General features: G+C 47.7%; 6 protein-coding genes and 1 non-coding gene across 13 annotated transcripts; 2 read left to right on the forward strand and 5 right to left on the reverse strand.

Annotated features, from left to right (window-relative positions):
- Positions 1-1,919: 1,919 nt before the first annotated feature.
- On the reverse strand, positions 1,920-44,047 carry LOC121444110 (forkhead box protein K2). Its single transcript, XM_041645891.1, has 9 exons — positions 43,564-44,047; positions 19,941-20,135; positions 17,544-17,691; positions 13,794-13,940; positions 10,047-10,240; positions 9,249-9,424; positions 7,789-8,085; positions 6,854-7,063; positions 1,920-4,938 (listed from the first exon to the last, which is right to left on the reverse strand). The coding sequence occupies exons 1-9, from the start codon at positions 43,953-43,955 to the stop codon at positions 4,742-4,744; spliced, it is 1,956 nt and encodes a 651-aa protein (XP_041501825.1). The 5' UTR covers positions 43,956-44,047; the 3' UTR covers positions 1,920-4,741.
- LOC121444147 lies at positions 14,881-15,008 on the reverse strand. Its single transcript, XR_005973750.1, has one exon. It is a non-coding gene; the product is annotated as a small nucleolar RNA SNORA24 (small nucleolar RNA).
- Positions 44,048-52,251: 8,204 nt separating the features above from the next.
- LOC121444132 (nuclear prelamin A recognition factor) lies at positions 52,252-69,584 on the reverse strand. Of its 2 annotated transcripts, XM_041645921.1 has the most exons (11): positions 69,428-69,583; positions 68,065-68,145; positions 64,765-64,908; positions 62,490-62,622; positions 61,301-61,435; positions 60,970-61,088; positions 59,198-59,327; positions 57,047-57,110; positions 55,860-55,997; positions 55,343-55,500; positions 52,252-52,636 (listed from the first exon to the last, which is right to left on the reverse strand). In XM_041645921.1, exons 1-11 carry the CDS (start codon positions 69,452-69,454, stop codon positions 52,395-52,397), a joined length of 1,371 nt encoding a protein of 456 aa, XP_041501855.1. In that variant the 5' UTR covers positions 69,455-69,583; the 3' UTR covers positions 52,252-52,394. The 2 variants fall into 2 exon arrangements, with proteins under 2 accessions (XP_041501855.1, XP_041501857.1); XM_041645923.1 differs by lacking the exon at positions 64,765-64,908 and having other exon boundaries at positions 69,428-69,584.
- A 5,787-nt stretch (positions 69,585-75,371) lies between these two features.
- On the forward strand, positions 75,372-82,769 carry LOC121444096 (cytochrome b-245 chaperone 1). 3 transcript variants are annotated; one of them, XM_041645858.1, is made up of 8 exons: positions 75,439-75,627; positions 76,146-76,266; positions 77,895-77,936; positions 78,371-78,444; positions 79,297-79,393; positions 80,532-80,676; positions 80,994-81,133; positions 81,248-82,769. In XM_041645858.1, the coding sequence occupies exons 2-7, from the start codon at positions 76,182-76,184 to the stop codon at positions 81,112-81,114; spliced, it is 564 nt and encodes a 187-aa protein (XP_041501792.1). In that variant the 5' UTR covers positions 75,439-75,627; positions 76,146-76,181; the 3' UTR covers positions 81,115-81,133; positions 81,248-82,769. The 3 variants fall into 3 exon arrangements, with proteins under 3 accessions (XP_041501791.1, XP_041501792.1, XP_041501790.1); XM_041645857.1 differs by lacking the exon at positions 75,439-75,627 and adding an exon at positions 75,372-75,427 and having other exon boundaries at positions 80,994-82,769; XM_041645856.1 differs by having other exon boundaries at positions 80,994-82,769.
- On the reverse strand, positions 82,718-97,976 carry LOC121444094 (hexosaminidase D-like). 4 transcript variants are annotated; one of them, XM_041645853.1, is made up of 13 exons: positions 97,839-97,976; positions 96,742-96,890; positions 94,102-94,211; positions 91,968-92,055; positions 90,755-90,919; positions 88,699-88,792; positions 87,538-87,609; positions 86,992-87,187; positions 85,604-85,686; positions 84,131-84,209; positions 83,951-84,052; positions 83,749-83,838; positions 82,718-83,164 (listed from the first exon to the last, which is right to left on the reverse strand). In XM_041645853.1, exons 2-13 carry the CDS (start codon positions 96,823-96,825, stop codon positions 82,951-82,953), a joined length of 1,377 nt encoding a protein of 458 aa, XP_041501787.1. In that variant the 5' UTR covers positions 96,826-96,890; positions 97,839-97,976; the 3' UTR covers positions 82,718-82,950. The 4 variants fall into 4 exon arrangements, with proteins under 4 accessions (XP_041501787.1, XP_041501785.1, XP_041501788.1 ...); XM_041645851.1 differs by having other exon boundaries at positions 88,699-88,882; XM_041645854.1 differs by lacking the exon at positions 90,755-90,919 and having other exon boundaries at positions 88,699-88,882.
- A 71-nt stretch (positions 97,977-98,047) lies between these two features.
- LOC121444095 (2-oxoglutarate and iron-dependent oxygenase domain-containing protein 3) lies at positions 98,048-125,426 on the forward strand. The gene is made up of 9 exons (XM_041645855.1): positions 98,048-98,179; positions 99,416-99,633; positions 102,928-103,003; positions 104,145-104,187; positions 106,369-106,433; positions 107,475-107,531; positions 113,136-113,289; positions 119,392-119,515; positions 125,061-125,426. The coding sequence occupies exons 1-9, from the start codon at positions 98,106-98,108 to the stop codon at positions 125,195-125,197; spliced, it is 948 nt and encodes a 315-aa protein (XP_041501789.1). The 5' UTR covers positions 98,048-98,105; the 3' UTR covers positions 125,198-125,426.
- A 13,976-nt stretch (positions 125,427-139,402) lies between these two features.
- LOC121444061 (urotensin-2 receptor) lies at positions 139,403-140,563 on the reverse strand. The gene has a single exon (XM_041645804.1). The coding sequence runs from the start codon at positions 140,561-140,563 to the stop codon at positions 139,403-139,405; it is 1,161 nt and encodes a 386-aa protein (XP_041501738.1).
- Between the last annotated feature and the right edge of the window lie 703 nt (positions 140,564-141,266).

The following is a 141,266-nucleotide window of genomic DNA, read 5'->3' on the forward strand; positions in this document are numbered from 1 at the left end:
TATATGTAGTTATTAAGAACGAGAGAGGGACAGAGAAATACAGTGTTGTAGAACTGTCTCATACTTCTACCACCAGAAAAGGTGAATGATGAAGACATTTTAATTTCAATCAACATTAGGTACCGATTTTTGTTTTGTTTTTGCGACAGGGTTTCTCTATTTAACAGTCCTAGCTGACCTGGAACTCACTTTGTAGACTAGGCTGGCCACCATGCCTAGCTTTAGGGGCTAATATTTTTCTAGAAATGTTTCTATAGTTAGTTGGTTTTTTGAGAACAGGGTCTTGTGTAGCCCAGGCTGGGCTTAAACTTTTGTGTGCCTGAAGGTGGCCTTGAGTTCCTGGAGCCTCCACACTGCAAGTACTGCTTTGAAAAAGAAAGCAAGTTCAATGTCAGAGATACTGTGGTTGCTCAAAAATACTTGCACTTTTTGCTAGCACAACCAGTGCTAAAACGGAAATAACTGTGCACAAAGATGTATAAGCTCGTTGGGCCTGAAGGCTTTCAATTCTTAGTGTTTGAGACAGGTTGTCCTGAAACTTGCTCTGTAGACCAGGCTGGCCTTGAACTCAGAGCCTCCCGAGTGCTGGGACTAAAGGTGTGCGCCACCACCTGGCTTGTTTTATTGAAAGCCAAGTCCATCTTTTGCTGGGAACTCAGGGGCATATGTCCCTGAAATTTATTTTCATTTCCAAATGCTGTATCTACTGAATCATTTATGATGCCCAAGCTCTATATCTTTTGATTTATTTCAAGAGCATTTGCTCTATTTTAGGAAGCATGGCTAATTCTTCTCCAATGGTCATCTGTTTTTATTTACATTTAGGTCATATTGGAGTTGATAGCTGTCCTCTTTGGGTTGAGCTTTCTTTGGCCACTTGCTTACTCTTTGGAATATGGTTTTACCTTAGCAACCACTGCTGGGCTGACTTCATATCCATATACCTTGTGTAGTCATACCCACCTTTGTGTGTGGGAAGCATTCTCCCAGCCTGCTCTGGGCTGCTCAGGTCCACCCTGCATGCACTGCTTGGCCAGCTTTGCCACGATGGCTGCAGATGGACGTGAGGTGCAGTAGTACGGGGAATTTCTAACTCCCTGCGCATGCTAGTATCCCCAGATTCTGTCTCCCAGGCACCGTTTCTCCTGTTTGTTAAAGGGTTCTCCGCTCCCCCTTGAGCAGATCTCATGTAGCCCAGACTGGCTTCAAACCTGCCCTGCAGTCAAGGATGGCCTTCAGTTTCTCATTCTCCTGCCTCCACCTTCTGAGGGATAGGATTACAGGATTACCACATGGACGTATCAAGTTCTGGGGACCAAATCCAGGCTTGTACATCCAAGGCAAACATTTTACTGATCAACCCTCCCAATTCCTTGTCAAGGTTCTTCTAAATATTCAATGCTCCTAATGCCACCTCTTGCTTACCAGAGCACTGTGGGCGTCTACTGTCACCTGCACGGGAGCACTTTCTCAGGATGCTCCCCACGTTTGGGCTGCCACTGCGTCACCTGTAAGTTCTCCTGGCTTTGACCACACATCCCCAACATAGAGTTTCCATATGTTCCGCCCTGGGAAAGCAGCTGGGAGGCCACTGTCATCACCTGGGAACCTCAACACCTGTATACCTTTTTGGCAAACATTTTGCTATCTCTTGTTTTCGGTGATCTTGATCCTTAGGTCAGAGGGCAAGCATTGGGGTTGGGGTGCACACGGACAACTTAAACTCTAAAATAATTGAACTCCAACCCTGGATAGCACACAGCTGCCTGTATAGCTGTCACTATCGTGCCCTGTGCTTGTACCCCCGAAGAAGCCTGTGCTGAACACACCTGTGTTCCTGGGAAAGTCTCCCAGCACAGACGTAAGACAGACGTAGCTGCTTATCAAAAGACAATGATACTCTGTATTCAGTTAAAATTAATAAAAATATTTTATTGAATTTCAGGAACTTGGTACTTTTTTTTAAAAATTCCAAATCTTTGCACACAGATCACCACTCTGCTTACTCTAGAACAGCAGTTGCTCGGACTTCACGATTGTCACTTCTCTCCTTGTGTCACACAGCGTAGAAAACCTAAGTCCTGATACTCCCCAGCCCCTTCTGAACTACTTCAGCTACTCTGTGCCCAGCCACCCCCTGCAGAGGACAAGGAGGTGAGGTGGGGTGTTTATGGAAACATTCTGTGGTGTGGAGAATATACAAAGTATGCCACACACATTCTGGAATGCACTGTACCCAGGACACAGCAAAGTTTCCCTTTGTGTTCTGTGTGGTTCAAGCCAAAGCTACTCAAGTTATCTAGTCCCTGAGGGAGCTCAGAAGTTTGGTAAAGGTCGAAGAGAGACTCGTTAAGCATTCAACACTGAGGTGCCACAGTGGACCTGGGAAGTGCTGCAAGCTACTTGTGGTGTCAGGGTCATTGCCCCCATCCCACATCAGAGAGCAGACGAGCCCAGCCATGGTGTGTGGAGCGGCTTCTGGGGACTCAGAGAACATGGACTAAAGCAGTGCCTGCAACACTGGCAAGGAAACCTGGGTTCAGTACTGTTAGTCTGCGGCTTAGCTTGTGCCCGCTCCGTTCAGCTTTACATTCCTATGTACCAAAGAGCAGCAAGGAGAAGAGGTGAGTGTGTGACTGTGGCTACACAGGACACTTCACTCACTCGAGACTGAGAATGTGGCCTTCAAGAAAAAAAATCCTCCTTCCATCTTCAAAATTTTTCTATGAGCCCCCAAAAGAAACCCCTGCAGACTCCTAAGGTCTGTCTGGAGCTCAGAGGTAACGAGTCTGCAGACTTGACTCACACAAGGAACATCTTCTACCCAATCCTAGTCAAGCATGCTACAGGCAGATGTCCCCAGACACACAGTATGTTCAGCTGGTGGTGCCCGAACCCACCTTACTAGGGTGGCCTCCTGCTAGCGCACCACATAACTGAGGCCCAGAGCTGGGACCCACATGCTGGGCACAAGAGAACCCAAAGTGCTTTGCAAAATGCAAACCTTTAAGAAATACACATTTCAAGGTTACCTGCAAGATGGAGGAGGCAGACTGCGGCTGGGAGGGGCTCCAGTCCCCCAGGCTGCAGTCCAAAGGCAGACTGCTGTGGCACACACGTGTTCTCACTCACATGATGTCTCATCTTTTATTGTTTTCAGTGGCTGAGTTATATAACTCCAGAACGTCAACACACATCATCTGCAGTAACATTGTGACAGCTCCATACTGTGGGTGAAGCAATACTTAGAACAGACATCATATTTGGTCTTTATGTAAATAATGTTTTAAATTGCCTAAATATACCATTCTGAGCCATTTCATTCTACCAGGAAAATACAGGGTTTTCCCCCCTTCTCTTAAAAAAAATTAAATACCAAAATAACTACATTTAAATAAATAACGTTATGATGATGACATTTAAAAAAAAAAAACCAACCCACAATGAGGCTAAGTCCCTCTGCCTGCTGCTCAGCTAAGTCCAGAATGCTCCGGAAAGATGAGCGGTGATCCTGAGTGTGGGCTGGGCTGCTGGCCTCCCACCTCTCCTCACCCTTCCCTCTTAAACTTTACTTATATAGGACGTAAGTCAGACTTAGTGTGGTACTTCATTCTGAAAAGCCAGAGAAACCTCTAGAGAATCAGAAAATGGCTTGGATTCTTGAGAACCTGGCCACTGGGTCCTACTTCCAAGACCCTCAATCTCTCCAAGAGCTCTCGCCATGCAGGTAACCAGTCAGGTGCCGGAAGCCAGAGCGGACCCCTATGACTCCCAGCAGGGTTCTGGGAGAGACCTATGACTTCGGTCTGAAAAGGGAGGTGTAACAGAAGCTGGGTCTGTTTCCCAAGGGGGGAGGGGGATCTGCTGCTTTAAGCATACATAATATGTAGGAGACTCATTTACTAGAGTGGGAAACTACGCCAAGGACAAAGTCAACATAAAGAAACAGACAACAGAACGCGCAAGAACAGGTACGTGCAGCCCGGAGGCTAGAGGCTCCTGGGGTCCCTTGTCCCAGTGCCCTGGCCTTATAGGTCCATGCAGCCTCAGTCCACCCACCCTCTACAATGGCACAGGGAACTGCTCTGAACGGAAATGGGCAAGCAGGTATCCTAAAGAAGTGCCACCCAAACAGGCAGGACAGACCATAGCAAACCATCCCATGGGCTGGAAACAAACCACAGAAACAAACAGAATGACATTCTTCCCCCAAATGAATCTCAAATTTCCAGAGTAGAAATGGAGTGATATGAAATGTCAAAGACCCCGTTATTTAGTAAAGAAAGGACATCTCCAAGTATTCTAATTCCACATGTAGACAACAAAATACTGTCTTGTCTCTCAGCCGCAACCAGCAGGTCCTATGAGGGCAGCAGGTGGCTATGTCTCTGTCCCCTAGAGGAAAGCCAGAGAGATCCACTTGCAGCGGGTGCTGCATCTGCACAAGAGACTCAGAGTTCTTGCTTGTAGTAAAAGCTGAGCCCACAGATGACAGCCCAGCGAGTGCTCTATAGGAGACACCACCTCTGGAACCAGGGTTGCTGTTGTGGGTCTGTTCAAGTCTAACTTGTCTTTAAATTAGGGAGTTTTAAGGCCACCTGGGTTCATGTTTTCAGTGCTAAGAGGTGAAGTCCAACCGCAGGGCCCTTTACCCACTGAGGATGCGCTCCCTGCTTCAGGAAGAGGCAGCATCTCCTTTTGGCACCACAAATTGATGTCTGAAGAGAAGGTCTCCCAGCAGCTAGTTTTGGATCCCCTTCTCTCTCATAGCTGCTGGTGGCGCATCTACGCTCAGGGCAATGACAATGCTCTCGCCATCTTCTGCTTTAATGCGCTTGAGCTCCGGCTGCTCTGCCTGGTCACCATTCTGGCGCTTTGTGGGCAGGGACGCCGATGCTGACGCATGGGTTGCCAGCATGTGGAGAGGACTTGCCACTGCTGAAGAGAGACAGTGCGTCAGAACCCACACTACTGCATAAACCCTCGACCACAACCCACCCTGGCACTCCAAATCTACTGAGCTAAGCTTACACAGAACCCTAGGGATGGCCCTGAAGGGCGAAGGCAGAGAATCCTAAGCAGAAGAAATCAGGAAAGCTTCAGTCAAAGCCTGGCCAGTGGGTATTTCCATCAACAAGAACAACTTCTGCAGCTTTAAAAACGCATAAGCTACTCAAGAGCTCATTGTTGTCAAGACGGGGGTGGCTTCTGTTCACCCGAAGGACAGAGAGTTGTTCCTTCCAAGGAGGAAAGTAGGCTATTCTGGTTTGAAAGACAGCCATTTCTCACCTGTTCAAGTCATTACCTAAAGCATTTGCCTATAAAGAAGACATGCTTAAGCTAGAGCTTGCCACCAAGCCTGAGAACTTGAGTTCCATACTCAGAACACACATGATGGAAAGAGAAAACCGACTCCCACAAGTTGCCCTCTGACCTTCATGTGCACCCTACCCCCCCAACACTGCTGACTATATGCACAGTCTTTATAGTAGACTATACAATGCATTTGCGTCTGACCACTAAAGTTCAATTCTAAAAACCTACACAAATGTGGAAAAGAGAACAAAATTCTCAAAGTTGTCCTGACCTCCACATGTGTGCTATGTACGGTACATGTACCCCATCATACAGTTTTATAAAAATTTTAAAAAGACTTATTTTTATTTATATGCATGTTTGCAAATCTCTCTACGTGCGTGTGCAAACTCGTGAATGTGGGTACCTGCAGAGGCCAGGACACTTCCAGATCCCTTGTAGCTGGAGTTAGAGGTGGTTGCTGAACCCATAACCTCTAGAATAGCAAGGGTTCTTAACCATAATCTCTCCATCCCCAGTAGTTTTTCAAAAAAGAAAGAACATATTAACTCTGAAAAATCTGAGTTTGTCCTTACGAGGCCAGTTTAAGATGGCTCAGCAGGAAAGGTGCTTGTGCCTCCATGTGACAAAGTAAGTTTGATCCTAGACCCCACAGGAACAAAGCTGTCCTCCGACCTTCCTTCCACACACCGACAACACACTGTTTATATCCCCCTGAACTGGAAAGAGAAAGTTAGCTAAACTCCAGCCATCATCTCTTCCTGCTTGTCAATAGTAGACACAATGTGGCCAGTTGCCTTGCACTCCATGACAGGCTATATCTTCAAACTCTGAGCACAAATAAACCCTCTTTATATTACTGTATCTTCAAACTCTGAGCACAAATAAACCCTCTTTATATTAAACGGCTTCTTGTTTGGTATTTCCCTAGAATGTTGTAAAAATTTCTGGGGAGAGACCAGAAAACTAACCCAGTGGTTAGAGAAACCATGTTCAATCCCCAGCACCCCAAGGCAGCTAACAACTGTTGCGCCTCTAGTTCCAGGGGATCTGACCTCTACAGCCTACACGGACAATGAATGCATTCGGTGCACAGATGCACATACAGGCAAAATACCCATACACATCAAGTAAAAATAACTGAATGAAAATAAAAATATTTCTAGGGGGCTGGAGAGATGGCTCAGAGGTCAAGAGCACAGGCTGCTCTTCCAGAGGTCCTGAGTTCACTTCCCAGCAACCACATGGTGCCATCTGGTGCCCTTTTCTGGCCTGCAGGCAGACATGTAGACAGAATACTGTATACATAATAAATAAATAAAATTAAAAAAAAAAACTCTAGAGACAAAGGGGCTGTGGTGGGAAAATACCAATCCCCGTGGCTCCCACAGCATCCCTTGCACTTCCCACGGCTTTAAACGGCAAACGTTTCCACAGACAAAACTACAAAGTCAAATCAGAACCACGCATGGAATGCTTCTTCCCATAGTCAAGAACCTCTGCTGGGACACGAACAGACACGAACAAACGTTCTTACCGTTGTTCACCTGGCTGTGCACTGCTGGAGGCACGGGTACCACGTGAGTTCCATTTTGCGTTACAGTTTTTATTGGAAGCTGGTGTTGACCTAAAGGCGCCTGTTGTACTATGGTCACTGTCTGGACAGGGGTACCCTGTGATGTCTGGATGATTCGGCTAGCAGCGCCTAGTGTGGCTGGGCTAATTGCAGGGACAGGCTCTACTTTCACTGAAATCAAAAGAAAAGGAAGAGAGATGATACACTGTTGCAAAGCCGGGGTCTTGGCAGTTTATGAAAACAAGTATGGTGCAAGCCTAATTCCAACACAGGATCACAGGGTGTCACATGGCTACCACCTCAGCTACTGGCAAGTTAAGGCCAGTCTGGGTTACAAAGTAAGTTGGAGACTAGTCTGGGCAACTTGAAACTGTGCCTTAAAAATTAAAAAAAAAAAGGGAAAAAAGTAAAAAAAAGCTGGGGCTATAGCTTAGCCATAGAGGACTTGCCTGACAGGTACAAAGCCCTAGGCTTGATGCCTAGTACTGCAGAAATGTTTAAAACCAAGTAATGGGATGGAGAGATGGCTCAATGGTTACGAGAACATACTACACTCAGAGGACCGGATTTGATCCCCAGCACCTCCATTGCTCAGTAACTCTAGTTCCAAGAAGACATACCACCTCTGACTTCCAAGGGTGCATGCATACGCACAAATTCTTGTGCAAACCACACACACACAGAGTAAAATCTTTAAAACCAACAGTGGGCTAGGGGTGTGCTTTAGTAAAACAGGGTTTCTCTAGGATGTATGTGGACTCAATTGCCACCCTAAAAAGGAAGAAAAGAAACAATCACACAAAAACTAAGGAACATGTTAAAACAGCCAAGGACAACTGAGCCTGTGAACTTCCATGGACTGAAAAGTTAGCACGAGGTGCTGTCTTCCTGCTCACCTTTGACTTCTCTGTGGTCGCCATTCTCTTGTGGTTCTGCCTTAGGAGGAGCCAGCACTGCAGCCTGAGTGACCACAGCTTGTCCAGCAACTGTGTATGTGTTTGCTGGGGCCAGTCCAGCCACACTGGTGACTGACACTGCTGGTATCTGATGGACAACATGTACCGTCTGCACAACGGGTGGCTGAGAGGTGGATGTGGTCACTGGGGTTGCAACAGTGTAGGTGACAGGCTTAATGGCCGGGGGTAGCTGCCGTTGGACAGTGATTAAGACGGGCTGACTAGAGAGAGGTGACCCTGTTGGGAGAAAACATGAGCAGTGTTAAGGCTTGCATGGTCCTTGGTCTTATAGTTCTCACACTAAGCACTCACTAACATAAACACTACACTTTAAAATACAGAATATTACTAATGAGAGATATATCCTATCTTTATTATTACAATTTTTCAAGATTTATTTTTGCTTACTCTGCTCACTTTTATGTCTGTGCACCATATGAGTGCCCACAGGGGCTACAAGAGGACACTGAATACTCGGAACCAAACCTGAACCCAGGTCCTCTGAAAGAGCAGAGAATGCTCTTAACCACTGAACGATCTCTTATGGTCGAAACGTAGTATCTTAACGGGGACATTAAGTTCCCACATCTAAGAATCAAAGACTGCAAACTTAGCTTTGTTTTGATTTCTCCCACTACCTCTTTCTATACTTCCTCCTTCGAAAACATGCCCTATATTTGGGCCTAGAGACATGAGCCATCCTTGCCCTGGTAGGACAGAGGCACAAAACGCATAAGCAGACCCAGGCCACTCCCTGGCTTTCGCAAGTGGACGCCAGCAGCTGCAGACAGGTAGCAGGCTAGGGTTTCCCTGAGCATCCATCATGCCTAGTGGTCAAAATGCTCATCTTCCCAGGCACACATTTCCTTCTATATTATGGTTTTGCAAGTAAACTGGGAATATTCACCTACTCATTAAGTAGATATATTTTTATTCTAATCACTGCCTAGTTTGTGTAGCTTCTTTTAGTGAGAAGAGACCTTTTTAAAAAAAAAAATGAAGCAATTGAGAAATATTGATTCTTTGACTTTTGTTTTTAGAAACAGGGCTTTACTATGAATCCCAGGCTGTCCTTAACCTCACAGCAATCCTCTTGCCTCAACCTCTCGGTCAGACACACTACAGCCATACTTCTATCTCACCTGAGCTGATGGAAAAAAAGGAAAAAGAAAGGAAGGAGGGGGAGAGAGTGGAACAGAGAGAGGGAGGGAGAGAAAATTAATTCCCAGTGTCACTTTCTTTCCCCGAAACCTTCTACATAACACTCAGGAACTATACAAAGTACCAGGCACAAGGTATGAAGCTTCCTGAGGATTCTACCACTGCTTTAGTGCCAAATGCAGGCATATTTGTCTGGCCCCACTGCCTGACCCTCGCCACCTCTCCTCCTGTGGTCTCACCTGGTGCACTCTGTGCAAACCGTGCCTCCTGGATGACGGCAAGTTTGGGCTGCGAGGCGCCAGGCTCCGGCTCCAAGGGGGCTGGGGAGCCCTCCCTCGACAGGCTCTCTGGGGTCTGGGCGCCACTGGAGTGAGCGGACAACACTCCTGCATGGTTGGGAGAGGCTGGGGCACTCCTGGGTCACCAAAAGAAGACAGTGGGTTTTCACAGTGATGCCCCAGAAAGGACTTGTCCACTCAACCTCACTTTGTAAAGGGCAGCCTTCTGTCTCCTGCCAACTGAGTGCAGCTCTGTGTTCTGACTTTCTCTCACACGCATGTCAGAGGCCGCTCAGTCCCATGAAAAGGTTGGTGCCCTCTCTGAGCAGTTCCTGTGCAGCCAGCCAGCAGGACGCAGCAGGGAGCAGACTGTGGGGCCTTACGGTTTCTAATAAACTCATTTCTTTTCCAATAGATTAAAGTGTTTGGTTTCAAAATCAGACAAATGAGAAATCTTGAGCACAGAACTGAAGGTCGCTTTAAAAACTGTTTACATGCCAAAAGAAAGGAAAACACCGTGGCCCATGACCTTGCCTACTGGGGTCTAACTACTGTAAGATGCGCATCAAGTTCAAAGAAACAGCAAGCAACACAGGTAGAACGCAGAACAGTAAGGAACAAACACAACCAACCTTCCCCAGTCCCCACCCCAACACCAGTAACAGCATCCGCAGGTCCTCATTTTCGGAAAGAAGCTCCCCAGCACACTGAGGTGATATTATTGACCATGGGTGTGGTCTCTGGTTCCTGTGTCCTTACCTAGAGGAGAGCGGTCCCAGGGGGGTTCTAAAGCAAGGCACGCCCCTAGGCCGTCTCTTCCTAAAAGCCTGCTCTACCAGCTTGCTCTCGGAGGCAGGATCTATCCTCCAGAAGGAGCCTTTGCCTGGTTCTTCCTGGGAACGTGGCACTTTGATGAAATAACGGTTCAGAGAGAGATTGTGGCGAATTGAATTCTATGAAACATAAAAAAATACGTAGACTTCATATAATTCTTTGTTGAGAAATGAAGATGTGCCCAAGCCTTAGTGTCCTGTAAAGCAGAAAACTAGATGCTCAATGCAGACGTGACAGAGAGGCTTCAAGGCCCAGCCCTCCCTGGCTGAACGAGACTGCTCAGGGTTGGAGCCTTTGTGGCCACAACTCAGGGAATCTCAGGTGGAGAGGGGGAACCTAGGCATGGGAAAGGTTAAGGCTCTGCCATCTCCCATATCTACCTCCTTTCAAGGTCTGTCACTGCATCCTTGACTTCTGCCAGGTGGAATCAGGACTAACTGCTAACTCTGTCTGAAGACAAAGAGCCGACACAAGGCACTCCTTTAGAAATGTTTGCACATAACTAGCTGACAATCTGCCATGCCATGTACAGTATATTAATACAGTATAAAGGATTTATTCAGCAAGTCAGTAAAGACCAGGAATTTTAATGACTCCACCTTCTAGTCAAGTACTCGGCTCTGTATTTGCGAAGTACATCCATGTGTTTATTTGATCTTCAACAATAACACCGTTAGGAAAGAGAGAAAATCAACTCGGAAGCCATCATTCTTCAGAAAGTTCAGCTTCAGGTTGTCCAAGTCTGAGACAGAGCCTGCTGTGATCTGAATGTGACCACACCTCAAGTACACGCAGGGTGGAAGTCATGAATAGCAGCTATTATCTCATCTTCTTTCAAAGTGGTAATAACTCAGAATAAAATCAGGGAATATCCAAAAATCCCCAATTTTCTCAATTCCCCATTAACCTTCTAATAAACCTAGCCATGGCCTGAAGTTCGGACTTGTCACAGGCAGCTAAAAAAAAATCTAACAGATGCTCAGCATCGCTTTACCATCAGTCCCAGGGCTGCTCCAGAACAGCCAGGCCTCTGACTATTCTGTGGACCTGAGTTACATCGTGAGCAGTATGAGGGGCCTGGCTGTGTCTGACTCGTTGAGATTTAGAATATTTAAAAAAACCAAGACACGTGGTGCGATGTTTTGTTATCAGGTATTGCTGACAACCAACCTTTCTTTCAATTCCAGAAAACCAAAGGGGACTGTTCTCGGTGCCCTTCACACAGAAGGCAAACCTTCACCAGCTGCACTCAGACCTTTCAGGTTTGGAGGAGAGGCAGAGTCAAAGGCTGTATGTTAAGAGAAGCAACCCAGACAAGGATGACACAGGCTCAACACCCTAATTTAAAAATCCCAAATCACCAGATGATGACACATGCCTTTAACCCCAGAACTCAGGAGGTAGAAGCAGGCAGATCTTTGTGAGTTTGAGGCCAGCCTCGTCTACAGAGCAAGTTGTTGAGCAGCCAGGACTACATAGGGAGACACTGTCTTTTTTAAAACACACACACACACACACACACACACACACACACACACACAAAACCGAAACCAAATCCAAAACTTAGAGGGCAACAGGATGCTCCAGTAAAAAATTCACATTTGCCCCTATGTGCCAAAATGCCATTAACACGAGCATCCTAGAAAGTTTACATAAAATTACCTGCAGACTATTCGTACAAGAAAAAAAAATTGAATGAATATCATCCTTAAGTTGGTTATTTCCCCTATATATTATTATAGACAGGCAAATACTCCAAAATCTGAATCATTCTGAAACCTGAAAACAGATAAAAGCCAGTCAACCAGTCAATTGAAAGCCACTACCCACTGAGAAGGGAAATCCTTGAGCCTGCCTACGGTAGGCTGCTCCCGTACAGAAGACACTCCACAGACCCCAACTACACTAGGCCAGGGAACAACTGAGTTTGCACGCTATCAGCTAGTGGAAAAGTGGAGGCAGTAACTAGGCTTTCCGTCCACCATGAGCCATGAAAGATCCTCTGCTACCAGTTACGTGCTCAGGAGACTCAGGGAACTGATCTGAATACTAACAGAATCCACCTAGTCTGGGTCTCCTTCCTAACCACCCCCTTCCAGAGAATCTGCATACAGCATGAGGTCAAATTCATAAATGGTCACCTGCAATTTCCTAGCCAGCACTGTAAAAACAGGAAGAAGTGACAAAATATTTAGTTTAGAGACAAACAAAAAAGGACCCATTTTCCATATAATTCAGGTCTATATACTGCGATCAAGGCTAAGATTAATGTGCCTTCAATCTGTTCTTACAAGTATGAAAATCCCGAAAGGCTCATGTGACCTATAAATTAATGTAATCTTAAATGAACACCTAAAACAAGCATCCCTAGTCTGAGCCTTCCTAGAAGGGACCCGAGCTCTAGCTCCCACACTCAGTCAGTCTTTCTCATCGGATGGGAATGCCAAACTAGCTCTGGTCTTTCAGACAATGGCAGCCCAGTCTTTTCATACTTTCTTATAAACACAGTAAACAACCAACTCCAGGCTGGGGAAATTATAAAATTATAAGTAATCATTTTGGAAGCAGGCATGAGAGTGCATTTATAACCCAGCAATTTAGAAGGCTGAGCAAGAATATTACAAGTTCGAGGCCAGCCTAGGCAACACCGGGAGATTTAATAGGGAAGCGGTGAGAGGGAGGCACTGTGACAGGAAATATAAGGAATAGTCCATCTTTCTATACAATCACTCAGACTGCCCCATTTTATGTTAGAATCTCCTCTATAAATTAATAAAAAAGCTGTTCAATGAACAGACCCTGTAATACCCTAAAACTTAGACTGAAAAGCAATCCTATGGATGCAGGGCCTTTGGGACAGGGAGGGAATGCTCACATTCTCCAAACATAATGTTGGAAAACAGGACTCAGGCAGGAATCCGCCTCTGTGCCTATGTGTGTGTAGGCCAGGAAATAGCTCTGAGGTTCATTCCTCAGGAGCAAAACACTTTGGTATATTTTGGGACCCGGTCTCTGACAGGCCTAAAGCTTGTCAGACAGTGAGTTGAGTCCCAGAGACACCCTTATTCACCTCTCCAGCACCTTGATTTTTACATGGATTCTACGGATGAAACTCAAGTCCTTATGCACAAGTTATAACTGTTATGTTTTTTTAAACCAACTGATCTATTTCTCCAGCCCTGGAAATACAATTTTTTTAAATAAGCTGTTCTGTTGAGAGCCCCTACCCCAAAGCAATGTCAGAATAAGTAAGACATACAGAGATGGAAAGGCAGCTACGCTGTCATGGCAGTAAAAGATCAAATGGATGTCAACATCCCAAGGTCAAGGATAGGAGCAAGTTGAAAACGTATGCTGATGAGTTAAACAGACCCCAGAGCAGGCAACCACGCTCTCCCTAAACCACTCCTGGAGCAGCCACACTGAGGTGAGAGGCACAGTCATCTTCATGACCCTGGTCTGTATAGAAGAGCATGTCAATTTCACTTTTCTTCAGAACTGCTGCTCCTCCTGGACAGAAAAGCAGGCACTATCCTGCCTAGAGCTCTCCAGTGGGAGACCCCCCCCCCCCCCATGACTTCTCTGGCATATAAAACGGCAGTATTTTAACAGCTTCGATGGATAAGCAGCATCTTCAACACACAGGACGCGAGCAAGCTGAAATGGACTTACCTGCCAGCCCTTGTCCGCAGTCCTATAGTATGGATAGTTTTTAGTGATGTGTGTATAAATTCCATTTAGGGTGAGTTGTTTATCAGGAGCCATTGTAATTGCTTGTACTATCAACTGTGCATAGGAGTAAGGTGGCTTTGAGTCATCCTGTGTTAGAAAAAAAAAAGCACCTAAGATTCAAGAGTATTCTTACAACAGAGTGGGCTTTGTTGTTGTTGTTTTCTGAGACAGGGTTTCTATGTGGAGGCTTATCTGTCCTGGAACTCACTCTGTAGACCAGGCTGGCCTAGAACTCAGAGATCTGACTGCCTCTACCCACAAGTGCTGGAACTAAAGGGGTGCGTCACCATCGCCAGGCAACAAGGGTTTTTTATTATAAAAGTAATATGATCGAGAAAATCTGGGAAAAGTAAATAGAAAAATTGTAGAACAGCATAAAGATTAAAAATCACATAAGGAGCCAGGCGTAGTGGTGGTATATGCCTTTAATCCCAGTACCCTGGAGGCAGAAACAAGAGGCCAGTCTAGTTTACAAACAGTTTCAGGACAGCCCACACAGAGAAACACTATTGGGAGGAAGGGGATCACACAGGTGAAAACTGAGGTGACAAGAACAAAAAATAAAACCGATAGAAGCCGCTGGACTTCAGTGAAATCCAGAGCGATACACATCAAGAAACGCCTGTGACATGGAGAGGGACCGGCATGTCTAGGTGTGATGCACAATCAGAAGAGCACCTGAGGACTCTGCAAACGTCCCTCTTCTGCCAAGACTCTAATGTGAGCACGCGGCTGTGAAGGAGCCGGACAGTCACTGCTCGTCCTAGGCTGCTGGTAGCTCCAAGTCTTTCCAACATTTCAAAATCCCACATGTACCAGCATAAGCCTCGGAGAGAGGTCTGACTGGAGAGATGATTCAGAAGTTAAGAGCTCTTCCAGAGGCACTGAGCTCAATTCCCAGCAACCACATGGTGGCTCACAATTATCTATAATGAGATCTGGTGCCATCTTCTGGCACAAAGGCAGACATGTAGGCAGAACACTATGTAATAAATAAATAAATCTTTTAACTTCTAAAATCAACTGAGAATGTTACTTATTGCCGTCAGAATCATAACCCATTTAAATGGTGACAACTTTGTCAGAAATAAGAACATTCTTCTGTGGCTAGGAAGGGAGGCTGCCGTAGCTGGCAGGTCCCAAAGATAAACGGAGAAATAAATCTTAAAAAGGGGAGCAATCTGCAAAAGAGTATATTCAAGGGCTGGAGAGATGGCTCAGAGGTTAAGAGCACTGGCTGCTCTTCCAGAGGTCCTGAGTTCAATTTCCAGTGATCACATGGTGGCTCACAGCCATTTGTAATAAGATCTGGTGCCCTCTTCTGGTCTTCAGCCATACATGCAGGCAGAACACTGTATACATAATAAATTTTTAAAAAGAGAGTATATTAAAATAACACCACTTATTCTTATTCAAAGCACATTCAGTATAAAGCCTGGATTTGATCATCAGCACCACAAGGATGCATACTGTTCATATATCAAGTATACATTTTTATTTACTTTTTAAATGTGGAGGTATTTTACCTACATGCATGTCAGTGCACCATGTGTATGCAGTGTCATCTAGGACAGAAGAGTCAGATCCCCTTAGACCTGGAGTTATAGCTTGTTAACCACCACGTGGCTGCTGGGATTTGAACCCATGTCTTATGGAAGTACAGCTAGTATTCTTTTAACTACTGAGTCACATCTCCAGACTCTTCTCCAACCCTGACTTTTATTTTTAGATTTTTACATAGTGTTGAAACAAACTAGTATTGTACTATATAGTAAATTTAGGCCAGCTGACCCCATCTCAAAAACCAAGACAAAAATAAGAACACCATCTCATTGGAGATGCACTAGGGATAGGGCAAAACTAGAAGTATAAGGAACAAAGCGACAAGACAGTGCTCTCCAATAATCTGAGAGATGCTTATCAATTCTCCATCAACCAATGCCAGCATTCAGAAGACTCCCACAGCCCACTTTAAATGGCTAACTTTATTTTGCTATCACTTAGGCTGCTAAAAGCTTTGCCTAAGCACCCACAACAGCACACCCCAAGGTTCGAGGAAAAGAACCATGTGAGTCTTTCATGTGGCTGAGCAGCTGTCCCTACACCATGTGCTTGGCTCAGAGGTTGAGGCCTCATCCCTGCTCAAATGGCCAACGCACTTCCTAGGGCTTTTTTCTTACATGCTTCTGAGGATGCTTTCATTTGTTCCGGGAGTTAGTTCTCTTCTACTATGTGGGTCCCAGGAATCAAACTCAAATCTTCAGGCTTGGTGGCAAGTGCCTTTATCCGCTAAGCTATTTTGTTGGCCTTAAAAATGCTGTTTTTGGGGCTGGAGAGATGGCTCAGAGGTTAAGAGCACTGACTGCTCTTCCAGAGGTCCTGAGTTCAATTAATTCCCAGCAACCACATGGTGGCTCACAACCATCTGTAATGAGATCTGGTACCCTCTTCTGGCCTGCAGGCATGGAGGCTGAACATTGTGTACATAATAAATAAAAAAATCTTAAAAAAAAATGCTGTTTTTGTTTTTTAGAAACAATGTATCACTAAGTACACTTCCAATAGCCTGAAAGCTGCTATGTAAACCAGAATGGACTTGAACTCAGAGATTCCTCCCAGGTGCTGAAATACTGAGCATAAAAATATTTTTATTTTTAAATAATTTAACACGGAAAATACTCGAATATACCCAAATGGGTGGAACAAATTTTGCAAAGTGAGTACCCAGCAGCTCCTGCCTCGCAAAGATCACTATTAGTTCTGGCATCATAATCTCCTTTCTACTGTAACGTTTCAACCCACCACCTAGGAATGCCTCTGTGTGCACAAGGTAACATAGCTATGACTTGTGTTCTTTGTGAACATGTCACATATGTACAGACTGTTTTTTACTTAACACTGCAATAACAGCCTTTCTGTGCTACTAAAAATTTTATATATAATCAGTACTGTGCCTACAGTTACCCTGAGGTCCTCACATGTGTATTCAAGGATTTAAAAAATGCATTACAGCCGGGTGGTGGCAGCACACGCCTTTAATCCCAGCACTCAGGGGTCATGGGCAGGTGGATTTCTATGAGTTCGAGGCCAGCCGGGTCTACAAGAGCGAGTTCCAGGATACAACTAGGACTGTTACACAGAGAAACAGTCTTAAAAAACAAAAACAAAAACAAAAAAAAAAAAAAAAGGCACTACGAACCCTGATACCTATGGCACATTAAGAGTTGCACCAGAATCCAATTCATAGATAGACGCTTACTTCACTGTGTGCTGTGCTGGTGAGCTTCAGTCCACTTGACATAAACTAGATCATTGGGGAAGCAGGAACCTCAACTGACGAATGGCCTCTACTGGAGTAGCCGATAGGAATATCTATGGTGCGTTTTCTTGATTAATTATTGATCTGAAAGGGGCCAACCCACTGTCAGCAGTAACACCCCTGGGCAGGTGACTCTGGGCTGTATGAGCAAAAAGCCAGGAAGCAGCACTCCTCTCATGGCCTCGGCTTCTGGATTCCTACCCTGACTTCCCTCAGGAATGGCCATTATAAGGGAGTGTAGGACAGTGTTTTATCACAGCAGCAGAGAAGCTGAACTAAAACAACACAGTGTTCCTAAAAGGACTTGTCCCACAGTGACCAATGTCTACAGAATGCTTCCCAGCCCCAGGTACAAGACAAGAGACACTTACCTTTGGGCTGTCTCCACCTGAAGCTTCCTTTTCATTTTCTGGCTGTGAATTGTCAGCCATTAAATTGAGGTCAGATGGTATCACACGGCCCAGTTTGTACCCTGAAGATCCTGCTCCCCGGGGACTGGATGGGCAGGAGTTTGCAGCGCTGTGAAAGGGAGGGGGAAAGTCTACTTTAAAGCAAGCATAGTATTGTTCTTCAGTATAGATCTGAGATCAGGGAAAACAAACATTTCTTTTTTAAGGTTTTTTTTTTTTTAATGTGTTTTGTCTGCATATATGCTATGTGGGTGCCTAAAGAAGGCCAGGATAGGATGTTGATCTCCTGGAATTGGAATTACACTTCCCCAGCGCCCTTCATTTGTACTGCAGGCTGGTTTTAAAGAGGCAGCAATTTTCTGGCTTTAGTTTCTGAATCTGAAGTACTGGAATTGTAAGTATGTGCTACCATGTCTAGCTAAACTGGAAAAAAAATGAGAAAGCAGTATTTCCTCCCAGGAATTCTTTGTGGTATTGAAGATTGCTTCAAGCAATGTGTCAGGAAATGCAATCGTCAAGAGCCAGGGCCCCAGGTGCTCTACCAGAGAGAGAAAGCCATCACATCCAACAGGAACTTTTTTAAAAAAATTTTATGTGCACTGGTGTTTTGCCTGTATGTGTGAGGGTGTCAGATTCTCTGGAGCTGGAGTTATAGACAGTTTGAGCTGCCATGTAGATGCTGGGACTTGAAACCTGGATCCTCTTGAAAAACAGCCAGTGCTCTTAACTTCTGAGACATTTCTCCAGCCCCTAACTTAATTTTTTAAAAAAGATTTATGTTACATGTTTGAAGTGTTTACCTATGTATATGTGTATCACGTGCATGCCTGGGGCCTGGAGAGACCAGAAGAGAGTGGTGGATGTCCTGGAACTGGAATGAGATGTTTGTAAACTGCCGTGTTGTGCTGGGAACTGAACCCGGGTCCCTCTGTAAGAGCAGAAAGTGCTCTTTAAGAGCTGAGTCATCTCTCTAGCCTCTTAGAATTTTAAATTTCAGCTTTGAATATGGTTCCTAGAGACTCTGTCACTCTCAGTCTGTGGGAAGTTTTAGAAGAAATATAATCAGAAAATCTGTCAGCTCTTCAATGAAAAAAAATATTTCAAAACATGGAAACAGTCTGAGCAGAGGTGGCACAGGCCTTTGATTCCAGTACTCAGGAGGCAAAGGCAGGTAAATCTCTCTAAGTTCAAGGCCAGCCTGGTCTACAGAGCGAGTTCCAGGACATGTTTCAAAGCTACACAGAGAAACCCTGTCTCGAAAAACAAACAACAAAAAATAGCAACAAAACACCCCCCCCAAATAAATAAATAAAAGAAAAGAAAAAGAAAAAAACAGGAAACAGGACTAGACTTAAAGCTGGAATCCAGAATCAGGGGCAAAGGCAAGTGGATCTCTGTGAGTTCCAGAGAAGGGGGAGAGGGAGGGAGGGCAGGCAGGAGATGGCTCATTCACTAAAGAGTATTGGCTGCTCTTCCAGCGGTCCTCAGTTCAATTTCCAGTAACCATCCATAATAAGATCTTGTGCCCTCTTCTGGTGTGCAGGCATACATGCAGACAGAACACTGTGTACATAATAAATTAGTAAATTTTAAGGAAGGAGGGAGGGAGGGAGGGAAAAAAAAAAAGTGAGCCCCAGACTTAGTCACCAGGGTTAGAGACTCCAAACACACCGGCTCCACCCCTACTGTCACCAGAGCTTCCCTCAATACTATTCTCCGTCACCACCAAATGAAGGAGCTCATGGATGCCCGCAATTCTGAGAATAATGATGGATGAGAGCTCAGTGAGAAGTAAGTCATTTATACTTTTCCCCCTAAGGCTCAGTGAGAAGACATTTATACTCCCCCTCTAAGGCTCAGTGAGAAGTAAGTCATTTATACTTTTCCCCCCTAAGGCTCAGTGAGAAGTCATTTATACTTTCCCCTCCAAGGCTCAGAATAAGTTGGAAGACAGAGACAGGGCAGTGAAATCTCAATCTCTAGACACAACACAACCCACACCAGGTCTGCACAAGGCACTGGCTGCCCTCTTAACCATCAGTTATGGATGGTGGAGGAAATCACTGGGACCCTAGCCCTTACCTCTGCTTAGCAGTAACTCAGGAGACTTAGGAAGGGTTATGTAACCACTGGTATGGTGTGCTCACCAGACTCTAATTCCAAGGCCACAGAAATGGCTCTGGTAAAACAAACCCAAAGGGACACAAACAAGACAGGAATCCCACAACCTACCAACACATGAGAATTACAATTCACAACAAAAACTTTGAGCAAACTCCTGACCGCCAGTTGCGGTGAAAACAGATAGGGTCACTTTGGGTACAGCTGTGGACATGCGACCTTCAGCCTCTGCTGTACCTGATGGTTCCCGTGGGAGAGGGAAGGGGGCTGATGAGGTGGGCCATGGTGTCTGGAATGTTAATGGTCAGGGGTGAGATGTGTGGCTGCACAGGCTTCACTGGCGACTCTGGGGCTTCTTGCTTCTCTCTCTTCTCACTGGAAAGGGCTGTGAATGTTATCTTGATGTTTGTGCTCGGAAACCTGAAAGTGCACCTGAAAAACAAACCCAATGGTCAGTTCATGTCCGCTGCCCACCAGAAGCCTGAGCTTCCCCACAGGAACTGCAGGTAAGGGAGGCCCTCCCCACCTCAATCTCTAGACACACACAATGTACACCAAATCATTTAATACCACAAAAAAGGTATTTTATATGACACTAGCCATTCATAATGGCACATACCTGTGAAACCAGCACTTGGGAAGTAGGAGTAAAAGTTCAAGACCAATTCTAGCTAAACAGAAAGTTCAAGAGCAACCTGGGAAATATGAGGCATGCCTTTCACCCCATCAACAGAAGAGAGGGACAAAGAGTGTGTGAGAGACAGAGAAACACACAAAGACAGTACCCAGATCAGCATAAGAAAATAAAAAGTATAGACCAAAAATAGAAAAAAGAAAATCAAACACCTGCCAGATGTAGTCCCCAGCAATAGCTAATTTCCCTTTACTTGAACAAAGGTTAACAATGTTAACACTTCCAGCCTCTGTCCTGGCTGAAGATGGTTCCTTCACTGTATTACAAAGGCGACACACAGACAATCTGGAGCACTGGGCTGACACACCTAAGGCTTCACCAACATATATTTTAGGTACAAACCAGACCTTCACACCAACTTACAGTACCGTGGGAACCAATTATGTTTAAATGGTCTCTAAGTAGGAAAGTAGTTTAAAAGCACAGGTATGTGTTTCTTTATATAAAATAAGTTCAACTGATTTATTAAACTGTTTTCCAAAACATTACTTCCAGTGTGTGGTGATGGTATACACTTTTAATCCCAGCACTCTGGAAGCAGAGGCAGGTGGATCTCTGGGAATGTGAGGCCAGCCTGGTCTACAGAGCGAGTACCAGAGCAGCTAAGGCTATGCAGAGAAACCCTATCTTGAAAAACAAAACACAAAATAAGTGCTTCCAACAGATTTCGTGCAACCAATCTATCTCCCTTACAGTGAAGGACAAATGTCCCTGCTCTCTGGGAAACCATCGCCTGCTCCTGGAACTTCAAACAACTCCAGTGGTTCCTGTTTTCCACTGTGCATTTCTCTTTCATATTGACACCCATGATCTTGGAGTCTCAGGAGTGCAGATTCCTCATCTAAAACAGCTATAGTACCAGCAAATCCTATAATGTTTTGGTTGGGAATTTTTCTCTTCCCTTTTCTTTTTTTCCTTCCTTTCAAGACAGTATCTCACTATGTAGCCTGGCTGTTCTGAAACCCTATGTAGGGCCAGCTGTCCTTGAACTAACAGAGATCTTCTCATGCCTCTAATGCCCATGATTATATCTATATTAAATCTCTCTTTCTCTTTTTAATGTGAATGGGTGTTTTGCTTGCATGTATGTCTGTATACTGGGTAAGTGCCTGGTGCCCATGGAGGTCAGAAGAAGGCATCAAATCTGGAGTTACAGATAGTTATAAGCCACCATGTGGGGATTGAATCTGGGTCCTCTGTAAGAGCAGTCAGTGCTTTTAACTCTTGAGCCATTTCTCCAGCCTCTTAAAACACTGACTTAAATTTCGACTCTAAACTCGATGTCATGGTACACACCTGCAATCTCAGCACTTCAGACATGGGGGCAGGACCAGTTCAAAGTCAGCCTTAGCTATGACTTTAGCTACAGGCTTGTATCAAAAAAACAAAAACAAACAAACAAAAAACGGGTAAATTTTTTTTTTTTTTGATTTTTCGAGACAGGGTTTCTCCGTAGCTTTTGGTTCCTGTCCTGGAACTAGCTCTTGTAGACCAGGCTGGCCTCGAACTCACAGAGATCCTCTGCCTCCCGAGTGCTGGGATTAAAGGCGTGCGCCACCACCGCCCGGCTAAAACGGGTAAATTTTTAAAGAAAAAACCTGCTTTTTCTAGGCTGGAGGAGTTTGGAAGAAAAAAAGGGAGACCTGCCAATAAGCCCATGAGTACTTCCACTGCCAGTTCCCTCGGTGTCCTCTCAGGAATGAAATAAACACTGAAACTTGGTAACATCAGCGGCCTTAGTTAATCAGAGACCCGCACACAATGAATGAATGACATACTAGTGGGCGGTACCTTTCCACAGTGAGCCTTGATTTCAAAGACTCTCAGGAGCTGGTGCAGTGTCCCAGTGGCTTGTGATGAGCAATGTGAGTGGCTCATCTGAGTGTCTGAGTTTCTTTTTTGTTTGTTTTGAGACAGGGTTTCTCTGTGTAACAACAGTGCTGGCTGTCCTGGAACTTCCTTTGTAGACCAGGTTAGCCTTGAACTCACTGAAATCTGCCTGTCTGTGCTTCCCAAGTGCTGGGATTAATGGTATGCGCCACTAACACCAGCTCTGAGTTTCTTTACACAACCAATATTGTCTCAACTTTTCATCTTAGCAATTCTGTCCCCTAATTCCATTAACAAAGACTCTGAAAAGAGCTCTACCCACTGCTCTGCCTGACCACGTGTCGGAAAATCCGGCTCTATGGTACAGGCCTGTAATGTCAGCTACTCAGAAAGCAGAGACAAGGATCAAAAGCCAAATGCCTGCCTGGGTTATAGAGTGTGATCTCCCAATCTCAAAATAAAGAGTACAAAGATAAGGATTAGTTCAGTAGTAAGAGTGTATGTGTCTAGCATGTATGTGCTCTAGCTTCAAACCAGTAAGAAGAGAGAAGAAACGGGGGAGGGGAGGACAACAGGAGGAACAAGTAGAGAATGAATCCATGCAACAGAATGCCATTCAACCACCGCAAAGGAAAACCACTCATGCAAGTAACACAAGTGCATCTCAAACATCATTCAAAGAGAGTCAACACAAGAGTTTGCTCCACCGACTCCATTTCATGAAACCTGAAAACCTCACAACTGCCTGGGCTCCCACAGGAAGGTGATGCCTGCAACTCTGAGGGTGAACTGATGCTCTAGTCTCGGACTGCGATGGGCACTCTCAGGATGTACATGAGCATCACTCAAACTCACATTCGGATTGCTCTGTTCTATATGAAGTATACTTCAAAGAAAGCCTACTTAAAATAGCAACCAGCCGGGCGATGGTGGCGCACGCCTTTAATCCCAGCACTCGGGAGGCAGAGGCAGGCGGATCTCTGTGAGTTCGAGACCAGCCTGGTCTACAGAGCTAGTTCCAGGACAGGCTCCAAAGCCACAGAGAAACCCTGTCTCGAAAAACCAAAATAAATAAATAAATAAAAAAATAAAATAAAATAGCAACCAGCCAAGTCAGGATAGCTTAGTGGGTACAAGTGCCTGCTGTGTAGGCTTGATCACCTGAGTTTGAACCCCAGAAGCGAGGGTGGAAATAAAGAATAAATTCCTGGAAACTGTCCTCTGAACCCCACACATGTTCTGTGAAAAGCATGCGTTCTCACAGACACACAACAATTAATTTAAAAACAAACAAAACACAGTGGTGTCCTCTTCCCCCAAACCTGAAAACCACCCTGACACATTTTAGGACGCACACACATTAACTCTGGAGTGGTACACTGGACAAAGTGTTACTTTTGTTTTACCTGTAAGGGTCTGAGCAAAATGAGTATATTGTCTAGAAGTGTTTTTTTTTCTCATCACTAATAAAGTTGATGATTACACAGCAGTCAAGAGTTTGTGCATGTTTGGCTCTGGGTGAACAAGATTGTCCTCCACCACACTCAGTCACCTATGGTGACAAATGCCACAAGCCCTCCTCGATCTGCTTCACACCCAACACTTCACATCACCTGTGCACTCCATGGAATGGCTAATCAGCACATGAAAAGATCCTCTATGCCAGCAGCCAGCAGGGAAAAGCAAACTCAAACTACAGGTACCTGCTAAAGTGCCAGCAATCAAAAGAGAAAATGTCAAAGCACCTGAACTATACAGTCAGTGTCTTTTCTCCCCCCAGCACGGCTCTTACCACACAAGGCAAAGGCATGCACCACCACGTAGCTGGAAATAGAAAGCTTAAGGAGCAAACCCAGAAGGAACACACATGAGCTCACCTAAAAATATACACTAGAATTTTCTTAGGAGGCAGAGACAGGTGGGTCTCTGAGCTGGAGGCCAGTCTGATCTACACAGCAAGTCCAAGGACTACATAAAGATATTCTGTTTCAAACAAACAAACATCCAACAAAACAACAGCAAATTTCTATTTAAAAACATCCTTTTAGGGGCTGGAGAGATGGTTCAATGGTTAAGAGCACTTACTGCTGCTCTTGTAGAGGACCTGGGCTCAGTTCCCCAAATCCACACAGCAGCTCACAGCGATCTAACATCAGTTTCAGGGGAGGGCCTGATGCTATCTTCTGACCTCCATGGGCACAAGGCTCACCATGTACACAGGCATAAATGCAGGCAAGACACTCATACACATTAAAATAAATTAAAAATAAACAAAAACATCCATTATCTGGATGTGGTGGTGTATTCCTTTAATAATAATAGCATGTGAAGGCAGAGGTGGGTGGATATCTGTAAATTCCAGGTTAGCCTGGTCTACACAGCAAGTTTTTATTAGGTCAGCCAAAGTTACACAGTGAGACTGTCTCAAAAGAAGCAATGCAAAAATTCTTTCCTGGAGGCTGAGGCAGGAAGGAAGATCATTGAGAGCTCCACACCAGCCTGGAAGACATAGAGGCCCTGTTACAAAGGAACAAAACCAGCTAAGCATAGCTGTATAGTTTCACTGGAAAGCTGAGACAGGACTACCAAGAACTCAAGGCCAGCTTGAACTATATGATGTTCCAAGATAGCCTGAGCCACAGAATGGTACTTAGTCTCAATAAACAAATAAATACTAACAAGAATAAATAATTTTTTTGAATAAATAAACTTTTTTTTTTGTTTTGTTTTGTTTTTCGAGACAGGGTTTCTCTGTGGTTTTGGAGCCTGTCCTGGAATTAGCTCTTGTAGACCAGGCTGGTCTTGAACTCACAGAGATCCGCCTGCCTCTGCCTCCCGAGTGCTGGGATTAAAGGCGTGTGCCACCACCGCCCAGCGCTGAATAAATAAACTTTTGTGATGTTTTTGAGATGGGGTTTCTCTGTAGCTTTGGAATCTGTCCTGGAACTAGTTCTTATAGACCAGGCTGGCCTCTGCCTCCTGAGTGCTGAGATTAAAGGCCAGTGCCACCACCACCCTGGCTTTGAATAAATAAAATTTTAAGAAAGCTTCCTAACTTAAAATCTATCCAAAGAGCTAGATATGGTGGTGTGTGCCTATAATCCTAACAGTTATGAGTCAAACAGGAGGATCAGAAGGAGTTCAAAGTCATCCTGAGCTATATATTATGTTCCAGGTCAGTCAGCCTGGGATACATGAGATCTTTTCTCACAGACTAACACGGAAGCACTTGAGAATATCCACAGCAGCATTATCCATAATAGTTTCAAATAAAACTATTTTATGTGTTCATCTGGAGTAGAATAAATTGTACTAAATTCACATTCTTAAAAGTTTACAGACATGAAGCCAGGCAGTGGTGGTGCACGCCTTTAGTCCAAGCACTTGGGAGGCAGAGACACATGAATCTCAAAAGAATTCAAGGCCAGTCTGGTGTACAGACTGAGTTCCAGGACAGCCAGGGCTACACAGAGAAACCCTGTCTCAAAAAAAAGGAAAGGAAAGGAAAGGAAAGGAAAGGAGAGAGGGAGGGAGGGAGGGAGGGGAGGGAAGGAGGGGCTTTACAGAAACGAAACAAACACCAGTTATGTTAAAGACACAGACTATTTTCATAAGCAACTTTCAAATCCCTTTACCTCAGAGTCCATTGTTTATTCTATATCCATTCAAAAGCAAAGACACCTAATGCATGATTTAGAATGCAGGACAGTGGTCCAGAGCCAAGGAGGAGGCAGTGTGGAGGATGCTGATGATATGCATCCTAACACAAGTGGCTTTCACTAAATTTCACCCAGAACAGGATACTTCTGCACTTGGATTGCAGGAAAGCAGCAACGGCAATGACTCAGAGGGATTAGAGAAACGCTCAAATGAGAAAGAGGGCAGGTAAGGAGTTCTGTGTATTCAGAGAAGTAGGGAGGACGAGGATGAACCCACAGGCTACAGAAGGACCGGGACTAAAGAGAAAACCCGGGAAGAAAGAACAAGAATGCTGAAGAGCATGCCATCCCTTAGCATTTCCTTCTTCCTGCCCTGTATCTTATACAGGTCTGCAGTCCCTTGTCCAAATTTAAAAGCAAAGGTTCTTACAACCTAACCTCAAATCCCCTGGCAGCCCATCTGGCCTGCATTGAAGAGTTAATTATAGCCTTCAATTGCCCCACTTAGTGAGAACATCCTTGTGTTTTTGCCTCAGAAGTCTAACAGTCTGGATCACAAGGTGCTCGGGAGTGTGGAATCACACATAGCGCACACGACATCCACTTTTCTTTAGTCCACCAGACCCGCAGGTTTCCAGTGGATTCTAACACTGTGCCACTCCTCACAGAATTTCTCTAAATAGGCACACGAGATGACTATACGAAAAGGAGGAAGTCCCCTAAACTGCTGTCCTAGACCACTAGTTAGTATATCCATTGTTATTGATAGGCAATAAATGCTCCCTGCATACTTATCTTGGATCACTCTCACAGCAGACCCAAAATTATCCAGAGAAGCAGAGCAATAACTCCTGCCCTCTATTGGCCGGCATGTCTCAGAGCCAGGAGCAGAGGATCACTCACACACTACCAGACAACTAGCTACTACCCAGTGGGTTAAACAAAATCTTGACTCATAGTTTATATGATCCGTAGTCACTGGGCAGAGAGTATTAAAGGAAATCTCTTTACCCTTAACACACTGAACCTATAACTACTCAAAAAACATTTATTTAAAAAAAGAAATTTTGAGGTGGGTGTAATGGCACAAACCTTTAATCCAGCACAGACAGAGACAGGAGGACCTTTGGGTCTTGAGGCCAGGCTGGTCTACAGAGTAAATTCAGGAGAGCCAAGGCTACACAGAGAAACCCTGTCTCCAAAAACAAAACAATTCCATTCTAGGGCTAAAATGGCTCTCAGTTGGTAGAATGTTTGCCTGGGATCTAAGAAGACCTAGGTTCAATCCCTTCCCTTAGTAACACAAAATGAACAAACAGAAGTTCATTCTAAAAAGGAGTTCATGAGTTACCCTTTATGTATTAACCTGACAACAGGAAACGGCAGTTCATCTTCCTTAGTCCTATTTCCCAAGATCCAACTGTTCCTACGACATGCCAACTTTAACCTCATGAGGAGATTCTACAGAGAAGTTTGTCTGCTTAGTACAGAAAATCTACAGGGGCACGGCAGAAAACAGAACACAGTAAGCCAGGCTATGCCCTTGCCCCCAAGACAAGAATCATTTTCCATTCACCTAAAATCCAAAAGAAACAATATTATCAACCCAGTCAAAATGAAGAACTAAATTCTCTTCCTGTCTGAGACAGGCCTGGATAGCAAATTTAGCAATCCTCTTTTACAAAACCAGAAAACAAACACACAAAAAACCTAACCAAAAAAAAAAAAAAAAAACAACCAAACAAACAAAAAGAAAAACAACAAAAAAAAAAGCCCACTAGGTTTGCACCCTTGACACACTGTCTTAAATTGTTTAAAATTTCAGATCCTGATGGACAAGATCAGTTCATACAAAGAAAGAATTTAATCTCCATAGTGAGCAAGCAGCTCTTTGTCAGAAATTTTATTAGGCTAATTTATGCTTTTGACATTTTTGCTTATTTATTTGGGGGAATAAGTGTCCACCCCAGTGTATGAGAGTTGGTTCTCCCCTTCTACTATGTACGTTTTGAGAACTGAACTCCGAACTCAGATGCTGAGGCTTGGTGGTAACCACCTCTATCCAATGAGCCATCTTGCTAGCCCAAATTGATTTTATTTCCTATAATCCCAGACGCCAAACACACATTTTAAAAAACAGGTCTTGATTTCTTATCATAGGAAAAACATAAAATTCAAAGACAGCAAACAGAAAATCTTAATCTGCGAGCATTATTAACTCTAATCCATTTGTTCTAATTTAGCCAGAAATGCAGATGAGGACTGTCAAGGACATTTCCCTCCTTGAGAGTGAGAGGACATTGTTAATTAAAACAATGTGGTCGTTCAGATGAGATGTCCCCCATATTCTCAGGTATTTGAATACTTGGTCCCTAGCTGTTGGCAAAGTTGTGGCAGGCTTAGGAGATGAAGTAAGTGTGTCACTGGTTTTAAAAGCCATGCAGTTTCTAGTGCGCGTGCCCTCCCTCCCTCCCTCCTTCCCTCCTTTCTGCTTGTTAAAGGTGTGAACTCTCCCGCTTGCTGCTCTAGCTGCCCTGCTTCCCCACCATGGCCATGATAATAATGGACTATCATCCCTCTGGAACTGTAAATCCAAACAAACCCTTCCTTCTAAAAATTGCCTTGGCCATGATATTTCATCACTGCACAAGAAAATTAACTAATACAGACTTAGAAAACAGAACAGCTTCATAGTCCATAAACAGGCTGAAGAGGAGACACAAAACCCCAAAACCAGTCAGGCAGTGGTGGGTGGTGCACACCTTTAATCCTAGCACTAGGTCTAGGCAGGCAAATCTCTGAGTTCAAGGCCAGAGTAAGTAACAGGACAGCCAGGACTATACAGAGAAACCCTGTCTTGAAAAACAAACAAAAATACAAACCACCTAACACTGGAGAAATGGCTCAGCGGCTCAGCATGACTGTTGCTCTTGTATAAGGCTTGATCCCTACGTCCAGAACCCACACGGTGGCTCACAGCCACTCCCAACAGCAGCTCCATAGGATCCGATGCCTCTGACTTCTGTGGTCACCAAATATGCATGTGGCTCACAAACATACACGCAAGCAAAATATTCATATGCATAAAATAAATAAATCTAAAACAATAGTAAAGTCTATCTAGGCTACGAGGACTAGAAACACAATCATTATTTTAATATTTAATTTCTACTCTAGATGTGTGAATACTTTGCTTGCAGGCACTACGTTCATGCAGGGCCAGAATAGAGTATCAGATTCCCTGGAACTGAAGTTCCAGGTTATTAGCTGCTACGTGGATGATAAGAATCAAATCCTGGAAGAGAGAGAGGGAGAGAATGTGTATACACAACATAATTCACACCCTGTCCAACAGACAGGAATCCGTGTAGAGCAAGTCACAAAGTGACTGGAAAGTGAGCACTGCGTGTGGCCACGAGCCTGGCACCCCAGCACTCCAGAGGCTGGTGAGGACTGGTAGTAGTCTGAGGTCAGCCTAAGGAAGCTATGATGGAAGACCCTGTTTCAAAACCCAAAACAAATAACAAATACTGACACAGTCAGGATACATTTCATCTCCAACAGGGTCTCTACTGTTTAAAATCAAATTCTAACTGTTAAGTCCAAAGCAGGTCCCAAAAATAGCAAAGCCACTGACAATATCCTAAATGACAGTCTGGGCTAACCTGAGGCTGGATTCTTACAGGGTAACAGGATTGCTATGAGGTAAACAAAAACGTAGACCCAGCATCCCTCAGCAATCTCTTGAAGTGAATTCCTGTTTGTCTGGCAAGTTATTAGTTCCCTTATCTGTCTCCAACAGACAACTATCTCCAACAAAGGGCATCTAGTTCCAGATTAAGCCAAATTAGTCTGTAACAGATGAAAGTCCTCACTCTAGCCCCCAGGTTTTCTGGCTCAAACACCCCACATACACACCTGTCCCCATAAAACTGGCAAGACCCAGCAGTTTGTTCCCCCAAATACACTTTTCCTTTCTTAAAAAAATGTATTTATTATTTTATGTATGAGTTTTCTAACTATATGTATTATGCCAGAAGAGGGCATCAGATCCCACTATAGATGGTTGTGAGTCACCATGTGGTTGCTGAGAATTGAACTCAGGACATCTGAAAGAGCAGCCAGTGCTCTTAACCTCTGAGCCATCTCTCCAGCCCTAAACTTTTCTTTCTGTCCACAGTGGCCTAGGTCAGTGTTTGCACTATGCTTTTGCTTACAGAAACTTTTCACAGAATAGTACTTCTACAAACCCCATCTACTTCAGGGAGTTTTCAAATTTTCAAATACAATTTGATCATTTAAAAGACTACCTGCGGGGTGGGCTGGGAGTGAAACAGTGAGAGCAACAGAACGCAAAAGACAGACAGACAGACAGACAGACAGACAATATCAGCATCTCGTCAATTAAGGTTAAAACGTATTCAGAGGGCTGGAGAGATGGCTCAGTGGTTAAGAGCATTGCCTGCTCTTCCAAAGGTCATGAGTTCAATTCCCGGCAACCACATGGTGGCTCACAACCATCTGTAATGAGGTCTGCTGCCCTCTTCTGGTCTGCAGACATACAGACAGAATATTGTATACTGTATACATAATAAATAAATAAATATTTAAAAAAAATAAATAAAAATAAAAATAAATAAAACGTATTCAGACCTCTGAGACATAATTTTCTTCAGACAACTCCAAAAACCAGACTACAATCCTACTCACAGGTCAGCTGACAGCCCTTCATTCAGTATCTGACCTGGCATGGTGAAGAACCACCTACAACCACTTGCAATGCAGTCATCTTTCCTACCAATGTTTTCTAACTTTGAGTGTTTACCAGTAGAAGCTGAACGCAGTCTCCAAATCTGTTTCTGCTCCATCCCTAAGAACTCAAGTAAAAAGCAAAGAAAAAAAAGAAAAAAATAAAGAAAAAAAACTTCAAGCCAAACCACCAAACCTCAGTGCTTTAGACAAATTAATTTAGTCCAAAAACAAAAGATACTGCCTGAGGCATGGGCTTTGAGACCTTCTCTGGGAATCAAGACATTCCAAAGTATCAGTATGTATGATATTTACACTAGAATGTAAATAAGTCACTTGGGTTGCTCCCCAGCCAAAGTGCAAGACTGACCAGAGATGATGGTGGGCCTCGTCAAACCCAATTCCAAGACTGGGAAGACCGGCTTTCAGATGATCTATCAAAATAACAGCCAGATACATGCTCTATCTCAGTTACTAAATGAAAGGTTCACATGGCTCTCAACCAACCAACAACCCCCCCCCCCCCCAGCAAACTACAAGGAGAATATGACTTCCAATGCTGATAGTCAAGACTGATAACAAGGTTATGTTATGTCCTAAGGTACATAAAGAAACAGGAAAGGGTGACTCACCAAAGAAGCAAACAAGATTTATGTATATTGCTTGGTGCTAGACCCTATGATTAGCGTGTGTTAGACCCTCTGTTCAATCTCTAATGTACATAGCCACACAAACAAGAATTGAATAGAAAGAAACCATTATTGAAGAAAGGCCAGGTGCTGGACTTACTACACAACAACTTTAAAACAATTTCCTTAGCCAAGCATGGTGGCTCATGCCTGCAGTCCCAGTATTTGGGAAGCTGAGATTCAAGGCCAACCTAGGCTAAACACTGAGTTCTTGTCTCAAAAAACAAACAAATGAAATAAAATTTGGGGACTGGAGAGTTGGCTCAGTGGTTAAGGGAGTATACTAACTGGCAAGGACAGAGTTCAGGCCCCCAGCAATAAAACTGTGAACAGTTCACAATCACCTACAACTCCAGCTCCAGAGTTTCTGACGCTTCTGGCCTCCCTGGGCACATATAGACACACATACAAATAATTAAAAACAAAATAAGTCTTAAAAAAAAGAAAGAAGTTGAGTGTAGTAACTCATCCCTTTAATCACAGCACACAGAAGACAGAAGTAGCTGGATCTGAGTTCAAGGCCTGGCCAGTGTTGAACTAGAGTAGAAAGACTCTGTCTTCAAAAAAAGAAAGAAAGAAAGAAAGAAAGAAAGAAAGAAACAAACCAAGAAAAAACTTCTACAAGAGAACAGGATGGTTTGTTAGTCCTAGCACTCAGGAGGCAGAGGCAGGAGGACTGTAACAAAACATCATGGTCTTCAGAGGTCCAGATCAGATGTCTCAAAACAAACTAAGAAAGAAATATTTTATCTTTGAAAAGCTAATTTCAACAAGTTTGACAGTATTCTATAAGAAACAGGGAAGGGAAGGAAGTGAAAGTTGAGCTACCAAGTCACTAAACTCAGGCTGGTCCAGTCAGGATGGTACGCACAACTGGAAAAGGCACGGTTTGGGAGCAGGATTTGCTCCAGTTGGACACTCTCAGGAGCATCTCTCCCCAGACCTCTGCAAGGAGAGTCACCAGAATAAGCAAATAAACAAAGACCACCACACCCTACTTCCATCTAAGACACACAGGAATCTAGGTCAGATGAGAGCGAGAGTCACACGTGGTCTGTGAGAGAAGCAAAAACAAGCAAGAGTGGTGGGAATACAGGGAAGACCAGGTCCTTCTGTCTAGCATCAAGGTAAGACCAATAGCAGGTCTGCCTTGTTCCTCTAAGAAACTAATAATGGTTTTCAATCACCACCATGAGTTCTAAACATGGAAACACATTTTCACTTACTTAAACCGTTTGTGTATGTACCCACGCTTCCACAGGTTGCCTCTCCATGAATCAACCATATTTAGCTTTAAAACACATAGTACAAAAACAAAAGCCACTTTGGATAGTCCATCATCAACCAAAACAGGAATAGGTGGCTGGGCATGGCAGCCCACACCACTATCCCAACACAAGAGAGTCACAGGCAGGCAAACGAGTTTGAGACCAACCTGGTCTACATAATGAGACTGTCTAATGGGGATGGGGGGTAGATTTGATCCAACAGGTATAAGGCCATAAGTATGACTCCCCAGAAGTAGAGATAGTTATAGAATCAAAGGTGAATTGCCTGTAACATCCTGTCTTGTTCTGCAGCATTCATGAAACACCAAGTTTTGCCGTTTTGTTTTGTTTGGGGATTTACTTTTATCTTACATGTAAAGGTCTTTTGGTTGTATGTATGTTTGTGCACCATGTGCATGCCTGGCACTCAGAGGCCAGAAGGCAGCAACGGATCCCTTGAAACTAGAATTAGAGTCAGCTGTGGGTTCTCTGTAAGAGTAGTAAATGCTTAGAACTGCTCAGCCATTTCTCTAGCCACCTCCCAAGTTTGTTGCTGTTCTGTTTAATGATTTATTTTGCCTCTTGAGACAGGGTCTCACTGTCTGGCCTGTAATTTACAAACCAGGTTGGCCTTCAACTCACAGAGATCTCTGCCTGCCTCTAGATCCCAAATTCTGGAATTAAAGGTGTATACCACCACATCTGGCCTAAAAATTTATTTCTATTTTTGTGTCTGTGAGTATGTACAATGGGGGGGGGGGGGGCACTAAGAACCAAATCCAGGTCCTCTGTAAGAGCAGCCAGTGTTCTTAACTGCTGGGCCATCTTTCCATCCCCCAAAAGTCAAATTTTAAAAGCGTGTATTGATGGGCTGGTGGTACACACCTTTAATTCCAACATTCAGGAGGGAGAGGGCAGGCTAGTCTCTGAGTTAGAGGCCAGTCTTGTCTGCAGAGCAAGTTCCAAGACAGCCAGGGCTACACAGAGAAACCCTGTCACAAAATAAGATTAAAAATAAAACAAAACAAAGCCTACATACATCAAGGGCCAGTGAGATGGCTCAACAGGTAAAAGCACTGGCTGCCAAGTCTGCCAACCTGCATTCTATCTCTGGAATTCATACAGAAGAGAGAACCAACATGGGCTGTCCTCTGACATATATGTATGTATACATGTGTATCCTCTGACCTACATAGAGCATTTTGTACATACCCATACATATCTTTCTTTATGCCTACCTTGAACAATTCACTAGTAAACACCTGTGTAGTGATATTTTGTTTATGATTTAACAATTAAAGCTTGCCTGAAGATCAGAGTGCAGAGTTAAGCCACTAGAGGCCAGGGAGTGGTGGCACACACCTTTAACCCAGCACTAGGGAGGTAGAGACAGGAATGATTTGGCTGGGAGGAGAGAGGAGCTCAGTGCAGTCTGAGGTTTAGCAGAGACAGGGAGTCTGGAGATGCAGCCTGAGGACTGAATTACCCCTTCGATCTGAGAATTGGTAGAGGTAAAAAAACTCTCTAGTGGCTGACCTTTCTGGTTCTCTCATCTTCAGCATTAACCTCTATATTTGACTCTGGGTTTTTATTATTAAGACCAACTAGAGGGCTGGAGAGAGAGAGATGGCTCAGAGGTTAAGAGCACTGGTTGTTCTGCCAGAGGTCCTGAGTTCAGTTCCCAGAAACCACATGGTGGCTCACAACCATCTGTAATGAGATCTGATGCCCTCTTCTGGTGCGTATGTGTGTATAATTAATAAATTAATTTAAAAAACAAATTTAAGAAAGACCAACTAGAATTCGTGCTACACACCTGAGTCCCATTAAGTCCCTTGACCTAGAGGAGGTCACAGGTCACAACTCCAGGAAGAGGAGAACCTGAAGAGGAGCCATTCAGATCCACAGACTATATACTCAGGACCTGAATGGTTATTTAGGTATATTTAGGATATGCTCTAGTAGAAAAGTGGGCAAAGTAGACAAAGACTCATTAAAAAGCCAGGATGGGGGCTGAAGAAATTAAGAAGACTGGCTGCTCTCCCAGAGGACCCAGGTTCAATTCCCAGCACCTACATGGCAGCTCATTACTGTCTGTAACTCCAGCTCCAGGAGTTCCAACACCTTCATACATATACACAGGCAGGCAAAACACCAATGTACATAAAATAAATAATTTTTTTAAAAAATCAGAATGCACAGCTAACCTTTAAGCCACGGAGGCCACACCAAGCTCAGATGGGCATGGAAATGACCTCTAACAGTTTAGAAATGGCAAACGTAGCATTTTCACAACTCCTCTCGTGTCTCTAGCAAACCTGTTTATATTCACTTAAGAGAGAACCAAGAGATGAGTTTTGCCACTGCAGCTGCGTGAGTCTCAGTACCTTGGATAGCTGTCACTTACTGCTATGGTGACTCTAATGCACACCTAACCGGTCCACTCTCCCTGCAGTAAACCAGGGTGGCAAAAGTAGAACTCAGGTAAAAACCAAAAAATAAAACAGCTGGGCAGTGCTGGTGCATCTCTGTGAGTTCAAGGCCAGTCTGGTCCACAGAGCCTGTACCAGGACAGCCAGGGCTGCACAGTGAAACCCTGTCTCAAAAAAGCAAAGCAAAGCGAAACAAAACAAAACAAAACAAAACCCCAACCAACGTAGACCCAACCCTCGGTAACCATAAATGTGCCCAGAAGACTACGTCACACTAAAATCAACTGGACAGAAGTTTGTCTAGTGGACGAACCAAAGCTACCGCGGCCATGGGACAGAGCTGTGCCAATCAGACACTCCTAGGCTCCTTCTCCAGGGTTAGAATGGGCATGCTATGGTGAAAGCAGGTAGGGATCTAGTTGGATAACACCAACACAGAAACACAGTAACTTGGAGTTTGGGATTTTGGGTTCTTTTTATAACTACAATAATATTTTTCCAAGCTACAGTGGAACCACCTTTTGAGGCTTCAACATAACCATTACAAATGTTTAACTTCGGGCTGGAGAGATAGCTCAGTGGTTAAGAGCATTGCCTGCTCTTCCAAAGGTCCTGAGTTCAATTCCCGGCAACCACATGGTGGCTCACAACCATCTGTAATGAGGTCTGGTGCCCTCTTCTGGCTTGCAGAATATTGTATACATGACAAATAAATAAATATTTAAAAAAAAAAAACAACAAATGTTTAACTTCAACCTTGACCCTGGAATCTTTTCAGATTTTCTACAAAGAACCCTCCTCCCTCTCCCCCCAAATTCAGCAGGCTCTCATCAAGTCTGCTGAGAATCATTAACAAAGAGGATCTTCAGGACTCAATTCTCAGCTCTAGAACCAAGGTCCTTCCCTCAACCACAAGGCCCACCTCAAGTGTCAGACAGAAGAGGACGAGACGAGAGCAGCTTTTGTTATAGGCACAAGTCATATACTGTTGTGGGGCAAAACTGAGATGTCTTTCTCATAAGTTACAGGCCTATCTAGTTTGAAAGAGAATTAGGTCTCAAAGGAGTTCACCGTAAAGCAAGAGTGTGCACCTGATGTTATTCTGACCTCCACACGTGTACCATGACACACATTAGTTCCCCACAAATAACACACGGGTATTTTTTAATCTGTCAAAGCCCAACAGGATGTCTCAGTGAATAAAGACATCTCAGTGTGATCCCAGAACCCACATACATAATAGAGAGAACCAGTTCCCTATGTTGTCCTCCTGTGAGTCTACATATGTGCCCCCACACACACAAAATAAATGTTTTGAAAACTGTCATTGCTGACACCTGGGACTGTCATCCATTGTAGGGATTTGTCCTGAGTACTGCGGAATTTGTGCCAGCATCCCTGGCCTTCAATCTCTGCATGCCAATACACCAGCCTTCTACATATGCCTAGAAAACATGTCTACATTGCCTAAAGTCTTGAGGAGAGACATCAGAACCACTTCTTGGACTACTACAGCTTTCACTGTATAAGGTACACAAGCTTTGTCAAAAGGTCAATTAGAGCAAAAAGCAGATACTGTCTAAAGAATTCCTAGAATCTGCTTCAAAGTAGCTACACACTGCAAATCCATATGGAAGGAAGGTAGTACCTCTCAATGAAGCTGAGTCTCAAGAAGAGTCCTTACATCTTCCTGTGCCACCACTCCTGGGATACGAGAGGTAACAACTTGATAGGATGCTCAACACATGCTTTGAGTGACAGCAATAGCAACATGTGCCTATGACAGATCATGGTTCGCTTAAATTAAATTAGTGAATTCAAAAGACCAGAAGCATGAAAGCTGACAAATATGTTGTCATTATTTAAGATGGTATAAATCGCCTTTGCTTAAAAACAAAACAAAACCAAAAACATAAGCGGGGCTGGAGAGATGGCTCAGCGGTTAGAGCACTGGCTGTTCTTCCGAAGGACTTGGGTTCATTTCCCAGCACCACATGCTTGCTCACAACTATCTGTAACTCCAGTTCCAGGGAATCCAACACTCTCACACAGACATACATGCAAGCAAAATATCAATGCCATAAAATAAAAACAATTTAAAAAAAAAATCAAACATAAACTAGGCGGTGATGGCACATGCACTTGGTACTCAGGAGACAGAGGCAAGAGGATCTCTGTGAGTCTGAGGCTAGCCTGGTCTACAGAATAAGTTCCAGAAAAGCCATGGCTACACAGAGAAAACCTGCTGAGAAAGAGAGAGAGAGAGAGACAGAGACAGAGAGAGACAGAGAGAGAAAGAGACAGAGAGAAAACAAAGATAAAATAAGAAAAGAAGAACTGGACAAAATGTACTATCTGTACTATCCAAGCCTGGCGGTGGTGGCGCACACCTTTAATCATGGTGGAGGCAGAGGCAGGTGGGTCTCTGTGAGTTCAAGGTCAGCCTGGTCTACAAGAACTAGCTCCAGGCCAGGCTCCAAAGCTACAGAGAAACCGTCTCGAAAATCAAACAAAACAAAACAAACAAAAAAATATTATCCAAAATACTAATTGTTTTCCTTAGAAATTAACTTGTTTTAGAAACCCTCTTTCTCTCTCTTGTTTAAAAACAAAACAGAAACAGTTGCACTTTCCCAATGGAGAAGTCTGTACTCACGACCACATCCTCTCCTGGAGTATTTCCAAAAGTGCACAAAGCTGTCTTGTGCTTCTGCAACTGGCGATACAGAGGGAACTCCTAGAACACGGGGTGAGAGCAGATGAGGGAGCCACATCCAGTTAGAATCCCATCCTACTATACCAGCACCTGAGCATGTCTGCTCAAGAGTAATGTGGTAAACCAACAATTAATGGCACAAATAACGACTGTTACCAGGCAGCTATGCTGTGCCATTTCTAGGGATTGCAAGTCTTTGGGGGATTTGGTACTGGACCTGATAGACTAGCAGGGGGAAAAAAACTGTGAGAAGAGGAATTAGAACTCAAGAAGATAATGACAACAGACCACAAAGTGCTGTGGACAGAAAAGAAGCCCTCTTGCCTCTCTAATCTTGGCAGCAAAAGGGTAACTTACTGCCAGGCTGTTCTTGAGGATAGCATGTCACCAACCACCCCCAGGGTACCCTAAGCTGCTATGCCACCTGGAAAGCAAGAGATGACTTTCAAAGCTTACAGAACTCAGCTTCAAATGCCCACTTCTCCCAGAAAAGAGGTTATGTTCTAGGTCTCATGTATAAATATATATATATGGATTTTAAAAATACAAATAAAAAGCAAACAGAGACTGACAGAAGCCAAGAGGGACAATCACAGCATTAACAACCACATGGTGGCTCACAGCCATCCATAGTGGGGTCCGATGCCCTTTTCTGGCATAAAGGTTACATGTAGATAGAGCACCCACAAATAAAATTAAACAAACAAACAGACCTTAAAAAAAAAAACCTGGGCCAGGCTGAGCTGTGGTGGCACACACCTTTAATCTCAGCACTCAGGTGGCAGAGTCAGGCAGATCTCTGAGTTAGAGGCCAGCCTGGTCTACACATCAAGTTCTAGAACAATGTGGAAAGACCCTGTCTCAGAAAACAAAACAAAGAACTTATTTGGGGGTTGGGGTGGTGTAGTGAGAGCTGCAGGCTGCGTTCCTGCCGCCCAGCTCCTGGCCGCCTGGCTAGCTTATGCCCCGAAATAACAACACACAAACTGTATTCATTTAAACACTGCCTGGTCTCATTATATCTAGCCTCTTCTTGGCTCTCATATCTTGCCTAACCCATATTTAGTAATCTGTGTAGCACCAGTCTTACCGGGAAAGATTCAGCATGTCTGACCTGGCGGCTTGCTTCATCACGTCTGCCCTGGAGAGGAGAGGCATGGCGTCTGCCTCACTTCCTCCCAGCATTCTGTTCTGTTTACTCCACCTACCTAATTTTCTGTCCTATCAAGGGCCAAGGCAGTTCCTTTATTAACCAATGAAATCAACTCAAAACAGAAGACTCCCACATGAGGGTGGGACTGGAATGATAGTCCAGTGATTAAGAGAATTTACTGCTCTTGGAGAAGATCCATGTTTGGTTCCCAGCACCTACATCAGCTCACAACCACCTGTAACTCCACCCCTGAAGAATCTGACACCCATGCACTTACAAATATTGTAAAGAAAACATTTTTAAAAGTTGCCTAAACAAACAACAACAAAAAAAATGTTTATTTTGATGTTATATTTAAGTCTGCTACCATGACGACAACAGGAGCAACCCCAAACTTTATGGTCCCACTGATTTCTTCTCTTTTTTGGGGGGGGAGGGGGAAGGGTTTTGGAGACAGGGTGTCTCTGTGTAGCCCTGGCTATCCTGGAACTCCACATGCTGGGATGAAAGACAGGGGCCACCACCATGGTCTTAGGCACTGTGCAGCAAGGGACCAGTCCTCTAAGAGGACTTTCTTTACTAGACTGCATTAGCACTTTTCTATTGCTGTGATGAAATACCATAACAAGGCAACTTAGGGAAGAAAAAGTTTATTCTGGAATAATCTTATCTAAAGGAATAAAAACCATTACAGTGTAAGGTACAGCAGCAGGCATGGCAGGAGGAGCAGAAAGCTAAGAGATCAGATCTTGAACCATGAGTTTGAAATAGAAAAAACAAAACTAGAAGCTTTTAATTTCAAAAGCTTACCCTGAGGGACATATCCCTGCAAGGCACACCTCCTCAACCTCCCCAAAGAGTCCCTACAGGGGACCCAATATTCAACTATCTGAGCCTGGGCTGGGGGGCATTTTCACTAAAGTGAAAGCACTGTCCCACCAGCCAAATAAACCCACTTCCCCCTTAAGGTCACTCCCAGCTTGGATGCCCTCTACTCCAATGCCAGGCTATAGGCTCACTCACCTGCCCACCTTCAGGAGCCCCAAGAGAACCGAATCCAGAACACCAGTGCTTCCAGAGTCACAGGGTCTCAGAACTAAAATGTCACATTTCCCTTGACTGAAGAACAAGGATGTTCAGAATCATGTGGGGGTTTGTTTCTAGAAAAACACATTCCCCTGTTGTTGCCATGCAATATCGAGTCCCAAGTACCCATCCACAGTGGGCACAGGGTTCACTGGCCATTGCAGAGACAACCAGAGTACCAAAGATATTCACCAGAGCCTGGATATGCCAAATACACACAGAATATACTCTTCCAATGAATCAATCACACTTTAAACCTAAACTATTGTACTTCATAATTCTTCTAAATTATCTTTGTTTTCTTAGACAGGGTGGCACTTGAAACCATGGCTAGCCTGAAACTCACAGAGATCCTCCTGCCTCTTCCTCCCAAGTGCTGGGAGGCAGGCACTAAGATGCCGGGCACCTCTTTGAATTTTTAAGTAAACTACAAAATGTAAAGATGTAAAAGTTGGAACTAGATAAAATCATGATGGTTTAAACAAGAGATCAACCATGAACTGCTTTTTTTTTTTTTTTTAATGTACAGTGATTTTCAACAGGAAAACCAAGCAGTTGTGGCAGTCCATAGAGCCTAGCACTTGGGGTTAGTGGAACCTGTAGTGATGCACTTGGGAGGCAAAGGCAGGCAGAACACTGAGTTTGGGAACAGCCTGGTCTACAGAGTTCCAATACAGCTAGGGCTACATAGAGAAATACTGTTTGGGGAAGAAAAAAAAAAGAGAGAGATAAAGGCTGGGGCAAAAGACTCACTAAGAGTTCAAGGCCAGCCTAACACCACACTGAGTTCCCAGTCTGCCTGGCCTGTAGAGGAATAACACGTCTGAAAACAAAATAAAACAAGTATTTACACCAGGTGTAGGTGTAATCCTAGCTCCCTGATGGAGACAGGAAGATCTCCAGTTCAAGGTCACCTTGGTCTCCATAGTCAGACTGTCTCAAAAAACATAAAAATAAAAACCATTTCAGCCTCAGCACAATTATTCTTTTACACTCCCTTTTAAGTGTGTGTACATGTGTGTGTATTTGTTTAAAATCCATTAAAAAGAATTTGGGCAGTTAGGGTGCTGGCTCAATGGTTAAGAGCACTGGCTATTCTTCCAAAGCACGCAGGTTCAAATCCCAGGACACATATGGCAGCTCACAACTGTCTAACTCCAGCTCCAGGGAATCCAAATCCCTCTTCCGGCCTGTGAAGGCACCAGAAACAAATGGTACACAGACAAATACTTGCAGGTAAAACATCTATACACGTAAAGTAATAATAAAATTTGAAGAACAGATTTAAAAAATAATTTGGGGCTAGAGAGATGGTTCATCAGGTAAGAACATGTACTGCCCCTTCAGAAGACCTGAGTTTAGTTGCCAGCACCTGTCAGTTCATAGCCACCCCTAACTCCAGCTACAGGGGATCCTGATGCCCGAGGATACATGCCCTCAACATGTACATACCAACACACAGACACACATTCACAAGTTTTCTTTAATCTTAAGTGTTTTAATTTAATTTCAAATTTGATAAAGTAATAACAATAAAAAAGAACTTGTAGGCCAGCAAGACGGCTCCCTGGTAAGGCTCACACGGCCACAGTTGACGACTGGGGAAACTGCTGTCCTCTGGCCTCCCCGTGTGCTGTGGAGGACGTAAGGAAGGCACGCGCATAAACAAACATTATATGTTCGTTTGTTTTGGAGCAGGGTCTATGATAAGCATGGCTGCCCCACAACTCTCTCTGTGGTACAGGCTGGCCTTGAAGAACTCACAGAGATCCACCTGCCTCTGCCTCCTGAGTACTGGGAATAAAGGTGTGTACCACTCACTATACCTGGCAACAAATGTAATTTTAAATGTATTCTGTTTTAAGTGGATGGGTACTTGCCTGCATGTGTCTGTACACTATGTGTATGCCTGGTGAGCACCGTGTTCAGAAGAGGGTACCTGACACCTAAGAGTGACCAATGGTTGCAGCTATAATGTGGACGAGCTGCCAATTGAAGCTAGGTCCTCTGCAAGAGCAACAAGTGCCTGAACCACAGAGACTGGTAAATTCTTCTTAAAAGTGAGCTCTGCAGCCCAGCAGTGTCCCATACTGGAACACCCTTCCAAGGCTATGATATATGGCACACATATCAACCTAACTTAAAAGTGAGCTCTGCAGCCCAGCAGTGTCCCATACTGGAACACCCTTCCAAGGCTATGATACATGGCACACATATCAACCTAACTTAAAAGTGAGCTCTGCAGCCCAGCAGTGTCCCATACTGGAACACCCTTCCAAGGCTATGATATATGGCACACATATCAACCTAACTTAAAAGCACAGCTCTTATCTATCTCCAGAAACTGAAAGCAATAAAAACTTCAGTCTGTGGCAAAAGCTACACTAGCAAAGATCTAGAAAAGGAACCCTGGGGAATAATTAGCATTTCCTGGAGAGCAAAGTTGTTTTTCACGCACAGCAAACAACAACTTTCTCCAACCAAAGAAGTAAATGAAATTGTTTTGTACTACGACTGACAGTCCCTACTAGACTCCCTTGTCACCCTAAGTGACCTGTGACAAGTCCTTAAAAACCAAATACCTTTTGTTCTTGATTTTAGTTTTACGAGACAGTGTCTCGCCATGCAATTCAAACTGATCTAGAGTTTATTACACAGTCCAACTGAGCCGGAAACTCAAATTTCTATCTACTGCGTCGGCCTCCAGAGTGCTGGGATTACAGGTTGTAGACACCACACCTGGCTAGAGATGCTTTAAAAACAAAAACAAACAAACAAAAAAAAAAACTGCTGAAAGTATCCAGTTTTCCCAGATGTCTAAGATTCTGGACAGTTTTTAGATCCTTCACGTTTGAAGTTTTCTATTTTTTGGCTACAAAAAAACTGGGAAAAGATTACTCTTAGGCTTAAGACACTGCCCTCAAAATTTTTTGCCACTGAAAATGTGAAAAAGAAAAAGTAACACGATACCTATTCTTGATTTAAGTTGGGTATTAAGTTCGGGTCAGTTTTCCTACCACACACAGCTTAACATCTCCCTTGGGTGCGACCTCCCTGATGGTTATAACAACTTATGCAAACTCCCAGAAGGCACAGAGAGCCCGTAAAACTTCCACCCACCAACACAGGTGAGGAAGGTAGGGAGAGCCGGTGGTTGATGGCAGAAATGACGGTCTGTGTCCTGGGAGTCCCATGTCAGACTGGACAAAGGGTTGTGGACTGCAATACCAGTGCATGGGATCTGACATAGGGGGGCCAGCAGGTTAAACATCCCTGGTGGAATCTGCGGATGTGGTCCAGTTCGAGCAGTGGGCGTTAAACTAGGGTGGGTCCCTAAGTCTAGATTCTGGCTGTAGGTCACAATCAGTGAATTGGTCCTGGTGCTGAATCTAGCCTTGCTCCTGGATAGCGGTCAGGTTCCCTCCCGAAGGGTGACCAGAGGTCTGGTTCAGGGTCTGATCCCGCTCGTAGGTAGCTGAGGTGGTGGGTCTGGGTCCTGGCTGCCCCCAGGATCTGGGTCCCTCCCTCCCGAGGGGTGGCTAGCGTGGGTCAGGTCCAGGCCGCAGCCCCCGCCCGCCACTTACACGCGCGGCAGCTGCAGCGGCGGCGCCCCGCGCCGCTGGAACACCCCGTCCACGAACACGCCGTTCTTGCCGAGACAGCGCAGGTAGAAGTCGCCGCCCGCGTCCGGCCGGGGCTGCGCGGGTTCCGGGGCGGCCGCGCTATGGCCGCCGCCCGGGGGCGTGAAGATCTCCAGGTGGCGCCGCGAGATGAAGCTCGAATGGCCCATGCTCACGTCCACCGAGCCCTGCGACGAGTTGCGCCCGATGGTCACCGAACGCTTCTTCATGAGGTACTCGAACTCGCGGCCTTCGAGCCGCGCCACGGCCCAGCCGCCCGGCGGGGATCCGCCGCCCCCGGCCCCGCCGCCCGCGGGAGGGGCGCCCGCGCCCGACAGCGCCGCCGCGGCCGCCATCGCCTGCGAGGCCCGGCCGATCCGCGCGGGCGCCCTGGCGGGCCGAGGCCCGGGCGCGGTCGTGGGCCGCGCGAGCCGAGCACGGTCGCCAAGACCGCCGGCCGGCGAGGAGAGCTGCGAGGGCGGGAGCTCGCGCGGCCGCGCGCCGGGCCCGACGACGGACGGGCACGCTGGCCAATGGGCGCGGCGCACGCAGTGGGGCTACCGAGCCCGGCCAATGGCGAGCCGCGCCGCCGAGCGCCCGCACGTCCGGCGGCGTCGCGCGACGCAGCTTGGCCGCGGCGGCGCGGAAAACCCGGGGCGGATGGGGAGCTGGCGTGGGGCCGCGCGCGTTCGCAGGGTGAGCGGGGGTCCAAGGTCACGACGGACGCGGGTGCGCCCCGAGAGCCGGTGGCCACGCTCGTACTGCGCCCTAGGCTACGTCGAGTCCCGCACGCTGCACGGCTAGTGTGACACAGCGCACCGCTGCAACTCAAAACTACCCCGGTGTATAGTTCTGCACTCAGTAATTCATAGCAATGACTGCAAATCTGAACGTTTTGCCAGTGTGTGTGCGTGTGTGCGAGTGCGTGTGTGTGTGTGTGTGTGTGTGTGAGAGAGAGAGAGAGAGAGAGAGAGAGAGAGAGAGAGAGAGCCAGCCCATCACTCCCATTAAAAAAGAAACCATCACGGGGGCCGTGAGAACAGCAGAGCCGTGCAGATCGAGCAGACTGTGAGGGGCTCAAGAAGCCAGTGCCATACAGGGGTGAAGCTCAGGCCCCAGTGTCTTTTCCAGGACCGAAGGGCAGCGATGCACCTGCTTTGGTTCTGCTAAGGGAGGCACGTGGTCATGAGGAACGTCACATCAACATGGTGGCCCCTAGGTGCTGGCTGATGCGATCCAGTGTTCTCTCACTGAGGCACAAAAGGAGTTCAGGTCAGGGACCGTATAGTGGAGAGGTTGAGAGCAGGCTGTACTTACTCTGCACAAGAGCTTCTAAATAGCGGCCCCGGGCGAGAGGCATCAGAACGTTTCGCATTTTAATTCATTCTGTGTGTCCCAGCGATAAATGTAATGACAATCAATGTGTCTCTATAACATTGCCATGTCTTTTTTGACATATAGATGACTAATCACCGTACAAATTCCTAAAGGCTGACTGCTTTGTACTATAAATATGGAAGAAAGACATTTCATTAAACATTCATTTGAGGGATTGTAGATGATGTAGAGATAACCATGGAAATAACTAGGTAAACGTCTAGAGACAAAACGCAGTCAAAGGACAATGCGTAGTCAAGAGCAAGAAGTGTTTCGCCATCACTGACAGCGACTGAGCTTCTACTTTATACATGTTCAAGCCCAGGGCCGTTTTGAGGCTGCACTGTGCTTCAAGCATCTACCTATAACAGGGATAAATCTTTTTCCACTCTCCACCAATTTTTGTCCAATAATTTTTTACACAATCCTGGTAATAACAGGTATACAAAATAAACATACAGTTATTGCTTTGTTTGGTTTTTGTGGTTGATTGTTTTTTTTTGGGGGGGGGGAGGAAAGACAAGAGTCTTGTTCTCTAGCTCTGATTGGCCTGGAACTTACTATGTAGGTCAGGATCACCTAGAACTCATAGAGATCCACCCACCTCTGCTTCCCAAGTGTCGGGATTAAAGGCACGCATCACACCATATCTGGCCAAACCAAACACTTATAATAAATTATAAAGATATTTTTTAGAGCAATTATTCAACATACATGTTTAGCTTTTATTAGCGTAAAGCAAATTTGCATACTAATAGGGTCTATGTGCTTGTCTAGTTATATATATGTATTATATAAGAGTGAATGCTTCTCTCTCGTAGGATGTGTGGACACCACGGATTGATGTCAGGATGTCTTCCCCAATGTTTATTTTCCTTGTCTTTTTGTGAGGCAAGGTCTCTCAATGAACCTGGAGTTCACCTTTTGGGCAAGGATGGCTGACGAGTTAGTCCCCAGGATCCACCCGCATATACTTCTTCCTATGCCCCACCCCTACCCAGCTGAGTATTTGATCCTGCAGGACACAGAGCATCTTTGATGATTTTCAGTTGCTCCATATGCTGAACGTTTGATCCTGCAAGACATAGAGCATCTTTGATGATTTTCAGTTTGATCTGTATGCAGGGTATCACTATGTAGCCCTGACTGGCCTGGAACTCAGAGTCACCTTTCTCTGCCTCCCTAGTACTGAAATTTAATGCATACTCCAGCAAATTTTGATTTTATGATTATCACTGCTAAGAATACTGCTTTATATACACAGCTACAAAATGGCAGAAGTGTGTTTAGTATCACCTCAATAGTTGGGAATATTTTCTCCAAAAACAAATGTAAAATAAAAATCCTGCCGGGTGGTGTTGATGTAAGCCTTTAACCCCAGCATTTGGGAGGTAGAGGCAGGCAGATATCTGTGAGTTCAAGGCAAACCTGGCCTACAGAGCTAGTTCCAGGACTTGCTCCAAAGCTACACAGGGAAACCCTGTCTCAAGAAAACAAGACAAAACAAACCAACCAACCCCCAAAATCCTGACACCTGATGGAAGGGCTAAAATTGACTGACATTATAAAGACCTGGCAATGACGTGAAGTGACTGGGAAGAGAAATTAGTGAGACACTATGGGAGATGGTTTGCTTCCTTCTTCTCTTCCTTTCAATCTACTCCAGGCTGGCCTAAAATACTGAATGTTTTGAGGATGACCTTGAACTCTCATTCTAATGCCACCTCCCAAATGCTGGGATAAAGGCATTTGCTTCTCGTGCCTGCTTACTTGGTGCTCAGGATGGGCCTAGGGCTTTGCGAATGCTAGGCAAGGAAATACCTGATCTGAACAATATACATTGCAGACTGAATTTTAAAAAATATTCTGGGTTTTGCCTTCCTCTTTGTTTTGGGTTTTTTGTTGTTTTGTTTTTGTTTTTGAGACAGGGTTTCTCTGTAGCTTTGGAGTCTGTCCAGGAACTCGCTCTGTAGACCAGGCTGACCTCAAACTGAGATTTATCTGTCTGGTTTTTTTTTTTTTTTTTTTTTTGAGATCATCCCACGTGTAGCCCTGGCAGACCTGGAACTCACTACATGGATCAGGCTGGCCTTAAACCACAAAGATCCACCTGCCTCTGCCTCCAGTGCTGGTTTAAGATTTTTTTGTGTGTGCCAGGTACACATGGTTACTTGCAGAGGTCAGAAGAAGGTATCAGTTTCCCTGGAGCCATAGTTAAAAGTGGTTAAGTCACCTGATGTGGATCCTGGGAACCAAACTTGGGTCCTCTAGAAAAGTAGCAAGCATACTTAGCTGCTGAGCAATCTCTCCAGCTACCCCCATTCCCAAATTTACTGTCAGGATCTGAAGGAGAATCTCACTGGGCGGTGGCTTTCCTGTAACCCCAGCATTTGGGAGATGGAGGCAGGAGAATCAGGAGTTCAAAGCAAGCCTTGCCTAAATGTGACTGTATCTCAAAACAAAACAGAACGGAGGGAGTTGGCTACAAAGGGAAAGGCAATGAGAGGGACAGGGAAAGTGGGTGGAAGAGGAGATGTGAATGTGGCTAGCTGGACATAGAGGTATATACCTGTCTCAAAAACACAAAAGGGGGGCTGGAGAGGTGGCTCAGCAGTTAAGAGCGCTTGCCACTCTTCCAGAGGACCCAGGTTCAATTCCCAGCACCCACATGGCAGCTTGCAACTGTGTAACTCCAATTCCAGGGGATCCGACATCCTCAGACAGACATATACACAGGCAAACCACCAATGCACATAAAATAAAAACAAATAAATTATTTAAAAAAATTTTTTAAAGGTGGAAGGAAGCAGGAAGGCTGAAGGAAAGGGATTTTTTGGTTTTTTGGTTTGATTTTTTTATATTTATTTATTTATTATGTATACAATATTCTGTCTGTGTGCATGTCTGCAGGCCAGAAGAGGGCACCAGAGCTCATTACAGATGGTTGTGAGCCACCATGTGGTTGCCCGGAATTGAACTCAGGACCTTCGGAAGAACAGGCAATGCTCTTAACCACTGAGCCATCTCTCCAGACCTTGGTTTGATTTTTGAGATAGTGTCTCCACCATTTAGTTCTGGCTAGTCTGAGACTTACTATGCAAACTAGGCTGGCCTCCAACTCAAGAGATCCACCCACCTTTACCTTTTAAGTGCAGTGATCAAAGGTGTATGCCCCATATCTGGCTGAAAAAGTATGATTCTGAGACTTTCTCTATTAAAACTTCTCCAGCAGTGATGTAAATCTGTAGTCACATCTACTTGTTTGGCTGAGTGGATCCCATGAGCCAGAGTTCAAGGCCAGCATTAGATATCAGAGGGGTGGGGGTAAAAGGAAGGGTGGAAAGGGAAAGGAAAGAGAAAGAAAAGGGCAGAGGGGAGGACAAGAAAGGGATAAGGAGAAGAAACAGAGCTGGGGACATAGCTCGGTTATCAGAAAGCCTGCCTAGTATATCCCCAAATTCTAGATTCAGTCCCTCCACTGTATAAACAGGGTATGGGCTGGGTGGTGGTGGCACAGGCTTAAATCCATCCTAGTACACAGGAGGCAGAGATAGGCAGATATCTGCAAGTTTGAGGCTAGCCAGGACTCTTGCACAGAGAAACCCTATCTTGAAAAACAACAAATAAATAAATAAATAAATAAATACAAACAAACAGGTTATGGTAGCTTGCAGCTTGCATCTATAACCCTAGCACTTGGGAAGTAGAGGTAGGATGATTAAAATTGTAGGGGTAGCCCCAGCCAATCACCTTGCTTGTAGGGCGGGGTCACCTGGGGATATTTTTTACTAATAAATATTGCTGGTGTGCTCTTCCCCCTTCCCTTCTGCTTTCCTGTTCTCCGCTGGACCCTCAGGCTCTGTAAGTCTCTTTCCCAATTAAAGCTGAATATATTATTATAATTTCTGTCTGCCTTCATTTACACCGCTACATTTTGGCGCCCAAAGTGGGGCTTTTCGGACACCCCCCCCCCCCTCAGAGCCTCCCGGGTGAGCAGACCCGCCCCTCACTGGAGGCCTCTCCCTCCATGCAGATTGTACCCTCTCAGCACAGCTCCTTGCCGGTCTGCTCTGCCCTACTACAGCGGCAGAAGCAGCTGAGCTTCTGAGTCACTGAGCATCTGCAGCGACTGGACTTTTCCTGGCGCTTGCTAGAAAGTCTACAAACCTGCCATACTACTTGGCCGTGCCTAACCTGCAAGGTCAGCCCAGGCTACAGAGTGAGTTCAAAGCCAGCTTGGGTGACTTACTGAGAACTTGTCTCAAAATAAAAAGAGTAAGTGTGTGTGTGTGTGTGTGTGTGTGTGTGATGCAGCTCAGTTTTTGCCTAGCACATGACATACCTGCGTTCCATTCCCAGCACTAGACAGACAGACACACACACACACTGCACTCGGTTCACATCCATCTCAACTTAGTATTTACAAGGAGACACTGTGCTTCATGGAAGGTGAGGTATGAGGTGTCTTCTCTGCTGTAATGGACTATACCAAGCCGAAGTAAATTCCTCAGGTAATTTCCCATCTGTAGCTGCAGAACGGAACCCACATGAAAAGCCATATTCCTGCCTTACCCTTCCAGCCAGCTGTGCCCCTCAGATGAGTGCTGCACCCAAGGCAGTACCTGCAGCTTAGCTGCCAGCTGCGACTGCAACTTGTGTAGCTGGCTCACTTGTGATGCACCTGGCAAGCCCAGATGTCAACCAGTGATGGGTAGGGCACACCGGCTGGGTCAAATCTTACAGCAATCCCACATATACATTACCAGAAAGAATGTAGTGAATCTTTCCCCACCAACTTTCTGCTTTCGTGGTTTCAGAGGATGAACCCAGTGCCAGGTATGATAGGCACACAGTCTACTCCTGAACCATGACTCCCACCCCGATAAAACCATTTCTAAATTACCTGTAATAGAAACCAAGTTTGCTGTCTTTGTGACAGAATTTCATTGTGTATAAGCATGGTTATCCACAGTGGCAGAAACCAATACAGCTCAGGTCAGGTAGGAAACAAACTAAGAAAGTGGTCCTCTGCCGTGTAGATCATAGGCACTGTGAAACAGGATACTGAGTAGATATGAACTGGGATTATGTTGTCTCCTCATGCTGGGGCCAGTCACTCACCAGAAGACACTGTGTACTCTGACCACAGCTGTCATGCTGCTTTGACCAGGTCTTGTCTCACTTTGTGCTTAAACTATTTGCACTTTTGTTTTGGATTTTTTCAAGACAGGGTTTCTCTGTGTAGCCCTGGCTATCCTGGAACTTGTTCTTTAGACCAGGCTGGCCTTGAACTTGAGATTCATCTGCCTTTGCCTTCCGAGTACTGGGGTTACAGGCATGTGTTGCCACCACCCTGCTCGTGCTTCCATTATGATGGAGGAACAGAAAACCATTTGCAGTCTTGAGAAGCTCACAGGGCCACAACCTAGCATCAGCAAAACAGAATTCATCTCATATCTTAGACCTAACCTCAGCTGCTGTCACAGATAGGAAGTCAGTCCCTTCCCACCATTGACGTTCAGTGCTCTGAGCTGGCTGGGCATCCTCCTGACCTATCAGGAAGGGACTCAGGAACAAGGTAACATCACTCAGGCTGTAGTCTGGGATAGGTAGGACAGCTTCTGGGCCCTTCAACTCTATACTCAGGCCCTGCTGCACTGTTTATTCCATAATCAGTTACTTTGAGGGACAGATACCAAGGCATATAGACTGAAGGCAAAAAATTATAACTTACAACAGTGGTTCTCAACGTTCCTAAGGTTGCAACCCTTTAATACAGTTCCTCATGTCGTCCTGATTCCCAACCATAAAATTATTTCCACAGCTAATTCATAATTGTAATATTGCTACAGTTATGAATCATAATACATATATCTGATGTGCAGGATATCCGATATGCAACCCCTTGGGGGGGGGGTTGCGAGCCACAGGTTGAGAACTGCTGTTTACAACAGACTCAGTTACGCTCCTAGACAGTCTCGCAGGAGCAAACAAAACAAACCAAAGCCGACAGCACTGAGGAGTCAAGGCAATTACATACAAGAGCAAAATCCAAGGGCTTTACAAAACTGCCCCTGGGTTTCTCCAGGCATCACCTCCTGGATGAACTCTGGCATGTGTCAAGTGATTGTGTAGAGGTTACCTCTGGACAGCTACTCCTCTGTGTGGATACACTGTTTCCCCTTTCTTTTTTTTTTTTTTTTTTTTTTTAGACTTTGTGTTTTGTTTTGTTTTTTTAATGGTTTATTCAACTTTATTTTATGTGCATTGGTGTGAATGTGTCAGACTCCCCTGCAAATGGATCTTCAGACAGTTGTGAGCTGCCATGTGGGTGCTGGGAATTGAACCCGGGTCCTCTGGAAGAGCAGTCAGTGCCCTTAACCACTGAGCCATATCTCCAGCCCCACTGTTTCCCCTTTCTACCAGCATCTTCCTGCCCCATGAGGGTAACCGATGAGCTGGACCTCCCTTAGAACCCCAAAGCGTAAGTAGGCTACCCTCTTCATTCTCGACTCATTTATTTTAAAATAATTCAAATCAGGCCCTCATGTATGTTAAGCAAGTGTTCCATCGGCAGATATCTGTCGTTCTCACCAGCCTTTCCCCTGCCGTGAAGAGGATCTACCTTAAAGCTGCCAGGCTCGGTGCTTGTGTGGAAGTCAGAGGATAATTTACAGTAGGTGGTCTCTCCTTCCACGACGAGATTGTCAAACTACGGTTGTTACCAATAAGCCATCTTGCTGGCCCTAGAATTCAAAATTACTTTCAAAAATGTGTACAAGTAAAAGAGCCAAACTGGGTAGGAAGACTGGACCTGTGTAGAAACCACAGTTATCCACCACAGAGCAGCCTGGCCCTTCCATTTCCGCAGCAATACTCTGAGGTTCATGGATCACAACTCCAGGGGCTTGAGTCTTTAAGAACACATTTTGAGCTGGGCGGTGGTGGAACAGACCTTTAATCCTAGCACTTGGAGCCGGGCAGTGGTGGCACACGTCTTTAATCCTAACACTTGGGAGGCAGAGGTGAATGGATCTCTGTGAGTTTGAGACCAGCTTGGTCTACAGAGCAAGTTTTAGGACAGCTAAGGCTACACAGAGAAATCCTTTCTTAAAAAACAAAAACCAAAAAATGAATACATTTTGGATTCTTTAAAAAACAAAACAAAACAAACAAACAAACAAGACCCCTGAAAGACAGGGGCGTGTCCCTGGCCTCATCTTTGGGCTCTTTCTCACAATCTTGGGCTAAAAGGACACTCAGAGAGGAAAAATGCTTTTTCCATGTGAAAATATTCCACTCCCTCACACACTACAAAGGTAGCACCACGTGAAGCTGCATGCCACGGAGCGACCCGTTGTTCGTGAAACATCCACCGCTCTCCACTCGGCACTGCCCCCTCATGCCCTCCCGCTCTGTCACCACTTGATATCCAAGCCGTCTGTGCGGGGCTCCAAGCTCTGGTATGTGGTGTGCAGCACCTCCTGGACTTTGGGGGACTCGGTACCCTCCAGCCACTCCTGGTACAACTCCTGCACATGCGCACTGCTCTCTGGGGGCCGCATGGGGATGCCGGAGTAGATCCCTTCCATTTGCTGCAGCAGTGCACGGTCTGTGTGGCCGTCCTCTGTCTGGGCTTGGCCTCTGCCATTTAAGCATCCTGAAAGATACACAGAGGTGGACCTCATCTTCCCTGGGGGACAGCCGGTTACAAGGGAGCTTCACATCAAGGGGCACAGTTGGAAGCAGAAGCATCAAACAGGCAGTATCTTGTGATCTGGGCGTGTTTCTGGGGCTCGCAGCATTCTCTGAGGTTATCATGGAGCCTGCCCAGGAGGAGAGTTCTGGGTATTCTTTAGTCTTACCATATATATATACATTACCTATAAACCGGTTTTACCTAAAAGCCTTTAGAAGTGGCAGGTTTCTGCTGTCTGGATTCCTGGCTTCTGAAAATTACCCAAAAAGCGTAGAATGGCTAAAAAGCTATGAACACAACCGCTTGCACACAATGCTGTCAGTGTGCAGGCTCCACAGGGCTGCGTGAGGGCTGAGGGAGCTAAGGGCTCTGCGTGAGCATCCCAGCCATACGGTCTAAATCAGTGTGGGTCTCCTATTGTCAGTACCAGCCACTCTTAGACCTGCCGATCACACACACACAGACACACACACACACAGACACACACACACACACACACACAGACACACACACACACACAGACACACACACACACACACACACACACAGACAGACACACACACACACACACACAGACACACACACACACACACACACACACAGACACACACACACACACACACAGACACGCACATACACACACACACATACACACACACACACAGACACACACACACATACACACACACACACAGACACATACACACACACAGACACACACACACACATACACACAGACACATACACACACACAGACACACACACACACAGACACACACACACACAGACACACATACACAGACACACACACACACACACAGACACACACACACACACAGACACACAGACACACACACACACACACAGACACACACACACACACACACAGACACACACACACACACACACACACAGACACACATACACAGACACACACACAGACACACATACACAGACACACACACACACACACACACACACAGACACACACACACACACACACAGACACACACACAGACACCATACACAAACACAGACACACACACACACACACACACAGACAGACACACACACACACACACACACACAGACACACATACACACACACACAGACAGACACACACACACACACACACAGACACACACACACACACACACAGACAGACACACACACACACAGACACACACACACACACACACAGACACACACACAGACACCATACACACACACAGACACACACACAGACACCATACACACACAGACACACACACACACAGACACACACAGACACACACACACAGACACACACACACACACACACACAGACAGACACACACACACACACACAGACACACACACACACACACAGACACACACACACAGACAGACACACACACACACACAGACAGACACACACACACACACACAGACACACACACACACACACACAGACACGCACACACAGACACACACACACACAGAGACACACACACACACAGACACACACACACAGACACACACACACACACACACACACACACACACACACGCCCCAAAGGACATAGGGGTAGGAATATCTTGGTGGCAGAGTGTGTGTCTAGAAGGCTCAAATTCCTGGCTTCCACTCCCAGCATCAAGCTTTCATTTAAACAAGCCAGGAGATAGGCTGGGAATACATATCTCAGTAGAAAGCTATAAGGAAACCCTTGCTTACCATATACACGTACAATACCTGGGGGTTCAGACTCCACTGATCGGCCACTTGACAGCTGGACTTTTGATGTCCACTCTCTCGCGGGCTGCACCCACTTTCTCTCCTTCACAGGCCTATGCAGTTTTCCCCAGAAAGCAAGAGGGGCCCTCCTAGAGGCTCCCTCCCCCAGCCATCTTGTTTCTACTGTAGCACAGGAGTACAACCCCAGGGGAAGTAGATGCTCCCTGCTCTTATCCCCCCTTAGATGCTGGTCACTAGCAGCTTCCCTCCTCTGGAAGATCCCTTAGGACATGGATGGACTAGAAATATATAGGCTCTCCTTTATCTCACTCCTTATGGACCCTTTCTCGTCTCTGACAATGCACCTTGCCTAGCTCTCCCGGGCCATTCTGAGAACTCTGGTGTTCCTACTTGAGTACCTTTCGTCACCACAAACTCAGGATGACCTAGACACTCCTGGTCTTGAGACTGCTCCGTCACACCCAGGGGTGTAGAGAGACCACTTAAGATCAGAGGCTCCACTCATTCTCTAGTACCTACACCTTCTCTATCAGCGAGAGATTCTAGGCACTACACCTATCCCAGCTCTGGCCTGTTCTCATTGTCTCTCTGCCTAGACAGGAACTTTCTTCAGCTGCCCCAGTCTTTACACCTGGATGGTTAATTTCCCTGTGCAGCAAGGGGAACTCCTAGGGAGCAATCAACGCCTGTCTCGGCCAGCTTCCACCAGTGGGCCCTATGGAACAGCTCCACATTAGCCACCTTGGTACCAGGTGGAGATCCCTACAGCGCTCACAAGGGAATGTCTAAGGATACAGCTGTCCACTTCTCACGCTACAGTTGAGGGAAAGAAACTTCATGGCCGAGGATGGCATGCCGCACATGAGGGAGCAACCTGCCCTGCGTGGTTACTGTGGACAGGTTGTTACTACGGGCCTGCTGCACCGCTTACCTCTGGGACATGCAAGGACCTCCACAAAGTGATATGGGAATTTGCCCTTCCTGAGCTTCAGGATCATGTTCTGGATGTTGCGAAAGCCGTAGGCCGCAGCAAAGCGTAGTAAGACCTCCCCGTTCTTCTCAAGGGTGACCTCGTGGAAGTCTTTGTTTCTGTAAATCAAAACATGGATTTTAATGGTCATTGTCTGAAGTACAGTCCTTACTATGGAGACCAGGCTAACCTTGAACTCACAATCTTTCCTCAGTCTCCCCCATGCGAGGTTTACCGTATCTACCCATTTTTCAATTTAAGTTTTGAATGTCACCAAGATAATTTCAGTGGGGAGACTCACAAAAGGCCCTCCTATCGTAGGCAGCGCTGGCTTTCGTGTGGAGCAGCCACATACATTATGTACACCAGGCGCACCACACACACTGCATATGGGCCGCCTGTATCACCCCGGCTCTGGCTGTCTGTCAGCACCCCTCCTGGGCACCCCAGCCGTAGATACGCCGCCGCCGGTGCAAACCTCAGTGCACGGTAGGTGATCTCCTCCACGTGCTCGCCAAACAACTCCCTGGCCGCATGTCTGAAGACGTGGGCCAGATGCCCATCTGAGCTCACTCCATCGTGACGCTGTACTGCTGCCTCCTTCACGTCTCCAAACCTCAAACAGACAAGATAAGATCATCACTGGTGCTGATGACGTACTGGCTAGTGTCGTGTGCCAACTTGACACAAGCTAGAGCCATTAGAGGAAAGAGCATCAGCTGAGGAAATGCCTCCATGAGATCCAGCTGTGAGGCATTTTCTCAGTTAGTGATCAATGGGGGATGGGTCCAGTCCATGGTGGGCGGTGCCATCCCTGGGATGGTGGTACTTACTAGGTTCTATAAGAAAACAAGCTGGGCAAGCCAGGGGAAGCAAGCTAGTGAGCAGCACCCCTCTATAGCATCTGCTTCAGCTCCTGCCTCCGGGATCCTGCCCTGTTTGATGTTCCTGTCCTGGCTTCCTTCAGTGATGAGCAGCAATGTGGAAGTGTAAATCAAATAAGCCCTTTTCTCCCCAACTTGCTTTTTGGTTATGGTTTTTCGTTACAGCAATAGAAACCCTGACTAAGACAAAGTAGTAACCCAGTTTTTATAGGAACAGGATCCAGGGAACCACTTTGCAGGTATTTAAACTTTGGGGAGCCACCATGTGGGTGCTTGAGAAACAAACCTGGATCCTCTGGAAAAGCAGTAAACGCTCTTAATCCACTGAATCCTCTCCAGCCCCCCAGAGCATATTTTTAATGAGGTCTAATGACCAACGTGAATTGTCATTTCACATCTACCCAAGATTGCCGTGAGGCTGTGTCACTGGGACTCACTTCCTTGCTTCTCTGTGCAGCGAAAGCCCAAGTCCTAGCTGGACATCAGGGTCACCATGGGAAATAGAAACCCAACAGCTGTGTTCTTGGTGCAAAGGGACCAGAAGAAGTCACAGTGTTAGATGTGTGGCTCTTCCCCACATAGCTTCTACACTTCCTTTCTTCCTGAAGGATACAGTAAGCTTGCAAGTCCCCTGGCAGTACTAGAGAATCCACTGCAAAGGCCAGGTTGGTAAAACTGCAGGAACCTGTCTGTCTCAGTACTCACATGATCTGATTAGGGCAGCCCTGGGGCTTGCAAAGCTCACTAGAGGCCCCTCCCCATTTACAAAGATGCCACTTACAAAGTATCCACAGCAGTGTCCTTCACAGAGAGGTCGCTTTGCTCCATTATCTGAGCAATTTCACCTGGAGGAAAACAAGAGGCAATGAGTCACTGGGAGGACAGGTGGTCCAGAGCTCTGGGCCAGGCTTTGCTTCTCCCAGAGAAATTCTGCATTAGAAAGCTAGGACCCCTCTTGCTGTATAATCCATTTCATATCTCAGGAGCCCCTTGCCGGGAAAAGGTAATGCTGGCATCAGAAAAGCTCTAAAAAGATGTGAAAACAGAATCCTCTTTTGAACCCTGACCTGAGGTAATGCTGTAGTTGCTTCATACTGAATCAAAGCGAAAGCCTGTCTATGCGCCACACTGCACTGGAGGTTGTGACACGCAACACTGCGCATTATCAGAAAAGTACACTTTGTATACCGCCTTCTTTCTATATACAGGTTCCCAAGAAAAACCCCTGGGAGAGTCCCCTAGACATCAGTAAGGCACCAGGTGCCATGAGACACCATTAACACACAGCACAGGTTGAGTTCTCAATGTGGTGCTCTAGAGAAACCGGACCCCTGCTCAGGAAGTTCGACCAGCACCATTGAATACTTCCTGCTACACTGTCCCACCCTGGTCAAAGCTAGAGTCCCAGGACAGGACAGGGAGGAAGAGAGCTCCTGGTCTTCAAGGTTGACCCCGGTCCACACACATTCAAGGATCAGCTTTCAAAGTCTGATTCAAGCAGACGAGCCTGGATCCTAACAAGCGCCCACAAGCGCTCTTGACCTTCTTTCTTCTGAAAAGCTTCCAGAACACCAGTGGCTAATTTTCATCCCCAACCGAATTTGCCATAGTCTCTCTCTGAAGCAGTTGTTCTCATCCTTCCTAATGCTAGCCCCTTTAGTAAAGTTCCTTGTGTTGCGGTGATCCCCCAACCATAAATTATTTTCTTGCTACTTGGTAACTATAATTTTTCAACAGTTATGAATCATACTATAAATATCTGATATGCAGGATATCTGATATGTAATCCCAGTTGAGGTCGCCATCCACAGATTGAGAACAACTGTTCTAAAGCATAGCATCTGAAGAGAGCTGCCAGCAGGGTCACTAAATGCAGCATTCACTAGAGTACATAGGAATCTTCCACTTTTTTCAGTGTATATTGGTTTCCTCACATGTGGGAAAGTGTGGAGGGTCTCCGCAGCCTTTACAGCAGGCAGAGAAGTATCCACAAAGAGACAAGGATGAAACTCAATTCAGCCTGGTATTGGTGCTGGGCCAAAACTTTGAGAGTCTGACCAACTGCTCACTTATTTTACCCATATTTAAGCACAGCACACTTTTGGGGAAAAAAGTTTTCTGATAACAATTAACTTGGCTCTGTGATGACAAGAAAGCTTAAGACGTCTTTACATTGATGCTCTTTACAAACACATATGGCTTCATCCCTAAGATGGTCTCTTGTTGACTCAGAAGCAATGCTCAAGATAAGGGTCTAGGGGCTGGGCAGTGGTGGTGCATGCCTTTAATCCCAGCACTTGGGATGCAGAGGCAGGTGGATCTCTATGAATTCGAGGCCAGCCTGGTCTATGGAGTGAGTTCCTGGACAGGCTCTAAGGAGAATGAATGACTGATGTAGACATAATGCCCATGGGAGTCAGGATTTGGTCTGTCCCTAAGACAACATAGAAGTCACTGGGGCTGTACAAAAGACATCGTTCGTAAGGATGGGTTTTATGGCCCAGAACAATGCTCAAGATTTATGGGGGAAGGGTCTGGAATAGTAAAACCTAAATTCTGGGGGATATGGGCAAAGCCTGGCTCGACAGACAGGTTGTAAACTACGTCCACTCCCAGAATTACAGGAGGACAAGTTAAACATCTCTTTCCTTTGAAGGATGCTTGTGTGTTTAACCTTCCTGGCCTCCCCAGTGCTGTCGGTGTGCACAAACACTTGTTGCCCTCTACAGAAAACCATGTTGATGGCTGTGTTGTAAGAACATATCAATCGTTCTCCCAGAGACCTGACTCCTCTGGAAGAAGACTAAGGGCAGGAAGGATGCAGGATCCTCCTCTTCATTTTAGGCAGCTGAACCCAATTATCAGTGCCACCAGGCAGCTCGGCCAGAGTGGCCTGTCAGAGGAATGCTCACTTTCTGAGTCCAGCTCTCACCTGATGTCAGCACACAGTCAGTGCCCCTGGCACCATTCAGAGTGGTGGAAAGTCCCTCCCGAAGAGCTTCCAGCTTCTTATCGTAGCAAGGAGCCACGACAACATGGAAAATTTTCTCTGGAGACAGATTCTGTGGAGGAGAGCACTCACTTAGAGCTTCAAGGATGTCAACTAGAATATGGGGGAGTCCAAAATGCTGCTCCTACCCTACCCCATGTACGGTACTACCCCACCAGCTCTACACAGGTAAGAGCAGGTTTTACCTGAAGACTTTCTGAAGCTGTTCAAGGAACAACATCTAGGCCACCCCGCTCTCCTGAGACAAATCAAGAGCCAGTTGCCCAGTGACCTTTACATTGAGGCCAGAGCACAAAAGCCCTACTCAGGGTAGGGGCAGAGTTCAAGAGGAACTATACCTTGATCTTAGCCTTCTAGGGGTTAGGCCAAGAGGTTGCTATAGGTTCAGCTGTCCCCACCTGCACCTGCAATCAGATCTGTAACTTTGGGTTCCACTCAGAGAGCACAGGGCTGGGAGCTTTGAGAAGACTTAGAAATGCTAGAACTCTCAAAGCAGGTATAAGAGGGCAAGGGGGAGCTGGAGAGATGGCTCAGAGGTTCAAAGCACTGGCTGCTCTTCCAGAGGTCCTGAGTTCAATTCCCAGCAACCACATGGTGGCTCACAACCATCCATAATGGACCCGGTGCCCTCTTCTGGCCTGAAGGCAGACATGCAGGTAGAACATTGTGTGTGTGTGTGTGTGTGTGTGTGTGTGTGTGTGTACCAATCCACAGCCAGTTTTCTGCCCCTTCCACTCAATACACATGATGGGGGTGAAATTTGCCAACTGTATATAAACGGTTTATAAACAAAGAAACATTTCCTATGGCTAAAATGAGGTTGTCAGATGGATACAACCTTTAGGCTGGCTTCAGTGTTTGGAAGATCCCTCCCCTTGCTGTCTTTCCTAGTCAGTGTGGTTAACAAGAAGAAAGAAAGGAAGGGTGTGATTTATCTCAAATTGCCCAAAGTCTTGGAATACAAGATGGGGATGGACTGAGGCAAGGAACATAAAGGCACCCTAGACTAGGTTTTATCTATCATGTGACAGATAGTGTTAAGACCATGGGACCAGGGACTGGAGAGTTGGCTCAGTGGTCAAGGAGACTGACTGCTCTTCCAGAGAACCTGGGTTCAATTTCCAGCACCCACGGAGTAGCTCACAACCAGATGTATCTTCAGTTCCAGGGGATCTAATAGCATCTTTTGACCTCTGTAGCACTAGGCATGTAAGTGGTGCACAGACATACAAACAAACAGTCAAAACACCCACACACATAAAATAAAAAGTAAAATTCAAAATAAAAAAATTTAGGACCAGGTGTGTTAGAATATTTCTTTAATTTCAGTGCTCAGGAGGCAGAGGCTGCAGATCTCTCTGAGTCTGATGTCAACCTGATCCATACAGTGAGTCCCAGAATACCCAGGATTACATTGAGAGTCCCTGTCTCAAAAAAACCAAAACCAAACAAAACCAAAAGGCAGGCTAAGGGGGGGGGGGGGGGGGGGCATCTGTAGCCTGGAGCAAAAAGCCAGGATAAGGGGGGAGGGGGCGCTTAGCTTTCTGAAGCACCCAGAACAGATGCAATCAGGCAGTGTCTCCACCGGGAGGTCCAGGGCCACACTGTCTTGTGGAGTGTACAGTGTTCTCCCTCAGGCTGTCCCCACCCTGAGTCTACCCTCTGCTGCTCTTCTCTGGAGAGGGCTGGCTTACCTGCTTTCTAGCAAAGTAATCCTTCACCAAGGAGCCCATGACCTGCTGGGGGGACTTGGCAGTGCAGAGATGTGGGATGACTGGGGGGCCCAATACCCGCTCAGCATATCTGACCCAACCTAGAGAGAGAACACATGAGGTCAGATCCCTCTGCTTCCTCCTGCCTTCTGATTGAGACTGTCAGCCCCAGAATGAACCAAGACACCTCCTCTGCATTGTCCCTGCTCAGAAGGTGCCCTGCCGAGTGGGATGGGCCTGCCCACTTCTAGCCAAAGCCAGGACATTTATTTCTACAGTTCTGGGGAAATGGTACCAGCAGGCCTGTGCTCACCAGGACAGGCAGAGGTCATCATGGGTAGTTCACGCTGCTCCTCACTGTGTCGGTGATACCGGCGTACAAATTCCTTCTGAGTCTCCAGGATGCTGAAATCTGCTGCGATTGTGGTGTCAAATACATAGTGCACCCCTGCAGGACAGAGGGACATGGATGTTTCTCTCAGACCAAGTATGGGTCCAGACCACATCTGACTTCTAAGCACTCTCTGCCTTTTTTTTTTTTTTTTTTTTTTTTTGGTTTTTCGAGACAGGGTTTCTCCGTAGCTTTTGGTTCCTGTCCTGGAACTAGCTCTTGTAGACCAGGCTGGTCTCGAACTCACAGAGATCCGCCTGCCTCTGCCTCCCAAGTGCTGGGATTAAAGGCGTGCGCCACCACCACCCGGCACTCTGCCTTTCTTCATTTTATATTAGAACAGGGTCTTACTATGCAGCCCTAGCTGGTCCAGATCTCATCAAGTTATGCAGACGAGGCTAGTCTTGAACTTGTGGACTCTCTGCCTTTCATTTTATATTAAAACAGGGTCTTACTATGCAGCCCTAGCTGGTCCAGATCTCATTAAGTTATGCAGACGAGGCTAGTCTTGAACTTGTGATGATCTGTCTGATTCTCAAGTGCTATGATTAAAAGCGTGGACCAGAACACTTGGCTTTTTGTTGTTAATCTTGACAAGGTCTCTCTCTGTGTAGCCTAGGCTGGCGATGAAGTTGTAATCTTCCTACCTCAGGCTTCTGTATGCTAGCATTATAGGTAGACACAACCATATTGTAAGCGGTTCACATCTTACAATAGACCAGTCAGCCTCACTGTAACAAAACTTCTGTCTGCACACAGCAGAGGGTGTGTGACACCCATCTACCACTGATAGGAAGCTGGACTCATGACACAAGGAATGGGGTTTTGACGTTCCAGGGGTTTCTTCAAAGTTTTTCTATCCTGTGCCCTTGAAAATTGAAACTGAAAACTAAAAAGGGCCCTTCATGAGTTTAAAGTATATACCAACAGTAATATATATATAAAAAAAAGTCACTGGCCAGGCAGTGGTGGCACACGCCTTTAATCCCAGCACTTGGGAGGCAGAGGTAGGCGGATCTCTGTGAGTTTGAGGCCAGCCTGGTCTACAGAGTGAGTTCCAGGACAGCCAAATCTGTCTCACAACTAACAAAATAAAAAGTGACTGACTCACCAAGACTTTTCAGGAAGCCACAGAGTCTTCTGGATGCATCGGTGACACTGAGGTTGAATTTAGCAGCGAAATAAGGCAGCGACTGAGGACACACAGACACGACCAGCACTCTGTGCTTTGAGGTGTCACATTTCTAGACGGGAGAACAGCAATGTCACACGTGTATCGACTGCATCAGGGGCGAAGCCAGACACCTCGACGGCAAATTCATAGTAAATGGAGTTTTTGTTTGTTTTGTTTTTGAGACAGGGTTTCTCTTTGTGTAGGCCTGGCTATCCTGGACCTCACTCTGTAGACCAGGCTGCCTCGAACTCAAGAGATTGACCTGCCTTTGCCTCCAAAGGCATGTACCACCAAAGCCCAGCAAAACATAAAAGTTTTGGGCTGGAGAGATGGCTCAGAGGTTAAGAGCACTGCCTGCTCTTCCAAAGGTCCTGAGTTCAATTCCCAGCAACCACATGGTGGCTCACAACCATCTGTAATGGGGTCTGGTGCCCTCTTCTGGCCTGCAGGGATACACACAGACAGAATGTTGTATACATAATAAATAAATATTTAAAAAAAAAAAAGAATAAAAGTTTTAAAATACATTTTTTAAGAAAAAGAAAAGAAAAAACTATAGGCTATAGAGCAAGTTCTAGCACAGTCAGGACTACGCAGAGAAGGAAAATCCCGTCTTAAAAACAAACAAGCAAACAAGAACAATGCATAGGGTCTTGGTGTGGTGGTGAGTGGTTGACTGTCACCTCATCACTCAGGAGACGGGAGGCAGGAGGATCGGCTGCACATCTCTTGTACGCCTAGGCTTCTGGTGCTGTCTATGAGGCTCCAGACGGAGCTCATTATCTGGGTGAAATGCAGGATGACAGGGACATCTACAATAAATTCCTAACAAAACCCAACTTAGAAGTAAACTTAGAAGCATTTCCACTAATGTCCATAGGAAGGTTTGGTTTTGGTTTTGTTCTTTTTTTTTTTTTTTTTTTTTTTTTTGGTTTTTCGAGACGGGGTTTCTCTGTGGTTTTAGAGCCTGTCCTGGAACTAGCTCTGTAGACCAGGCTGGTCTCGAACTCACAGAGATCCGCCTGCCTCTGCCTCCCGAGTGCTGGGATTAAAGGCGTGCGCCACCATCGCCCGGCTATAGACTAAGTTTATAAAATGCCACATACAAAATTCACATGTTAACCATAGAATTCCAACACACCCACAAAAATCAACATTGTGGAATAGAACAATAGAATGTAGTATGTTCTACAAAGCAGTAGTGGCCCCCATCCCATCAGGAACAAGTTGTAGATACAAAGAACCAAGGTACAGTGACAGACACTGATGGGGCCAGATCTCTCTCTCTCTCTCTCTCTCTCTCTCTCTCTCTATCTGTGCTGGCTAGTTTTATGCTAACTTGACACAAGCTATAGAGTTATCTGAAAGGAGGGAAACTCAACTGAGAAAATGTCTCCATAAGATCCAGCTGCAGAGGGGCTGGAGAGATGGCTCAGCAGTTAAGAGCACTGGGTTAAGAGCACAGGCCTGAGTTCAATTCCCAGCAACCACATGGTGGTGCAAAACCATCTGTAATGGGGTCTGGTGCCCTCTTCTGGCCTGCAGGCAGACAAGCAGGCAAAACACAGAAAGAAAGAAAGAAAGAAAGAAAGAAAGAAAGAAAGAAAGAAAGAAAGACAGACAGAAAGAAAGAAAATATCCAGCTGCAGGGCATTTTAATTAGAGATTGATGGAGAAGGGCCTATTTTGAGTGGTGCCTTCCCAGGCTGGTAGTCCTGGGTTCTATAAGAAAGCAGGCTGAGGAAGCCATGATGTGCAAGCCAGTAAGCAGCTCCCCTCTATGGTTTCTGCATCGGCTCCTGCCTCCATGTTCCTGCCCTGTTTGAGTTCCTAACCTGGCTTCCCCTTCAATGACTCACTAAGATGTGGAAGTATGAGTCAAATAAATCCTTTCTTCCCAAATTTGCTTTTGGTCATGGTGTTTCATCACAGTAATAATATCCCTAATAGGAATGTATCTATATATCTATGTATGTATCTATGTATCTGTCTATCTATCTACGTATATTGAGGATTGAACCGAGTACAAGTGTTCTACCATTGAGCTATTCATTCAGTCATTCATTCATAGACAAAGACTTATTAAGTTGCCCAGTGTGGTCTTGAGCTCACTTTGTAGCCTTGGCAGACTTTGAGCTTGTAGTTCTCCTGCCTCAGTTTCCCAGCAGTTGGAACTACAGGCCTGCACCATCAGTTCCAGCTGACACCATACCTTATTAAGATTCAAGACATGGAAGAAGTCCTTGGCACTTTGCTGGGAAAGCTGGACCCCTTCCTCCACAGTCACACAGCTGTCACATGCCAGGCAGTCACTCAGAAATATCTTAGCATCTGCCAGCTTATGGAATTCTCCCTTCTAGGAAAGAAAATGGTGTTAACATTGTTTGTTTTTCTTTCTTCCTTTTCTTTTTTTTTTTTTTTTTTTTTTTGGTTTTTCGAGACAGGGTTTCTCTGTGGTTTTGGAGCCTGTCCTGGAACTAGCTCTTGTAGACCAGGCTGGTCTCGAACTCACAGAGATCCGCCTGCCTCTGCCTCCCGAGTGCTGGGATTAAAGGCGTGCGCCACCACCGCCCGGCTCTTTTCTTTTTCTGTTTTTTTTTTTTTGGTTTTTCAAGACAGGGTTCCTCTGTGTAGCCTAGAATTCCTAGAATTCTAGAGTTCGATCTGTAGACCAGGCTGGCCTCAGACTCAGAGATCCACCTGTTTGCTTTTATGTTTCGTTTTGTTTCATTTATTTTTTGGTAGCACTGTTTCTCTAGGGAGGGTAACTACATAAGCCCAATAAAGAAAAAAATCTACACTTAACATGGAGACAAAGTCATGCCTGAATGCCTGAAGTGTCAGGTGGAGCTACTGAGCAATGGTCGCCGTTCTGAACAGCTCACGGCACTGGAGGCACATGTCATGGCACAAGGCCCCTGACGGCACTTAGCAGATGAACAAGGGTGAACTAGCCCCAGTGTTATCGTGTGGAAAGATGATACTCCTGCCTGCTGCAAACTGGCCTGACGGCCATCTCCTCCTTCCACCCTTCCTCTCCAGTGCCTGTAACAAGCCTCAGGTTTCTCTGCCGAGCTCTTCCAGCTCCACGGTGCTAAGCAGACTTTCCATACAGTCATGATGGCTTGAGGTTTCCACCTGTGTGCAACACAGAGCTCAGCTCCCAGCTCTGAACTGCCCCACTCCCATCTCAGTAAAGGGGTGCTGAACACCTGTGCCCCACCCTTGTCCTTCTCAGTCTCCAGAGGAATCCACTAAAGCACGAGCCACATTCCCACTGCTCAAAGCCTCTGACAGCACTCGCTCAGAACAGGGGCCACAGCACAGCTCTTGCCTGCCTTGCCCTGCCCTGCCCTTCGCAAGGGCTCATGTTCAGCCACGCTTGGCCCTAACAGAGCTGGCATCCTGACATTTATTTTCAGTGTCCACTCCCACACTGTCAACTTGCTTGTCCCTCCCTCATGAACTCACATAGGCTGGCAACTTAAGTTCCTTATGCTGCCCAGCACCTCTAGAAGGTGCTTAGGAGCTAGAGGTGTGGGTGACTGACACACCTCTCCTAGCAAGTGCAAGGTTCTAGGTTCAGATTGTATTAGTAATAAATAAAATAAGCCAGCCGGGCGATGGTGGCGCACGCCTTTAATCCCAGCACTCGGGAGGCAGAGGCAGGCGGATCTCTGTGAGTTCGAGACCAGCCTGGTCTACAGAGCTAGTTCCAGGACAGGCTCCAAAGCCACAGAGAAACCCTGTCTCGAAAAACCAAAAAAAAAAAAAAATAAATAAAATAAGCCAGGAGATGACGGCACATGCCTTTAATCTCAGAACTCCCGAGGCAGAGAAAAGATCACAGAGCTCAAGGCCAGCATGGTATAGACCAAGTTCCAAGCCATAGGGATGCTTAGTGTGGTGCTGCCTCAGAGAGAAAAGCAAGCAAACAGAAGCTGGAGATGGCTCAGCAGTTAAGAGCACTGGTTGCTCTCTCAGAAGACCCAGGTTCAATTCCCACCATCCAAATAGTGGTTAGCAGCCATCTGTAATTCCAGTTCCAGGGGCCTCAAACACCCTCTTCTGACCTTAGTGGGCACCAGGCATTTATGTGGTGCAGACATCCGTCTGATGCTCCATCCTACCTTGAATTCTCACCTTAAGGGCTCAGTCTACCAACCCTTCCCCAAGTATGTCCACACTACATTGCTCAGGTACTGGTTAGATGGTGTTCAGACTTATCTCGTCCTCACCAAAACCCTAGGAGGGAAGAAAGCCAACTCCCCACAACACTGATAAGAAACAGGGCCTCAAAAGATTGTGGGTTTATTTCATGTTGTTTGGAGATGGAATTTTGCTGTACAGTCTAGGCAAGCTTTAAACTCATGACACTGACACCCGGCCTCTACTTCTCAGGTGTGTGCTCGCATCCAGTGGGATTGGATTTCTTTCCAACACCATGCAACAGGGTGTAGGCATGAGGGAGCAGTCCTGGTGTCTAAAGCACAGGCCCAAACTGACCCAGAACTCCAGGGGCCACTGCTGTTCCCCAAAGCACAGTCATGGCACACCGGAGAGCAAGAGCTATGCCCATCAGATTAAACAGAACATCAGAACTACTAACTCTCCCACGTTATTAATTCTCCGCTTATATAAAAAAGCTGTTTTTGTACACTGACTGATTGCTTGCCTAATAGTGTGTGGTGGGGAGCTAGAGCCATGGCACATGTGTTGGTGTGGAGGTAGAAAGGCAACTTGAGAATGTTCTTTCATGTCATCTTGGTCCTGGGAATCACACTGAGATCCTGAGGCTTGGCGGCAAGTTTCTTTACCAGTTGAGCTATCTAAATAGCACTAAAATTAATGTGTCTGTTTGTGACTGAGCTCAGGGCCTGCCTCACACTAGCTAGCCAACCAGTCTGTTGACTTAAATCCTTATCTCTCGGTTATTGTTTCTGGGACAAGGTTTCATTGTATAGCTTAGACAGGACTCAAACTGGGACTTCACTGGTATGCCACCATACCTGACTAGTCCTAATATTTTCTAAGGGAACAGTGACCGTAACTTTCTCTGTGAATCCAGAACATGGCAGGACACCTGCAGAGATAGGCAAATGCCCCCAGAGCATGAAGTAAGGTAGGTATAAAACCCAGCTCAGACTGTGATGTGTAATAAATACAAAACAAGCATCGCTATGGTGAACTCAAGAAACAGCCACCTAAACAGCAAGCTTAAAGAATCACGAAACTTGAGTTAGGTCTTTTCACATGTTACAGAATCTAAATCCCTTCCACTTCACAGAACACAGGTTTCAACAGCGCACCAGGATGTCCCTCTTTCTCACGGAGTACCTGGCCTGGTGTGTGAGATGACTCAAGACTGGCCTATACATGGCCCTTGCCACTTCTTACTTCAATCTTTCTTAGTGCGTGAAGTGCGAGGCGATATGAACTCCCGACAGGAGACGACACAGCCGCAGCTCCCCCCACTCACATTAGGCCGACACAAACTCAAATGTTTACTTGCCTCTTCATTCTCCTGGGCTGGACTTGATGAATCAGTGGACACATTCTCCTGGTCATCAGTTTTTGATTTCTTACTACATTCCTAAAAAAAAAAAAAAAAAAGAAAGAAAGAAAGAAAAAAGAAAAGAAAAGAGGGGATGGAGAAAGACAAGGAAATGGAAATGTTAGAAATGTTAGAAAGGGAACTTTCTTCTTCTATTTTCTTTATTTTAGCTTTTGTTGAGATCAGGTCTCTCTATATAGCCCTGGCAGTCACTATGTAGAAGGGGCTGACCTCAAGCTCACAGAGATCCTCCTGCCTCTGCCTCCTGAGTGCTAGAATTAAAGTGTGTGCTACCACACCAGGTTTTAAAAAATGAGATAGGCTCTTGATAAATTGCACTGTCTAACGTTTAGTTTGTGATCTCCTGTCTCAATCTCTCAAGTACTGGGATCACAGGTGTGTACCACCAAGCTCAGCCAAGAATAATTTAGCATGATTCTCTCCATTATCAAAACACAAAACATATCCTGAACAGGTAAGTCTTACTTCTAGAAACCCTTTCTACAGAAATAAAATCACCCATATTTAAAGATGGATACACATAAACACACACCTCCATCTGCACTGTTTTACTAAGAACAGATATAACCCAATGGATACCAAAACCCTTAGATGGCTATCACACAAGAATACAGGTGATTCCCTGAAAGACATTTAATTACCACTTACGGTGAGAAGTAAAAAGGAACAACTTATGGGGTGTTTGGATATGATACAATCTCTGTCAAAAAGAAAAAAAAAAAGGTTCCTGCACATGCATCACATGGCTATCCCATGTGGAACCAAGTGTGGCTGCTGTCAGTCATTTCAACCACCCAGCGGAGCAGGACAGGAGGGCCTGCCCTTAATTCCTTCTCCGCTCGTTTTCATTGATACTGTAAGTATGCTGGTTTGTTGTCTTTTTTTTTTTTTTTTTTTTGGTTTTTCAAGACAGGGTTTTTCTGTGGCTTTGGAGCCTGTCCTGGAACTAGCTCTGTAGACCACCAGGCTGGTCTCGAACTCACAGAGATCCGCCTGCCTCTTGTCCTTGTTTTAATATAAGAGTCATCAAGGCATTTCTGATCACTGCATTAAGCCTTGACTTCCACGGAGCCAGCGTGCCAGGACTGAGATGGAGCACTGACCCCACAGCGAGTCCGGCGGTGCAGCCGCCCGCAGTGGCCCGCAGCCAGCTCGCCGCCCGGTCAGTCCCCGGCAGACAGGTGACGGCTACCAGAGACTGACAGAACAGAAAGGAAGGTGCACGCGGCCGAGCCCGACCCGCGGCACGGTCCGCACGGTCTTGGCTTTCACCCCCGGTCCCACGGGACGCCGCACCCACCTTCCGTGTGCAGTGCTCACACTTCATCTGGAGCGGGACTGGTGGGAGGCCGACACCCTCAGCTAAGCCGAACGAGGAAGCCTGGAACACTGCCGCCTGCCGCCGGCTAGCGACCCGCGACCCTTTGTTGTCTTCATCCGCGAGGGCCACGCCCCCAGGACGGTGGTAGACCAATGAGAGAGTCGAAACAAGATGAGTCACGCCCCTGGACCAATGAGACGAGTGCGAGGGTGGTATGGCACACCCACGCCTCCTCTTCCGTCTAGGCCAATGAGAGGGCCAGGAAGTGGCAGGTCCCTCCCCAGAGCCAATCAGAAAATGGGGGAGGAGCTTTCCTTCCGGCTGGAAGTAGACGGGCCGCGGGAAGGTCTGCCGGTGAGAGCGGCCACGGTAGGCGGAGGCGGCGGAAAAAGAGCGCTGGCCGAGCGGAGGACGCGGTCCGCGGCGACTGCAGAGCGCCTTGCGCGGAGGCCGACGCCCGGCCGTCTCGATGAAGCCACTGCAGCTCCTCGAGGGCGGGGTAGGCGCCGCCCTCTGCCACCGCCATGACCACCCAGCCAAGCCTCACGTAGGCTGGTGCTGTAAACGTGCACATGCGCAGCAGGCTTGCGTCGCTTTGTGAGCTTGGCTGAGTCTGGAGGGCAGGCTGAAAGTAGGCTGACCTTGAAGGTTGGCATGGAATACCTTATATCACTTACAGTTAAGAAAATGCTAAAATTCTGCCGGGCAGGGTGGCGCACACCTTTAGTCCCAGCACTCGGGAGGCAGAAGCAGGCGGATCTCTGAGTTCGAGGTCACTCTAGTCTGCAGAGAGAGTTCCTGGACAGCCATCCAGCGCTACGCGGAGAAACCCTGTCAAAACAAACAAACAAACAAACAAAAACAGTCTGGTAGCATAAGTAGGAATGTTGGTGAATTTTTTAAAAAAAGTTTTTTGACACAGGGCCCTAGCTGTTCTCTAACCCCCAGAGATCCGCCTACCTTTGCTTCCTGAGTGCTGTGCTTAAAGGTGTGTACCACCACCACCCGACTTTTTTTTTTAAGGTTTATTTATTTATTTTTTTATTATGTATAGTGTTCTGTCTACATGTATACCTGCAGGCCAGAAGAGGGCACCAGATCTCAGATGGTTGTGAGTCACCATGTGGTTGTTGGACTCAGGACCCTTGGAAGAGCAGACAGTACTCTTAATCTCCGAGCCTTCTCTCCAGCCCTCTATTGGTGTAGGTTTGTAATCTCAGCACTCAGGAAGCTGAGGCAAGAGAAAGGTGAAATCAAAGCCAACCTGTCCTACACTGCTACACAGTGAGACCTGTCTCAAAGGCAGACTAACTCCGGGGAAAGTGTCTCTAATGAGTGGGATACAGCCGTTTGTTTCTGGGCGGGCAGTCACATAGTGCCATCAGGCTAGGGCTGGTTGTCACATCCTGGTTTCAGTATCTTGTGTGATGTTTTACTCTTTTGGCTTTTTGGAGGGCCCGCCACCCAGCTCCCAGATCGCACAAATACTCTACCACTATACCCTGTCCCAAACATAAGTAAACAAATCTAAAAAATAGAAGTAAATATTCTGTACTGAGCTCCATCCTTAGCCCTACAAGATGTTTTCTTATGGCATACTGAACTCTTTGCAGACATGTGCTTACTTCTTACTTTGCAGTGTTGTATGACAGAACTTTGCCTGGGGAGACACAACATGCATACATGTCTACTTACCCCAGATAGGGAACCCGTAACAGACCAAAGTATGGATATTAACAGAGTCCAACTTGGCTTTATTAGATTACTTGCAGGAGTATAGGTGAGGGGTTACTTATAGGAGCAGAAATGATCAAAAGACAGCTGCATCACCAAAGCCAACAATAGCCTGGGTGAGGGTTCACAGGAAACCTGGAGCACACTCCACAGCCTGCAGGCAGCTCAAGAGGCTGGAGAGTGTCCTTCCCAGGTGCCTCAGTTGGTCTAAACATCTTCCAGGTAGCTGGTCTGATCTGAGAGTCTTCTTTGCAGCTCAGCATCCTTCTGAGAGACTATCTCAAGCAGGGAAAAGGCCTAGTGAGTCTGGTTATTTTCAGAAGCTATTCTGAGTTACCTTCCTGCTTAAGGAGCTTCCTACAGGATGGAATGGGATTTTTTGGTGTTTTCATTTTTGTTTTTCAAGATAGGATTTCTCTGTAGCTTTAGAGCCTATCCTGGAACTCGCTCTGTAGACCAGGCTGGCTTTGAACTCACAGAGAACCACCTGTCTGCCTCCAGAGTGCTGGGATTAAAAGCGTGTGCAGCTGGTCAGCTGGTTTTCAATCTACCCTTCAGACCCTCAACTACACTCACAAAACTGGACTTTCTGCATGCATGCAAATGCTCAATCACTAAACGCCACACCAGAGAACAATTTTAGCTTACTGCATTGGTACTTTCAATGTTCCGGCTCGAGGGGAAGGCTTCCCCAATGGAAGTGTTACAGCTCTGTCCTGAGAGGAAAGGTTTTAAAGGGGCACTAGCCCACTTGAGCATGTGCCTCTGGCAGACCTTGTTCTCTCCATTCCCTCTGCTTTGCTAAAAACTGTTAGATTACATTCCTAAAGCTAGCCACTAAGGTTTTCCTCCTGGTCACTTCCTCCTCCTGAGGAAAGTCCAGCAATCGAAAGCCCCCTTTGGTTAACCTAATTAACATGTCCAATTAAAGTTAACACCTCATCCTAACACGGGTTTCCCCTTTACCTTTATAAACTGTCATTTGCCTGTGTGCCACATCTGTTTCCTCTCCATCCAGAGGCAGCCCTTTGTCCCTCCAGGACAAATACTCCTACCCTCTTTCCTTATTGCCTTCCCCTTCTCCTTCATCCCCTAACTCCTTAACCACCACATCCTAGCTCATCATAGCACGTAACACATAACCTCCCCTCTTCTTTCTCGTAAAAATTACACCTGCAAGGTCATTTGCTGCTGTTTTGTGCGTAAGTCAGAGATCAGCCACTTTAACTTTTCCCCCCACTTAATAAAGGATCTCTGTAAGAAAACAGGTGTTTGGATGTGGTTTGTGCTTAACCCGGGGTCTGGGAGGAAGCCGCTGCTGTTGTGTGTGTGTGTGTGGGGGGGGTGTCTCTTTCAGGCTTCTCCAACAGAAGTGTTACAGCTTTCCTCGGTGGGGAAAGATTTCCCCAATACAAGTTTGGCAGCTCTGTGGGAATTCCCATGCCCACATTACAGCTTGGAAGGCTTCTCCAATGGAGCTATTGCAGCTCTGAGGGGAAGGTTTCCCCTATGAAAGTGTTGCAGCTCTGAGGGGGAAGGCTTCCTGGCAGTTTTGAGCCAAGGAGTAACACAAAGTCACACAGCACAACAAACCTCACACATGGTTTATTGGGAGAAATACAAGAGGGTTATTGCCTCTGCTCAAGTGAGAAGCAGCAGGGAACTGAGCAGGAGACAGGTTTATATAGGAAGGAGGAGATTTCCAGGGTGAGAACTGGTGAGATTTAAAGCCAAGCCCAGGGATAGGTGGAATGTTTAGCTAAGGGATTGATGTTTTTTCATGCTCTCTGAGATTGGTGGGTTTTGATAGGTTTTCAAACCTGGAAGTGGGCTCAGACCTTAACAGGTACAGGGAGAGGTGTACAAACCTACCAGGAGAAATAATTTATTACTAGGCTGTGCGAACTCCAAAGTTAGTGATTTAAAAAACTAGCTGGGCGGGGAATTAACCTAAAGCAGCTGGGTGTGTTGGTACGTGCCTTGAATCTCAGTGCTTGAGAGGAAAAGGCAGGAGGACCTCCGAGTTTGAGGTCAACCTGGTCCACATAAAGGAACCATTCAAGCTGTAAAACTCAGCCACATACCACTGTAATGGCTAAAGTTATGTTGATAACTAACAATTTTTTTTTTGTTTTGCTTTGTTTTGTTTTTCGAGACAGGGTTTCTCTGTAGCTTTGGAGCCTATCCCGAAACTTGCTCTGTATGCCAGGCTTGCCTCAAACTCAAAAATTCGCCTGTCTCTGTCTTCCAAATGCTGGGATTAAAGGCATGCTCTGCTGCTAAAGTTAAGTTTAAAATTTTTAAATTTCTGTGCTTAAGAGAACTATAAAGCAAAGTTAATTAGACTTCCAAAAGTTAAGGGCTGTTAAGGGTTAATTGTTTACTGCTGTTTCAGCTTCTGTAATAAATACTTGTTTTGGACAAGGGGACCTTCTGGTCACATTAGAACAGAATATAACCTTGTATTCTTTGCCTTCAAAAACTCCTGGCTGAGTTGGCTGGGGCTGCATTCAGGAATGAGTACCAGGTATAGAGCTAGTTTAGCACTAGTGTCTCTTTGAGCTGGGAGTTGGTGGCACACGCCTTTAATCCCAGCACTAGGGAGGCAGAGGTAGGAGGATCTCTGAGTTTGAGGTCAGCCTGGGGTACAGAGGGAGTTCCAGAACAGCCAGTGTTACATAGAAAAACCCTTCTTCAGAAACCAAAACAAACAAAGCCTCTTCTTTCTTAAAATTTATTTAACTAACCATACTAACCTTACTTTTTGGCTTCTGTAGTTCTGATTCTAGCTAACTGTTCTTGTTAACTGAAATATGTTAACCCAGAATATGTTTTGTTGTTGTTGTTGTTGTTTTGCTTAAAATCTCACCCTGAGAAAGGCTTGGTGCTACACTGGGTTCCTGAACACCCAGTGTAGTCACTGGCTGACTAAAGACTCTACTTCTATGTCCAAGCAGTCTTCTCTGGTGGATAACCCACAACACTAGGACAGGAAGGACTACATAGAAAGGTCCTATCACAAGCAAACAAAAACAAAGAGGTTGAGGCAGGAGTGTAATGGTCTGTCCTGTCCCTTTAAGAGACAAGCCCAACTCCTCAGCACTTCTCATCCCGGCCCACTACCCTAAACCTCTCCACCACTGAGCTTCCCTTCCCTCCCCTTAGTCTCTCTTTTCCTATAAGACCCAGTCATTGTGACTAGGCCTCTCTTGGCCTCTTGATTCTCTCTGCCCTGGGGGTCTTCTTTTGTCTCCCTCTCTCTTCCTCTCTTGCTCTGCCCCTCTCTCTTTCACTCATGGCTCAGTCTGTTCTGCTGGCCATGCTCACTATGGCCTCTGTTAGATGCCTCTGGTTGTGCTTTCCCTTACATCTATAATAAAAACCTCAAATTTCATTTGTTTTACATCTTTTGTTAGATCGACTTCAGGTAATCCATGTTTCCCATGCTGTACTAGTGTATAGTGTAATGTCTTTATTATTTCCTTAAAATTCCAGATGCAACCAGGTGGTAGTGGCACACACCTTAAGTCCCAGCACTGGAGAGGCAGAGGGAGGATTTCCCAGTTCACCCTGTAACCTGGCACTTGTGATTTTTGTGTTTAAATACTTGCTTCAGTAGGCATGTGGGATCACGGTTCTGTGGCCCTGATCTATCAACCCCCTTTTTATCCCCCTTCTTGCTGCCCTATATTCAATTTTTTAAAAGCTTTCTTTCTTTCTTTCTTTCTTTCTTTCTTTCTTTCTGTATACAATGTTTTGTCTGCATGTATGTCTGCACACCAGAAGAGGGCACCAGATTCCGTGGTGAATGGTTGTGAGCCACCATTGTGGTTAATGGGAATTGAACTCAGGACCTCTGGAATAGCAGATGCCCTACATTAGGTATTGCCTTGAGGTATCCTCTTGTGTCTGCTTGGGTTGATTTGGACCCTCGGACCACAACAAAATATGAATGAATTTCGATCCACTCTTCAGGCTCCTACGACAACACCCACGCGCTGCTCGGACACCGCCAGGAGTGACGCCATTCTTTGCAGGCCCCAGGTTAAATTCAGGCGCCCTGTGACCGGCCCGCCCTCCTGCACAAGGTCCCGCCCCATGAGTGCCCAAACCGAGACACAACTCTGAAATGCATAATCAGTCTCCACCCCTAGGAAGTCCCTACCCGGTTCTTAGCCCGGAAGTCCGCGGGACAGAAGTCCGGAAGTTCGAGAGACGGTTCCCTAGTCCTCTTCCGCTAATTCGGTACGCACCCCTCGGTTCCCGCGCAAGTGTGTGTCCCGAGGCGTTCTGGTTCCCATCGGCTGTGCTTCCCGTTTTCATGTTCGTGCCCTGCGCGGGTCATTGCTTGCGGACCTGGATTGGGCACAGGGCAGGTTGAGCAAACCAGGCGTGTGCACTCCGGAGGAGAAGCGAGAGGAACGGGCCGCTTGTGGAGCTTGTTGGTAACTGAGACCAGAGGGAGGCGAGTTGTGCGGCTAACTAGGATTCTTGAGGATGTAGGTGGGGTACGAAGCTTGATAGCACCCGAGTATCCAAGGAGCCACTCACAACTGGGGTTTGGGGTGTTGTCTCCAGGGGTCTTGGCCACAGCGTCCCATTAATTCGGATGCATTTGGGCCATTGTTAGTATGATAGTAGAAACTTAGACACTGGCACTTTCAGTTCCCCTTCTTGGTAGGAAGAGGTGTTTCTGGAAGACTCAGTTAAGGTGCCGGAAGCCTGAGAGCTGCTGGGGGCTAACAGCATAATTTCAAAACGAGGGTTCAGTCAAGGAAAGAATTCTCAGATGGGACTGTGGTTTGGAAGTGAGACCAGGCCTCACTTTCTGGGCTGTGGAGTCCCTGTGCCCATACATAATTGTGGGCTGAGATGGTCTCATGGAGAAAGGAGTTTAGGGTCTGCTGTGGACTTTCCCCTGGCCGCCTGTAAGAGTGGGTGAGGTGCTGTGTGTCTTTCCCAGCCGAGTCTGCTGTGAAGTGAAGCCCAGGTTCCAGGGATGTACATGCAGGTGGAGACACGAACCAGCACCCGCCTCCATCTGAAGAGGGCTCCAGGCATCCGGTCTTGGTCCCTGCTGGTCGGTAAGGCTTCCCAATGTTTCCCAACTCAAATCTTAAAAGTGATATAAACAGTCTCTTTGTATTTTATTAGAAGTTCTTCTCAATACAAGACCTGATAAAGCATGTTGCATTAACCTTGGTGTGCCTTTCAGAGGACATGCAGGGTCTCCTTGCATGCTGGGCAAGCTCTCCTAACACTGAGATGTATTCCAGCCTATTCAGTGCTCTCTCTCTCTCTCTCTCTCTCTCTCTCTCACTTTTCGAGACAGGGTTTCTCTGCGTAGCATTGGAGCCGGTCCTGGAACTTGCTATGTAGACCAGGCTGGCCTCAAACTCACAGAAATCTGCCTGTCTCTGCCTCTCCAGTGCTGGGATTAAAGGCGAGCGCCACAACCTATCTGCTTTCTTGAGGTCACTAGTTTTTCTTCCATTGACAGGTGATCATGGGTTCACATTTCTCCTTTTCCCTGTTTCCTTCCCCTTCGTTAAGTGTGCTTAGCCTCCTGGACTCTCTCCCCCATCACTGCCTATCAGAAGTCTCTTGCATCTCAGGGACAGCTGCACTTGTGTGGGCTAGGCTGTGCAGAGTTGGAGGTGAGGCACTGGCTGTGGCTTCAGCAGCAGCGTCTCTGTAGTCTGTCCTTATGATTTGTGAAGGTTCTGCATGTTGTGCTCTGTGTTGTATTACAATTCTGTATGTAGTCTTATCTTCATTCCTCATCACATGTGGGCGATACCTACATCTGTCACTTGCATTTTCATTGGGTAGCTGACAAGTCTGGTGAATGCCATGGGTCGCATGTCCTGTTTTTATTTTTTGTGTGTATGTGTATCTATGTATGGGTCTATGCAGGTACATTTAGGTGCCTGTGGAGTCCAAAAGAGCATTAGCTCCTTGGAGCTGAAGCTACACGAGGTTGTGAGTGGCCTGACATGGGTGCAGGCACCAATGTTGTTGGACTTTTCTTTGGGCCTCCAGCTCACAAATAACAAGATGGAAACTTATTGTGAAAGTTTGGCTTTTTGCTTAGGCTTGTCCACAGCTAGCTCTTATAACTTAATCTGCTCATGCTAATCTATATTCTGCCACGTGGCCTTTTTACTCTCCTCCATTCTGCATGTCCTACTTGGTCCTTTGCTGGCGAGTGTCTAGATTCATCCCAAGTTCCTTTCACTACCCAGAAGTCCCGCCTATTCTCTCCTGCCTAGCTATTGGCTATTCAAGATTGTATTAAACATCTTCACACAGTGTGATAAAATATCCTACAACAGTGCTGAGAACTGGGGTCCTCTGCAAAAGTAGTCTATATTCTTAACCAATAAGCTACCTTTCCAGTCCCTTTATTTTTTAACAATTTATTTATTTTATGTATATAAGTATTCTATCTAAATGTTTTCCTGCATGTTGGAAGACAGCATCAGATGCGATTATAGATGGTTGTGAGCTACCATGTGGGTGCTGGGAATTAAACTCAGGACCTCTGAAAGAGCAACCAATGCTCCTAACCACTGAGCCATCTCTCCAGTCCCTTGTCTGTGTCACCAACCCTGCACTAGGTACCCGCTGCCTCTGAACAATCTGTCCTGCCGTGAGACAGGCCTGCTTATTGGGGGCTATAGTTAACAAGATAATCCTTCTCTCTCTACAGGAATATTATCCACTGGCCTGGCTGCTGCCTATTACAGTGGAGGTAAAGTATGCTACCCTCTTCAGTTTCCTTGTACTTGGAAATGGGAACACACACACACACACACACAAGTGAGCAGTCCTGGTGTGTGTGGCCTTTGGAGTGGCCTCTGCCTTGCCTTGAGGGATGACCACAGCCAATGTTTTGCATCTTGAATTTCTTCCTGTTAGAAAGTTGTTTGGCGTTTGCCTGCCGCCATGCCACAGGGAGGAATTATGTGCCCCGTGCTCTATGCCAAGGCTGGATAGATCTACCTATCTCCTAGATGGACTCAGGCAGAGTCTGGGATGCCTATGTCTCCAGCAACCCAGGCAGGCAGAGAAGCACAGTTGACTAAGCCTCTAACCTGCGCTAAAGGAAGGGAAGACTGGGCTGGTAGGACCCCATGGACCTTGGCTCCTTTAGCTAATGGGCTGATGTACGATGTCTGCTTGCAGATAGTCTGGGCTGGAAGCTCTTCTATGTCACAGGCTGCCTGTTTGTAGCTGTACAGAACTTGGAGGACTGGGAGGTAAGATGGCACAGTAGCTCCCTTGCCATTTGGAAGCGTCTGTCCCAGCACTGGGTTACCTGGAGTCAGCCCTTGGCTTTGCTTGTAATACCCCTGGACTCTTCTAGAAGCTACTCATAACTGTTTTCACCAAGGTTCTGTGTTTTTTTTTTTTTTTTTTTGTAGACTTGCCTCAAATTCAAAAGTAAGCCTACTGCCTCAGCCTCTTGACAGGCATGAAGCACCACACTCAACTCACAGAAGTTCCTTTTTCTGGAGTTGTAACAAGTCTGCATAGTCCCTGGGCTGGACTGGCTGCACAGGGCAGGGACCTGTGAGAACATGCAGCTAACTCACATTTGGACCAGCTCCCAGGCTCTGAAGTTCAAGGGTTGAGGGCTTCCTCTGACCATCCAGGACCTCACTGCAGGCCCAAGATAGTTAAAAGGAATCAGCAGAACCTGAGTCTGGGAAAAGTCAGGTTGCCTCTGGGGAAGTCCCCTACCCTTGGCCTTGGCTGGATTTCTGCATTATTGCCAGCCTGTCCTTTTGTTCTTTTATTTACCCGGTACTGAGGGATGAAGTTAGGTCCTCACGTGTGCTGGGCAAGTGTTCTACCACTGAGCAGATACCCAGCCTGGTCTTGGTTTCGTGCAAGGAGAATTCCATCTCCTTTTCTCATGTGCCCCTCACCCACAGGAGTACAAGAGGTCAGACACAGAAGCTGACCCTGGAAGAAAGCCCTGGAGGCTTTGGGGGTTGGGCTTCCAATGGACACCTTGAATCTGTGCTGGTGTGAGTGGGGAGGACGCCTCAGCATCAGCTTGGCCCTCTTCCTGGGGTTCTGTGTGGTCAGCATATATTGGTTTGCAGGAAGCCATTTTCAACAAGAGCACTGGGAAGGTCATCTTAAAGACATTCAGTCTCTACAAGAAGCTGCTGACTCTTCTCAGAGCAGGCCATGACCAAGGTAAGAGTGGGGAGTTGGTCTGGATGGTTCACCTGCTCAGGGAATGATGGGTTCCCGACATATCCTGGCTTACACGTACCCCGCCCTGCATACGGTTGGGTGAGGGCAGTAGGGGTGGGTCACCAGGCGGACCAGCAGGGAGTCATCCTGTTCTTCAGGAACCATTTGGCCTCTCTCAGGTCCGAGTCCTGGACACGATTCCTGTCAGCTATATGAGCCCTGGAGAGGATGTGGTCAGAGGAAACCTCCAGCCCTTGAGCTTCTGGGCTTGTGAGCTAAGCCTATGAAGTAACATAGATTACTTCATAGTAGGTCTCTTCCCTGTGTATTCAGCCCAGCCATTGTGCATCCCACAGGACCCTCAGAGTAGGTGTTTAACACTGGGAGTCAGGCCCCAAGGACCTCAGGCCTCTAACTTATATGGAGTGCTGGCGGTACACAGCCGGATGTGGCATTCAGATGTGGCAGTAAACAGCCAATGGAGGCCAGAGCATTGTGGGGATGTGGGTTAGTGCACTGGCTGAACTTTCCCGGCACATCTGAGCGCCTGTCCTCACAGGCAGCAAGCCACGGGGTCAGCCCCGTGTCACTGTCGCAGTGGGATGAGATAGGTTTCCCAGTGGCTCTGGGGAAAGTAGTATCAGCCATGCATTAGTTAGGTAACGGTTTTCCTGTGCAAGGGAATGGCAGGGCCACCCCACTGGAACCAGATAGGTAAAATCAGGCAAAAAGGGGTAGCATGAAGATGGCAGCTTGGGTTTAGCAATCTCTTCTGTAGGATTTCCCAGGACAGCCAGCTTCTGTCTAACACTGCACGAGTGATGAGTCTCCTGGGTGTGTTCTTATCCAGAAATTTATTCCGGGGCCTGGCAGTGGTGGGAGGCAGAGGCAGGTGGATCTTCTTGAGTTCAAGGCCAGCCTGGTCTACGGAGTGAGTTCCAGGACAGGCTTCAAAGTTACAGAGAAACCCAGTCTAAAAGAAAAATTATTCTGGACCCAGAGTCCAGAATAAGGACTAGCAAACGCCTTTGTCACTGATGTCACTCCTGTTAAGAGCGGGACATCCTGAGGCAGGCTGTCCTATGGCACAGGGGGAGCATATGGACGACTGCCCATCTGTAAATCCTTCCGTCCCCAGTGGTGGTCCTGCTAAGAGACATCCAGGATGTGAATGTGGAGGAGGAGAAGGTCCGTTACTTTGGGAAGGGCTACACTGTGGTGCTCCGGTTCGCGACAGGCTTTTCCCACCCCCTTACTCAGAGTGCAGTCATGGGCCGCCGCAGGTAAGGGTGGTACAGAGTAAGACTGGGCATCCCGTGGTGTTTCCCGGGGCAGCAGGGGAGACGCTGACTGTTTGCAGACAGGAATATGGGGCAGCAGGAGGGATGTGTGTACTTAGGTGCAGCTTTGCTGTGGGCATCTGTAGGGCAGGCAACAAAACAGGGTTGAGGGCTGTGAAGAGTGGGCCGAGGCCAGAGATTCCGACACCTGGGGTTGTTGTAGGTGTATGGTAGGGGATCAGTGTGGGTCTTTGTGGTGTGTTATGGGACTGCATTTTTTCCACGGTGACCTGTGACCTGCTTTCTTGATGCTGGCCTAGTGATGTGGAAGCCATTGCCAAACTCATCACCAGCTTCTTGGAGTTGCACCGCCTGGAGAGCCCCTCAGAACGGTCACAGAGCAGCGACAGTGAAGCCGATGGCCCTGGTGACCAAAGCTGACAGCGTGGAGCAGCTGCTGGTAAATGCCACCCATTTCTGACATGTCTCCAACTGACTTGCCCGTTATGAGGGTGCAGGCAGATCTTGTGTGGACCACCTGCCTTTCGCTTGTTTATGCTTCTACGCTTTGCAGAACCATGGGCTGGACATCTTCCACAACCCAGAAAGGCTGCATCTATCAGGATGCGGGAGATGGGTGCTACATCCAGAGGAGGGCAGCAAATCAGAAATGAGTGCCTTCTCCAGAGACAGACTACAGCTCTGGCTTAGGTCACAGCCTGGTGTGGATAAGCTCACCCAAGGGCATCCAAGGTCAGCACAGGCCTAGTGTTTGCCTTGAAGAGGCCTGCCACCCCAGGCTATGTAGTCAAGGCCCCACACTTCATAGTGAGACTGAGACACCCACATGCATGTCAGGAGGACCCACTCCTGTGCACAGTGGTGCCGACTTGTGCTATAAATCATGTCTCCTCTCCTGGACCAGCCCCCCTCAAGATGGACATTCTTGGTGGTCAGGGGCTTCCCTGAAGGCAGCCTGGCTGCAGAACTCTCAGAGAAGTCGGAGTGCTGCAGACTGCCCCGTTCCTGCCTGGACTGCTGAGAGCCCAGCAGTGTTGGAGCACCACTGTTAGGAACAGAAGGCTCTCCCAACCCAAACTGGGAAGAAGCTGCCAGTGGAGGAAAGGCCACCTCTTCTGGTTTTCTGCAGCCTTTGAGAACTAGGAGCTCCTTTACAGAAACTGAGTCTTAGCCTCCCAAGCCTTGGAAAGACCTGGGGAAGACAGGCACGTGATACATATCCCTACAAAGTGAGGCAGGAAGAAAGTTGAAGGCCAGCCTGGGCACGGCCTCTTCCAACAGAAGCTGTTCCAGCCCCTGATGGCCTTCTATGCTCTTCTAGTTCTCTCTGAGGGACTCAAGTCCCCCACAAGTACAGTGTTCACTAAGTTGCCGGGAAGCGTGGCTTCCAGGCCTGAAAGCTGTGGACCTCTGGTCTACACACAACCCCCAAAGCTGCGTGCCTATGCCTGGCCAGGTAGAACTGGGAAAACGAGGAGTTATAAACAAAGAAGTCAAGGCGGCCACTGTACTGGGCTGGACAGGAATAGTTACGCCAGAACCTTCAACAGGTCTTTTTGAAGTGACTGCTATCAGTTCTGACTTGGGGAATATGGTTGAACATGTCAAAGTAAGCTTTTGTTTTGTTTTACGAGACAGGGTTTCTGTGTTGCCCTGGCTGTCCTGGTACTTGCTCTGTAGACCAGACTGGCTTTGAACTCGCAAAGATCTGCCTGCCTCTGCCTCCCAAGTACTGGGATTAAAGGTGTGTGCCAACATTGCCTGGCAGAATGAGTTTTTTCAATGGTCAAATTGGACAATTTTTTTTCTTCGCAAATGAAGTGCGAAACATAGCCAGTGGGTTCTGACTTGTCACCTACAGGCTCTTAAGGTACTTTAGACAAGGGAGGAGTCTGTCTCTCGGGTGCTGTCCTATCCCTTTCCTCTATTTCCCAGTGCTGGGACTCATTCTTGGGTGAAGGAACGAAGCCCTCTATGAGCCAGGGTGGTGGCAAAAAGCTGATTCAAGTTTCTGTAAGTGGGACTTCTGCTTCTACTGTCTTTTTTTATTTCATAATAAAGCTCTACATGCAAATTGCAAATGAGGCTCCATGTGCCTTTTTCTGGGTTCTGCTTTGCCTAAGGTACTATTTACAGTTTGGGAGCCTGTCTACACAGGTGTCCAGGGTTCAGCAGGAAGATCACAGGCCCCACGTGGCTGGGCACCGAGGCAGGAATCTTGGTGTTGTCCAGGCTGATAAAGAGGACCCCAGCCCCTCAGGGGTTCTGACCCGTGTCCCAGCATGAGCTGGGGGGTGGTAGCAGTGGCAGTGGGGCAGCCGCCTCACCCAGGTCCTGCAGCAGACCCTGCAGTCGCTGCATACTTGGAAGCACGTTCTCCTCCAGCCACTCCTCTATGGTGTCTGGGTAGAAGGCCAGCTGCAGGGCTGCCTCCAGCTGCTGCACAAGGTTGCTCCATCTGCTCAGAAGGCTGCAGGTAACAACAACTGTGAGCTCGACTTGATGAGAATTCCTGCTAAAGCTCAAGTTTACATAACTAAACAATGTCCTCAGCCCCCAGAGCCAGTACTGTTCCATGCCTCAGTTTACCACTGGGACGAAATAAAGGACTGGTTGTATTTTAGCAGTACCATGCCTGGCATGAATGGCTCCTGCTGCTGGCAGCACACTGGACTCAGCACAAGTGTATTACCCTAGCTTAGAGTCCTGAACTAGGAGAGGTTCCAGCCACAGGGTGCTCAGCTAGGTTGCACCAGGGAGTTACAGGGCCACCAGGGACCATATGTGGCCTGATTCCAAAAATGAGTCTTGGGTCCATCTGAGTGGCTGATGATGTGTCTCAGGCCAGGAACCACTTAGCTCCTTGCAATGTTAGGGGCAGTGTTAATGAATTGATAGGCAGCGGTGACCTATCAGTTCATCCAGGATCCACAGCAGCAGTATCTGGGGAACTCTCTTGCCTTAACGCTGATAACCACAACCATGGCTACTGTGGGTATTCATAAAGGGACAGGATATTCCCTGAGCACTTGGGAGGATGATGACGCTGGCTACCTGAGTGCCTCTGGCTGTATGTGCTGGATCATAACCGGGTGAATAAGCTTCCGCCTGCGGTGGTAGGGGCTGAACCAGCCAGTGATATACCTAGAGCAAATCCTGACAGTTAGTGAGCCAGCAGTGGGTACGAGTTAACTCTGGGGAAACTTTAGGAAAACCTTTGTAAAGAACAATGCCGGGAGAAGACGGAGTCGCTTACCTGTTCCTTTCCAGAAGTGTATCCACAGAGCTACGCAGGTGGAGGCTGACTTGTGTGACGAGGGCATGGATGTCACTGCCAGGGAAGGAGCCAGCTCCCTCACTGCCAGAGAGTCACACTGAGATGGGTGTTCCCCAGAGGAGGGAGGGGTGGGGCATGTCAGGTAGGGGATGGGATTACCTCACAGTATCCATTATTTCCAGGCTTGAAACCCCAAGGAAGTGCTCCACTTTCAGCTTAACATCCTCAGCAAAGCCTCCTGAAACCATCCACAGGCAGAAGAGGTCAGAGAGGCCTCCTGACCTTTGGGTGCTATGGGTGAAAAGGCAAAGCAACTCAGGGGACCCCAGCCAGGCTCGCTGGCTGCTTTTTCATTGAGCATGTGAGAGATATTTGTTTAAGATCGGGGTGGAACCCAGAATGGTATGGTAGCAGCATTGTGTGCACGAGCCCGAGGCCTCACTACACACCAAGAATGGTGTGGTAGTGGTACTGTGTGCACAAGCCCTTGGCCTCACTACACACTAAGAATGGTGTGGTGGTAGCGGTAAGTACTGTGTGCATGAGCCCGTGGCCTCACCACACACTAAGAATGGCGTGGTGGTAGCGGTAGGTACTGTGTGCACAAGCCCGTGGCCTCACCACACACTAAGAATGGCGTGGTGGTAGCGGTAGGTACTGTGTGCACAAGCCCGTGGCCTCACCACACACTAAGAATGGCGTGGTGGTAGCGGTAGGTACTGTGTGCACGAGCCCGTGGCCTCACCACACAGTCCACGCGGCAAGTGTCCAGGTCAGTCATGGGCAGAGTGCTCTAGAGCACTGCAAACAAACTGCTGGGTGTGAGACCAAGGCAGACACACCTCCAGATTAGTGCGAGAGGCTGTCAGGAAGCCATTGACAGATAGTTCCTTCTTCGTGTTGGGAGGCCTAGGCCCCAGTACAATCATTCCTCAGAAACAGGAAGAGCTAAAGTCAACACCACTAACACCAATGCCTTTTCAGTACTGGTGAGGGCTGTCTGCTTGTCTTTCTGCACATTCTAGACATTTACAATGAACAACTGACAGAAAAAAAGCGAAAATAAGACCACTTCTACAGCTTTCCTCTACCCCATAGTTGTTAAATGTTTTGGGGAGCTCTCTTGTCCACGTGGCCATCCTTTGAGCATTGTAAATTCCTACACAGTCTTATAATTTAAATGGGCATGGTTTACTTCACCAAGGCCCACTGCCCACACTTGCTCTGAGCAGTGCCCGTGCCTGTCTCCTGCAGTCAGTTGTTTCCTTAGGCCACCTGGGTGTGGGAGCACTGGGAGCAGTCTGCATCGCAGGACACATATACAGCAAAGACACCTTCTGCATCTGCACCTGAAGCATGAATTGCTTACGTAGGTTTTCTAAGTCTGTGGGGCATGTCCGTTCTAACTTCCTATCTACCCGCAGCTCAGGCTAAGGATCTGGGTGTAGGCAATCCCAGACTAGTGGCAGACAAGCAAGTGGACGGACTGTAAACACGAGTCTTTTTCCCCTGAAAAGGACTGCAGTCCAGATGGAGTGGCCAATGAATGGTCAAGGGAAACCAGCACCTGGCCCCCCACTTCCTGTAAGCTAAGGGTAGGCGAGAGACCTAAAACTGTTGGCCGGGACATACCATGCACAAGTGACTGTAGACAGGCAGCCAGAGAAGGGATTCCCACAGGAAGCAGCTCACACAGCACAGAGAAGTGGTCGTACCTACGTCCAGAAGAAGAGTATTCAGCACCACAGCCCTCAATTCATCTTATCATGATGAAGATGCCATGATCTGGGTACTCTTTCTCCTGTTTGAGGGGTTCCAAGGCTGAGACCCACTGTGGGCAGCCTGGTGTATCCCATTACCTGGCTTAGGGTTTTACATTAGGTTTCTTATGATGCCCTAGGGAGGAGCCTGTGTGGGGAAAGAGGCCGTGAGCACTTGGGTCCACTCCACAGTGTCCACTTGAGGTGGAGCATTTGTAGTCTTTATTACCCCTTTTCTGTGGTCTGCATCCTATCTATCGACCTCATGCTTTCCCCTAAGGCCCAGCAGGTCATCTGACCCCTCTGGTGCTAGGCAGAGAACCTTCCGGTCTCAATTTCTTTAGCTGTAAGGGGTAGAGAGATGTTCCTCGAGTGTGACAGGTGAAGGCTGATCAAAGAGCCAGGGACCAGAGATCACATCAGCCCCCTGTTTTCCTTTACCTCTGTGAGTCACTAGCCACTATGCAAGGCATAGAAAGGCTTCACTCTGTGTGAGTCTTGGTTTAACTCACACCCTAGTGCACTCTACTGGAATGGCAAATGTGATAAGTCTTCATGAGCCATCTAGAACTGTTTCTGAAGCCAAGCAGTAGACATGGACTGAAGCCATGAGTAGCTCTTTTTTTTTTTTTTAATATTTTTATTTATTTATTATGTATACAATATCCTGTCTGCCTGTATGCCCGCAGGCCAGCAGAGGGCACCAGACCCCCATCACAGATGACTGTGAGTCCCCATGTGGTTGCTGGGAATTGAACTCAGGACCTTTGGAAGAGCAGGCAATGCTCTTAACCTCTGAGCCATCTCTCCAGCCCCATGAGCAGCTCTTACAAGCACACTAGACAGCCTCACCTGGCTGAGAACTCTGCTCTGTAGTCACATTTTGGAACCTGTGAAGGCTCCATGGGACACCTTTCCAGCTCTTCTAGCAAAATTGCCAGCTTCGACTGGTCCAGCTCAAAGGTTGGAACCTGATGCTAGGATTTGGCCAGAACCAAAGACGGGGTTCATTCTATTTTTCAAAGGGTGTGACATCCTAAAAGAACCAGAACTAATCTTCATGCTGTGCTACGTGAGACATGCGGTATCATTCATGGAACATGGAAACCACAGAGACTAGAGGGCCGCGTGCTTGTGGTTCTGAGCACTTCAGTGTTTCCTCAGCCACGAGGGAATGAAGAGCATGAAGGGCAAGGCCAACATTGACAGGCTGCCATCATGGGTGAGGGGAACTGTTCTCCACACTCAGCCTGACCTTACCTCTGCCAGCCAGTCAGAATGATTCCTTGCAGAGTATCCACTGGCCCACTGACCGCCACCTGGAGCCACTGCTCATGGTTTCTAACGTGGTGCTCAATAGGCGGCAGGGCCTGACTTGCCCCGGTGGCCCCCTTGAAGGCACTGGCAGCCCACAGCCTCTGGAAGCCACACTCCTGGTACTTTCCCATGAGGAAGACTAGATAAGAAAACAAGCCGATGAGCAGCTCTTACAGAGAGAGGCCCTGGATACACAGCCTAACCAGAGCAGCCCAGAGCTGCTACCCTAGCAGAGAAGAGACTCCATTCCCATATGGCCCGTGGTTTATCACTCATTGGGAATAAACTTTTCAGGAAAGAACCTGGTATGATCTGGAGCCAGCAGGGGATCTCATGCCAGCACAGGGGGCTTTGCATGGCCCTTCTGTTCCATGCTGGTCAGCCAAATGAGGAGCCTGTATTCCCAGGCTGAAGGGTTCATGTTACAGGGTCATGGAGGACTAGGAAACAATCATGCAGGCACATGCACCAGGAGCAACCTGTACTGACTTTTGCTGTGGACATCCAGGTCAGCTCCATAGTCCCAGAGCACAGGCTCCACCAGTTGAGGCACCCCAGATGCTGTCAACAGAGCAAGGCCATGAGTGTGGGAAAGACCACTCAGGTCACACCCCTACTCCTTACACGTATCTGTTTTATACAGGGGTCTCACTTTGCTGCCCAGGCTGGCCCTGAAATCCAATCCTCTTGCCTCACCTTCCTAAGTACTGAGATTACAGTCATGTGCCACCATGCTCACCTCTGGCATATTCTTTTAATGCTAAAGTGGGAAAACAAACATCTTCTCAGGTCTAGTGGGTTCTCAGTACAGCTTACAGAGCTATAAATGGTGTTCGTAGCTGCCTGCTTTTGTGAGGAGGGACTCCTACACTCTCCTCCGAGCTGCTGGCTTTGCGGCCTCAGGGAACTGGAACACATCTCTAATAGGAGCTGATTCTAACCCATTAATGTAAAACATACACTAGCCGGGGCTGGAGAAATGGCTCAGTAGTTAAGAGCACTGAGTGCTCTTCCAAAGGACCTGGGTTCAATTCCCAGCACCCACATGGCAGCTCACAACTGTCTGAAGATCCAGTTCCAGGGGATCTGACACCTTCACACCAATGCACATTAAATAAACCATAAAAAATGTTTTTTTTTAAAAAAAAAACATACACTAGTCTCAGGGTTCAGTGGAGCTAGGTGGTGTGTCTAGGCGCTGTCTCCCAGGCTGGAGCTAGGTGGTGTGTCTAGGCGCTGTCTCCCAGGCTGGAGCTAGGTGGTGTGTCTAAGTGCTGTCTCCCAGGCTGGAGCTAGGTGGTGTATCTAGGCGCTGTCTCCCAGGCTGGAGAAGGTACTCTTCAGTTCTCATCTCCAAGCTTTGGGACAGTGTGAACTTTTAACCCTGGCATCTACAAGGCTGGTCACAGGGTACACATGGGCTCTCAAAAGCCCTGGAAGCACTGGACAGTCCCACGGCCCCTCTGGGCCTGCCGGCAGCCACACCAATTTCTGGCCCGCAATCCTGCAAGGCTGCACAGTAACTTGAAGGGAGGATTAAACCCCACATTTTTGCTAGAGCACACACATTAAGAGCTCATTTCCAAGGCCTCTGGGACTTGAGGTCTTGGGCAGCCACATGTAAGCCCCCATCCACCAGGCCCTGCCAACCTTTCAGCTGTTCCTGGGGGATGTCCCGTAGCATGTCATCCCACACCAAGGGTGTTGTGCCAGGGTGCTGTGCCAGCACATGGCTGGCTACTGCCTGCATGTGGGACAGACACAATTTTGCAGGGCTGTTCTGTTCCTGCTGTAGCCACTGTTTTGAGGTCTCCCCCTCGCCCAAGTAGTAGACCTAGGAGGAAGAAACAGGATGGGATTGTGTCTGCTGCCATCCTTTGGACAGAGGAGACTAAGAAGGAGCTCAGCTTCCCTGGTCTCTAAAGGAAGATTCACTCTTGGGTTCACAGCAGCTCTGCTCAGGTCACCCTATTACTTCAGTGAAGAGTGGATGGATGTGTCCCACTGCGCCATGGCTATTCCTGGCACATGTGATGATGCTGATGGGACTTGTCCTGCACTAACAATGGGAATGAAAAAGCCAGACACAGAAGGCAACATGTGGTGTGATTCCATCTGTGAAATGTACAGACATATTTTTTTTTTTCTGAGACAGGGCTTCACACACAGATTATGGATTGTATTTTGCTCCTTTTCCTCTTTTTGTTTTTTATTTGGTGTGCATTGGTGTTTCGCCTGCATGTATGTCTGTGCAAGGATGTCAGATCCCCTGAAACTAAACTTACACAAGTTGTGAGCTGCCATGTGGGTGCTGGGAATCGAACCCAGGTCCTCTGGAAGAGCAGTAGTGCTCGAGTCCCCCTCCTCTTCTTTTTGGAGGCAGGATTTCCTGTATCCCAGGCTGGCTTGTAATTCAATGCTGTAAGGTGCTGGGTTTCAAGTGTGTATCCTCAAATCTTACTTTCAGATTTATTTTGAGATACCACAGCCCAAGCTGTGTAGCCCAGGCTGGTCTCAATTTGTGGCAATTCTCTTGCCCTAGCCTCCAAGTGCTAGGATTATAGGTGTCAGCCACCATGTCCAGCTCTAATTTTCTTTTAAAAGAGGAAATCTCAGCCGGGTTATGGTGGCGCATGCCTTTAATCCCAGCACTGGGGAGGCCAGAGACAGGAGGATCTCTGTAAATTTGAGGCCAGCATGGTCTACAGCAAGTTCCAGGACAGGCTCCAAAGCTACAGAGAAACCCTGTCTCGTGGCGGGGATGGGACGTGGGGAGGAAATCTCAGAGTTGACCGCCTACAAACCCAGGCTGTGGTCTTTGTCTCAGAGCTCCTCCAGCACTGCCCACATCTGGAATCTGGCCAGATGAGAAGGGGTAGAGACTAGCCACTGGGCAGGCTAGGTAGGAGGACACACCACAGAGACACCAGGGGAACAAGATCCAAACATAACAACACTTTCTCCTCTCAACACCTCAAACTGCATTTCTTTTGCTAGAACAGTCTGAAAGGGCATGGATTTGTTCACGGCAGGAGGAGGAGGAGGAAGTAAAGAAGTCTGTCCCTCTGGACAGTAGTGACATCTGTATGTGCGGTCCTTACTTGGGCTCTGTGTAGGACTGCCTATGCCAGGTGACACTCCTCTCCAGAGAGGTCATCTAGGACAGGTCCCTAATTAGGGTTATCTCCTTGGCAATCCCGGCCTTTATTCTTTAGTGTTTGGACTATTTCTCTATTTAAAAGAATCCATAGTTCCTGGCACAGTGGCACATGCCTGTAATTCTAGTGTTTGGCAGGTTGAGGCAGAAGCATCAAAAGTTCAAACCAGCCTAGATAATGTAATGAAACTGTATCTCAAAAATTTTTAAATTAAATTAAACCAAAAGAAAACAAAGAGGGGGCTGGAGAGATTGCTCAGAGCACTGGAAGCTCTTCCAGAGGACCCAGCTTTGATTCCCAACACCCACAGGGTGGCTCATAGCCATCTGCAGTCCCAGGCAATCCTGACACCCTCTTCTGGCCCCTGAGGGCACCAGGCACACACAGACATGGTACACAGACATATATGCAGGCAAAATATCCATACACATAAAATAAATAAGTAAATAAATAAATACAAAAAAAAAGACAGAAAAGAAAGAAGCCATGACAGGGGACAAGGTGTCTGAAGAAAAGAGGCTGCAGACCTTGAAAGCGAAGGTACTCACCTCATCACAGCCAATGTGGAGCCACCGGGCACCCCTGTGCAGCCCCATGATCTGGTCAACCATATCTTTTACCAGTGCTAGCGACTCAGCCTCATGAGGGTTCAGGGTGTTGGGGAAGAGAGCCACTTCACGGAGGTGTGCAAATGCTGCATGCTTTAGCACAAACTATGGAGAGACAAGGGGTGGGGGGGAGAGCTGGTGCTTAAGGACCCTGGTCCCCATGATGTCCCTGGCAAGAGTTACAAGCTTATGTTGCTTAACTGACAGTGTGCCTGAGGGCCAGCTGGGTGGCCTGCAAAGGTGACTCCTGTCTCTTCCAGATGGCTGCAGCTGAGACAGCTTGAGAGCCTGCGGGGCAGTGGCCTCACTGTGCTTGAGCTGGGTTCTAAACCCTCTAGCTGGTTCCTCAGCAGCCTCTTCCCTTCTCCCTTCCTTGTTTGCCTCCCTCTCCCTTTTCCCCCCTCCTTCCTCCCTCCTCCTTCTAAGTCTCCGTGGTGTTGGGTCTTTATTTAACACAAGGCTTTGCATGTGCTAAATAAGTTACTTTACTAGATGACTTACTAGTATCTCTAGCTTCTTTTTACTTACATGGGTGTTTTGCTTGTTAGGGTTAGGGGTCTGTGCACCATGTATGTCTAGTGCCCATGAGGCCAGAAACAGGGCATTAGATCCCTTAGAACTGGAGTCACAGGCAGTTTTGAGCAACCTGTGCGTGCTGGGATCAAACCTGCGTTCTCTGGAGGAGCAGCCAGTGGTCTTAACAGCTCCAACCCCTCCAGTCCTTTTTTCTTTTTAAATTTTATTGTAGAGGAATGACTGCAACTGCATCCTCTAAGTCATTAAATCAACACCAGGTTTGCTTCTCAGTTGTCTTACATGTGAGAAATAATTTTGAACACTGGCAAAAAGACACAAGCAGAAAATGCAAGGCTTCCCTCCTTCCTTCCTCCCTCCCTCCCTCCTTCCTCCCTCCCTCCCTCCTTCCTCCCTTCCTCCCTCCCTCCTCCCTTCCTCCCTCCCTCCCTCCCTCCCTTCCAGAGCTGCCCTGACCAAGAGTGTGCTCTCTGGCTGCTGACAGGCTGGTGCTGCTGAGAAGAGGGGCTCAGGGAGCATGCCTATGCCTATCCTGTTAGGTCCTGCTGCCTCACACTGGAGCCCAAGCCCAATCTCTGAAACCCACACCCACACCAGTAATTTCACTCCTCCTGCTCACCTCCATGTGTCCAAATGTCTGCACCAAGGGAACCACTTCCAGCTCATTGAGCTTGGCCAGGCGCAGGATCTCCGCAACTTCAGAGGGGCTGGAGTGATAAGAGCACAGAGGCCTGTGTCAGTCCAGTCAGTCCTTCCCCGCCCCTTTGCATCTTCTACGGACTGGTCACAGGGTCATCCTGCACAACAGGGGTTGACAGACTGGCCCAGGAGTAAAATTAACTACTTACCTGCTTTTATATAGCCTTAACCTAAGAAAGGGTCCCTTCAGCCCCCTCACCCCAATTTTATTTTACTCTGAAAGACAAACAAACATTCACTGTTTGGAACACAGCAAAGCACAGCGAGCAGGCAAACCTACACCATGTGCAGGTGCACTGGGGAACCGGACACCCAGAGCCATACTGCCCTTGAGCGTGGTGGTCACTTTCCGCAGCCACAGAACATGGCCTTTGGTTTGTTTGGGACTTTTTGAAACAGGATGGCAGTCCATGTTCCTGCCTGGGCCATTCGAGACTAGCATAGGCAGTTATTCCATGCCTAACTAAAGAATCAGCAATGACCACATCTACACCCCCCGACCCTCTGCTTGGGATCAAACCCAATACCTTGTGTATGCTAGGCCAGCCCTCAGTAACCACTGAGTTACATCCCCGGCTTCACCAATTCAGTAACTAAAATGACATTGCAAAGTTGTTTTAATCTTTTTTTTATATATTTATTTATTATATATACAATATTCTTTTTGTGTGTCTGCCTGCAGGCCAGAAGAGGGCATCAGATCTCATTACAGATGGTTGTGAGCCACTATGTGGTTGCTGGGAATTGAACTCAGGACCTTTGGAAGAGCAGGCAATGCTCTTAACTGCTGAGCCATCTCTCCAGCCCCCTTAATCTTGATTTCTATAAGAGGCTTAGTATTTTCCCACCTGCCTATTCATTCCAAGGTTCAAATCAAACTGTGAGAAGCTGGGGAGATCACCCAGTGGTTGAAATGCCTGTTGCATAAGCAAGAGAACTAGAGTTCAGATCCCTGGACCCAGGTAAGTGCTGGGTGAGCATGGTGGTCCATCTGTAATCCCAGTGCTCAGAAGGCACAGACAGGCAATCCCAGAGCAAGCTGGCTTGCCAGATTAGCCAAAATGGTGTGTTCTGGATTCAACCAAAGATGCTGCTTCAACAAATAAGGTGGAGAGTGATAAAGTCTTGGGATGTCAGGCCTCCACATGTACTTGCACACATCCACCCGTACACACGTGAATGCAAACACAACACACACACACATGAGACAGACACATAAACACATGAGAAAAAAAAATCCCAATTGTGGCCTTAAAAGCAGCCCAGTTCCAGCTGCCCCATGACTTCTTACTCTTCCCCATAGAGTCAGAGCAGGTGTTCTTTTAAATGCTTCTTGACCATCTTTAATGTGTATGTTTTACTTAAAAACTACTCCCTGCATGTGTGTGTGTGCTCCCGTTCTGTGTGTGCCATGTGCCTGCGGGAACCTGAGGAAGTTAGAAGAGAACACTGGATTCCCTGGAGTTACAAGTGGTTGTGAGCCAGGACATGAGCCGTGGGAACCAAACCCAGGTGGTCTGTAAAAGCAGAAGCGCTCCTAAACACAAAGACATCCCTCCAGGCGCTCAATGCTTTACTTAAATACATTTTTTTTGATATGAGTGTTTTGCCTGTATACCACCATTTTGTTTGTTTGTTTTTTCTCTGTGCAAAAACCCTGGCTATCTGGGAACTCAATTTGTAGTTCCAGCTGGCCTCAAACTCACAGAGATCCACCTGCTTCTGCCTTCCAAGCATTGCGATTACATGCTACACCACCACTGCCTTGCCAGCTTTGTTTTTGAGACAGGATTTCACTCTGCAGCCAAAGCTGACCTTTGACTTTCAACAATCATCCTATCTCAGCCTCCCAAGTGCTGGGAACACAGGTGTCAGCCACCACACCAGGCTACATGTTTTAATTTTGTAATCAACATATAAATAAAGACATATGCTTAGAAAGTCAGAAAAGGAATGTAAGCTATTAGACTCCAATAACCCACCCACAGTTCTGCACAAGCCACCCTTCTTGGAGGCCCTCACGCCCCCTGGGCACCCTCTGCTAGCTCTGATACCTGTAGGCATGCTTGGCCCGCAGCAGCATCAGGCGGCCCTCATAGGGAAACATGTCTTCATACTCAATGAGAAGACCATTTGCACCGAGTGCGTGGAATAGGGGAAACACCTGGAGAGAAACGGGTTAAAAGTGGCAATCTGAACAACGAAGGACTTAGCTGAATGTGCACCTTTTTCCTTTCTAAGTTCTGGAGAGGGATGGGAACTGATATTCATTTAAGGGGGGGGGGCACAGTGCCTATGTGAAGATCAGAGAATTGGGGATATGGTTTTCTTCTTCCTTTATAAAGGGTCATCAGGTTGGCAGGACTCACTAGCCCCTTGAGCAGATTTTTGGTTTTTCAAGACAGCGTCTGTCTGTGAAACAGTGCTGGCTGTCCTGGAACTCACAGAGATCTGACTGTCTTTGCTTCCTACTTATATGACGTTATTTTGAGACAGGGTATCATACTGCACTCCAGGCTGGCCTAGAACTATGAAGCCCACACTTGCCTCTTCCTGTATCAGCCTCTCACTGATAACAAATACTGTGTTTTAATTTCAAATTTATTTGCTAAAAATCACCAACATTTGTTCTGTGTCTGACTGCATTTTCAAATGTCCCTTAGCATATCTACATTCCATTTTCCTGAAGCTGGTCGTTAGCTACAGTCAAGTTAAAAATCTTGCATTTGTTTATGTGTGTGTGGATATATATGTATGTATGTATGGGGACACACACCAGACCCTAGGTACAGTCAGAGGACACCTTGCAGGAGTCAGTTCTCTCCTTCCAGCTGTGGGGCCTAGGGATCACATTCAGGTTGTCAGGTTTAGTAGCAAGGGACTTTATCCACTGAGTCATGTCGCTGACCATGTCTTTAAAAGCCAGGCTTCATTCTCTGGGCAAGACTATTTCCAAAATGGCACCGGCCAGATGCCATGGCCAGACCTCCATGGACCTTCTTCCCGGGGGGCACTGCCCGAGTCACTGCAGCTGGCTTGCCAGGAGGATCACTAAGTCAGAGATCTCCTTGTTCCTTCCTCTCCCCTTTTCAGTAGGAGGGGTTTGATATGAGTTGAAACAGGGGCTCTCGTGTCGTAAAACCTGGCCTCAAAATCACTAGTAGCTGAGGATGACCTTGAACTGACCTTCCTGTCTCCACCTCCTAAGTGCTAGGATCTGCTCTGTCCTGAGCCACCTTGCTTGCTTGCTTTCTTCCTCCCTTTCTTTCCCTTCCTTCCTTTCCTTTCCTTTCCTTTTTTTTTTTTCAAGACAGGGTTTCTCTGTAGCTTTGCAGCCTGTCCTGGAACTAGCTCTTGTAGACCAGGCTGGCCTCGAACTCACAGAGATCCTCCTGCCTCTGCCTCCCGAGTGCTGAGATTAAAGGTCTTTACTACCACTGCCAAGCACCACCTTTTTTGAGACAATGTCTCATGTAGTTCAGGATCAATGCTGGCCTTGATCTCCGGAAGCTCCTGCCTCTACTTCTCCAGTACTGGGATTACAGATAAGTGCTACTATGTTCATGCTGAAGAATATATTTGTATTAGAGGACGGTTGTAAGAACTGATCACACATGAAATAGCTTCAAATAACAGGAATTTTCTCTCATAGTTCTGGAGGCCAGGAAATAGCAGGACATCCTTCTTGTCTCTTACTGTAGTTAAAACTACCCTTCATGTTCACTGATCTGTGACTATCGTTACCATCTCTTCTTCTGTTGTCACAGGTGTCCTTCTTACATGTCTTTTCCTCTTCCCCGCATCTAAAACCTCCGCTTCTACCTGAGTTTAGATCCCTAACACTTATGTAAAAGCCAGGTATGGGGGTGTATGCCTGTAACCCCAGCACTGGCAGGGTAGAGACAGGAAGATTATGGGGTTTATCTGAAATGGTGAGTTCCAGGTTCAGTGAGAGATCCTGTCCCCGCCCCCCAAAAATACAGTGATAGAGGAAACCAGCTGTTGTTGACCTATGATCTCCCCATGCACACACATGGGTAAGTGTACAGTGTGCTTCTCCAAAACATATACCTCACACACAATTCACCTTTTTAAAAAGTAACTCTTATTTATTTATTCATTTAATTTTTATGTGTGTTGGTATTTGGCCTGCATGTGTCTTTTTTTATTTTGTTATTTCATGTGTATTAGAGTCTTGCCTGCATGTCTATCTGTGTGAGGGTGTGGGATACTCTGAAACTGGAATTACAGGCAGGAATGAGCTTCCATGTGGGTGCTGGGAATTGAACCTGGGTCCTCTGCATGAGCAGCCAGTGCTCTCAAACACAGAGTCATCTCTCCAGCCCCTTAATCCACCTTTTTTATTCAGACTCATAGAAATCAAGTAGGACCTCATCTTAACTGGCCAACTCTCTATGGACTGTTTTCGGGTCAGATCACTAAACAGGCACTAAGTGTTAAGACTTGAATTTCTCTTTCTGGTGGATACTGTTCAGTCCCAACAAAGACATCGTGGTTTCTTCTGTTCTTTGTGCCATCCTGGTTGTTCTGTCTGGTTTTGAGGGGCAATGGGAGGAAAAGAAAAATCTATGCTATGTCGCCGCCCTGCCTGATCCAGGGTCCCCACGGTTATGTCACAGTGCCCACTGCCACAGAGGAAAAGGTGCTTATCTGGAGGCAAATGGAGTCCTTACCTCAGAGAGGTACGAAACCTTCGGAGGTGCTCCTTTAAGGTCCAAATGAACGAATCTCATCTTAAACGGCGTGGCACACGACATGTTGGTATTTTTTTTTTTTTTTTTTTGTTAACTACTATAGCAGAATCTTCATGTGGGACTTCTTCCTGGTGGACAGAGCTCAAGTTACAACTCAGGAGCAGAGGCAGCCCCTCCCCCTTTCTTTTTCAGTTCTGATAACAGCCAAGTTTGCTCTACTACACCAGAGGAAACTCATTTTACTAATATGAAAATAAACCGAAAAGTTTATCCCCGTATTCAAATACAGTATTTGTGTATTGCCCCCAAATAGAAAACCATTGATTTCCTTGTGAGATAATTATGATTTATAGCAACCAAAAAACTCTGCAAGCCCAGCAGTGGCAAACACCTGTAACACCTTTCCCACTTCACCCCCACCCGAGGAGGGAACAATGGAAGTTTAAGGCTTGCCTGGGCTATAAAGGAAAGTCAAAGTTGGCCTTGGCAACTTAATGAGACCCTGTCTCCATATTAATAAGTAAAACAAAGCCCGGGGATATAGTTTAGTGACACAACACTTGTCCAGCATGCATAAGGCCTTAGGTTCAATTCCTAGTACTGAAAACATAAGGCAATGATAATTTGGGGGCAGGATAGGAAGTGTGGCTAGCTCCATGGTACAGCACTTTCTCCCTATGCCAGAAGCCCTGGGGATAATAATAATTTGAAAAGGGAATAAGCTTTACACATGCCGGAGCTAAGTGTGGTTTGCATTAAAATTAATTTCTGGATGATACTGAAGCTGCCAGGAACTTAAAGAAACAGTTGTATATCTTTTACAAAACCACAAAGGATTATAAAGGAGATGATGCATTCAGTTCCACGATTTCACCTGCTGGTCCTGTGCAAGGACTCAAAGCCTTAGGGGACCCGCCCCGCCCACTCGCAGCCAGGAAATACTTGTCCAAGAGGCAGGACTGGCAGTTCAAAGTCCCTGACCGGATTCTCAGTGCCGCTTTGAGGGAAGAGGTTGGCGGCCGTGGGAGACAGGCCATCCTGGTACAGCCCACCGTCCGGCTGCGGGCTTGACTCACCCACTCCGGAGCCTCAGCACTGCGCGGCACCGCTCCGAGGGGTCGCGGACCTCCAAAGGCGCCCCAAGCAGTGGCGCCCAGGGCCGAGAAGGCCACGCCCTCCCCCACTCGGCCTCCGATTGCTCACGTCTGGCCGCGAGCCGGCCGAGGGCCGAGCGCGTCGCTCCCGCGTCCCCGCACCGCGTCCGCCTCGCGCTCGCTGTCGCGGCTGTTGCCCCGGGTTTAGTGGCTCTCGTGTCCCTCCTGGCTCCGCGGCGGCCCGGCCCAATGGCGCCTCAGCGGAGGGGACCACCCAAAGTTCCCGAGGGAAGTAGTGCAGCCGAGCGCCGGCGCGCGAACAGGTAGAGAGGACGGCGCGAGGCCGTGTGCAATAGCGAGCGGGCCTGACTGGCGGCGTGTGGGCGTGGTTATTCCGGGGGCGGAGCCTGGCGGGAGGTGGGCGTGACAGGAGTGGGCGTGGTCATGGCAAGCCGGCGTGGTGTGGGATGGGTCCAGCCCTACTGCAGTGTGATCAGGCGGGCGTGACTTAGAGCGTGTGGTCTGGAGTATTCTGCTGCAAATATCCCACGGTGGGATGTCCGCGTGGCTGCCCACCAAGGAGTTCTGCAGACCCTGCCAACAGGGAGCTTCATCCTTGAAGTGGGTTTGAGTGAGCAGGTTTCTCTCACGAGTGGGTATTTCTGGGCCTTTATGACTCCCTTCTGCTGTGTGTCCCATCTCCCCACATGTTTGCCGGTTACCTCATCCCGGCCTTTCACACTTCACCTGCCCGAAACTGACCTTGTGGGCTTCTGACAAACCTATACCTGAATCCAAAGGATGGAGCCTTTGAGGACAGGGACCTAGCTCTCGACAACTCGGCGTGTATTTCAAGACCTATGGCCCGTCAGACCTTTCCTGAACAGCACTACGCATATATCCCAGTTATACACAGAGATCTGTAGAGACACAGACCACGCAGAACTGGGTCATAGGGGCATCAACTTATACATCATTTCTGATATTCTTTTGTGCTGTTTTTCTGGCCCCAGATTTATGATTCGAGTTAAGTGGATTCGATTCGTGCAAGTTGGTTCAAGTGTACATGTATTCTTGTAGAGACACGTGCTTGGGGTGGGGCAATCAAGCAGAGATGCAGGAGAGTAGAGATCGTGGCAATCCTCCAGATGGGAACTCTGTGGGCTGGGCAGGAAGTGTCCGTGGTCAACCCACGTTTTTTGTCCATTGAAGCACGTGCTCAGCCCTGTCTGATCAGAGGAGACAAGGCCGCATACTACCTGGGAAGCTCCTCTGAGGGGCGGAACCTCGGGTGAGGGGCGTGGTGAGGTCTGATGAGCACCCTGATCAGCTGGGTGGATTGTAGACCGAGGTGGATAGTCCTGTTTCCCACTACCTACTTCATAATCAGCCCATGGGTCCCTGCAATATCTCAAGATTGATAGGGGTCCATCCACTTTGATCAGAGGTCAGTGTAGGCCCAGCCCACGGCTGGTGGTATCCGGTGTGAACATCCTGTGGTTTTGATCGGCATGCTTACTGAGATAGCTGCATCCAATGGTTGTGTTTTCTGTTCTCAGCACCAAGAAGGAGCGGTTGCCTCAGGAGTCACAGAGGACATGGCTGAGGACTGTGGCCCTCGGAGTTGGCCTTGCTCTCATCACATTCCTGCTCTGGAGTAGTCTGGGGACCAATGATGATGTGGCTGAAGTCTTGGCCCGTTGTGGTGAGGTCCTAGAGGGCAGGTTCATTGAGGTTCCCTGCTCGGAGGACTATGATGGCCACCGAAGATTTGAAGGTATGTGCCACAGGTTTCTTAATAAAGAGTGACAGGTCGGGAAAAACAAGCTGGGTGGTGGTGTTGCACACCTTTAATCCCAGCACTTGATGGGCAGAGACAGGTGGATCTCTGTGAGTTCAAAGCCAGCCTTGTCCAGGACAGCCAGGAGAAACCTCAAAAAATCAAACCAAAAAAAGAAAAAAAAAAAGAAAAGAAAAGAAAGAAAAGAAAAAAGAGTGTATGGTGGAGATGGCTCATGTTTAAGAAAACTTGAGGACCTGAGTTCAGTTCCTAGCACCTTTGACAGACAGCTCAACTGCCTGTAACTCCACCTTCAGGAGATTCAGCCCTTCCTTCTTCTGCAGGTACCTGCAATCACATACACACAGATATACACAAGGTCAAAGGGACAGAAATGAAATTCAACATCGCTTTTTGCTACAACTGGAATCGGTTGAAAAATGGTATATTTGGGCAGAGACGAATTTTCCCTTCCCAACACTGGGTTGGAGAGTAAAGAGGGTTCAGGGTCAGCCTCCGGTGCACTCTGGTGTAGACAGCATCTCAGCAAGCTTCTGTGCCCAGGGGCGGTGTGCAGAGAAGTAACAGGATTACCAGGGTGAGAAAGGGTCAGCAAGATGGCTTGGCAGTTAAAAGTACATAATACCAAGTCGTATGGCCGCAGTTCAATATCCTGAACCCACATGGTGGAAGAGAATCAAGAGTAAGGAGAACCAACTCTGACCTCTATATAATAAATGTAATAATAATAACTAATAACTTATAATAATAAATAAATGTAAAAAAGAGTTCCAGAAAGATGAGGATGACACGTGAGAGACCAAGGTGCTGGTAAGGAATGCCCAGAAAGTGTGATGGGAAGAATGTCATCCCAGGTCACAGGTCTGAAGCTCCACCTATGGCCCTGGTTGAGGCAGGAAGGAGCAGCCAGCTGGTTACAGAATGGAGCCCTGGGGCAATAGAGAAGGAACCACAGAGTCAGGGCCACAGAGCCCGGTGAGGACAGTCAGCACCCTGGGGAACACACACCTCTGGGCCTGATGGATCCCATGGGGTGCAGGCCTTCTTGGACTGCTGCTTTCCTGAATGCTTTGTACCCTCCAGATACATTGTAGCTTTTGGGTCTTGTAGGCAGACTCCCCCTACCCCCCCCCCAGTTCCCAAATAACCCACATGAAGACTCAATATTAATTTTAAATACTTGGCCAATAGTTTAGGCTTGTTACTAGCTAACTCTTACAGCTTAAATCAACCCATTTCTATTATTCTGCATATTGCCATGTGACTTGTGGCTTTACCTATCCTCCAACTTGTTTTGGAGCATCTCCTGGCAACTCCTCTGGCTCCGCCCCTTTTCTTCCCAGTGTCCTTGGTATGGTTTTCCTGTCTGACCTTATCCTTTTTAGGTATTGGCTAGTCGGCTTCTTTATTGAACAAATAACAGTGCAATTTACAGTGTATGGAAGGATTGTTCTGCAGCAGGACCTGGCTCTAAACAAACCATAAGAATGGTATAGTTGTCTGTTTTTTTCTCTTTGCTCTTTGGGGGCCCACCACCCATCTCCCAAATAAATACATGGAGACTTGTTCTTACTTATGAATGCCTGGCCTTAACTTGGCTTATTTCTAGTTAGCTTTTCTTAACTTAAACAATTCTCTTCTACATTATGCCCCTGGGCTTTTACCTTTCTCTATTTTATATACCTTGCTTTCTTCTTACTCTGTGGCTGGCTGTGTGCTAGATGACTGACCCCTGGCGGCGTCCTCTCCTTCTCCTTTTCCTGCTCTCTGCTCTTCCTTTCTTCTCTTACTTATTTTCTCTGCCTGCCAGCCCCGCCTATCCTTCTGCCTAGCTATTGACCATTCAGCTCTTTATTAGAACAATCAGGTGTTTTAGACAGGCAAAGTAGCACAGCTTTACAGAGTTAAGCAAATGCAACATAAAAGAATGGAACACATCTTTGCATCCTTAAATAAATATTCCAACCGGGCGGTGGTGGCGCACTCCTGTAATCCCAGCACTTGGGAGGCAGAGACAGGCAGATCTCTGTGAGTTCGAGGCCAGCCTGTTCTACCAAGGGAGTTCCAGGACAGGCTCCAAAGCTACAGAGAAACCCTGTCTCGAAAAACCAAAAAAAAAAAAAAAATAAAAAAATAAAAAAATAAATATTCCACAGCATAAACAAATGTAGCACATTTTAAACTGATATTCCACAATAGAATGGTTTATTTTTTACTCAAAGTAATGTTTTGGACTTGAATGAAGAAAAGAACCTATGTTCTTCCACTAGGGGGCACTGTTGTGATACACAAGAATTCAGCACACAGTGGCATGGGAGATGGCCCGGGAGTGCTCTGTGGACTGGGTGGTCAAGGAGAAAGGGTGCATGACTTTCTCCTTCAGCAGTCAGTAAAATAAGCATGCTTCTGTTGTGTTGGATGCTCTGTCCTAGGACTTTTTCATTCAAACATCTTAATTTATAACACACACACGCATGCATGCGGGCACACACACACACAATAAATGGCAGCTTCCCATCCAGAGTTAGCATATCTTGCAGTAGGACCCCATGAGTTTACAGTCCCATCTCATCAGTAAGAACATTACACAGTTCACTCCATCCTGTCCATCTCCCCACGGCCGCGAGCCCCATCACACTCTCCCCGTCTCAGCTGCTTCTGACTTCCTTCCTCTCAGTGTCTGCATGACCCCGAGGTGGAAGGAGATACAGAGATGAGCGTGGTAGGCGGGTGCTGTGGTCCTGGAGAAGCATAGTGACCAGAATGACAGGTTCAGCTTGGGCTGTGCCAGAACTTTCCAGGGGGTATTTAAGAGTGCTCAAACCAGCAAGCAAGATAAGGAATGTTGCCAAACTGTTAGTGGGCTAGTATAGGCCTGTAATCTCAGAACTCAGGGGGCTGAGGCAGCATGAACTACATAGTGAGACCATGTTTCTAACAAGACAAAGAAAACAGAGATGTCAGTGCAATGTTTGGAGGTTTCCTTGTTTTCCCAGGTTTGGGGGCAGCGACTGGTGTTTAGGATCAGCCTATCAGTGTGGGTCTGTGAGAAACCCAGGACACCTACCAGGAGGGAGATGTGAGCTCTAAGACTGTGCACAGGGCACAGTTCTGGTGAAAAGTTACCACTGTTTTTCTGAAGTTGACTTTTAACTAGGTGTATTAGCCAAACTTGCCCCCTAGTCACAGTGGAGGGTCTTGCCAGCTCAGCCGTCATCTTGGGGCAGCGGCTTTGGTAGTCAGCATTTCTTCTTAATTCTCATCCTCCAGGCTGCACCCCCAGGAAGTGTGGCAGAGGTGTCACTGACATGGTAATCACCAGGGAGGAGGCGGAGCAGATTCGCAGGTACTCACGCATCTCTGCACTTTGTCCAGGGCATACATGGGTATAGCAGAAAGTGGGGAGTGAGCCCGGGCAGCAACAGAGTCGAGAGTCTCATGGTTCTGTGGATCATCCTCGAGGGTTTTGGGGGTCAAAGGGCAGGTTTCCTATTTCCTCCTTCCTTGGAGGAAATGCTGTGGCATTTGCAATGTTTCTGCTGATTGAGCCTCCCCTCCACGGAGCTTACTCTTCTGTGAAAACACGGCCTCCTCCAGCCTCAGCTGACAACCACTGGATAGCATTTCATCCCTCTGTGGTTCATGAATGCTATCTCAGAAGCAGCTGGTGCTGGAGTTTTCCTTGTGGGGGTTTTAAAAACAAGATCTTATGGGGGGCTGGAGAGATGGCTCAGAGGGTAAGAGCACTGGCTGCTCTTCCAGAGGTCCTGAGTTCAATTCCCAGAAACCACATGGTAGCTCACAACCATCTGTAATGAGATCTGGTGCCCTCCTCTGGCGTGTGGGCATACAAGGAGGCAGAATGTTGTATACATAATAAATAAATAAAAATTTAAAAAAAAAAAAAGAAGAAAGATTAGGTTTTCTGACCAGCTGTCAGATTCAACATGCGACCCTTCATTTGGACCTTGAGTCCCTTTCTCCTCCATCCTCATTCCTCATGCTGGTCCTGCTACAATGCCCAGCAAGGAGCCTGTCCTCTCTTTCCTTCTCCCCACCCTCATCCTGTATCTCTGTCATACTTGAGGATTACAGTGTTTTACTGAGAGCCGAGTGCTCCTGGGTGGCCTTGTCAAAGATGCTCTTCAGGAGGGTTGGCCTCTCTGGGCTGGCGTGGTTCTTTTACAGTCTGAGCTGTGACTACCAAATCTCCATTGACCTGGGAGCTGTCAGGTCACAGATAAACTAAGCAGCACCTTCTATGGTGAGGAATTAGGCCAGTGGTTTTTAAGCAGGCTGTGTGTCAGTAGCGAGAGGATGATGTATCCTCAGCTTAGAAAGTTACAGTTTCGAGTTTGTTTGTGTCATAAATGTTAAACATGCAGAGCCTATAAACAAGGCACTATTATACTGATTGATGTTTTGCCTAGATACTTTATGGACAATGCTGTCAACTAAATTCTGATTTAAAGTTTTATCCCCCACAGAATAGCAGAGAAGGGACTCTCCCTAGGTGGATCAGATGGAGGGGTGAGTTGCCATGATTCCTGTTCCCATTTTTTTTTTTTGATACATTTTAAGTTTTCTCTCCTTGGAAGGGAAGGAAAAAGTATTGGCTGCACAGGGTCCCCTCTGTTCCCCACCTCAGACATGAGCTGATCTGTCCATGGTGTTTCTCAGATAGTGGTTGGGGTTCCTTCTGCCTGGTGGGCACAAAATATATCCCTCTGGGAAGAGTATGTGTTAAGTCACACATGGCCATCTCTTCAGGCTGTCATAGGCTGCCTGGCTTCAGCACTGGCACTTTAGACACTCTGGGTAGGGACAGGGAGGATGGGGGAGGGGTGGGAAAAGGGGAGGTCAGAAGCCTGGTGGCCAGGTGGCTGCTGGGAAAGGCCAAGCCTCCATGATGCTTAGACGGGTCTCCTGCAGCAGACCAGCGGAGGCCTGCCGTCCTTTTCACAACAGGAGATCACACAGTGAACAGGTTGGTGTGTCCACGGGGAACCTGGGATATAATTTGGAAATGGGGGTTTTGTAGCTGTAATTGAGGGAAAGTCCCTCTCAGGGGCCTCAAGACCAAGGACAAGGTGTCTATATAAGAGACAGCCAAAGAAAGGAGGAAGCCTACATGTGGGTGCGTGGAGGTGGGAAGCGGGCTGATGTGGCCATAAACCAAAGAAGGCCAGGGGCCACAGATGCTTTAGGACAAGGAAGGACCATGCCCTAGAGCTTAGGCCACAAACCAAGGAGTGCCTCCGACCCATCTTGATTCTAGACTTCTGGCCTCAGAGGTGGGAGAATGAACTTGTGCAGCTGGAAGTCCTCACTTTGTGTTGGTACAGCCATAGGAATGAACTGGGCTAGCCGCACGTCTGTAAATGTTGGTACAGCCATAGGAATGAACTGGGCTAGCCGCACGTCTGTAAATGTTGGTACAGCCATAGGAATGAACTGGGCTAGCCGCACGTCTGTAAATGGTCAGCTGGGTGGTGGCCACTGGGACCTTGGTGGTGGTGTGGATTCTCACTTGGTCTCTACTTGGTGTGAGGAAATAGCTGAGGGTGAGTTCCTTTCCCTGTGTATCTTGACAACTGCTTTGTGCTGTAGTCTGTAGTCGGCCCAAAGCAAGTCTGCAGAGACCCTGCCTTTGGGAAGGTTGGCTGTCAGACTTTGCTCCAATTTCAAAGTATTTCTGTGATTGCTGGACTTCACCCATGGCTCTTTCTTTAGAATTCTGGAAGTAGAATCCCTTTTATGTTGTTCAGTTTGGTTCAGGGAGATATTTGCTAAAAGACTGTCAGAGTTACCTTTCTCCTACTCCTTCAGCATTCCCTGATACCGTTAAGTTCAGTAAATACTGAGTAAGCCCACATTGTGTCCACACCTTAGCTAAGTAATTGTGAGAGTAAGGGAAGGGGCCTGGTGTCTGTTACTACTGCATGCATGGGGTAAAATAGTCCATGCTTTCCTCCTGGGATGTAGGAAAAGACTCAAAGGTGGGCGGTCAGGGTCAGAAAACATTTTAGCAGGTCCTTAAAAGTTAGTGATGTGTAGTTCCATATAACATGTTTTACTGGGAGCCCCCAGAACATGCCCACATGCATGTAGCCAGCGTGTACAGAAAAATCCAAGGCATCACGGATAGACCAGCAGGTTTGACACATCCTTGCGGAGCGACAGCCTCAGTGCTGAGCTGGGATAAACAGCATGAGTTACGCTAAAGGAAAGAAGCCTATCACAGGGTCTGTTTGCCATTCCTCCATCTCAACAGGACACGGCTAGACTCCTACAGAAAGTGGAGCCTCAGGTGTCCGGGATGGGCTGGCAGAGAGCAGAGAGGATTCACAGATGGGCGTAGTTGGTGTCCATGCAGAAGTGCACATGTGTGCAGAAACCAGTCACACTGCCCACTTCACACGTGGACAGACCTAGTGGAGGGAAGGAAAGCAGTAGTCAATAGGGTGGGCTGGGACTCACCGTGAGCATTCCCAGATGTGTCTAGGAAGTGTGTCCGGGGACTGTTTCTGAAAGTGTTAGGGGAAAATGTGGTTTCCCTTTTGGACAGCAGAGAGAGACACCTTTGTCCAGGCAGACAGTGCACAAGGCAAGGTTTTTAAGAAGCCAGAGGTAGGGTGGTAACGGGGCTCCACTTTGGCTGTTAAAGTGACCATCACTTGTTTTACACACACACACACACGTCTTTTTCAGGCATCTATCCTGGACTTGCACTCTGGGGCCCTGTCTGTTGGGAAACATTTTGTGAACCTGTACAGGTGAGAGGCTGGAGGAAGTGCCAGAAGTAGGGAGCAGGTGGGCGCTTGGTGGCTGCATGGGTCTCAGGAAGCCACGAGTTCTTCAAGGCCTAGGAGAGGCCTAGGAGAGTTCTTGGCCTCATTGTCACCATTCCCTTCCTTTCTTCCTTTCTGCCGACTTCCCTTCCTCCCTCAATTTTCCTTTCTTCCTCTCCATCCTTCTCACTTTCTGTCCCCTTCCTTCTCCATAACACCGTGGTTACTGTAGAAAGAGAATAACTCCCATGCTGTGATAGCCCGATCCTTCCTCTCCATCCTTGCTCTCTCTCCATCCTTCCTCTCCTTCTCCATAACACGGTGGTTACTGTAGAAAGAGAGTAACTCTCATGCTGTGATAGCCCGATCCTTCCTCTCCATCCTTCCTCTCCATCCTTCCTCTCCGTCCTTCCTCTCCTTCTTTCCTCTCCGTCCTTGCTCTCCATCCTTCCTCTCCGTCCTTGCTCTCCTTCCTTCCTCTCCTTCCTTCTTCTCCTTCCTTCCTCTCCGTCCTTCCTCTCCGTCCTTCCTCTCCTTCCTTCCTCTCCGTCCTTCCTCTCCTTCCTTCCTCTCCGTCCTTCATCTCCTTCCTTCCTCTCCGTCCTTCCTCTCCGTCCTTCATCTCCTTCCTTCCTCTCCGTCCTTCCTCTCCTTCCTTCCTCTCCTTCCTTCCTCTCCTTCCTTCCTCTCCGTCCTTCCTCTCCGTCCTTCCTCTCCATCCTTCCTTTCCATCCTTCCTCTCCATCCTTCTCCATAACACGGTGGTTACTGTAGAAAGGGAGTAACTCTTGTGCTGTGACAGCCCTGCTTTTGGAGACTTGCTGATTAGCTATGAAAGTCTGATTGAAGGAAACAAGAAAACTGGGTGTGGTAGTTTATTCCTGACATCTGAAGCAGGAGGGTTACCCCAAGTTGAAGATCAGCCTGAGCTACAGAGTGAGACCCTGGGTTTTTGTTTGTTTGTTTGTTTTTAAGGCATGCTTTAGTAACATGCTATATCTGCTAATGTTATTTATTATTTCACAGATACTTTGGGGATAAAGTACAAAATATCTTCTCTGAGGAGGACTTCCAGTTATATAGGTAAGGAAGATGAAGTGTGAGAAGGGATGAGTGGGCCCAGAGATGCAAAGTGAGCTGTAACACGATCAATAAAAACCCAGAGGCAGAAATTGGGGTTCAACCTGAAGGACAGAAAAACAAAACAGCCAGCCACTGGCTCTTACCTCTGCCTCAGTCTGAAATGGCGATCCTGCCTCCAGGAATCTCAGAATGAGACTGTGTGAGAGCTGTCTCCTCCTGTTTTATATTCCTCTCTAGGGCAGGGATTAAAGGCATGTACTACTACCGCCATGTTTCTGTGGCAAACTAGTGTGGCTACTGGTATTAAAGGTGTGTGTCACCACTGCCTGGTCTGTAAGACAGACCAGTGGGGCTGTTTTACTCTCTGATCTTCAGGCAAGCTTTATTTATTAAAATACAAATGAAATATCACTCCAGTGGGCTGAGATTGGCTCTCTGATGTCCCGTCACATCAGGCCAGGGCAATGGCTCCTGTGTGAGGGATCGAGACCTGTGGATGTAGACCAAGCTCAGCTTGTCTCTGGGTAGATGGGCAGCTCACTAATACTTTCTAAGCCTTCTTGGTCCTATAGCAGACACGTCTTGCTGTTGGTCTCAGCCCAGCACCTGCCACATGATTCTTGCTCTGTCCTCAACCAGAGGCGACAGTTCGTGATTCGGGCAAGGCTGGAGATTAAAGAACACAAGAGACGTGGGTCATTCGTGAAGACAGAATGCAGAATGCCATTTATCCAAGCTTAGAGAAAGCCTTATATACCTAACTGCTGTACAGTGAAAATGCCCCAGGCAGGTGGGAAATTACCAGCTCAAGACAGAGCAAACAACTCCCCTGTAGCTAACCACCAGGGTGGGCAGAGCGAGCACAGGAACAAACACGATGTTTTTCCAGAAACTGCAAGCTGTCCTCAGTATGAACCCTGGGAGGAGGGGTAGACCTGTCGGCCCTACAGGTCCCTCTTTTTATAAATCACATGACTAGGCCTGTCATGGGTGGCATTGGATGTCAGGCAACACCCCTTACCCGTCTTGGGAAAGCATCCAGGTCAAAACACATTTCCTGTCTTAGGTTGGGGCAGCCCCCCAAAGACCTTTCCCGTCATTGGCTCACTAGTCACCCTCCATCATGTTCAGCCAGATTTACACTGAAGAATCCTCCGGGGCAATAGCAAGAGTATTTGCCGAGTGGAGAAATTGACCTGAGCTTGCCTCTGGCTCTGGTGCCGTAAAAACATGAAGATGATGAAGGCTCCCAGCCACATAAGCACGCCCAGGAGGCTGTGCCTGCTCAATCCTTAATGAGTCTGCCCACAAGTTGGAGCCCCTTAAGTAAGGTCTCAGTGCTGGTGGGGGGAACCCTGGTATTATTAACTAGAATAATCTCATGAGCCAATTTGTGCATAAGGTTAAGAAATTGTGCACTCCAGGGTCCGTGAATAGCAGCATTAAGCATTTTCCCTGTGTCTGTTAAGTTTGTAGTTAAATGAAGGGGAACAGGATAGCATGTGAGCTCCCCAGAGTGTTCCTTTGTGAATATGGCTATTAATATCGTTTTGAGCGTCCAAGGCCCTTGCGACCTGCCCCGATAAGGTGTCCACCGTGCTAGCCGTAGCCGCTGTGACAGCCACAGCAATGGCCGCCACTAAGGCTGCTGTAACGCTGAAACCTCTTCTTGCTCGATGCAGGATGAGCTGATCATCGTGGATCCCCGGCGCTCAGACCACCCCAGCAACTCCTCAGTTGACAAACCTCAGGACAGCTTAAACTTCCAGAAATATTAGCAGGATGATCAAACAACAAAAAAGAAAGGGGCCTGACACAAACCCCCGCCCGGAAAGGACAATGTTTTGCTAAATAGGGTTTCCTGAGACCTACCACGGAGGCACTGGTGGCATCAGGACCAAAATCAGCAATGGGAGCATTGCTGAGTGCGAGGCAACCGCTTGCAGCAATGGAACTGAAATCGTTAGGCAGGCTCCTGAGGTTTTTAATTTTCTGAAACACAGGACTCCAGTTAGAATCCAAATCCCCGTGATGTTGTTTTGGGTGGTATCCAAAGGCACAGCAGGTTTACCTGGGCTGAAACTGATAGATAAGACAGGGCCACACAGGGCTACCCAGTTCCACTGGCATCAGAAACGGGGGATTCTTTGCCAGTGCCCATCTGATTCCCTGGGCGTAAGGTTGAGTTCCACAAAGGGTTCCATTAAAGCCACAGTGAAGGGGGCATGAGTCCCATGGGCCATAACTGCTTCTTGTAGTTGCTTAATGTCCTTAAAGGCCAGAGGGTTATGCTGCCTGATCCGCTGTCCTTGCCGATCAATAATCCCCATGACGGGATAAATTTGCCCCTCTCTACTTAGATTATTTAGTGTATCTTGGATTTCTCGGATTTCCACCTCTAAGTCAGTAGGGGTAGCAGCAATGGAGGTAGCAGCAGAAGGATTTGAAGTGTCAAGGAATGGATTCTGCTGCGGGGGTCTTATGGAGACATCTCTGCCTGCTTCCTTCCTTCTTCTTCCAACCTCTTTTTTAACAGTACAATCTCCCTTTCTAAAGTCTCTTCTTCCTCTTCTGTATCCCTTTTAGTACTTTTAACTTCCCCCTCCTCAAAGCTCTTAATTGAGTTCACAGATTCTTCACCCTGAATCTCCTCAAAGGTTTTGGCCAAATTCTCTAATTGCTCTTTCACTTTGACATCATCACTGAGAAGAGCATCTCTGACTAGGCACCATAGTGAAAATGTTGCTGTAGGGGATTCTTCTGGCCCTCGCTCTTTAGCTTTTTGAAGATCAGCCTTTACCTGCTCCCAATCAGGATTATTAAAGTCCCTAGCTTGTGGAAACCAGGGACTAAACTATAAAACTGTCTTAACGAACTCTTGTGGTGACTTAGTTTTAATAGCAGTGCCTTGCTTTGTTAAAAGAACTTCAATTGGTCAGTCAATACTTGAACAAAATTACCAGCACCCATCTTCAATTAACCCTCACCATCAATATCTCACCTGCTGGCCAGCCTTCCGAGGGCCATCTCTCTGGGGTTCCTACTTCCCCATCTCGCTGTGGGCCTCCGCCTGTAGCGCCTGCACTATGGGACAGTTCACGAGTCGGGCAAGGGGCTGGAGATTAAAGAACACAAGAGTCATGGGTCATTCGTGAAGACAGAATGCAGAATGCCACTTATTCAAGCTTAGAGAAAGCCTTATATACCTAACTGCTGCACAGTGGAAATCCCCTAGGCAGGTGGGAAATTACCAGCTCAAGCAGAGTAAACAACTCCCCTGTAGCTAACCACCAGGGTGGGCAGAGCGAGCACAGGAGCAAACAAGATGTTTTTCCAGAAACTGCAAGCTGTCCTCAGTATGAACCCTGGGAGGAGGGGTAGACCTGTGGGCCTTACACCTATCTAGGGAATTTTTTTAAATTAAATTTTTGGAAGGTTATTAAAGTGTGTATTACAGGGGACTGGAGAGTTGACTTAGCGATTAAGAGAACTGGTTGCTCTTCCAGAGGTCCCTGTAGGTGGACTTTTCTTTCCTGTCTGCCAGTTCCCAAATAACTGACATGGAGACTCAATATTAATTATAAATGCTTGGCTGGTAGCTCAGGCTTATTACTCACTTGCTCTTACAACTTAAATCAACTCATTTCTATTAATCTATGTATTGCCACGTAGCTTGAGGCTTTACCTGTCCTTCAGCATATCTTGCTCCCTCTGCGTCCCCTGATGAGACTCCTCTGACTCTGCCCTGCTTCTTCCTAGAATTCTTCTAGTCTGGCTCTCCTGCCCAATCTCTCCTCCCCAGCTGTAGGCCAGTCAGATCTTTATTACTCAATAAGAATAATACACATTTACAGTGTACAAAGATTGTTTCACAGCAGGATCCAGTTTCAATTCTCAGAATCCATATGACAACTCACAACTGTCTGTAACTCTAGTTCCAGAGGATTCGACACCCTCACACAGATATACATGCAGGCAAAAACACTGGTACACATGAGATAAAAATAAAATTATTTTTAAAAGAATGTCTTACAGCATAGGAAATAGTTCAGGGAGATTATATACACGTTCTATTTAGTTAGTCCTGTTACTAATGTTTCCTAACTGCAGCATGACATCATTCACCAAAAAGGGCACTGGTACCGCACTCTGATCTTGTTCAGAATTCCAGGTTTTACCCGTAACCATGTATGAGTGTGTGAGTGTTGAATTTTATCGCCTACTCGGTAGTGTTGAATCAGCACATGTGTTGAACACTGCACATGCCGTCAGAGCACCAAGCTTCTGCTGCCCTTTGTAGCCCTCTGCTCACCCATCTCTGATGATCAATATCATCTCATCACCAGCCATGTTGCCTGGAAGCATTACCCCAGGGAAACAGTTCCTGAACAAAGCTTAGGTTCTGGTCCAGAGAGCAGGTGAGGGCCTGGACTAACTCTGCACACCTGGCAGTGGCAACAGCAAGTTGTCACTTAATTCACAATACATGTATCCTTCTTTTGTTTGTTTGTTTTTGTCTTTGGAGACAGGGTTTCTCTGTGGCTTTGGAGCCTGTTCTGGAACTAGCTCTTGTAGACCAGGCTGGTTTTGAACTCACACTCATGGAGATCCGCCTGCCTCTGCCTCCCGAGTGCTGGGATTAAAGGTGTACGCCACCACCACCGGCCGTGTATAATTCTTTAAGTCTACTGTTGCAGGTGGAATGGAGCCATCAGGAGCTTTGCAGCAACTTTCAAGGGTTGCGCCCTGCCCATAGCTCCACTCTGTGATACTCTCAAGACTTGGGCCACAGCCCATGACTGTGTCCAGCTGGCCAGGTGTGCTCCTAGCCCTCACTGGTTTATTTTGTTCTTTGTTTATTCCAAGTGTGCACACACTGACTTAAATGGGAAGTGTCTGTGATTCGTTGACATTGTAAGTTCCACAGTTTAGAAGACACACAAAATATGGGGCACGCCTTTACCCCAGCACTCGGGGCAGCAGCAGGCAGATCTCTGGGTTTGAGGCCAGCCTGGTCTACAGAGTGAGTTCCAGGATGGCCAGGTCTGCACAGTGAAACTCTGTCTCAAAAATCCAAAAACAAAACAGAAACAACCACCACAAAACCAACCCCTTCAAAACAACAACAACTACAAAAATACCTAATGTGACAGGAAAACAAAGTTGAGTAATATGTTCTTCTTGATCATCGTGGACACAGACCTTCTTACCACAGAGAGCAGGGAGAGCACTTTCTATGCCATACATAGAACCTGGACAACTGTGAACTCCTAGACAGCCAGCACAGTGGGACAGGAAACTGTGTTTCTGGGTGACAATCATGGTGACTACCGCCACAGCAAGCATGAAGGTCTTTGCCAGGCACATGAATGCCCCCTCCAGACGTTGCTACCTGTAGATAATATACAAGAGAATTAAAAGTGGAAAACACTAAATATTGATTTTATCCGAAGGTCTGCTATATTCTGTTTGGTTCAGGAGTTAAGCGAAGATTTGCAATTGGGAGGAAAAGTGAAAAGAATATCCCAATCGGTTCCACTCTATAAAACATTTAAAACGATAAGACTTCGGGAAGTATCAGACTGATCGTTGTGTCCTGTGCAGGGACGTGCGGCAGAAGGTCCAGCTCACCATTGCCAAAGCCTTCGGCATCCGTGCGTCCTCCTTGTTTCTGACGAAGCCCACATTCTTCTCCCGGATAAATAGCACAGAGGCCCAGACAGCTCACGATGAGTATTGGCATGCCCACGTGGACAAGGTAAGCATTTGGGAAGCGGATTCCTTCTCTTATCTGTGACTAGAATTCTAGGCACTGCTCTGCAATATTGATGTGCGCTATTTCAGACCTCTCCTTCCGGGCTTCTAGGGTGCAGTCTAAGTTAGGTGGGTGTCGAGGGCTGGGACAGCTGGTGTGGCTGCCGGGGAGCAACATGGGCCTTGCTGTGTCCTTGTTCTATACGTGTTGGCAAATTCATGTACAACCTTTCTGATTGGATCGTGTGAGCAGAGGGCCCCTTTCGTTACTGCTCTGGCCCAGGTCTCTATATCCCCACAGGACGTCTTCCTTCCATCCCAGTTTTTTTTTTTTCTCCCTTTGTCCCTCACTGGCCTGCCCATCATTGAGGGCCTGCTGCTCACTCCTGGACATTCCCATCCCTGTTAGGAGATGACCATTGTTATGGTGACTGATGGGCACAGAAGCGGCACAGAGAGCAGGCTTTAGACTTGCTCAGGAGGTATTGGCCTTTTGTTCTTCCCTAGGCTCCTGTTCTCACAGTGCCAACAGGGCTGATCAATCACTTGATTCTGTCCTTAAACTCAGGACGCAGGCAGTGGGGAATTGAGGATGGTGTGGGAGGGTGGTGGTGACTCAGTGCTTGCGGCTGGCCCTTGGGGTCTCATTCTTCTTCTCTCCTACTCCAGATTTGCTAATTGAATCATTCAGCAGGCTGGAAAGTGTTCTAATGTGATTGAAATTCTGTGCACATCACACATCACATCTTTGTGGCCCATAACTTTATTAACTAGATGTTGATTTGTGAGTGTTCTCTCTGACATCACTTGAAAACAGCTTTGAATGTGGCAGACGCTTGCCTGCAATACAGGACACTGAACACTTCTTGTAGCATCTGCCGTCTGCAGTGTGTTCTGAGGCTCCTCCAAGTAGCTACTCAGAAATGGCTGTCATACCTGGCTTAGGTCTCTGAGGAAACTCTGGAGCTCTGTCTCAGTGCCTTGTGTAGGCCCAGCAGCAATGGTCAGAGCCCAGAGCTTTCTAAGACCCCATCCTTTCTCCCCAAATCACATCTACATGAGGGGCCCACTGGTGTGCCTCTTGCAGGAGCTTGGACATACTTACTATTTCATGAAATATGGACTGAGGGGCCCTTGAGTGAGTATAGCTTCCAGGCACCAGTATAGAGCTGACAAAGTGAGGGGACTTCTGATCCTGCAGTGAAGTCTGTCCTTTAGAGCTTAGCTGCTAGAGTAATACCTCTTCTGGTGTGTTCTTCCAGCCTGGGCATAGCTGTGACTACTGTGCTCCTGTTTATGTCTGTCCAACACGCCGTCTCTACCTGTGACCCTCTCTGTCCAACACGACCTTCTCTACCTGTGACCCTCTCTGTCCAACACGCCGTCTCTACCTGTGACCCTCTCTGTCCAACACGCCGTCTCTACCTGTGATCCTCTCTGTCCAACATGACCTTCTCTACCTGTGACCCTCTCTGTCCAACATGACCTTCTCTACCTGTGACCCTCTCTGTCCAACACGCCGTCTCTACCTGTGACCCTCTCTGTCCAACACGCCGTCTCTACCTGTGACCCTCTCTGATACAGTTGCAACTTTCCCATCTGCAGTTTGCTTATCCAGTTCCTGAACCAACCATAACCAGCCTAAGAAAACCTGTATACAATCTTTTTCTCCTCATTTTGTTTTGTTTTGTTTTTGTTTTGAGACAGGGTTTCTTTGTGTAACAGTTCTAACTGTCCTGAAACTTTGTAGACCAGACTGGCTTCAAACTCACAGAGATCAGCCTGTCTCTGCCTCCTGAGTGCTGGGATTAAAGACATGTGCCACCACCCCTCAGCTTCTCTCTCTCTCTCTCTCTCTCTCTCTCTCTCTCCATGGCCCCATTGGTTAGCTTGGAACTCACTCTATAGACAAGGCTGGCCTTGAACCCACAGAGATTTTCCTGCCTCTGCCCCCCAAGTGCTGAAATTAAAGACCTGCATCGCCACACCTGGCCAACTTTTTCTTGTTTTTCTTATTTTATTTTTTGGTGCTTGGATGGAGTCCAGGACCTAAAGCATTCTAGGAAAGCTCTGTCCCAACGAGCTATATCCCTGTCTCTCAATGATGTTTCTCTATGTGCATTTTTTTTGTTTTTGTGGGGTTTTGTTGTTGTTATTGTTGTTTATGTGTATGAGTGTTTTGCTTCCATGTGTGTATGTGTATCACATACATGCCTGATGCCCATGAAGGTCAGGAAAGGGCATTAGATCCCCTGGAATGGGAGTTACAGATGGTTATGGCTTCAGATCCCCTGGGGGTATTATTACTCGAAGCTGTAGGTTGCCCAGTGTGAGTGCCGCTAGAAGCCAGACTCAAGTCCTAGCAAGAGCAGCAGGCACACTCACTTACCCACTGAGCGCCTCTCGGACCCTCCATGTGCAGTTTTCAAAGTTTGGAAAGCTTTAAAATGGTTTTCCTGGTGCTTGGTTACTGCTCGTGGTAGAGTGTGAGCTTAGTTACTGCATTTGGAGAGTTTGTGGCCATTATTTCTTTAGGTAGGTTTTTCTGCACTAACCTTTCTTTTCTTTTCATGGGACGTGGTGAGAGAATCCCAGAACTTTAGGCATGTCCCCAAGGCTGCACTTCCCTAGTTCTCTGCCCTCCAGGTGTACTCTAATCCTCTGCCCTAGGCCTACACAAACCACCTGTTCCCATCAGATGAGATCCAATGCACTGTGGCTTTCAGACTGAAGAATTCTGCTTGTTTTGAGATTGTGTCTTTGTGTAGTTCAGGCTAGCCTTAAACTTGCTTCTCACTGGTGCTTCCTCCACCTCTGGAGTGAAATCGCAGGCTAGCACCAGCATGCCTGGCTCCCCTCAGTTTCTGCTGGGCTGTGAAGTTTCTGTCTCTGCCTGGTGGATTGTGGTTACTGCACTGTCTTAAAGTCTTCCAAGATCCCCGTGGCCCATGACTAAGTTCTGTCTGTCTGGGAAGCAGAGCAGCATCTGAGGCTTGTGTTTCTAGTTAGATGTTTGCTTTGGCCAGCTTGGTACACAGTGGGTTCCAGGACAGTCAGAGCCACATAGCGAGACACTGTACTGCGGGAAAATGCTTCAGTGGAACAGAACGGGTTGGAAATTTGAGTGACTGCCACAGCGTTCTGCTGTGCACCATGGTCACATGACTTCTAGTCGGTGTGCCTCATTTTAAGTTTGGCTGTTTGAATAGCAATGTAGCCTACAAGGTTCAAAAGTGTAAAGAATATAATGTAGCCAATGTATCAAAAGTGTAAAGAATATAAGAAGACAAGAATATTGGACAAATCAACACAACAGCCATGGCCAATTATCTTCTTTTATTGTTGTTGTTGTTTTATGTTGCTGTTTGTTTTTCAAGACGGTTTCTCTGTGTAGTCTGGAACTTGCTTTGTGGACCAATTCTCTGACCTTGAACTCAGAGGTTCACCTACCTTTACTTCCTGAGGGCTGAGATGAAAGGAGTGGGCTACCACCACCTGACATCTCCAAATACTTTTATATAAAAAAAAATGCATGAAATACCCTGTTTTGTCATTTCTAGGAATCATATTTTTTTAAAGGCTTTTTCTTTTCTGTTAAGCAATTGATGGCAAACTTGATCTCGAAGTTACTGGTCCCATCCACAGAACCCTGCCAGCCACAGTTCTACACCTGTAGTGCTGTCTTTCCTTAAAATGTAATTTAATTTATTATTACTGGGCTTGGCTTACCATGGTGAACGTGCAGAATTCAGAAGAAAACTTTGTAGAGTTGGTTTGTAACTGGAGACTGCTCTTTTGTTTCTCGGCCTCTCAGACCCAAAAGAGTCACACAGACACTGTATTAATTACAATACTGTTGGGCCAATGACTCAGACATATTTCTAGCTAGCTCTTACATCTTGAATTAACCCATTTATATTAATCTGTGAATTGCCATGAGGCTGTGGCTTACCAGATAAGGTTCTGGTGTCTGTCTCCTTCAGCAGCTACATTGTGTCTCTCTGACTCCGCCTACTCTCTCTCTGTAGCTCTTCCAGTCTGGCTATATCCTGCCCTACTATAGGCAGAAGCAGCTTCTTTATTAACCAATGATAATAAAACATATTCAAAGCATGCAGAGGGGAATCCTATATCATTGGCTCTTTCCTTTTACCCTTATACAGTTCCAGGGATTGAATTCAGACTTCACCCACTGGGTCATCCTATCCTTTTTGTTGTTTCTAATGAAACTAGATATTCAGATTCTGAAACATCCTTTAAATAATGTTTTGAAATATTTATTATCATTATTGTGTGTCCATGTGTGTGTACATGTACATGACATATGTGTGTGGACATATGCGTGGAGGTCAGAGGACAACTTTGTGAGGTTAATTTTCTTCCACGTTTTCATGGGCTCAGGGGGTGGAGCCCAAGCCCCAGGCTTGCCCTGAAGCTCTGCTACCCATTGAGCCATCTCACTGGCCCAGAAGTGTCTATTAACCACTGTGCTTTCCGGCCCCCTTCTTACTAGCAGCAGCCACTTGTGGGTTAATATTCGCATTTTCATCTGTTATATTTAAAAGTAAGAAATATTCTCCTTATAACTGTTGTCACGTTTTATTCAGTGGCATAGCAAATGTTATCATTCCCCTTCTCCCCAAACCCTCCTTTCTGTGTGTTTTATTTTGTTTTGTTTGAGGCAGCGTCTCATGTAATACAGGCTGGCTTCAGACTCAAATGCAATTGAGGATGACTTTGAACTCTTGATCTTTCCTCCTCTACCTCCCAAGAGCCGTGATTACAGGCATGGATCACCGTGCTCAGCTTACTCCGTGCTTCCCATTAAATATATTTCCATTTTATGTTTTTGCTGTAGCAGGGTTTTCCATGCTCATGTCACTTTGATGTAAAACAAATTTTCTGATACATTATTAAGTATTGGTTCTGCTGAAGGTTTTCTATATCCAGTTGCTCTGTTCTAGGGTATCTCCAGAGCAAAACCCGGGTAAGAACTGGGGTGGGACTCTTGTAGGGGTGTATGCAGGAGCAGTAGGGCAGGAGGAAGTGACCAGTTGTACTAAACCATCACAGGAATTCCGGGGGTACACAACTGGCTCCAGATGGGTCTCTGTCCAGTGGTGCAGTAGAACTGTATGGGACAGAAGGGAAGTTCTTCCTGCCCACAGCACTGGTCCTGCGAGGGTCTTGGGTACAAGCCTCCGTATTCTGGGGGTGGTGTCACCTTCTTCTATGGAGAAAGCTACAGGCCTCAGGAAATTCATCAACTCACCATATTTGAATTGGAACCTAGCACTAATGAGTGATGGGAAAGGCTCCTCTCTGCCCACGATCCTGCTCAGTCAGCATTACCATCTCCTCCTCAAGACTCGCATCACTCACCAAGTCCCCAGGGTGATGTTATGTACTCTGCGTGTTCCAGGAATGTCTGGATCATAGAAGAGCATGGGCAAACTTGCTCCTGCACCCAGTGGAGCATGCTACTCACGCATTAACAATTGTCTGAGTCTCTCGGAAGGTTTCCCAAGATGCCACATTTTCAAAGAGAAGGTAGACCGGTGGGTGCCAGGGACCAGGTTGGGAATTAGGGGTCAGTGTGACAGATGTCCAGTATGGGAAGATAGGCCAGGAGAGAAGGTAGGGATGGCCACACAGCAGGGTGAGCATGTTATCTTAATTTACATAAAATTTGGGACGGCTCCACAGTTGATCACAATTGACATGTTTTTTTCTAGACAGTACACTTCACATTGCTATGCTCAGGGTAGGAGTCAGTTTGCACCAACTTCTGTTTTGTGCTCCCCACCCCTTCATGCAGCTTTGCGGGAACATAACTGGGCTGGAGCCTCATTTCTGGGGCTGGAGAGACAGCCCAAAGGTGAAGAGCGCTTGCTGATCCTGTAGAGGGGGTCCATACTGCATGACTCACAACGGCTCATAACTTGATCTCCAAGGGAATCTGATACTCTCTCTTGGCTTCCTTGGACACCTTAACACACATGGCATACACAGACACATACACATAAATAATAATACAATTTTTTAAGAAGAGCCCCAATCCCCCATAAGAATCGAGAAGTCTGACCTATTCTGCTTCACCCTGCAGGTGACCTATGGCTCTTTTGACTACACCTCACTGCTCTACCTATCGGATTATTCAGAGGACTTCGGCGGAGGGCGCTTTGTGTTCATGGAGGAAGGGTCCAACAAGACGGTGGAGCCCAGAGCTGGTAGGACACAGGCTGGTGGGTTGTCCTAGGGTATGGGATACAGGTCTGTAGCTCAGCTTTAGAACATTTGTAGATGTTCATAAGCACACACACATACACATACACACACGCATACACATACACACATATACACATACACACGCATACACATACACACACATACACACACGCATACACATGCACACACATTTACACACACATATACATGTACACATACACACACATATATATATACACATGCATATACATACACGCGCACACACATACACACACATATATACACACACGCACACACACATATACACATGCATACACACACGCACACACACATACACACACATATATACACACACACATACACATACACGCATACACATACACACACACATACACATACACGCATACACACACACACACACACACACACACACACGCACACACACCACACACACATTATGGGTGAGCTGAGCTTCATTCCAGGCAATACTACATTTGTAGAACACCTACTCTACATCTTTTGGGTTTGGCCCTGGGTTTGTCCAAGTCTACATGCCAGTCATAACACCGAGAGGCCAGCTTTATTACTCAGCTGTCCAGCGTCACTGTGTGTGACTGGCAGGGCTGGGCTCCTAGGGGATCACACTGGTGTGATTGGCAGGGCTGGGCTCCTAGGGGATCACACTGGTGTGATTGGCAGGGCTGGGCTCCTAGGGGATCACACTGGTGTGATTGGCAGGGCTGGGCTCCTAGGGGATCACGCTGATGTGACTGGCAGGGCTGGGCTCCTAGGGGATCACACTGGTGTGTAGGATCTCCTCAGACTCTGTTGCATTCTCGATACCTTTTTTTTTTCTTACTATTTTTTAAGACAGGGTTTCTCTATGTAACAGTCCTGGCTGTTTCGGAACTCACTTTGTAGACCAAGCTGGCTTTGAACTCACAGAGATCTGCCTGCCTCTGCCTCCTGACTGCTCAATACCTCTTTTGAAGGGACCTAACAATTTAAGATTAGGCGATGCTGGCTGAGGAGCATCACAGTGGTGAGTGGTTATGCATGAGGCCCTGTAATCCCTAGCTCTTCAAAATAAAGATAGGAAAACAAGAAAGAGTAAATGCAGTGTTAGACATGGTGTCCTACATACCATTGTGGGGCCTGCCTCAGAGTTCATCTCCCTGGTGGCCTGAAGACCCAGAGTCCCCAGCACCATGCATGCTACATGGTTCTCCCCAGGGAGCAGACAATGTCCCTGGAGAGCCTGAGTCCAGGTCCTAGTGGGGAGGTAGGAACTGAACCTAGGTCTGAGTAGGATGTAGAAACGGAGTCCAGGGCTGGGTGGTGGAAGTGCATGCCTTTAATCCCAGCACTTGGGAGGCAGGCAGATCTCTGAGTTCGAGGCCAGCTTGGTCTACAAGAGCTAGTTCCAGGACAGGCTCCAAAGCTACAGAGAAACCCTGTCTCTCAAAACCAAAAAAAAGTTGTGTTTATGTGTGTATGAGTGTGGGTTTGTGCACATGAATGCAGTGCCTGTAGAGGCCAGAAGAGGGCATCAGATTCTCTGAATAGAGTAACAGGCAGTTGTAAGCTGCCTGACCTTAGTGCTGGGTACTGAACTTGGGTTCTCTGCTCTCTGCAAGAATAATTTATGCTCTTAACGGATGTGCCATCTCTCCAGCCTTTGAAACTGGCTTTTAAACCAAAAAGCAGAATGGGAAATTAAAGGTCACTGTTTTCCCTTTTGGTTGGCACTGAGCATGGGGCAGGCCATGTCTACATCCTAGAGGCAGCTGGGGCTCAGGGACTCACGCAGTGTGGTGTGAGCCTCTATTGATGGCCTGAGGACAGAATGGCTACACCAGGCCAGGCCCCAGACTGAGTGAAGGGTGTGTTCAGGAGACAGTGCTGCTCTTCAGATGGTACAGGAGTCTGCACCACGGAGACTGAACAGGATGGGTATGGCATTGCCATGGTCACCCTGCAGATTGGAGCTGAAGAGACTGGCATGAGAGCCTCATGGAGCTTGATAGCTGTGAGGACAGGTACTGTATGTTGCTATGAAGAGACACCGTGTCCTAGTCACTGTATGTTGCTATAAAGAGACACCATGACCACAGCAGCTCTTATAAAGGAAATTATTTAACTGGGGCTCACTTACAGTTTCAACAAGTAGTCCATTGTCATCACGGCAGGGAACGTGGTGGCATACAGGCAGACACGGTGCTGGAGAAGTTGCTGAGAGTTCTACATCTGGATCCTCAGGCAGCAGGAAGAGAGAGCACTGGGCCTGGCTTGGGCTCTTGAAATCTCAGAGCCCACCCCCAGTGACACACTTCCTCCAACAAGTCCACACCTACTCCCAAAAGGCCACACCCACTCCCAAAAGGCCACATCTCCTAATCCTTTCAAACAGTGCCTCTTCCTGGTGACCAGGCATTCGAATCTATGAGCCCATACTCATTGAAACCACCACAAGACATCACTTTACCACTTAGGTCTCCTGAAGGGGAACAGGGAGGGACCTGTTTTGAGACCCCCCGGGTCCTGTCTAGGGCTGTCTGGTGGTCAGGACCCAGCCTGTTCCCTAGATGGGTGTAAAGGCTGACGGACTGTGCCAACCTCTGGTTTCACTGACGAGGGTAAGTACGGCATTAGGCACACTGCCAGCATCACTCCTGTGAGTGTACACCCAGCACTGCCTCTTAGAAGCCTTGTCAAAACATAAACTATAGAAAGAACAAATATCTAGTTTCATAATGAGCTTCCTAGAGTCATGACAATGGCCATCCCTGGGTGCATTGTTCCTTTCCTTGTATCTGCTTTGGCCTCGGCTCAGCCTGGCACTCAGAACTATTAAAGCCATTCACACACGCCCGAAGCTCATTATGAGACTCATTATGAGTTATAACTCTTCAAGGGAAGAGTCCTGGGGAGCCAGGCAAGGTTCCTGCCAGTCACCTCAAATCCCAGCTCTGGCCGCCCATGAGACACACACTTGGGGCCTTCTGACCAGGGACTCACTGAGCCTTAGTGACCAGGGTTTTATTGCATGTTAGTAAGGAGAGCATAGCTGATGTCCCCAACCCATGGAACTCTCTAGCCTGCCCCGGGCCCTACTGTAAATCATGCAGCTGCCTAGACTCTGTGGTGGGGCCCCCAGCCCAGGTCAGCAAAGACTGCCATCAGTCCTTTCTCTGAAATAGGTAAGGTGTGGTCAGTCAAGCATTAATTTGTCCCCACCCTGTGCTGCAACCCCAGGTCACCCTTTAGGGGTCCCAAGCACTCTGAACTGAAAGCCAGCAAAGCTCTGGTCACCTGTCGCTCAGGGACTATGAGGACATGGGGAGACATTCAGGATTGGTCACCTGTCACTTAGGGACTATGAGGACATGAGGAGACATTGGGGATTGGTCACCTGTCACTCAGGGACTATGAGGACATGAGGAGACATTTGGGATTGGTCACCTGTCACTCAGGGACTATGAGGACATGAAGAGACATTCGGGATTGGTCACCTGTCACTCAGGGACTATGAGGACATGAGGAGACATTCGGGATTGGTCACCTGTCACTCAGGGACTATGAGGACATGAGGAGACATTCGGGATACTTTATGATTTGGTTTTTCAGTCGCCATGTTCAGTCCTGCTTTAAGGAAGTAGGTGGCCATCAGGCAGTCTTCCTAGGGATAGTGGGTGTCATGCAATCCCATTCTGAGAACTGGGGTATCCCTATTCATCATCGTGCTGGTTGTTCTTGTCAGTCTGTCCTTGTCTCTGCTCTGGGGCTGACGTTTTGATTCCACTGTAAGGGTCCTACCCTTTGTGACTCCGAGGCCCCTCAGACTTAGCTGTCATTTCAGAGACATGGACTGTTGAGCTGTCAGAGTTCATTAAAATTAAATGAAGCCTGAAGCCTGCACTGCCTGTATCAGCATTACCACCTTCATCTGGGGTGTCTTGAGAGTCTGCCAGCAGTGAGGAAGGTCAGGTGACACTGAGTAGTGTGCCCTCACAAAGCAGTGAGCTGCAGTCTGCAGCTGTGGAGATAATCTGTTCGCTGTGCGGGGTTGGATCCTGCAAGCTGAGCCTCTTTATATCCGCTGGCTGTCCCCAAGTCACCTGTCAGTTAGGGGACAGGAGTCAAGCCTGTGGAAGGGCGATGCTGTGGCCGTGTGCCTGCAGCCATGCACTCCCCATGCACCGTCTCCCTGGCTCACACCTTTCTCTGTCTCGCTATCTCTCTCTTCTTCCCACCCCGTCTGTTTTTTGTTTTGTTTTGTTTTGTTTTGTTTTGAGATGGTCTCATGAGGCAGGTCTTGAACTCTTGACCCTCTGCCATTATTACCAGTGGCTGGGATTACAGCCGTGTGCCGCACACCTGGCTTTGTTTCCTCATCTCTTGAAGGAAATCAAAGCCAAAGTTCTCAAGCAGTCCAACTTACTGTTTTTTTTTCTAGTGTTCATAGTGTAATGCCTAAGAAATATTTGCCACCCTAAGATTATAGGATTTTTTTTCTGTGTTTATTTGTAGAGACTTCATGGCTTTTATATTAAAGCTCTGATCCATGCTGAAATAATATTGGTGTATGGTGTGAGGTAGGGGCCAGTGTTCACTTGTTGTATATGGGTTTCCAGCGGTTTCAACATCATTTGTTGAAGAGACATCTTACCCATCAAGTGACCCTTGAAGCTTTTGTCACAGATCCAAAGACCACATCCATATGCTGCTGGCTGTGGGTGCTGTGTTCTGTCCACCGAGCAAAACGACCCTCTGTGACTGACACAGAGTCTCAACCACTGTAGCTTTCTAATCTGGAAAACAGGTGGCATTAGCCCTTAGTCTTCATTTTAAAAGTTTTCTTTTGCTGTCAATTTTTTTTGGCTTCATTTCTAAATGAATTTTAGAGTCTACTTGCTAATTTCTGCAGAAATTTTGTTCTGAGTTACATTGAATCTGTGGAGTAATTAAAGCCAATACCAAGATGCTTTGCTGACCCACTTCCACCTATAAGTTTTCCTGTAACTTCTGTGTTTTCATTTCCATATATTTTACTCAGCGATATGATAAACCAACACCATAGTGTCTTATTAAGTTATCCTCCCCCTCCCCCTTAAATGATTTATTCCCTTTCTTGGGAATTAGCAGTAGGGTTTCCTTCCACACCACACCACCTGCTCACTCCTTCCAGTATTTTCCACCCTTTTCTGGATCCTGTTTTCTGGCTGGGAGCATCTCCCTTCAACCTGTGTCGTGGAGGCTGCAGTAATGTTCCTGAGAGTGTTCTAATTTTCTTTATCCCCCTCAGTGGTGCTGAGGATGAGCCCAGGTCCTCATGGATGCAGAACAGACACTGTACCTGGCGCCTCTCATTATTTTTTTAAACTTTATTTTCCCTGGATGTTAAATTCTGAGCTGATATGGCTGCTGCTTTAGTTCTCTATGTCCTTCGGCTTTTGTAACAGCAGTTGAGGGTCGGGGCGTCACCACCTTGTCCCGTGCTGTTGTGTTCATCCTGCAAGTGGTCACCCCTCTTTCCTCTCCCTCCAGGCCGAGTCTCCTTCTTTACTTCAGGCTCTGAGAACCTGCACCGGGTGGAGAAGGTCCTCTGGGGCACCCGCTATGCCATCACCATTGCTTTCACCTGCAACCCTGACCACGGCATCGAGGATCCAGTGCTCACGTGACGAGCTGCGTTGGGTCCCGAGGACCGTGTCTAGAAGCCTGTCTGTGCCACCCTGGTGCTGGGACACAGCCCCGTCAACGAAGGCACTCCTCAGCCAGGTTGAGTGCCTGCCTGCTCACCTCCCATTTCAGCCCATTGCTGCTGCACAGAGTGCCTTATGAGTTAGCCTGAGTTTTGATTTGTTGATGTGTTAATCTTCTCATCTGTGAGTAAATCAAGGAAGGAGCCTCTCACCTGATAGCTCTGAGTGTGTGGGTCGCTCACCATGGCTTGCAGGCCTCACTCCTCAGGAGGGGTTCCCACGTAGGGAAGAAACACCTACCTGTGTGTGGAGCTGGACATCTTGCCCTAGCCCACATAGCCCACGGAAGGTAGTCAGTTCTGGGAAAGACTAGACAAAAAGGAGGAGACATAGGAACAGAAATGGTGACACTTGGGAGAAGGCTCCAGCAGTTGGTGTCTCTGGGAACTGGAGAAGTTTCTTGGCTGAAGGATAATTCTGTGCATTTGAGGAGGAGATGGACATTGAATGCCCCAGTGACTAAGTCTACACCTGAGAACCAGCCTACATCCAGCCTTGCTGTGCTGGGCCCTGTCTGTCACCAGCAGTACAAGTCCAAGTGTGTCCCTGCCAAGGAGGGTTTCAGCATCCTTGTGCTTGGCTCTCAGGACTCCCTGCCCAGTGAGGCACAGTGTGCTTGTCTCTTCATTCTGGTGCCATCTGTTTCCCCATCCACAACAGTCAGAGGAACTGGGAACAGAAATGCCATGGGGGAGGCCCAGGCCCCGGGGGCAACTCCAGCTCCGTCAGCCCAGTTTCTGCCAGGTCAAGCATGGGCCACAGTTGCTCCCTGAAGCCACATCCCCAAGAGAAGGGCTGACCCCTCCCCCTGCACTCACATAAACAGAGTCCCAAGAATGTCCCCAAGAATCAGACTCATCCGGCCATCTTGACATAGCATCCTGGGAAAAGCAGTGGGGCAACCCTCTTCTGTCCAGGCAGCATGGCCGTGCACCCCAGAGGCAGGTCACCCTGATGTTGAGATCACTCCCACAGCCCATATTGCCTTCAGTGGTGGCCCAAGACAGCTCAGGAATCCAGGCCTTTATATTGCCCTGCAACATGATAAAAAAAAAAAAAAAACAAAAAGTGTGGGGGCCGGGGCTTCTAGACCCTGGGAATGAGCAGATGTCATGCCAATGAAGGTCTGAGGAGCTCCAGTAGAGGAGCCTGGGTCTGCATTGTCCCACCTGTTAGAGAGCAGGATGCCCCGGCTCATCCCCACATGCAGAGGGAGCCTTTGTTCTAGCAGGTTGTACCTTGGATAAGGCAGTGCTCTGAGGCCTCTGCTGCCCCCTGTTGGTCCCCTTGAGACGGTCACAGGGGAGCAGTCAAACTCTAGCTGGTGGATGAGGCTAACCTTGCCAGGCTGTTGCTTCGTGGGCCCGTCCAGTCAGAGATGTGGTACCCAGCCTCCCTGAAGTTCTCATCTCTTGGCTCTGGCCCTTGAATTTCTGGCTGTGGTTAAGACAGGCATTCCATGGGCTGCAGGGCTTCCTCCATAGTCATAACTGAGAGTCTCTGCGGCCTTTGGAGTCTTAGGCAGTACTTACTTGGTGAGGAGGTCTGGCCGTCTTATCCCAAACCAGCCAGACACAGCACGAAAAGCAGTACTTGAGTGGGAATAGACCAGGGGCCTTAATGAAGTTCCAGAAGTTTCCAGAAAGATCACATGGCCAATTAACATTCCTCCTCAGCTGGGACTAAAGCTGGGGTCAGGTGTGAGCAATAGGCAGGGGTTTGGGATTGGAACAAGGGTGATCCTGCAGGTTCTAGTAGTTGAGGACAGCCATGGGCATTTGAGAAAGTGTCATCTGGACTTCCAGTATGAGGTGACAACCTAGACATGGGTCCAGCCTGTGTTAAACTACCACCTGACAGGTTTCTTCAGAGCAAGTACAAACCCAGTTCAGACTCCACAGGCAAGTCTGTGTGAGCCCCTTCTAGACAATGCCAAGGAGATTCCATAATCCTTTCCTTTTAGCTCTGTGGTTGTCATTGAAACATTGCCAAAGACATGTCACACGGAAGCCAGGGCGTGGAGCTTATAAAGGACCTTCATTCACTAGGCTGGTATCTTCCTCTTGTGTCAAGCCTGGACAGACCCAGGGAGTAGGAGTTGAGAGTTCTATGGATATGGCAAGAGCTGGCCATCTTATATGATACCTGTGTGGTAGTATCAGCCTCAGCTGAGGCTGCACTCACAGTCACGAGGCTCCACTCATTGTCTGTCCTGGGGGTCTAGCTCATGTGGACAGAATGGTAGACATTTTTGCCTGTCACTGCAATGGAGATCAGAGACTGCGTGGGTCCCACCTGGCAAATCTCCAGGGATAGCACTGGACTTCTGAAAAGGAAGCCGGGTCTGGGAGGCAGGCACTTGGGGCTGCCCTGAAAGCTGAGGTGTGGGCAGGGTACGCGGGAAAGCTCTGTTCACACTGACTCTAACCCCAGACCCTCACACACAGTCTGTGAGTCCCACACAGCTTCCATCCAGCCTTCATGCAGCCTCAATCTAGGTCCCACCAACCTCTGTGGAGCCTCTTCAATGTACCACCTCTTCAGTGCTCCTAGCCCTGAGGCAGGCGGTAAGCAAAGAGACAGCCAGAGCTTATTCATGGTTCATGTGCTCAGTTGACACATTGCTTTCCAGATAACCTGGGAAAACATCAGCCCAAGTTCAAAGCAGCAAGACAAACACGTTAGAAACAGTGGGTTGACATCAAACAGAAGAGAGACCCGGATACACTTTCCCAGAGGCGCTCTGATAAATTGCAATCCAGTCCCATCTTAGCAGTCTCTCTCGGGACACCCGACACTGTAAATATCAGGGTTTCGTCCATTTCTTGAATGTCTGTTTTCATCCCTGTGAGTTGCCGTGTGCCAGACCTTCAGGTCTCCCCATGGATCTCTGTCTCTGTCTGTCTCCCCCACACCCCAGATAGTGTCTCCTCGTGTAGCTCTGACTGGTGTGTGCAACTTTGCAAGTAAACTAGCCTGACCTCTAACTTAGAAAGGTCTGCCTGTCTCTGCCTCCCCGGTGCTGGAAATAAAGGCATGCACCACCATGCCTGGCTTTCCGTGGGTCTTAACCTGAGCATCTTCTCTGTGCTTTTACTTCCTTCCTGTCTGCACCAACTGGGAGAAAGCAGTGCTTGTTCCCTCGGGGCTTCCAGCTGCCCTTCTGTACTGTGATCAATCTTGTTTGGTATCTGCACCCGTATGTGTGCACCGTGGCCCACGCATGCAGGGAAGGGTCCGTGGCCTGTGCACCACCCCCATAGAGAACATGGGTTCCGGGAAGGGTCCGTGGCCTGTGCACCACCCCCATAGAGAACATGGGTTCCGGAAAGGGTCCATGGCCTGTGCACCACCCCCATAGAGAACATGGGTTCCGGGAAGGGTCCGTGGCCTGTGCACCACCCCCATAGAGAACATGGGTTCCGGGAAGGGTCCGTGGCCTGTGCACCACCCCCACAGAGGACATGGGTTCCGGGAAGGGTCCGTGGCCTGTGCACCACCCCCATAGAGGACATGGGTTCCGGGAAGGGTCCGTGGCCTGTGCACACCCCCACAGAGGACATCGGTTCCGGAAAGGGTCCGTGGCCTGTGCACCACCCCCATAGAGAACATGGGTTCTGGGAAGGGTCCGTGGCCTGTGCACCACCCCCATAGAGAACATGGGTTCCGGGAAGGGTCCGTGGCCTGTGCACCACCCCCATAGAGAACATGGGTTCCGGGAAGGGTCCGTGGCCTGTGCACCACCCCCATAGAGAACATGGGTTCCGGGAAGGGTCCGTGGCCTGTGCACCACCCCCGCAGAGGACATGGGTTCCGGGAAGGGTCCGTGGCCTGTGCACACCCCCACAGAGGACATTGGCTCCCACTGAGCCCCATCTAGTTTATTAACCCTTCTTGAGGCCTAGATTAGGCAGAACAGGCGTGCTCAGGGCCGAATCCCTAATCTTGAGAAGGCAGTCAGGGGCTCACAGAAATCTCTCTGGCTGTGCCATGTTGGGAGGTAATGGCCCCTTCAATGCTCCCTTCTCTGCTGTGCCATGTTGGGAGATAATGGCCCCTTCAATGCTCCCTTCTCTGACCTTTTATAAGAACAGAGCACACCTTTAATCCCAGTCCTTGGGAGCCAGAGCCAGGTGAATATCTGTGAGTTTGAGGCCAGTCTGGTCCTCAGAGCAAGTTCCAGGACAGGCTCCAAAGCTACACAGAGAAACCCTACCTCAAAAAACAAACAAAAAGAACAGATAGTGCTGGCTGATGGACTCTTTGTTTTGTTTGTTTTTGAGGCAGGGTTTCTCTGTGATCACAAAGTCTGGCTGTCCTGGAACTCACTCTGTAGACCAGGCCAACCTCGAACTCACAGAGATCTGCCCGTCTCTGCCTCCCCAGTGCTGGGATTAAAGGCGTGCGCCACCACCGCCCAGCTCCTGATGGACTCTTTAAAAGGCCTGAGAAGGATAAGGGGATGGGTACCTGAGGTGTCCACACACCTTTGTAGCTGCTGCTGCTGCTTGTTTTCTTTCCTTTTTGTTTGTTTGTTGTTTTTGTTTTTTTTTTCTTTTTCCGAGACAGGGTTTCTCTGTGTAGCTTTGCAGCCTGTCCCGGAACTCACTTTATAGACCAGGCTGGCCTCAAGCTCACAGAGATCCGTCTGCCTCTGCCTCCCGAGTGCTGGGATTAATGGCGTGCGCCACCACCACCCGGCCTACCTTTGTATCTTCTTGACCCTCTTGCATCTTGCCCCAATTCTGTCTTTCCCCAGTGTGCCCAGCCCCTCAGCTCAGGCCTGCCTAACCTTTCACCCCCACTGGCATAGAACCCTTTTACCCTCAGGGGAGGCTAGAAGTACCCAAAGTGTGTGTGTGTGTGTGTGTGTGTGTGTGTGTGTGTGTGTGTGTGTGTGTGGGGGGGTCTTAGCAATGTATTGGTCCAGACCAGTGAGTCATCCTCATCTCTGTCTTCCAGTGAGGCCAAGCACAGAGTGGGCTTGGGAATGTCTCCTTTTCCCCATGCCTCAGGGCCCCTCTTCAAGGCTTTCAGCTCAGACAGTCCTGTTCTGTGTCTACATTTCAGGCTTTACATGCAGGTTGGTTCACGCACCGGCCCCCATGCCCAACCCTGTTCAGGGTCACAGCCCTACAAGGATTGTTGGCATAGACTAGCCAACACTGACCACCAGCTCACAGGGCACCACCCCGGCCGGGCACCTGTGGTGCCTCTGATCTCACCCTAATGCATACTTAGGGAGTGAGACACAGGATCTGGACTTTGGATCACGCTGTGAGTTGCCAGAAACTGTGAAAGGCTCACTGTGTCCCTGCTGGCCAGCTAACGTAGCTATGTTCCAGGCTTGTGGCCACCTGGGCAGATGGAAGCCCCACCAGCACAGCCTCTGGGCTGTGTCTTTGCTAGAATCTGCAAGAATCCATTGGTACTTAGCATCTGATTGCAGATCCTCTCCTTTGTTCCCTGTCTGCAGAGCTTGGGTGCCCCTTAAACCCCTAGTTCCTTAGCTAAGAGGAATTAATAGAAAAAATGGCCAAGCATCAGGTCAGCTGAGGTCACTGTAAAACCTGAAAGGCGCAGACAGCCAACCAATCTGTTCAGTCTGAGAAAACTGCAGGCAAAACGAGCTGGGTAGGGGAGGAAGGGACATCCCCAGAAGGTGACCCCTGGGCTGTGGTAGGGAAGGGTGGGCAGAGAGCTGTGAAGTCCTGTACTTCCTTACCATCGACCCCACCCAGCTTCAGCATCTGTGGTTCCAGGAGGACAAAGCTGCAGTATACTGCGGCTCCGGCCACTGCCAGCCTGTGTACCCACCCCTGGCAGCTTAGGGGACAGGGACAATCGGGATCCTCGTCCGGAGGGACTTGGTCCCCTGACTCCACACGGGATGGAATTCTCACTGGCCTAGGAATGACCTGAGTCTGGAGGTGCCTGACATTGGCTCCAGCAGCCTGGCTTCCGTTCATCTGTCATCTGTCTGGAATTTGAATGGAAAAACCTGCATATACCAGGGAGAGGTGCCAGGACAGGCTCAATTAGTTCCTGAGGACCTTCCAGGAGGGATTTGAGAACCTAACTCCTAGCTGCCTCTCCCTTGCTGGCCCTTTCAGTGGCCTAGCAAGAGCAACGCCATCACTGGCTCTGGCTGGGCGCAGGTTCCAGGCAGGAAGAGTGAAGGCCTCCACAGACCAGTGACAGTTGTTTCTCCTGCTGTCCTTGCATGTCAGGGCTTCCTCATGTCACAGCTCTGGCAGGATCATCATCATCATAAGCCCCTCTGGTTCCCTTTAGCTGATATCCACTCTGCTTGTAGATGATACTTACCGAAGAACCTCATTCCTGGAAAGATTACAAGTGCAGGAAAACTTGCTGTGTGGCTTTTCCACGGATGAATGACTTACACAGGTGTGGGAGTGGTCTGACCCACGACATCATCACGTACCCCCTCCACTGGTATACCCCTACTAATGCAGTCAACTGGGCACCTCGCACTCTCTCCAGTTTGGAGCTGTTCTAAGGACATCAAGCCTGGGAGACGTGATGTTAACCCCTGAGGCAAGGGGCTCTGAAGCCAAATTCAAGCAATAATGGAGCTACTTGAAGACTGATCAGCCTTGTGACTGGAGAATGGGATCGTGCCTGGAAAGCTATTGATCTGCCCAGTTTGCTAGCTGAGGAACTTTCTTCCTGCATTCACTCAATCCATCCATTCATCTCTGAGATGCCAGACCCCCATGGTTCCACGGTGGGGTTCACAGCCGATCAGGGTACCATCACGACTCCCTGGTTCACAGCCGGTCAGGGTACCATCACGACTCCCTGGTTCTCAGCCCATCAGGGTACCATCACGGCTCCCTGGTTCTCAGCCCATCAGGGTACCATCACGGCTCCCTGGTTCTCAGCCCATCAGGGTACCATCACGGCTCCCTGGTTCTCAGCCCATCAGGGTACCATCACGGCTCCCTGGTTCACAGGCCATCAGGGTACCATCACTGCTCCCTGTTTCACAGCCCGTCAGGGTAGCATCACGGCTCCCTGGTTCACAGCCCGTCAGGGTAGCATCACGGCTCCCTGGTTCACAGCCGGTCATGGTACTATCACAGCTCCCTGGTTCACAGCCGGTCAGGGTACTATCACAGCTCCCTGGTTCACAGCTTGTCAGGGTACCATCATGGCTCCTCGGTTCACAGCTTGTCAGGGTACCATCATGGCTCCCCGGTTCACAGCTTGTCAGGGTACCATCATGGCTCCCCGGTTCACAGCTGGTCAGGGTACCATCACGGCTCCCTGGTTTTGCTCTGGGATGAAACAGCCGAGCAGACGATCAGGTATGGACAGATATGTCTTTTCCCCGTGGCCCTCTCATGGGACACATGGGCACTCAGTTCAGCCAGGCCATCTGGCTGCAGGATTTCCTGAGGTCCTCCCATGAGCTCCTTGTCCCATATTTGTCAAAGTCTTCTGCTCCTAGAACTCTCAACATTTAACTTTGCTTTTTACAAAACAACCCATTTAGCCAGTGTCTGTTCAGTAGAACGCCCATCAGCATTCAATAAGCAGAAATCTCAAACACACTGGAAATACTTTGTATCCGTGGTGAAGGCTGAGAGCAGGAAGGCTCCAGCCTCTCCATGAGTGCTCACGGCCCAAACACTAGAACAGTAACTTGGCTTTTACTCTCGAGAACATTGGCCCTGTGGCGACTCCACTGTTGGTTCCAAGCATCATGGTGCCCCTGACAATCTGTTATCTGTACCGTATAAGTCCACGTGTCTACCTGTAGATTGTGGTCCATCCACCAGCAGATTCCTTAAAGCCACAGAGGGCGAGCAATGGCCACTGTACAGCATGCACTCGTCTGAGAACCAATAGGATACAGACACACAAGGCCGCACATTTGAGGTCTCATTATAAAGGCCTAGAAGAGTGGTTCTCAACCTGTGGGTCACAGCCCCTTTGGGGTCATATATTAAATATTTACATTATGATTCATAACAGTATCAAAGTTACAGTTATAAAGTAGCAATGAAATAACTTTACAGTTGGGGGTCACCCCAACCTGAGGAACTGTATGTGTTGAAGGGTCACGGTGTTAGGAAGGTTGAGAACCACCGATCTAGCAAAACCTAACTGTGAACAGCAGAACGGTCTCTGGGAGACTGGGGAAAGCTGAGCCTTTGGGACAAGGGAGCTGGGGATGCTCATAGGACAATATTACCATGATCAGGTTAGAACCAGGAGTTTATTGTAGGCAGAAAAGCCTGTTGCTGACATCCTCTGATTGGGGTAGACTGGTTTCAATGCGTAGGGACCTCCATTTTCCTCACCCATGTCCCCTCACTCTGCACACCTCACACAGTAAAGTGAGTGACTTTGGAGATTCACGAAGCAAAGGGAATCCAGTACCCAGTGCACAGTGCCAGTGGGGTGGACACTGGAGAAAGGAAAATCTTAGGCCAAGTGGGGCCTCGAAAGGCAGGGGGCTGCTGGTGACTGGGGAACCTGGGTCCTGGACCCCAGTTCTGACCTCTTCAGTTCCCAGGCTCTGTGCCTACTCTGTTTCCTTCTCCCTATTGCATAGCTGATGATGGCTCAATGTACAGGGGTATTAGTCTAGAGGACTTGGAGAGGCACGGGATTCTTTTATTCTGGAAATGCTCTGGCCCAGCTAGGCTTGGGGTGATAGTGGAAATGCCTGACACAGGAATGCTTAAATAACATCCCCAAATCTAAAGCTGCATGTATCCTCTGGGAGAAATTTCAAAAAGCATAAGAATAAAAAACAAACCAAAATTAAAGTTTTCCATCATCAGCTAACACTGTTGATATTTAAGGCATTTCAGTGAAGCTTTCTGTTTTGCATATATGCATGTGTATTTACATACCATGCAGTCGTGCACACAGGCATACTGGTACACACACATGCATGTCCACATACAACCACACACCAGACTCCCATGCACACAATCACATGTGTATTTACATACCATGCACACAGGCATAGTTGTACACACACATGCATGTCCACACACAACCACACACCAGACTCCCACGCGCACAGTCACATGTGTATTTACATACCATGCAATCGTGCACACAGGCATAGTTGTACACACACATGCATGTCCACACACAACCACACACCAGACTCCCATGTGCACAATCACATGTGTATTTACATACCATGCAGTCGTGCACACAGGCATACTGGTACACACACACATACAACCACACACCAGATTCCCGTGCACACAATCACAGATGCACTTCCGTTTGTTTTAAAGGAGGCTTGAGATTGTGCTACACAATCTTGTGTTCTGGTCTCCCTCCATGACCACAGCTTCATCCCTGTCTGACCCCACAGGACGTTGATCTTCTTTGAAGATACCATGCCACAACCTAGTTCATAGCTGTGGAACACTCCACGACTGCTGAAATTAGGTCCTTGCTACATAAATCCTTAGCCACGTCTGACATTTGGATTTCAGGGATAAAATTCCGATTGCTCAGGCAAGAGTCATAAACATTTGTGTGACTCTAAGTATTTATTTGAATTTTAAAACAGACTACCCCTTATTTATTCTTTGACAGTTGCATACATGTAAACACTGTATCTTGATTATATTCATTGGATATTTTATCTACCCGCCTGTCTACTCCCTATTATTCTGTGGTGTTAGGCTTGGAACCCAGTCCCTCATGCCTCTTAGGCAAATTTTCTATCAATTAGTTCCACTGGGCTCTTGATGAGTAAGGTCAATTTTTTTAATTTTGGTTTTGTTATTTCTTTTTAAACCACAGACTCTCTATTTTGACTGTTAGTATTTTTTTTTTTCCTGCTTCAAATTCTAAATGACTTATATATAACCAGAGTTTTCACTCTGCTGGAGAGCTCTGGTTCTGGGTCAGACTTACTTCCTTTCCTTTCTTTCCCTTTCCTTCCTTCCTTTTTTTTTTTTTTTTTAAATTAGGGTTTCACTGTGTAGCCCTGGCTGCCTGGAACTTGCTGTGTAGACTGCACTGGCCTTGAACCGCCTCTGCCTCCAGAGTGCAGACTGTAGTCATCTTTCTTTTCCCCATTTTAGGGATAATGGGCACTCACTTTCTCCTTCATTCTTTTATAATTTTATATTTCACACTGTCTTAGTTAGAGTTTCTATTGCCGTGAAGAGACACCATGGCCACTGCAACTCTTATAAAGGAAAACATTTAATTGGGGGCAGCTTACAGTTTCTGAGGCGCAGTCCATTATCATCATGGCGGGACATGGCAGTGAGCAGGCAGACATGGCGCTGGAGAAGGAGCTGAGAGTTCTACATCTTGATCCACAAGCAGCAGAAGGGGAGACTGTGTCCTGCACTGGGTGTAGCTTGAGCATAGGAGACTTTAAAGCCTGCTCCCCCTCCCCACAGTGACACTCTTTCTCCAGCAAGGCCACACCTACTCCAACAAAGCCACACCTCTTAATAGTGCCACTTCCTATGAACCTACGGGGCTATTTTCTTTCAAACCACCACACACATGTTTAAAATGCCATCTGAGTTTTACTTTGACTGAGAGGCACAGTAACCTGCCTGGTGGCAAACTTCTTGTCTCCAGGGCCATCCTGGTTCAGATAGGAGCCAGGCTACCTCACTGGAAGGTTATAGTGACGGGGTGTTTAGCATCTTGGAGGAAAGTGGCACAAAGGCTTTGGAGCCTCTGCTCCCCTGGTCATCGTCCACATTGTGTCTAGATCAGAGGCAGGTGCTTCTGACTCTGCACCTGAGTCCCATGGCCCCAGACACAGGCATCCACAGCGAGGCTGACCGGTGAAGAGTGGCCTTGACCACCTGCCCAGGCAACACCCACCAGTGGCTCCCACCCGGGTCTAATGCAGGATAGAGCAAGAGCCCCAGGCAGGGTAGGTGGACCTGATATCCCAAGGGCACATGATCTGGAACACTGTCCTGGAACATGGTGTCCCCAGAAGCCAACTAACTCATCCTGGGACGGTCAGAGGCCAGCTCCGCCTTCCTCTAACACTCTTGACAAAAAGCACCAGTTACATCACATGGACATTGCAGCTTTTTTCTTCTTTGCTAGAGTTTGAGTGTTAGGTGGATGAAGTCTAAAAGCTAGAGAACTTGATCTATCACCCTGTGTCCCCCAGCCTCTGTGGGTTCATTGATCACACAGGCCCACAGTTCCCCCTCCCCAGCCACTGGCTACCACTGCGCCTGGACTCAGGTGGAGACCCTGTCAGCTCATTAACAGCCAGATCAAGCCTGGGAGTGTGGCCACTCCACCTCCTCCTCCCTTCCACTTCTCCTGACCCCTTCCCCTCCCTCCTTTCATCGAGTCCTCTCCTGGCTCATCAGAGCAGCATAGGCTTTCTCCATTATAACTGTAACTTTCCCTGAATAGGAATTCTCCAGCAGAGCTTTCTGTTTGTGCTGGGTGTGACAGGAAGGTCTCAGTGGAGGGCAGCTCCAACTTCCAGCTAGACTCGAGGGCAGGCAGGCCATCTATAGGCCTACCTCTGTAGCTGTGGGCCAAAGGAAGACCGCCAAGGTGTGACTCTGTGATGGTGGTCATGCCCAACCCCACCAGCCTCACCTCTCTTGAGTCCCAGAGACACACAGAGAGACTTGGAAGCTAGGTTTGGAATCACTCATGTTGGAAGCTGACATGTTACCCCCATTGTCAGCTTGTCAGAGGCAGCATCTCTGTCAGATGGCAGAGTGTGCTGAATGTGTCTAGTGTGTGTTTGTATATGCTGTGTGTTTTGTGTACATTGTATGTTGTGTCTGTGGCATGTGCATATATGTATGTGTTGTGTTTGATATGGTATGCGTATTGGGGTGAATGTGTGAGGTAAATGTCTTACGCGTTTGTTGTGTGTGGTGTGGAATGTGTGGTGGGATACATGTTTGTGGTGTGTACCTGCTGCATTTGTTCTATGTGGGTAGTGTACGTGCGTGTGTGTGCGTGTTTTTGTATGCGCGTGTGCATGCATGTGTATGTGCACGCGTGCGTGTACATATGTGTGTTCACGTGCATGGGTTTGTGTGTGCGTGTGCGCATGTGTGTGTACTTGTGTGTGTGTGCGCGCACATATGTGCATGTGCACATGTAAGTACTCATTATCATTATTCTGGTACCAACCTCTGTCAGTGCTGGCCCAGAGAGGCCCCGAGGCCAGATCTAGCAGGTACCAAGACTCTAGGATAGTGATTGTCACAGAGATACTGGTTATTCATCCAAGTTTTCCCAGGACAGTGGTTCTTATTACAAGTGGTCTTTTAGAAGCTCCAGCTTTAGGACTTTGTTCCTGTCAGGACGGTAGGGACATTTAGGATATATCAGGTCCCTCTGGGTGAGGACACACACTCTTAAAGACCTCACTAGGTTTCCCCTCTGATATCAGCTCTGGGGATGAAGCTATACTCCCCATTGCTCAAGCTTTTGCAGTTCATGGCCACCCCATCCTGTACTGTAGAGCAGTCTCTGAGGGGAGGAGAGGTGTGGTCCTTTCTGGGGATGGTATCCACCCCTTCAGTTGTGTGCTGACTCTGGTCACAGTGCCCTAAGTGGGCACTGGATCATCTGAACTCTGGAGAAGGAGGAAGCCTCTCAGAGAAATGGGGGGCCTGGAAAGAGGATGAGGCCACAATAGAAATGAGTGTCAAGTAAGGGTGGAACAAACTTGGACCCAGCTCTGAGTTCTTTGAGACAAGAACTGGAATTGGACTTTATCAAGAAAAGGGGCTTTCTAAAGCTGAAGCCCGGCATCAGAGATGCAGTAAGGTTTGGGGTAAAGGAGAGGGGCAGCACAGGACAGGGGTCTCAGCTGGGTTAGGATGCTTGGTCCCACTGCCCACATCCTCAAGTGATTCACTAGTCAGTTTCTGGTTTTGCAGAGCTGAGGCCTCTCACAGGCTAAGCAAGTTTTCTGATACTGAGCTATATTCCCTGTGGCCAGCCACCAGAATCTACATCTGGAACACTGTATCACTCCAGAGAATCTACATCTAGAACACTGTATCACTCCAGAGAATCTACATCTGGAACATTGTATCGCTCCAGAGACCCTACATCTGGAACATTGTATCGCTCCAGAGACTACATCTGGAACATTGTATCACTCCAGAGACCCGCACTCCAAATCCTGCCACAAAAGTGCACCCGACCTTCAGCAAGAGAAAGGTACAACAGCCTCTGATGATCACCCTGAAGTGGGTGGACAGGTGTGGTCTGGTCATGGCAAGAGAAATGGCCAGCCAACAAAGGATGTCCTGAAGATGGTACTTGGGGCAAGGAAACAGTTTGTCCAGGAGCAGTGAAGCCAGGGCCTTATTGGTGTCACTGTGAGTCACTTTTGGGTTTTGACTATCTCATCCAAGAACTGTAGCCTGCAGGGCTTCCTTTGTGTACTTGAGCTTCACTGCTAGCTGGGCAGTTTCTCCTCCGGGTCTACCCATGCCCCACCCCCAGCCTCTTGTAAACCTCTCCATTATCCGCCCTCCTTTCCACTTTAAATAAAGGGGAGGCCTCCCATTCACAGGCAAAGGCTTGGAAAGCAGGCGTGCCCTCACTAAACGCTCAGGTGCTTCACACTGGGGATCCCCTGAGGCCAGGACCACCCCCATCCCAACTTCCAACCCCAGCACAGAGGCAGGGCAGACTGCAGAGTACAGGGTTTATTGTTCCTTGTGCTTATGGAAACAAGAAGCTACCTTGGGACGTGCTAGGGGAGGGAGAGAGTAGATCTTGGCTGCAGGGCCCTCACCAACCAGTAGAGGGGGGTCCTTAAGGCCGGAAGGGTTTTCTACAGATCTGGTTCAAGGTCTGGCAGTAGCTGCTCTGGGTAAGTAGGCTTTAGATGACTCAGTTCACCAGGGTCTACAGAAAGCGAGTCTGGGCCGCAGGGTCTGAAGACTCTGAGAGACAGGTTTGAAGGAGGCGCGGGTTGGCGCTGCCACTGCGGGAAAGGTGCTGACGGAGCTGGAGTGAGCAACAATGAAGAAAAACCAGGGAACTTTCCGGAAGACAGCTGAGAAGGACGGACAAGATGGTTAGGTTTGAGTAGGGGATTCTGGGACGGGCTTCTCGGTGGCCTGGCTTTGGGTCCTTGCACGTTTAGACAAAGGCCCCACTAGGGGGAACTGGGGACAGCATGAGGGTCTCTGTGGTCTGCTGGCTGCTGGAGGACACCGAGCGGCCGGAATTCTGCTGGAGGTGGACTCGGCTGGGCAGGAAACTGCCAGCACTCCCTGGGCCACGGCAACTGCTACTACCCAGTGCTCGCTGGCGGCCACGCAGGTACTCACGATAGTTCTTGGTGAGCAGTGTATAAAGGAAGGGATTGACGCAGCTGTTGCCGTAAGTGAGGCAAGTGGTCAGGTAGTTGACAATGCGTGCAGTCTGGGGTGCCAGTGGCATGGCCTCGTGGTACTGGGCCAGCAGCTGCCACAGCCAGAAGGGTAGGAAGCAGGCCCAGAAGAGGAGGACGATGCCAAAGATGAGGTAGAGCACCCTGGGGTTTGGCAGCCGCCGCGTCTGCTTGAAAGAGGCTTGCTGAGATAGCCAGTAAGCCCTGGCCAGGCGGACATAGAGCAGCCCAATGACCAGGCCGGGCCCCACAATGCTGGTCCCGAAGAGAAGCGTCAGGTAAATACGGTGGGCACGAGGGCCCCAGGACGGCAGGCAAAGGCTCTTGGGGCCTCTGTGAACCAGCCGGATGGCAAGCATCACGGGTAAGGTCAGCAGCAGTGCCAGCAACCAGGTGCCCAGTGCCAGCAGCTTACGGTAACCCTTGGAGCGCTGCACCGTGTCCAGAGGTCTCAGCACCGCTGCGTAGCGCTCGCTGCTCATTATGGTCAGAGTGAAGATGCTGGCGTGCATGGTGAGAAAGTCCAGGCTAAAGAGAACACGGCAGCCCGCATCTCCAAAGTGCCAGTCCTTTGTTATATAGGTGGCTACGATGAAGGGGATGCTCATCAGGTACAGCAAGTCGGCCAGTGCCAGGTTGACCACATAGACATACATGGAGGCTGAGGCGTGCAGGAAACGGCACATGACCACCAGGGTGTACACGTTTCCCACGATGCCCACCACACCCATGGCTGAGAGCACTGCCCCAATGGCACCCGTGGCCACCAGGTCTTGCAGGGAGCTGCGATCTGTTGGGCCAGTCCAGGAACTGTTGAGGGACACATTGGGGCCGCCAGGCAACTCAGACACAGTTTCTGACACGGTCAGCGTGGGGAAATTGGTTGTAGACTCCAGGCTCAGCGCCATCTCTGTCCTCACACTGGGCTTCTGGTGGGAGTCCCACTGCTCAGAGAGGAGGGCCTGTGGAAAACGCGTCCTGTGGGAGAAGATTATTGTCAAATGTGCAAGATCATCACTTCCATGCCCTAGCAGCCTCTACGAGGGACACAGTCACTGCCCCTCTGAAAAGAGACGAGGGCTCACCAAGTCCTGTCTCCTGTTGGAACCCTCAGAAGAACCCCCTTTGTGTCGTCTCCCCAGCTACACAGGCGACCCTATAGCCATTGGGACCCACTGTCTACCCCCAGGATACTCCCCAGTAGTGTGCCAGTCTACCCCAATGCAAATGTAAAGCCTTTCTGTTTCTGAAAAGCTGGTCACAGCAAAGCAGAGGTCAGCAGTTGGCAGAGACAAGCGTCCTAAGTTCTCGCTCTGAAACCCCAGAGTCCCGTTTTCCATTTTATGTCACTTGTATGCTTTAAAGGGGTTTCTTCCCGCCACAGAAGTAATGTCTACTGAGCTTAAACGTTCCAATAGAAAAGTGGGTAAAGGCTTTTGGATTTTCATTTATCATATGAAGAAAATGTGCCTGGATCCCTGGCTCACATTACACACGCCGTGATGGAGGGCAGTCAATCAAAACAACCTGTGGAAGAAAATATTAGGATCCACGGCAGGAAAATATTTCTTTTTTCTAAAAAATTGTTTAAATTGCAGTCTTATTTGGTGT

The sequence above is a fragment of the Microtus oregoni genome, unplaced genomic scaffold, assembly GCF_018167655.1.
Source record: "Microtus oregoni isolate MIOR12 unplaced genomic scaffold, Mior012 000117F_ref0000505, whole genome shotgun sequence".
NCBI classification, from domain to species: domain Eukaryota; kingdom Metazoa; phylum Chordata; class Mammalia; order Rodentia; family Cricetidae; genus Microtus; species Microtus oregoni.

What these genes read in the sequence shown, in the direction of transcription:
- LOC121444110 (XM_041645891.1), bottom strand. Translation starts at nt 43,955, where the DNA reads ATGGCGGCCGCGGCGGCGCTGTCGGGCGCGGGCGCCCCTCCCGCGGGC. An exon ending in CTGGGACCGCTCTCCTCTAG is followed by an intron (nt 9,425 to 10,046) that starts GTAAGGACACAG and finishes TTGGTGACCCAG; the next exon opens with GAGTGCCCCAGCCTCTCCCA. An exon ending in GTTTGCACAGAGTGCACCAG is followed by an intron (nt 8,086 to 9,248) that starts GTGAGACCACAG and finishes TTCTCCCAACAG; the next exon opens with GGTCACCTCTCTCTAGTCAG.
- LOC121444132 (XM_041645921.1), bottom strand. Translation starts at nt 69,454, where the DNA reads ATGAAGTGTGAGCACTGCACACGGAAG. An exon ending in GATGACCTCTGCCTGTCCTG is followed by an intron (nt 61,089 to 61,300) that starts GTGAGCACAGGC and finishes TTCTCTCTCTAG; the next exon opens with GTTGGGTCAGATATGCTGAG. An exon ending in ATCACCTACCGTGCACTGAG is followed by an intron (nt 55,501 to 55,859) that starts GTTTGCACCGGC and finishes TTTGATTTACAG; the next exon opens with AAACAAAGACTTCCACGAGG.
- LOC121444096 (XM_041645857.1), top strand. Translation starts at nt 76,182, where the DNA reads ATGTACATGCAGGTGGAGACACGAACCAGCACCCGCCTCCATCTGAAG. An exon ending in GTCTTGGTCCCTGCTGGTCG is followed by an intron (nt 76,267 to 77,894) that starts GTAAGGCTTCCC and finishes CTCTCTCTACAG; the next exon opens with GAATATTATCCACTGGCCTG. An exon ending in GCAGTCATGGGCCGCCGCAG is followed by an intron (nt 80,677 to 80,993) that starts GTAAGGGTGGTA and finishes ATGCTGGCCTAG; the next exon opens with TGATGTGGAAGCCATTGCCA.
- LOC121444094 (XM_041645851.1), bottom strand. Translation starts at nt 96,825, where the DNA reads ATGTCGTGTGCCACGCCGTTTAAGATGAGATTCGTTCATTTGGACCTT. An exon ending in AGGTTTCGTACCTCTCTGAG is followed by an intron (nt 94,212 to 96,741) that starts GTAAGGACTCCA and finishes GTTTCTCTCCAG; the next exon opens with GTGTTTCCCCTATTCCACGC. An exon ending in TCCACATTGGCTGTGATGAG is followed by an intron (nt 88,883 to 90,754) that starts GTGAGTACCTTC and finishes TCTTCCTCCTAG; the next exon opens with GTCTACTACTTGGGCGAGGG.
- LOC121444095 (XM_041645855.1), top strand. Translation starts at nt 98,106, where the DNA reads ATGGCGCCTCAGCGGAGGGGACCACCCAAAGTTCCCGAGGGAAGTAGT. An exon ending in CATTTTGTGAACCTGTACAG is followed by an intron (nt 106,434 to 107,474) that starts GTGAGAGGCTGG and finishes ATTATTTCACAG; the next exon opens with ATACTTTGGGGATAAAGTAC. An exon ending in GGCATGCCCACGTGGACAAG is followed by an intron (nt 113,290 to 119,391) that starts GTAAGCATTTGG and finishes TTCACCCTGCAG; the next exon opens with GTGACCTATGGCTCTTTTGA.
- LOC121444061 (XM_041645804.1), bottom strand. Translation starts at nt 140,563, where the DNA reads ATGGCGCTGAGCCTGGAGTCTACAACCAATTTCCCCACGCTGACCGTG.